Source organism: Pan troglodytes, chromosome 2, assembly GCF_028858775.2.
Source record: "Pan troglodytes isolate AG18354 chromosome 2, NHGRI_mPanTro3-v2.0_pri, whole genome shotgun sequence".
NCBI lineage: Eukaryota > Metazoa > Chordata > Mammalia > Primates > Hominidae > Pan > Pan troglodytes.
In genome coordinates, this window is record NC_086015.1 from 184,075,804 (window position 1) to 184,219,982 (window position 144,179).

Genomic DNA, 144,179 nt, shown 5'->3' on the forward strand with positions numbered 1-144,179 from the left:
CTGCCCACCTTGGCCTCCCAAAGTGCTGGGATTACAGGAGTGAACCACTGCACCCAGCCATTTTGAACTATTTAAGGCCTTTAATAATTGAGTAAAGTATGCTCCTATGAACAAAATTTGGAGTATGTTTGTTTTTCTCTACCTGGTTCCTCTAAAATTTGGAAACTATCTGTGAGCATTCATATGGCAATATAGTGCACTAAGAATCAGTGCACTAAGAATCCATTTTCTTTTGCAAAAGAACCCAATTGGAGAAACTGGTCATTTTACCACTGGAAGGACATGCTTTCCTTTAAGGAGTCAATCTCAACTTGCAGAGCCAATAAAAGCCCAGTGGGGAAACTGGCCTCATACCCTTGCCTACACAGTCCCTGTACAGGATTCCTGACCTGTGGTCAGTAAAGAATGTCACTTTCTAACAGGTCTAGAAGCTCCAAGTTTATCTTGAGACCTTAAGAGGAGAGAATCACCCAACTCACAGGTGTTTGAGGATACAAACCCATGGTTGGGCTCAGCTTTAAAATGTCTTATCTTAGATCCGTTGGGGAACAGAGTTCCATCAAAGCCAATCCAAAAGGCCTATGTAGAAGTAATTATTCTTGCTGCACTTTATGCAAATAATCAGGCCAAGTATAAGATTAAAATATATTGGGCCAGGCACGGTGGCTCACGCCTGTAACCCCAGTGCTTTGGGAGGCTGAGGCAGGCCGATCAGGAGGTCAGGAGTTCGAGACCAGCCTGGCCAGCATGGTGAAACCCCGTCTCTACTAAAAATACAAAAAAAAAAAAAAAAAACTAGTCAGGCATGGTGGCACACACCTGTAGTCCCCGCTACTTGGGAGGCTGAGGCAGGAGAATTGTTTGAACCTGGCAGGCGGAGGTTGCAGTGAGCTGAGATTGCGCCACTGCACTCCAGGCTGGGCGACAGAGCAAGACTCCATCTCAAAAAAAAAAAAAAATTATTAAAATCTATTTTGCAAACCACTCAGTCCTATCGTAATTTTTTTTATTTTTAACAAAAATGAGGACTGGAGAGAGAGAAATTATGTTCCCAAACTTATCATACATTTGTCACTAAATTCTAAACTCACTAGCTGTTTTTAAGTTTTTGCCTACATGTTAGACTAGCCCTGCTTGTTCCTGTGAACCAACCAGCAATCTCTAGCTCTAACTCAGAAAAGACAAGAGGGATGGTAATGTAGAAATCCAGATCAACATTCTGGTTCTGGGCAATTATCCTACAAATCCTGCCAGATTGTGATGGGGATAAACAGGATATCCATCACTTGGAGGTTTCCTTTTTGGGAAAGTAAAACCAAGGGAGCTAACAAAAGCCAGGAACCATGCACCCAAATCCTAAAAAGCATAACTATAGCTACCAGTTATCTGGGTGTGTCACAAGACATCCTTTTCTCTCCCTTGTTGGAGGAGGACTTCAATTCCACAGTTTCACCTTAGCATTCGGCTTATGATAAGGAGTCTATGCACCGCCCCCTCGTGACACATTTTTGTCCCAGACTCAACTTCAAGCTTCAAGTCAAAGCCGTGGGAAAGAAAACTGGATCTAAGGGATCCAGAGGCAGATGACAACGAGGTTAAAAGGCACAGCGCAGGTGAGCGTGGCTGATTCCTGCCGATTAAGCCAAGTCCAAGCTTCCTATTTCATGGATAAAGGCCATGTTAGTATCCATGATGTAAATTAGGTCTAGGCAACTCCAAGGCTACTGACAGCAGGGGAGATAGGGTATATGTGGATAAGAGCAGATGATTCTTGCCCCCTAGATGCCCCCTGCTTCATGGGTGGAAGTCGCTTTGACACCCATGGCGGCACCTGCCAAGGTCGCAGGGACTCGGGGATGCAAGGACGGAAGATGGAAATAAGATGCTCTTCCATCTCTCCCTCACATACCCTGGGTATCTGCTAGGAAGAGAAGGGAACCAGGGAAACCTGCTTCCCTCTCTCTAGATGGGTAGCCATTCATCTTCAGTCTGTACCCCATTCAAATGCATACTGAACCTCTGGGACTCCTTTAAAAATGCCTTCTTTTTCCTTTCTCCTCCTCTGTTCTCTCTTCACTAATAGGTAATTGTGTTTTCGTACTACACTCCCCTGAGATGCATCCTCCAACCTGAAAGAGTTAATTTGCCAAGCTTTAAACTGGTTGTCTTAGGATTGGACTTAGGGGAAGGGAACCCAGAAGCCCAACATGCCAGCAAAAGGGTAAATTTTTTTTTCCAGTTGGGCTTTTGGCCTCCCTCTCCCTGTGCAAACTGGTAAAAGGCCTAAGGATTTTTGAGCTGTCCTTACCCCTACCCTTGTTTCGTTTTGATACATGTTTTCTAATAACCTGGTTTGTCTGTTCTTGCCTTCAGGCCATCAAATTCCAAACAGTCATGCAACTGGAGCTTCTGACAATGGCCTCTTCTGCCAGGAACCCTTAAATAGGCCTCTGAGGGAGCTCTGACTGCTATTTCCCCCAAAACAGCACCCCCTGTCAGCAGGGAGCAGTTAAGATTGGTCTTCGTCCTTATCCTTAATCTAAGAGCAGTTAGATGTACCTTTTTTTTTTTTTTTGAGATGGAGTTTCGCTCTTGTTGCCCAGACTGGAGTGCAATTCATTGCATGATCTTAGCTCACTGCAACCTCCACCTCTCGGGTTCAAGTGATTCTCCTGCCTCAGCCACCTGAGTAGCTGGGATTACAGGCATGTGCCACCATGCCCGGCTAATTTTGTATTTTTAGTAGAGACAGGCTTTCTCCATGTTGGTCAGCCTGGTCTTGAACTCCTGACCTCAGGTGATCTGCCCGCCTCAGCCTCCCAAAGTGCTGGGATTACAGGCGTGAGTCACCGCACTCGGCCAGATGTACTTCTTTAGAGAGGGGAATGAGACAGCCAGGTGGGAGGGGGTCCTCAGAGAAACTCCAGCCAGTCTGCCCACTGACATGGAGACTTGGGAAGTTCACTTTGCAGCAGGGAGGAGACCGGCCCCTCCTCTTCCTGTGTGGAAAGTGGGATTCGAATAGCGTGTGGGAAGTGCTCTGACGGGGACTCTGACCTAGCGAGAGTCCCTGTTTCCCCCTTTTCTTCCTTTTCATCCAATAAAACCCTGCTTTACTCACCCTTCAAACCATCTGTGAGCCTAAATTTTTGCAGCTGTGGGACAGACAAGGACCCCATGTTTAGCTGAACTAAGGAAAAGTCCTACAACACCAGCACTTTGGGAGGCCAAGGCGGGCGGATCACCTGAGCTCAGGAGTTCAAGACTACCCTGGAAAACATGGCAAAACCCTGTCTCCACTAAAAATACAAAAATCAGCCAGGCGTGGTGGCACGGGCTTCTAATCCCGACTCTCAGGAGGCTGAGGCAGGAGAATCACTTGAACTTGGGAGGCGGAGGTTGCAGTGACTGCACTCTAGCCCAGGCAACTTAGCGAGACTCTGTCTCAAAAACAAACAAGAAACCCAGTTTATCAGATTTAGCCAGCGGGAACATCTCCAAACTGGCTGGTGGGTTCTTATAACACGGTCCATCAGTATTTGAGCTATACGTATATTGTGGCACGGCAGCATGTACTAGGTTCATCTCATACTCTCCTTCCCCTGACATGGAATCAGCCATTTCTCCTGGAAGCCCTGGTTCCTATTATTCGGGAACTGCGTTTAAAAACTAAAGTCTGAATGATGGGTATACGTCTGCTTCTTTAAAAATATAAAATGTTTTATCAAAGACATTTTTAATGAACTAAAAAGGTAAGACTTTAGAATTTCTAATGAACTAAAAAGATATGACTTCAGAATTTTATTCGTAGGCGTAAAATATGAGCTAGGATGCCATGGACTTCAAAAAGTACTTTTTTTGATTTTGGTGGTCTTGAAAGCATTGGAAACTAGGAGTTATTTTATTGTAAACATAGACTTGACCTTAGACTTTTATGAATATGATAACTTATTACTGTAGTGAAGACTTTGAAAAACATACACAAGGCCAGGTGCAGTGGCACACACCTGTAATCCCAGCACTTTGGGAGGCCAAGGCAGGCGGATCACGGGGTCAGGAGTTCAAGACCAGCTTAGCCAACATGGTGAAACCCCATCTCTACCAAAAATACAAAAAATTAGCTGGGCATGGTGGCAGGTGCCTATAATTCTAGCTACTTGGGAGACTGAGGCAGGAGAATCGCTTGAACCCGGGAGGTTGCAGTAAGCCAAGACTGCGCCACTGCACTCCAGCCTGGGCAACAGAAAGAGACTCCATCACAAAAAAACAAAAAAACAAAAAAAGAAAAACATACGCAATTAATCATTTTTAATCATCTTTATCCTTCTATAACTGTTCATTTTATTTTCTCTTTCCATAATTGTGCATTTTATTATTTTTAATCTTCCATAACTGTTACCTTAAGTGCATTTATTTATTTTTAAGTTTTTTTTCTTTAAATCAATGTTACTGCGCTCTTATTTAAAAGGAGGGGACCACCATTAGCTTCAAACAGCACTAGGCCAATGTTTCTCAAACATTTAAGTAAGCCTTTATTAGTGGAAAGTTCTCTGGTCTATTCATTAGTATTTTATTTCAACTTTTAAAATGTTGATAATATCCACTGAATTGATTTCATGATCCAATAATGAATCGGGATTAGCCGTCTCTATTAAAAATACAAAAAAATTAGCTGGGCGTGGTGGCATGCGCCTGTAGTCCCAGCTATTCAGGAGGCTGAGGCGGGAGATTGGCATGAGCCCAGGAGGTGGAGCTTGCAGTGAGCCGAGATTGCGCCACTGCACTCCAGCCTGGACGACAGAATGAGACTCGTTTAAAAAACAAACAAACAAACAAACAAAACACTAAGTAAGGCTGTGCGAGGTGGCTCACGCCTGTAATCCCAGCACTTTGGGAGGCCAAGGTGGGCGGATCATCTGAGGTCAGGAGTTCAAGACCAGCCTGGATAACATGGTGAAACCCCATTTCTACTAAAAATACAAAAAATTAGCCAGGCGTGGTGGCACACACCTGTAATCCCAGCTACTCGGGAGGCTGAGGCAGGAGAATCACTTGAACCCGGGAGGCAGAGATTGCAGTGAGCCAAGATCGCGCCATTGCACTCCAGCTTGGGCAACGAGAGTGAAACTCTGTCTCAAAAAAAAAAAAAAAATCACTAAGTATTTATAATGATTTCAGATAAATGAGTCTTGTACTTAAAATACTGAATCTAGCAGTAATAGACTTCTAGAGTTTAATAATAATAATTTAAGTGCTTATTACATGCCAGACACTGTGTAGTCAGCACCTTTACATATATTTCTTCACTTGATCTTATTAGCCCATTGAGGTAAACATTATTCTACATTTTAAAAAGAGAGAAGTAAAGCTCAGAGATGTTAACCAACTCACTAAAGACCATATAGCAAATAAAGGATTCTAATTCTAAAGTTCATGCCCTTAACCGCAACATCACAATATCTCAGCACTATTAGCAATTTAATTAAGGTGGAATGAGCATAAGAGTTACATTGTAAGAGTTGCCTAAAAAGCATAGTAAAGGAAAGCAGCTTAAGAGTTGAAAAATGGCATGATAGCATAGGCCTGAAATATGATCCTAAAGTTAAGAACCATGTCTTGTCTATTGACTTTCAGAACATTCTATTTTTCTCGGTCACTACTGGTGCTACCAGACCTCAGACCCTCAGTTCTGCATTAATGCATCTCAGTCCTGGATTGTCTACAGAGCAGAAAGGATACTCTTTCTTCTGAAGAAAATTGTATTTCTTCTTTTTAGCTTTGATCTTTGTCAAAAATTCTACCTATTTAAAGAATCAGGCTGCTTTGGGCACACTGCCTGTGGGGTAGCCCTGCTCCAAAAGGAGCGGTTAAAAAGAAGGAAAGGGGCCAGGTACATTGGCTCATGCCTGTAATCCCAGCACTTTGGGAGGCCGAGGTGGGTGAATCACCTGAAGTCAGGAGTTCGAGACCAGCCTGACCAATGTGGTGAAACCCCGTCTCTACTAAAAGTACAAAATTAGCTGGGCTTGGTGGTGGGCGCCTGTAATCCCAGGAGGCTGGGGCAGGACAGCCTGTAATCCCAGCTACTCAGGAGGCTGAGGCAGGAGAATCGCTTGAACCTGGGAGGCGGAGGTTACAGTGAGCCGAGATTGCGCCACTATACTCCAGCCTGGGCGACAAGAGCGAGACTCCATCTCAAAAAAAGAAAAAAGGGCCAGGCGCAGTGGCTTAAGCCTATAATCCCAGGACTTTGGGAGGCCAAGGCGGGCAGATCACTTGAGGTCAGGAGTTCAAGACCAGTCTGGCCAACATGGTGAACCCCCATCTCTACTAAAAATACAAAATTTAGCTAGGCATGGTGGCAGGCACATGTAATCCCAGCTACTTGGGAGGCTGAGGCAGGAGAATCACTTGCACCTAAGAGGTGGAGGTTGTAGTGAGCAGTCTGGGTGACAGAGTGAGACTCCGTCAAGAAAGAAAGAAAAAAGAAAGAGAGACAGAGAGAACAGAGAGAGAGAGAGAAAGGAAGGAAGGAAGGAAAGGAGGGAGGGAGGGACGGAGGGAGGGAGAATCAATTAGTTCTCAAAAAATTTTAGAAAAACTTCAATGTCTCACTACTCTCCATAATTATTTTCCTTTTCCCAGACACAACTGCGTTTAACTTTTTAGCTTATTATTTGGTGTCTTCCATATCTCTAAAAAATATGTGGTCATTTATCTATTGCCCATATACTATGGGCATTGTGGAAGATGAGACCTCAGCTCTCTTCCCTTTATTTCCCACATTACACATGCACAAGTACCACTGCTCTTTCTTCAACTTACTCATGTTGGAATTCAGTTGGATCAATTTTATATGTATTTTCATAATATTTATACATTCAGAGCTGAGCCATGAGATAAATGAGGACTACTTTTCTGGAATGACTTTATTTCTTCCTAATGTTGTTAATTATCTTTTTAAAACTTGCTTAATGTTCTAACTACCTATTCATAATTCAGTCCCAACAGTCCATTAACCATCTAAATATCTGCTCAAGAAGTTCATTCACAGGAAGCATTCTATCAGATTAATCCTGAAAAAGTCTCTCTCAAAGATGTTTTTACTTCCTAAAAACTGGGCTGGAGGCTAGGTGCGGTGGTTCATGCCTGTAATCTCAGCACTTTGGAAGGCTGAGGCAGGCAGGCAGATCACCTGAGGTCAGGAGCTGAGGCAGGAGAATCCCTTGAATCAGGAGGCAGAGGTTGAAGTGAGCCAAGATTGCTCCACTGGACTCCAGTCTAGGTTATTTTTAAAACAAAAAACAAAAGAACAACAACAACAACAACAAAAAACTGGGCTGGTTACACTCTTTTGTGTTGATGTTATTACACGCTTTTTAAAAAATATTTTTTTTTAGTTTTTCAGATAGCCATTTCTGGGTGCAAGGGCTGGTTAAACTATTTTTTCTTTCCTTTTTTTTTTTTTTTTTTTTACTGTTGGACACCATTGACTAGACGGTTACGCTCCTAATACAACTGTTATGCTGACATCTTCCTTCACCAACATCTGGGGATTCACTTTTCACCTCTGTGTTAGAATCCTTTTTTGACCACTCAACTTTCTTTTTTTCCTTTGGAATAACCATAATCTGCAGCTGCTTCCTCAGAAAAAAAGTTGAGTAAGTAAATTTTTTACATTTTTTAATGTCTTCTTTTCTTTTTTTTTTTTTTGAGACAAAGTCTTCTGTGTTGATCAGACTGGAGTGCAGTAGTGTGATCTCGGCTCACTGCAACCTCCACCTCCTGGGTTCAAGTGATTCTCGTGCCTCAGCCTCCTGAGTAGCTGGAATTACAGGCATGTGCCACCATGCCCAGCTAATTTTTTTTTCTTTTTTTTTTTTGAGACGGAGTCTCACTCTGACGCCCAGGCTTGAGTGCAGTGGCACAGTCTCGGCTCACTGCACCCTCCATCTCCCAGGTTCAAGCGATTCTCCTGCCTCAGGCTCCCAAGTAGCTGGGATTACAGGCGCATGCCACCGTGTCCGGCTAATTTTTGTATTTTTAGTAGAGACAGGGTTTCACCATGTTGGCCAGGCTGGTCTCAAACTCCTGACCTCGTGATCCACCCGCCTGGGCTTCCCAAAGTGCTGGGATTACAGGAGTGAGCCACCGCACCGGACGTTTTTTTTTTTTTCTGAGACAGAGTCTCGCTCTGTCGCCAGGCTGGAGTGCAGTGGCATGATCTCGGCTCACTGCAACCTCCACCTCCTGGGTTCAAGCGATTCTCCTGCCTCAGACTCCTGAGTAGCGGGGGCTACAGGCACACAACACCACGCCCAGATAATTTTTGTATTTTTACTAAAGATGGGGTTTCACCATGTTGGCCAGGATGGTCTCCATCTCTTGACCTCGTGATCTGCCTGCCTCAGCCTCCAGAAGTGCTGAGATTACAGGCATGAGCTGCCGCGCCCAGCCTTATTTTAATTAGGGAAGGGTTTTTGCCATGTTGGCAAGGCTGGTCTTGAATTCCTGAGCTCTAGTGATCTGTCTGCCTTGGCCTCCCAAAGTGCTGGGATTACAGGTGTGAGCCACGGCACCCAGCCTTAAAGTATTTTCATTTTACTGTTATAGCTGATGATAGTTTGGCTGGCTATAAAATTCTAATTTTAAAATAATATTCCTTCAGAATTTTGGAAGGCATTGCTCAAGTATCTTATTTCCATTGTTGCTATTTAAAAGTCTAAAGTGATTTCAATCCTCCATCTTTTGTATGGGAACATTCTTTTATTTCTAGAAGCTTGTAATATCTTATTTTCTTCTCAGGCATCCTTGAATTTCTTGATGTGCTTTGGTGTGGGTGTGTTTATGTGTGGGGCACTAGATGGGGTCTTTCAATGTGGCACTACATGTCCTTCTTCTCTGGGAAATTTCCTGAATTATTTCATGTACAATTTTTTCTCCTCCTTTTTCTCCATTCTCTCTTTTTAGAATGCTTACTATTTGGAAATTGTATCACTTAGACTGATATTCTTATTTTCTTATATTTTCTAGTGTCCATATGTTAATCTCTTTGCTCTATTTTCTAGAACATTTTCTCAACTTTATCTTTCAACTCCTTTATTGAGTTTTTTGCTTTTGCTGACATACTGTTAATTTCCAGGAGCTCTTTTTAATTTTCTAAAATAAATAAATATATAATGTATGCACAATAGCATATATACGTCATAGATTTTATATATATAAATATATACATATGTATAATTCTACACACACACACACACACACACCCCACCATCACCACCACCACACCTAGCTAATTAAAAATTTTTTTTCTGTAGAGATGAGGGGGGTCTCACTCTGTTGCCCAAGCTGGTCTCAAACTTCTGGCCTCAACTCAAGCGATCCTCCTGAAGAGCTGGGATTACAGGGGTAAGCCACCATGCCAAGCCTGAAATTTTTTTTTCCTTGAGACAGAGTTTTGCTGTCATTGCCCAGGCTGGAGCGTAATGGCGTGATCTCGGCTCACCGCCACCTCTGCTTCATGGGTTCAAGTGATTCTCAAGCCTCAGCCTCTCGAGTAGCTGGGATTACAGGTATGTGCCACCATGCCCAGCTAATTTTTGTATTATTAGCAGAGATGGGGTTTCTCCATGTTGGTCAGGCTGGTCTCGAACTCCTGACCTCAGATGATCCACCTGCCTTGGCCTCCCAAAGTGCTGGGATTACAGGTGTGAGCCACCGGGCCCAGACAATATTTTTAATATTTATAAAATCAGGCACAATTAGTTATAGAAACTGTTGGTTGAGAAATTAAAAGTTATTTTATATTTCCTAATTTTTTGTTTCTTGAGAAAGGATAACTATCGTCTCAATTTAGAAAACTTAAAATTGGCCGGGCACGGTGGCTTACGCCTGTAATCCCAGAACTTTGGGAGGCCGAGGCAGGCAGATCATGAGGTCAGGAGATCGAGACCATCCTGGCCAACATGGTTAAACTTCGTCTCTACTAAAAGTACAAAAATTAGCTGGGTGTGGTGGCTCGCACCTGTAATCCCAGCTACTCAGGAGGCTGAGGCAGGAGAATGGCTTGAACCTGTGAGTCAGAGATTGCAGTGAGCCCAGATTGTGCCACTGCACTCCATCCTGGCAACAGAGAGAGACTCCGTCTCAAAAAAAAAAAATAATAACAATCAAATAAAAGTTAAAATTAATTTCAAGGCTGGGCACAGTGGCTCACGCGTCATCCCAGCACTTTGAGAGGCCGAAGTGGTCGGATCACCTGAGGTCAGGAGTTCGAGACCAGCCTGACCAACATGGACAAATCCTGTTTCTACTAAAAATACGAAATTAGCTGGGCGTGGTGGCGCATGCCTGTAATCCCAGCTACTCGGGAGGCTGAGGCAGGAGAATCGCTTAAACCCGGGAGGCAGAGTTTGCCGTGAGCCAAGATTGTGCCACTGCACTCCAACCTGGGTGACAAGAGCGAAACTCCATCTCAAATTAAAAATAATAATAATAATAATTAATTTCAAGTGAAATACTTTAAGGAGATTTAAAATGATAGCACGTTTCAATATCACATTAAGACAATTCAAGCTAAAAATAGTGCCACAAAATTGATCGAAACCTTAATCTTAATAAGTGTTCCAGTAGCTGTGTATACAAGGTTTCAATCTGCATTTACTTTTATTTTAAAAAAGTATTTTCCTTTTTGGAGTGCAGTGGCACAATCTCGGCTCACTGCAGCCTCCGGCTTCAAGTGATTCTCCTGCCTCAGCCTCCTGAGTAGCTGGGATTACAGGCGCCCACCACCACGTCTGGCTAATTTTTTTGTATTTTTAGTAGAGAAGAGGTTTCACCATGTTGGCCAGGCTGGTCTTGAACTCCTGACCTCAAGTGATCTGCCCACCTAGGCCTCCCAAAGTGCTAGGAATACAGCATGTAACCCAGGAGGCAGAGGCTGCAGTGAGCCAAGATCGGGCCACTGCACTCCAGCCTGAGCAACAAAGTGAGACTCTGTTTCAAAAAAAAAAGAAAGAAAAAAGAAATAGTACTGCTTTTCAATACAGAAAACTTGGAAAATATAGAAACTCACAAAGAAGGCAGGGCATGGTAGCTTATGCCTCTAATCCCAGGACATTAGGAGGCCCAGGCAGGAGGATTGCTTGAGCCCAGGAGTCCAGGGTTGGCCTGGTTAACACAGCGAGACCCCAATCCCTATTTAAACATACATACAAACACACACACACACACACACACACACGCGCACACACACACAGAGAGACAGAGAAATAAACATTCATAATGCCACTACCCTAAGAGAACCATTGTTAGCATTTTGGTAAAGTCTTTGTAATACATTTTCATGCAATATACATATATGTATCCTGTACAAAATTGGTTGCATATATAAGCTGCTTTTTACAGTTATAGACATCTTCTCATATCAGTAGATAGTCTTCTATAATTTCATTGCTAGTGGCTGTAGAAGATTCCATGGTATAGTATTTAAAAATGAAAATATCTTTTTTTTTTGAGACAGTGTATTGCTCTGTTGCCCTGGCTGGAATGCAGTGGTGCAAACACAGCTCACTGCAGCCTCGACCTCCAGGCTCAAGCAATCCTCCTGCCTCAGCCTCCTGAGTAGCCTGGACTACAGGTGCACACCACCACGCCCTGCTAACTTTTGTCGCTTTTGTAGAGACGAGCTCTCATTATGTTGCCCAGCCTGGCTTTAAACTCCTGGCCTCAAGTGATCCCCCTGCCTTGACCTTCCAAAGTGCTGGAATTAAAGGTATGAGCCACTGTGCCCAGCCAAAAAGAACTTTTTTTTTTTTGATCAGGTAACATGCTCATTGTGAAAAATTCAGATGAGGCAAAAAATATAGACATTATATAGTTTATGTAAATCATTAGCCCATCTTCTGGAAATATCCTCTAATAATATATGGAAATATTAACTTTCAGACTTTATATATGTATATACACACTGCATATATATTTTAATATGATTATGTATGGTGTTTTGTGACATTCTTTAAAGTGAACATCTTTTTATGATGATGAAAATAGATCTACATCAAAATTTTAAAGTTTGTGTAATGTCCCATTTTGAATATTATATGGAGGCTGCAAACAGTCATTGATGTGGCACTGGAAATGGAAAGTAAGAGGGCTCAAATCGTAGTTCTGACACTTATAGCTTGTCTGATCTTACATGTGTTACTGGTTGCTATAGGGCTCAGTTGCTTAACTGAAATCATGAAGTCTACCTAGAAGAAGTAGTTAAGTGTTGGCTGGGTTCCAAATTCAAATGTTTTCGCTATGCAAGGCCTGAAGAGGGACAATACTTATTCTTTAGAGTTCAGGCAGTATGAGATGCTTTGGCCTGTGCCCAAGTGGAATTTTCGCATCCATACTCAAAATCACTCACATTGAGAACAAACAAAAAATACACTGAAAGCCAAAACAGAGAGAGAAAGAGGAGAGAAGAGAGAAGAGAAAAGGAGGAGAAGGGAGGGGAGGGGAGGACAGGAAAGGAGAGGGGAACCCATAAAGAAAAGCACACTGGGACCCTCATACACTGTTGGTGGGAATGCAAATAATGCAGCCACTTTGGAAAAGTCTGGCAATTCCTCAAAAGGTTTAAACATGGAGTTATCATGAGTCAGCAATTCCATTTCTAGCTATATACCCAAGAGAAACAAAAACATACATCTGTCTATACCAAAACATATACAGCAATTTTCATAGCAGCATTATTCCTAACAGCCAAAAAGTAGAAACAAAGCAAACATCTATCAATTGATGAATTAATAAATAAAATGATGTGGTATATCCATACAACAGTATATTTGACAAAAAGGAATAAGTAGTAATACATTCTACAACATGGATGAAACTATAAAACATTATACTAAATGAAAGAAACCAATCATAGGCCAGGTGCAGTGGCTTACGTTTGTAATCCTAGCACTCTGGGAGGCTGAGGCGGAGGCAGTGGATAACTTGAGCTTAGGAGTTCGAGACCAGCCTGGGCAACATGGTGAAACCCCATCTCTACAAAAAATACAAAGATTAGGCGGGCGTGGTGGGTGGTGTCTCTACTCCCAGTTACTTGTGGGGCAGGGGGTTGAGGCGGGAGAATCACTTTAGTCCAGGAGGTGGAGGTTGTGGTGAGTGGAGATCAAGCCACTGCACTCCAGCCTGGGCAACAGAGTGCGACTCTGTCTCAAAAAAAAAAAAAAGGAAAAAGAAAAAAGAAAGCCAGTCATAAAACAACACATATTCTGCAATTTCATTTATATTAAATATCTAGACTAGGCCAATCTATATAGGTAGAAAACAGGATAGTGATTTCCTAGGGCCTGGGGAGCTGGGGTTAAATCTAGAGTGAACGCTAACAGGTATGGGGTTATTTTTGCAGTGATGAAAATGTTCTAAAATTGACTGTGGTGATGGTTGCACAAATCTGTGAATATACTAAAAACTACTGAATTGTACATTATAAATGGGAGAATTATATCTGAAGAAAACTTTTTAAGAAAGCAAATAGGACATTATAATTCTGAAGGATCATAATGAGATACAATATAGAGTGTTAGCATAAGGTGCCCTTAATAAATGGTGGCTATTACTCATTGATGGGCATTTAGTTGTTTACATTTTTCTCATGATGATCAACACTTTAAAAAGAACATCTCAGCCCAGTGTGGGATGGCCAAGAGTTCAAGGTTACAGTGAGCTATGATTGTGCCACTGCACTTCAGCCTTGGCGATAGAGATCCTGTCTTAAAAAAAAAAAAAAAAAAAAGGCCGGGAGTGAATAAATAGGCTGGGCACGGTGGCTCATGCCTGTAATCCCGAGGCAGGCAGATCATGAGGTCAGGAGTTCCAGACCAGCCTGGCCAACATGGTGAAACCCCATCTCTACTAAAAACACAAAAAAATTAGCTGGGTGTGGTGGTGCGAGCCTGTAATCCCAACTACTCCGGAGGCTGAGGCAGGAGAATCACTTGAACCAGCAGGCGGAGGTTGCAGTGAGCTGAGATCTCACCACTGCACTCCAGCCTGGGCGATAGAGCGAGACTGTCTAAAAAAATAATAATAAATAAAATAAAATAAAATAAATATTGTAGTCCTAGCTACTCGGGAGGCTGAGGTGGCAGCATCACCTGAGCCTGGGAAGTCCAGGCTGCCACGTAATCACGCCACTGCACTCCATCTTGGGTAACAGAGTGAGACCCTGTCTCTAAATAAATAAATAAATAAATAAATAGAATATCCTGTACATAACAACAGTGAGCACTTTCACAGCCCTCATTTTTTCCCAGAATCTTCAGAGATGCAGACGTGCTCATAAAATGTTGTGTACATTTTATTTTTTTAGAATCTGAAAAACTGGGTCGGTGGGCGTTTCATGGGAAGTATAGAATGTTAGCAAAGTATCCTTTCTTAAGTTTTTCTGCGAAAACGGTAATAATGAAGTATAACAAGGAGCACTTATAGTATTATTTTCCAAAGCCCTTGCTTAGGGAAGGAGCTTCAGTATTAAGTTGTTAAAATCCATACCCAAAGTATTTGTTATGCTTACAAAACTGGAGGTGGTTCTGCTTTGATCCTATTTGCGGAAATTTGCATGCATTTAGCAGAGGAAAACGTGGTCTCCTGCTCTATTAAGTTTGTCTGACTACTTTTAATAAGGCGAATTCACCTAAACTCTGTTCTAGGGTGTGAACACAATTACTTGCCCTGAAAATACTCAGTTTGACTTTTAAAGAGCTAAAGTGGTAACAGGTGGGGAGAGGGCTAGGCCAAATTGTTTGAGGGGGTGTGGAACTGTGGAATTTGAGTCAAGAGAAGGCCCAACTTTTTTTAAAAAAAGAACGGGGCGAAATAACTTGGGGCACAATAGTATGTCTATTTTGTAGGCATCCCTCTTCCCCAGGGCAACTGGAGCCCAAAAAGTGGGTGAGAAAGCCATTCCAGGGCAGCCAGCACTTCCAGAAGTTTAAGGTCAGGATGCCGGAGCTCAGGGGAATGCCGATGCGCCGGGCAGGCTGTGCCTGGGAAGTTCATTCTGTGGCAGCTGGAGGCACTACTCGGCCGCCGCGGTGCGAACTGCGTGCACTGTGGGGCGGGGACCTAGGGGCGGGTCAACAAAGGTCGGGCGATTGTGTCTGGAGGCAAATCCGACGTAGACGGCGGCAGGCGGAGCCCAAAGCCAGTGATGCAGGGTGCGCAGGGATCCCACCTGGAGAGTCGGGGCGGCACGTTGAGACCCCAGGGGTGAAGGGCGGGGGATCCCAATCCCAGCCCTGTTTTCCCCTCCCCTTTCCCCGCCTCCTTCTCGCCCCTCCCCCCTCCTCCCCTCTGGTTGGAAAGTTTCTAGAATCTCTTCCCAGCGGCCTTTGCGGTTCCAACATGGCGGAGCTGACGGTGGAGGTTCGCGGCTCTAACGGGGCTTTCTACAAGGTACTGACCGTTTTGCCACTTTGTCGAGTGTTCTGGGTGCTGGAGCGCGTTTGAGGGAGGGTTGGTGGTCCCAGAGAGTGAGGTTTGGGGTCGGAAAGGCAGCCAGGCCAAAGCTCGAGGCCGCTGGATTCCTTGCTTCTCCCCCCTCCACCCGCGGTTTAACGGTCTCGGGGGCCGGGGCTCCGTTATGTTTTGAAACAACACGTCGGACACCTCTTGCATTTTCCTAGTTATGAACCCTCTTGGTTGCTAGTACGGTTCTTGGCGGGCCGGTGGGAAGCAACTGAGTGGCTGCTGGGCGGCGGGAGCTCCTTCGGAGCAGGCCCGAGCTCTGGGAGGTGGGGGAGTCGTGAAAGGAGGCGGTGGGATTGTGTGGTCTCCCCCGCTCCCCCGCCCCTCGAACTGGGCCAGGCGGGAGCTCCTCAGCCCGCTCCTCCGACCCCTCCCCACCCCTTGGGGCGGGTGTATCGCGGAATCTTTGGAATTCACCCTTGTATTTGAGTTTTGGGCCAACAAATCTTTAGTGTCTGAGGAGAATGGGGGTACCGGATTGAGGGTTAGGATCAAATACAGAAAAGCAGAAAACCTTGAATTGTGGCGGGTTGGAATATTTTTGCGGCCTGGGAAATTGGGCGGCGCCTTAGCCCCTCTATTACGGAAGAAAAGGAGAGTTGTGAGCTTTAAAGTAAGATTTAAAATGCGAAATGGATCAGGGAGATAGGTGGAGAGGTGACTAATTCCTTTATATCACTGCCCCTGTTTTTGGAGGGAGGTTTTGTTTTGTTTTGTTTTTTCTCCCACGAGGTTTTTTGTTTGTTTGCTTGGGAGGAAGGACATCCATTACTATGGAATCGGGGCTGAAAAACGTAAGAGGAATAGAGTAGAGGAATTTGGTGGGGCATTCAGCGTTCACATATCTGAAAATGAAATCCTAATAGTTTATTTTTTGCCACTATAGCGTTCTTTTCTCCTTATTTTCCCGAAATACGCCAGGCTGTTAGAAGATCAATACAGAATCTCCCCAGCTGTTGTCTGTCAGTCAATCTCACTAAGCCAGCATCTCAAATGTTTGAGAGTCTTGGCTATTTTTATGAAGGGCCTTCTTCTAATACATGAGTATTGTGCGTATGCAAAGTGAATTCTCACAGGTTTTCATTTCAGCGTACCTTTTATCCTATGGGTTTTTATTTTATTTGGCCACGATTTTCTATTTTCAGCATTTTGATTTTCTTTTCTTAGTTTACTGATTAGCTCTGTGGATTTGGTTTAACTGTCACGTGGTACTAGCATAATGGGGAATCACAGCGTATAAAGGATCCCCCTAAGCTTTTTGCAAGTTTAAATCTCCTTAGGTGGTAAACTTAAAGTAGGAACAGTGCCTGTTGGAAATGAGACTTTATGTTAATGCGTGAGCAGTTAACATTGACGTTCTCGGTTTAAGACTTGATGTCAGACCAATGACCTAGGTGAAATTTGAGTACATAGTTAATTGACTTTTGTTGTTATTGAAACCTGGTGGTTGCTTTGCCTGGACTACTGCAGATACAGTTCGCTGGGTAAGACGGCGAAAAGAATAGACTTATCTATGTTTTTCCTATCAAGTGTAGATAAGTCGTTTTGCATCACCCCCCACCCCTTTCCCGAAAAGTTTTAAATTCTCACTATTTGGCCCTATAGTTCTTGTATAAGGGAGGTATGCATTTTTTCTTGCATATTGGAAAAAATAAAGTGATTATTTTGCTTTAATTCATGGTTCTGCATCATGCATGTGGTAGACAACTATTTTTAGCAAAGTATATTTGTCAATAGCCTGCTATGCAAGATATTTTTTCCTTTTTTTAATAAGGTGAAGGTAATTTTAGTAAAGATTGTTTGCAGTTTACTTTGGTTTCTCACGGTATTTTTTTTTTCCAGTCAATTCACAATGAATCAAATGTCCCCATTTTGGAACTCTGAAGTATTTATAATTGATCTCTATACATATCTACAATCTACTGCTTGTTTCTACTTAGACTTTGACTCCATTACTCATTTTGCCTCACAAAGTGAGTTGGTACTTTGACAAAGGTTGGAAAGGACACTAGCCACCTGTGTGTGCACTGAAATCATGTACGCTTGAACATTTGGAATTTTATGTCCAGCCATAATCCACTTGCATATGCACTTTGTGGAAACTGTGGTCTTCAGAACTCTGGAAGAATGAGAATGGCGGAGTGGAAAAGAGTCCTGGATTTGAAGTAAACAGATGAGAATTCTAGGTCTGTACTTCACCTTACCATTATCTAACAATGGACCCCTGAACAAATCTCTCTGTCTAACATGAGGGGCTTGAAGTAGTTCTGTGATCCTCAGTATATTTTTATCCTATTAAACTGCTGACTTGAAAACCATTGGCTTATTGCACAGAAATTTATTGCTTTTTATTCATTAGAATGTAAAAGTTAATGTTAATTTACATACAGTAAAATAAGCCTTTTTTGGTGTACGGTTATGAATCTTGATAAATGCTGACAATTATCAAGATTAACTGTCACCTTAACTGTGGTGGTGTCAGCATTTATCAAGATTCATAGCCCCCAAATTTCCGTCATGCCCTTTTCAGTCAACCATTCCTCAACCCCAGCTTCTAGAGTGTTTTCTGTCCCCATAGTTTTTCTTATTCAGAACGTTACGTGTATAGAATCGTACACTATATTGTGTAGTGTTTTGAGTCCGGCTTCCATTTAGCGTAGAAGCAATTTAATTTTAATCAGTTTTTTTCCAATTTAGAAGATAATACATGGTCACTGAGGGAATTTTGGAACTCAGCAAAAACTAGAAGTTGCCTTGAGATGAGAGCTGTTAACATTTTAGTGTATTTCTTTGGTTTTTTGTGGTGATTTTTCAATGTACAGGTGATCTGAATTTCCCTTTTTCCCCCTCCTCTTACCCCGTATAGGCAGAAGACACACATTTGGCCGTAAGTGTGAATTGCCATTGATGAGTTTCAAAGTCAGTTATCATGCCTTGAGGCAGTACTCTGTAGACTTTGATTAAAGTTTTTGTAGTAGAACTGAAACTTCATTTCACAAATTAATTGGAACCAGTGAAACGCTGAAGATCTGAATATTTTACCTAAAATTAGGGTAGCCTTTAAAAAATAGTATGTACACAAATGGTGGCGTGCTAAATACATTGTTCTGCATTTAACAGTGGCTCTATAGTTAGAGATATTAGAAACTTGATTTGTGCATGTTCGTAGCCCTATAAATCTGCGGGGATGAGAGAGAATGGGAAGATGTTAATTAAGCATTTGTTGGTGGGCTATGCTGTTATATAAAATAACATTATAGGCTTTGTACTTTTGTACTTCTCATACCTAAAGTAGCATCTTAGGTTTTATACTACTGGACATTTAAGGTGTCTTGAAAAAGAAAGTTTTAATGAGGTAGAATGTATATTCTATAAAACTAACCTTTTTTAAGTGTACAGTTGAATGACAGTATATTTACAGAGTTGTGTGACCACCGCCACAGTCTTCCTTCGGAACATTCCATTACCCCACAGAAACCTCCGGCTCATTTGCATCATTAAAGTGCTTTTTAACTGATGTATAAATATATATTAGTCTTTGTAATAGCATTGCAATTTGTATGGCCTTGGGCTGAGTATAATTTCATTTTATTTTTATTTTTTGAGACAGAATCTTGCTCTTTTGCCCAGGTGGGAGTGCAGTGGTGCGATCTCGGCTCACTGCAACCTCCACCTCCCAGGTTCAGGTGATTCTCCTGCCTCAGCCTCCCAGGTAGCTGGGACAACAGGCATGTGCTAACATGGCTGGCTAATTTTTGTATTTTTAGTAGAGACGTGGTTTTACTCTGTAGGCCAGGCTGGCCTCGAACTCCTGACGTCAAATGATCGCCCTCCTCGGCCTCCCAAAGTGCTGGGATTACAGGTGTGAGCCACCACGCCCGACCATGAGTATAATTTTAAATAGAAGTTGGAAGTAAGTCACTCAGTTTCTGGCTCATAGGAAAGTTTCCATGATGTTCCAAGGGAACCTGTAAGCTCTGAGATTTCAATCACTTTCTGCAGAAGGTAGAGTTACTTTTTTTTTGTTTTCTTGAGACGGAGTCTTGCTCTGTCACCAGGCTGGAGTGCAGTGGTGCAATCTTGGCTGGCTGCAACCTCTGACTCAGTGGTTCAAGCGATTCTCCTGCCTCAGCCTCCTGAGTAGCTGGTATTTCAGGGACGCACCACCACGCCCAGCTAATTTTTTGTATTTTTAGTAGAGACGGAGTTTCACCATGTTGGCCAGGATGTTCTCGATCTCCAGGATGGTCTCCATCCATCCGCCTCGGTGTCCCAAGGTGCTGGGAATACAGGCGTGAGCCACCGCGCCTGGCCAGAGTTAATTACTTTTAGAGCTGTCTGCTTCAACCGTGTAACTGTCTACAAAACAAATCTCAAAGTACTATATTTCTATAATTCCCTGTTTAGCTTGATTTAATATTAAGTGGAATTTGAGCGTAATCTAAATTATGCAGTAGATATATTAATAATGATGACCAATAGAATTATAGTAAAAAGTTGCGTTCAGAGGGTATGCTGACTTTTCAAGGTTAGTACAGAGTCTTGTTAGTTGGTTTCATTGTGGAGATTTGTAATTGAAAAAACGATAATTGTCTTAATATTAGGCCACCCTGTTAATTTAAAAATACATAGTTCCAGATACTTTAAAATGGTTGTTTTGCATATTTAAAAAGATAATTTTCATTAAAATGCTAAGGAATGAAGATTTAACTGGATGTCAAAATAAATGATCACAACAGCTTTTATTTTCATTCACAGATAGTTGCAAAACGTGGAGGGGAAGGAAGGCTGGGATTTTCTACTCTATCTTGCTGATGGTGATCACAGTTATTAAAAAGTCAACTTAGGCCGGGCACCGTGGCTCACGCCTGTAATCCCAGCACTTTGTGGGGCTGAGGTGGGTGGATCACGAGGTCAGGAGTTCGAGACCAGCCTGGCCAACATAGAGAAACCCCATCTCTACTAAAAATACAAAAATTAGCCAGGTGTGGTGGCACACGCCTGTAGTCCCAGCTACTTGGGAAGCTGAGGTGGGAGAATCGCTTGAACCGGGGAGGCAGAGGTTGCAGTGAGCCGAGATCATGCCATTGCACTCCAGCCTGGGTGACAGAGTGAGACTCTGTCTCAAAAAAAAAAAAAAAAAAAAAGTCAATTTAAATGCATATATTTCTTGTAAAGTTTTGTGTTTTGTATTAGAAGAGCAACACATAATTACGAAAAATATGAAAGCAGAAAAGCACATCTTATCTATCTAGAGAGATACTGTCAAGGCCCTGGCTTTAAATACTTCCAGAAAACATTATTTTTCCGTATTTTTACTTTTATGTACCTGTTATTTTCTATGTCAGATATTTGTGTGCCTTCTGTAAGATAATAGTTTAAGATGAGAGCCTGTTCTTTACTAGATTATGTATTAAGCTTCTATATGTATTTCCTGATTTTCTTTTCCCAAGAACTCTGTGAGGTTGGTTTTATTTTTTTATTTTTTATTTTTTAGTAGAGATGGGGTCTTGCTATTTAGATCAGGCTGGTCTCAAACTCCTGGTCTCAAGCAATACTCCCATCTGGGCCTCCCAGAGTGCTGGGATTACAGGCATGAACCACTGAGTCTGGCCAGCATTAGGGATTTTTCAAAGTAACTTTTAGGATAGTGAGCTTACATTTTCATTAGGAGGAAAAGGGCAGACACTTTGCTGGATTATCACTCTGGGTAAGTTCTCTATCACAGTGTTTAAGGTTGTCAAATTAGCTTTTTTGTAGTGGGAAGAGCAATATGCATTCATTCCATGATTGACCCCTAATTCTTGTAATAGTCTTTAACTGGCAGGATCATCCAGGTAAACACCTTGGTTTTTTCATATGCAGTATGAAGCAGTTGTATTTCCTTTAACCTATTTATAAGTTGTGAAATCTTCGCTAGTTTCTGTTGATGGCAGTCCCATCTACCTCTAGTAACTGTAACTAATTTTCATTGAGTACCCAGACTACTTACCAGACTTTGTAGGTGCCTTACTCGAATTTCCCATTTAATCCTTTCAACCACAGTGAAGTAGATAACTCCACTATTTGAGAATACTGAGGCTAAGTGAATCCAGGTCTGTAAAGTTAGATGCTGATTCAAGATTCAGACTCTGAAGTTTGACGCCACAGAACCAATTTCTTTAACCATTATGGTGCAATATTTTTTGAAGTACAAATGTTTTGCCACATTATTACTAATTTTGAATTGTTACTAATATGAGGAGAATTATGAGGAATAAATTGGGAGATTCCCAGAGAAATGATTTGAGCTATGCCTTTGCTTTAGACAAATCTGCTTTCTAATATAGTAGCCACCAGCCATGGAGCTGAAATGTACTAGTCTGAATTGAGATATGCTTTAAATGTAAAATACAAATTGGGTTTCAAAGCCTTAGAATTAAAAAAAAAAAAGTGAAACACCTCAATTTTTTTTTTTTTTTTTTTGAGCCAGAGTCTTGCTCTGTTGCCCAGGCTGGAGTGCAGTGGCACTATCTCGGGTCATTGCAACTTCCGCCTCCTGGGTTCATGTGATTCTCATGCCTGAGCCACCCGAGTAGCTGGGATTATAGCTGTGTGCCTCCACGCCCAGGCAATTTTTGTATTTTTAGTAGAGACAGGGTTTCACCATGTTGGCCAGGCTGGTTTCGAACTCCTGACCTCAAATGTTCCACCTGGCTCAGCCTCCCAAAGTGCTGGGATTACAGGCGTGAGCCACTGCGCCGGGCCAATAATTTTTTACATTGATTACATGTTGGATAATATTTTAGGTATATTAGGTTAAATAATATTGAAATTAATATTACCTATTTCTTTTCATGCATTTTGTTTTATTTTGAGATGGAGTCTTGCTCTGTTGCCCAGACTGGAGTGCAGTGGCGCAATCTCAGCTCACTGCAACCTCTGCCTCCCGGGTTCAAGCAATTCTCCCGTCTCAGCCTCCTGAATAGCTGGGACTAAAGGTGTCAGCCACCACGCCCGGCTGATTTTTGTATTAGAGATGGGGTTTCACCATATTGGCCAGGCTGGTCCCAAACTGCTGACCTTATGATCTTCCTGCCTCAGCCTCCCAAAGTGCTGGGATTACAGGCATGAGCCACTACCTCCTTCTTTTAATCAAGATAATTTATGCTATCAGTGTATTTAACTTGCCTGCCATTCTCTATCTTCAGCGTTTTTTGCTGTCTATTTTGGGAAGATGAACAGAGGTCTCCATTAGTAAAATAGCTGATGAAGTTTATTATTGTTGGCAAAGGGATGCGCTCCCGTGTTGAGATTTCTTCAGATCAGGAGCCTCAGAGGCTCCTGAATTCCTTTCTTAATCTACATAATTAATCATAGGTAGCTGTTTTTGGTTCCCTTTTCATATAACCTTTTTGTTTTTACAGTTTTTCAGGTTATTTTCAAGTCTTAAATTTTGTTGATATATGTACTTAGTTCATAGTAAGCCCTCAGTGTATATTTGTTGAATGATGTGTAATCTTAGTAACTGCTAACTTCATCATTTCTGATTTTGGTTCAAACTGAATTTAAATGATTTTTTTAAAGAAGTTTTGATCTTGGTCAAGTTCAGATACTGTCACAAAACTTTATGCATGCATAGAGGGAACTGTATAGAACTTAAACTCTGCAACGAGAAAGTCAGAATAGTTTTGTTCTTTTTTTTTTTTTTTTTTTTTTTGAGTCTAGCTCTGTTGCCCAGGTTGGAGTGCAGTGGCGCAATCTTGGCTCACTGCAACCTCTGCCTCTTAGGTTCAAGCGATTGTTGTGCCTCAGTAATTATTGTAGCTGAGATTACAGCCATGCACCACCACGCCCGGCAAATTTTGTATTTTTAGTAGAGATGGCGATTTGCCGTGTTGACTAGGCTGACCTTGAGCTCCTGATCTCAGGTGATCTGCCTGCCTCAGCCTCCCAAAGTGCTAGGATTACAGGTGTGAGCCACCATGCCCGGCCCAGAATAGTTTTGGGTGGCCATTTGGAACTCTTAACTTATTCCATTTCAAAGAGAACTGTTAGATAATACATACAAATGGGTGAACCTAACAAGCCAAGAACATTACTGGTATGTAAACAGTAGTAGTAGACACTTGTGTATTCTTAAAGAAATCTTCACATCCTCATTGTCCTTTTTCTTTTTTCAAACTCAGAACAGTTACATGCTCAATACTAATGAATGCTGAATGCTTGCCTTGAATAATTTTTTTTCTTATTAGAGCTTACTCCATAATTGGCTGGGCGCGCTGGCTCTTGACTGTAATCCCAGCACTTTGGGAGGCTGAGGCGGGTGGATCACTTGAGGGCAGGAGTTCGAGACCAGCCCGGCCAACATGGTGAAACCATCTCCACTAAAAACACAAAAATTAGCAGGGCATGGTGGCTGGTGCCTGTAATCCCAGCTATTCTGGAGGCTGAGGCAGGAGAATCCCTTGAACTCAGGGTGGGGGTGTGTGTGGAGGTTGCAGTGAGCCAAGATCACGCCACTGCACTCCAGCCTGGGCAACAGAAACTCCATCTAAAAAAAAAAAAACAAAAAAAAACTTGTAATAATTATTGTAATGTATAATGTAATTGGTAAATTTGCAGACTTTTTGAATTTGTGGAACAAGTATCTAGTGATTTGGAATAATTTTACTTTGTAGATTTAGTTGCATAGATCTTTTTAAAAAGGATATTGTTTGAAGTTAAGACATTTTTTTGATTGCAGTAGCAGCCTTGACTATTTGGTACTTGTTGGAATCAAATTACAACTTAGATCTTTTAGTTGTTGTAAGCTTCTTATAAGTTTATATCTTATAAATTTGAGATCCCTAGAGATGGAAAAATTAGAAGTGGGGAGTGGTGATGCACATACGTGCTGTATGGAAAACGTGTTGGCTGACAATAAGATATATTCTAATTCTTAAAAGTATACGTTTACATAGACATATGTATACTTTTACACACACGTAAGTATGATATAAAAACTTAGTCTGTTGTATTTTTTTTTCCCCTGGTTGCTCTTCACCACCTGGGTCTCTCACCTCCGCCTCCATATTAGGTAACCTTTGTTTGTAGCACATATACGTGGTTCCATATATTTCACTATGCTCGTAGAATTGTATATAGGTACGCATTCAGTTACAAGTATAGGGTTTTTCAGTATTACTGTATAAAAATAGGATCATCCACATCTTAACTATTTTCATGTGGAGTATGATTTATTTTTTAAGGTTATATAATCATAAGAATGTATTAAATTCAGCCATTCCCCAGTTAATAGACATACACTTTGTTTTCAGTTTTTTGTCGCTCCACATAACTATTTCCATTGGATAGATATCAAAGAATGGGATAGCTTGGTGAAAGGGAACCTTTAAAAAAACAAAAAACTGTAATAAATGTTGAAAGATTGCTTTCCAAAAAGGCTTCTGATGCTTCCTGTGTTCTCCATCAATAATAAATGGCAGCTTTTTCTTTTTATCTGTGCCAGAAATTGGCTTTATGATCTTTAATTTTTGCCAGTCTGTTGGATGTAAAGGGATATCTCATTGGAACTTGATCCCAGTTGTGAATTTTAATGTTTGTTTGCCATTTGAACTTGTTCTTTTAAGACTTACCTTTGTTTGCCATTTGATTTTGTTTTTCTAAGAATTGCCTGTCTTTTGCCCATTTTTTTGTTGGGGTGTCCTTTGTCAGTTTTGAAAATCTTTCTGTATTACGGATAGTAAGCCTCTGACCTGATGTAAGAGTGTCCACTCTCCCACCTATTTATTTAGGTTATTAATTTTGAGATAGGATCTCAAAATAAATAATACTGTGTCACCCAGGTTGCAGTGCAGTGATAGGATCATGGCTCATTGCAGTCTTGACCTTCCAGGTTCAAGCGATCCTCCTGCCTCAGCCTCTGGAGTATCTGAGACTACAGACATGTGCCACCATGCCCAGCTAACTTAAAAAAATTTTCTGTAGAGATGGGTCTTGTTATGTTGCCCAGGCTGGCCTCCAACTCTTGGACTCAAGTGATCTTCCTGCCTCGGCCTCCCAAAGTGCTGGGATTACAGGTGTGAGCCACACTGTGCCCTGCCTCCCCATCCTTTTAACTTCTTTTCTTATATTGCTGGTCATAGTGAGATTTTAGTTTTTAACATAATTTTTTTTTTCCATTAAGGCTTCTGGGTTTCCAGTCCTGGTTAAGACAGTCTGTGCCCAGATTATACATACAATTTCTTAGGTTACTTTGGAGTTTTATTTTTACATTTAAATAGTACGTTAATATTTTTGCATATTTGTATGTATAGGCAGTTATGCTAGTGCCATGTATTAATCATCTCTGTTTGAAAGTTGTTTTTCTTGCATGTGTGTCTCTCCTTAGCTGGATATCCCTCACTTCTAGGATTGGGATGAGAGGTTGATGCTCAGCATCCTGGAGGGCTGGATCCCATTCCAGATTGATAGACCCTCCTGAGAATTACTCCAAAGAGTCTGGGGTGTCCTGGGAATACCATACAGAGATCTCGAGAAGGGAACATTGTGATTTGCTTTTTGGCAAATAAGGCCCGTTAGGGATCTTATTTTCCTTACATTACTGTCTTGGATCCTCTCTTGTTATACACAGTAAGTAGTGGGATCTGAGACCTTACAGTGAAACCACTGTATTGTAGTGCCTTCATTTAGTGAGGCTTTTTTTTTTCCTTGCCCTGATAAGGAGCCCTTTATATAATCTGTTAACTATGTAGACAGTCCAGAAACTTTATTATGAATCTTTTAAATTACTTTACTTATCATAAAAGCTCCAGGAAGATTTACCATGGTAGTTGTGGGGAGGGAGTAGCTTTAAGTACTCCTAGCACATCTTTGAGTGTCAGGGAGTACCCCAGTTTAAGAATCTTCACCTCCTTTATTTTGCAAATAGAGAAATTGTTGTTGTTTTAGGAGACCGGTCTGTTGATCTGTCTCCCTATGTTGCCCAGGCTGGCTGGCCTCGAACTACTAGGCTCAAGTGATCTTCCCCGCTCAGTCTCCTGAGTGGGTTGGGATTACAGACCCTCGGGCATCCTTCTTGAGAACTTTAAAGTTGCCTAGATAACAATGATCACCCAGATCTGGGAGACAAGTCAGACTTTTGCAGCTTGAGTTTCTTTTTTTTTTTTGAGACAGAGTCTTGCTCTGTCGCCCAGGCTGGAGTGCAGTGGTGTGGTCTTGGCCCACTGAAACCTCTGCCTCTCGGGTTCAAGTGATTCTCCTCCCTCAGGCTCCCAGGTAGCTGGGACTTCAGGTGTGTACCACCATGCCCAGCTAATTTTTGCATTTTTAGTAGAGATAGGGTTTCGCCATGTTGGCCTCGAACTCCTGACCTCAGGTGATCTGCCTGCCTCGACCTCCCAAAGTGCTGGGATTACAGGTGTGAGCTGTCGTGCCCAGCCTTCAGCCCGAGTTTCTTATCTTAACTATAAGGCACAGAAACACAGTTTCTCAGTTCTCCTGGTGATGGCACATAGGTCGTAGTACCATTCTAGATATATGTGAGAGAAGTTAATTCATTACACACAGCGGATGCCTTATTGCATCGGGCTGTATTCTCCTAGAATCCTGGTTAAAAAAGATTGTTTGCTGTGTTCAGTTTTCTCTTTCATTTTGAAAATCCTGTTAAATGGATCATGCTGTGTAGGGTGCAGAGCAGGACAACAGATGAGATTCTGACTGTGGACGTGTTGATTTTAGGTGTCAGTAAACTATGGGTGGAGATATCTGAATAGTTGGAAGTTGGGTTTAGAATCAACAGAATAGATTGTTTTTCCATATATAGATTTGGGAAATTAGTGGAAGATCAACCAATTTTTGTATTTTTAGTAGAGACGGGGTTTCACCATGTTGGCCAGGTTGGTCTCAAACTCCTGACCTCAGGTGATCCACCTGCCTCGGCCTCCCAAATTGTTGGGATTACAGGCGTGAGCCACCGTGCCTGGCCTCAATGCAATTTCATTATACTTAAAACAGCATCAGTTGTCAGAGGCACTGTACCATGAAGAAAGAAGAAATGTGCCAATTAATCTGAACAATGGTTGTCTTTATTTTTTAATATTCTTATGTAGTTATTGAAAAATATCCTAACAGTCCCATACATAAAATGGGAAGTTCAAGCAAAAGAAATTCATTAAAACATATTCATATTCAGATACCTGTGTTTCTTCTCAAAATATCTTCCTCAGTGCCATGGAGAGTATTGATGTTGTAAACCTACTTTAAAAGGGCTCTCCTGGCCGGGCGCGGTGGCTCACGCCTGTAATCCCAGCACTTTGGGGGCTGAGGTGGGTGGATCACGAGGTCAGGAGTTCGAGACCAGCCTGGCTAATATGGTGAAACCTTGTCTCTACTAAAAATAAAGAAGTTAGCCGGGCGTGGTGGCACGTGCCTCTAGTCCCAGCTACTCGGGAGGCTAAGGCAGAAGAATTGCTTGAACTGGGAGGTGGAGGTTACAGTGAGCTGAGATCAGGCCATTGCACTCCGGCCTGGGCGACAGAGCGAGACTCCATCTCAAAAAAAAAAAAAGTGCATACCTCTGTTGTCTTCAGGATTTTCTTCCAGTAATTTTTACTCATTTTGTGAGCTTTGATCCTAGTGCTTTCTAGATTTTATCAGAAGGTGTTAACAAACAAACATTCTGATAAGAAACCGCGGTCATTCCTAAAGTGGTTCTTCGTTGGTTTGCTGACTGAAATGCTCAGGGGTTACCATCAGGTGCCACAGAAAATCGCAAGCAAACCAAGTTTGAGTACTAAAGAGTGACATTTATGTCCTGACTGACATGTGGCTGTCAGCTGTTCCAAGATGCCATCCATTGTAAGAAGCATCCTGATATCAGAGATGTTAAATCATTCAAATTGATGGGCTGGAAAGGTAGACTGGGGCCAGAGTATGAATCAATAAATAAACTGATAATTGATCAAGGGATAAAAAGTGATAATAAAATCCATTGTGGCAGTTCTTGGGGAAGAAAAAACCCGAGGTACTGAATTTTGCATGAATGATGTTAGTACCTTTTTCTCATGGGCTATATATTTTGTAATCAGATTTATCCACATCAGTAATATTTAACTGATGTAGTTGGGATAAATGGAGAGTTAACCTAGTCAGAGGAAAGACCCTTCACTATCTAACAGACAGCCCAGTGTCTCTAATAAAGAAGGATTTATTTTAATCAGTTTATCTTTAGAAATACAGTAAGTACTTTACCACAAGTTTGCATCAGGAATTAAGCCATGAACTGCACTTTTTTCTTTTTTTAACACATTTGAGAAGGCATAAAAAAAAGTAAAGTTATTTCTGACTGTTGTGCTAAATCTAGAGAGAAAAATAAAATGTTTAAATTTCATGCCAGCGATTCATGAGAAGAGAATTAAAAAGAAAAACAGTAGTCTTAAAGCTGGAGTGACAAACTATGTAAGAATACTTGATCAGGTTTGAGGGAAGCAGTAATGTGAGTCTGATACTTCCTTTTGCTTCCTTAAGAGAATAAATGTGAACTAGAGGTATGATTCCTGACAGGTCTCCTGCTTTACCATGAAACTTTTAATAGGTTGGAATCTTGAGACTGGAGTCATTAAAAAGTTGGCTAGTTCCTAACCTCTATTTAGGGGGATTGTACTGTGTGTGTGTGTGTGTGTATATATAATATATATATATATATTTTTTTCTGGCCTTTTGTTGGCATTAAAAAAGAAAAAAGGCAGTTTGTTTTGCAATCAGAAAACTCTTCTAAGAAGAATTTTGAAATATGAGAGTTACACTTTTAGGGTGTAAATCTTCGATTTTTTTGGTTCTGGACTTGGTTTTAAAACTTCGGATTCAGGCTGTGCTGTTTCTGATTACATTTGGTAGTCTGCCAAATACTAAGGTTTTAAAGTTTCTGTTTACTCCTTTATAAAGTTTGTTTACTCCTTTATAAGGAATGTAAATTTACTGTTGTAATGAATTGAAATGGTAGGAAGGCATCAGTGGGTCTTAAAAAAAATCTAAAGTAACAGATGAATTAGTAATCATGGTTACTTTCCAGTCAAAGGAATTTTTCTAGACTAGGATGGTATATTCTTAATGGGTTTATTAGGAATGTTCCTGAAGGGACATCTGTACAGATTTCTAAGCCACAACTCAATCAAGATACCTGATCTATTGATCAGTATTTCAAACATTAAAATTTTCTTTCAGCTTGAATCCAGGTTTTGGACAAGATAATTGCCTTACCAGTTGTGAGTTAGTTTTTGATACTTTGGGAACCTTGCCTTAAGTATCTTTTTATGATAGGTGCCTTATTTCCTCTGATTAACATTACTACCAGACTCAATCTTTTAGAGTTTAAAACTATATGAATTGGCAAAAGTATTTCATCATTTGGTTCATAGTGATTTAGTGAAAAGTGCTCAAGACAGATGAGATTTTAAATTTGTACTTTTAACCTAGGGAGTGAAACTTTGGGGCTATATAAGATGTGTATTGTTTCAACTTTCCTTCTTTAAAATGAGTGCTCTTATAAAATGAGTGGTTTATAAATGATATTTTGTCTGCCCTCATACAGTGTCATTAGGTCACTGTTCCACAGCCAGGGTCCATAATACATCTGTTCAGATTTTTTGCTATATTTGTAATATTAATCTTTTAACTCCTGAAATATATTCATACCATGTTTCTTTCTGTTTAGCCTATAGGATTTTTTTTCCACAACGGCTCCTGTCAAGTTGAGAAACTTTTTGTTTTTCAGCTATATTCTGTAATTTCAAAAATATATTCATAAAGTAAGCAGATATCCTGTGTACTTTTTCCCCCCACAGGCCATTTAAGCACCCGTCTAAAAAAAAATGAGTAGATCTTCATAGTAAGGTAGGATCTACAAGACACAAACTGAAGAGAAAAGCAAAGTTCAGAACAAATTGTAGCAAATGTTTAACAATTTAAAGGAGATTTGTATATTATTAAAATTACATTTTTTCCTGTGAATTACTTGTTCACCTAGTTCATATCCATCGATACCTTTTCCATCAGCTTGTTCTTACTCACCTAAGAATATTTGAATTGGGGATTTAACCCTGTTGTATGCTGTTTCACCCTCTGCCCCCTTTTCTCCTTTGTATGTGATGCTTTTATATTTTAGCTTCTGGGTAGTATATACTTTTATCAAACTTTGTGGCTTTTGGGTTTTGCTTTTTTGGTTAGAAAGGCCTTCCTTACTGCAAGTTATAGATAATTGGCTCCTGCTTTCTCCTGGAATTGTTACTGATTTTTTTTTTGAAGTTTGAATGTTTTATCTATTGATTTTTTTTTTTTCTGATGAAGACACCCATTTCTGTTTTCCCCAAGAATTATTTAAATGTTCCAATACCATTTTAAAAAGAGTCCATTCCTTCCCCATTTGTAAATTCCTAAATGACTTTAGGCCTACTTTTGGAATCTGTGTTCTGTTCCTTTAAAATATCTTTTCCATCTTCATTATTGTAGTTTTAAAATAATCTTTAAGGTTTGGTAAGTATGGAGTGTTATTGTTCCCTCCCATCCCAGCCCCCCCCACCCCATTTTAGAAGTTTCCTTTTTGAATGCTTTCTTTTTTAAAATTTTTTGAGATAGGCTTATTTTATTAGGTCCCCCCACCCCAAACACATACACACTGTTAATATTTCAGTGGGATCCCATTGAAATTATAGGTTAATTTTAGGAGCATATTGAAATTTTTATAATATCAAGGTGTCTAAGAACATGATGGTGTTTTACATTTTCCTAAATTTTGTATTTATATTTATTAGAGCTTCAGACATTTTTTGTACATAGCTTTTGTGCATATTTCTGTTGTTGAGGACACTTGTAGGATTTATTTTTTGGTTGTTGCTGTAAGTAGAATTTTTTTGTATAAAATTTTTATTTTACAGCTGCCTGTTGTTTACATGTAGAAGGCTAATGGATTGTTAGTTAACTTGCTGCTTAAGTGGATCTTTGACTAGAACCTTTTTTTAAAAAATTGTTTTATACTAGATTGCTTTTGAAATTAGTTCTTCGGATAGTGCTTTTTCACTGCTCAAGGATTCCTTCTACTCCTTCCATCCCTACTTTCATTTTACACTTAATTTATGGCATTTTTTGTTTGTTTTTTTTTTAGACAGAGTTTCACTGTTGTTGCCTAGGCTGGAGTGCAATGCGCTATCTCGGCTCACTGCAGCCTCCACCTCCTGGGATCAAGTGATTCTCCTGCCTCAGCCTCCCAAGTAGCTGGGATTATAGTCATGCGCCACCACACCCTGCTAATGTTGTATTTTTAGTAGAGACGGGGTTTCTCCATTTTGGTCAGGCTGGTCTTGAACTTTGCCTGCCTTGGCCTCCCAAAGTGCTGGGATTACAGGCGTGAGCCACCGTGCCCGGCCTAATTTATGGCATTTTTAGTTTTTTATTACATGATGCCTGTTTGTTTTGTCAGAGTTATGTGGGCATTTTAAGATTTTTTTTTTTCCGCCTATCCATAGCAAGCTGTGAACATTTTAAGATTTTGAATACACTTCAGATGTGTTATACTGCCTAGTTATTAATGATTATCTTAAATTATAGTTAAGAGTTTCAAATGTAAACATTATTGGACTGTGCGAGTGAACAAGACAAGTGACCATTTAATAAGGATGCCTTGAAATCTTCTGTATCTGCATATGTATGGGAAGAAGAAAAAGACATGTCAAAGGCTTTGTTCTGAGAAATATGGGACCTGAGCCAGGTGGGTGTGAATAGGAAGAGAGACAGTCGAAATCCCCAAAGATTGGATGGAGACTTAAAGGCATAAAGCCCCCTGCCATGTGCAGACAAATGTGGCTGTTGCGGTGTCTCCTGTCGGATTTTGGCAAAGACCCAGCCCTGTCAATTTGGGTCTCTTGAGCAGGTGGGGAGACCTACCATCATTCTGGTGGCTTGGGAATACAAAAATACATTTAAAAGTATTGACTGTGTCCTGTGTCAAGTGGACTAAATTTTAGAGAAATCTGCCCATTAGAAACACCTTTGTCTAGAATTTAGGACTTGGGGATTGGATTTTATGGAGTAGGATGTTAGAAATCGTTCACTACAGTCCAAATAGATTTTAAGGACTTGGTGTCAGGCCTTACTCTAGTAAATCTTATGGCAGAATGATACTAGCAATAAGAGTAGATGCTCAAGGGCCGGGGCGTGGTGGCTCACGCCTGTAATCCCAGCACTTTGGGAAGTCAAGGTGGGCGGATCACGAGGTCGGAGTTCGAGACCAGCCTGGCGGACATGGTGAAACCCAGTCTCTGCTAAATATACAAAAATTAGCTGGGCGTGGTGGCGTGTGCCTGTAATCCCAGCTACTCGGGAGGCTGAGGCAGGAGAAGTGCTTGAACCAGGGAGTTGGAGGTTGCGGCCAGCTGAGATTGCACCACTGCACTCCAGCCTGGCAACAGAGTGAGACTCCATCTCAAAAAAAAAAAAAAAAAAAAGTAGTTGTACAGAGCTGTGTTTTAAAGTTTGTGAAAAATGTGCACTCAAAGTTGATACTGATGTTTATGGTGGAAGCGTTTGTGGGAAAGGTAGAAGTGGTGATTTTTAGATAGAAAAAAGGTTTTATTACAAAGGAGAGTGAGAGATTATTATAAAGGTGAGAAAGGAGTGAAAGTTCCTAGTGATTTAGAGTTCTGATTTGAACTAATCCACTATGAATTATACAGAGACTAGAAAGATTAATTTGTGAGACTTTTCAAACTTTGTGAGAGTTTATTGAAGAACTAGAACACGTTAGTGGAAGTTGAAAATATGGCTGTCTTCTGATGGAAGAGATGCTTTACTAATATTCATAAACATGGAAATTCCCAGTTTCTGAAATTTGTTAAAAAATGGCAAGGGTATAATACAGTTATATTTGCTGGTAACATAACTGAATGTGCTGACCAAAGTGATTTTTGAAAGCGAATGTGGTCCAGGTGTGGTGGCTCATGCCTATAATCTCAGCACTTTGGGAGGCCGAGGCGAGTGGATCAGCTGAGGTCAGGAGTTCGAGACCAGCCTGGCCCACATGGCAAAACTCTGTCTCTACTAAAAATACAAAAAAATTAGCTGGGTGTGGTGGTGTAGTCCCAGCTACTGGGGAGGCTGAGGTAGGAGGATTGCTTGAGCCAGGGAGGTGGAGGTTGCTGTGAGCCCAGATCACACCACTGTACTCCAGCCTGGGCAACAGAGCGAGACTGCCTCAAAAAAAAAAAAAAGACGTGAATGTGCCCTACTAGAAATAGAGAAACTGGCCAGAAAGTCATTATTATAGCATGGTCAGATAATCAGAGCTTGAACTAGAGTGGCAACTTTTAATATTTAAATTTAGGGAGGATTAATTAATAAATATCTCCAGAATTGCAAGGCAGGAGCTACTATAGCAGTCTTTTTTGTTTTTTTCTTTGAGATGGAGTTTTGCTGTTGTCGCCCAGGCTGGAGTGTAGTGGTGTAGCCTCGGCTCACTGCAACCTCTGCCTCCTGGGTTCAAGCGATCCTCCTCCCTCGGCCTCCCGAGTAGCTGGGATTACAGGCAGCTGCTACCACATCTGGCTAATTTTTGCATTTTTAGAAGAGATGGAGTTTCACCATGTTGGCCAGGCTGGTCTCGAACTCCGGACCTCAGGTGATCTGCCTGCTCTGGCCTCCCAAAGTGCTGGCATTTCAGGCGTGAGTCACTGCACCGGGCCTACCATAGCAATCTTCAAGAGAAAGATATCCTGGGTTTTAGGCCTCAGTGAGGATGTTTGCATAGAAATGTCCCGTGGCACACAAATAAATGAGACAACAGGCAGTTGGAGCTGGAGAAGAGAACTGAGCCATTCCCACTGCCAGTTTATATTTTATAGTCTTAATTTGCTTAGAAAAATGTCTAACACAGAGTATGCCCTTAAAAATTAGTTGTTGTGGTTTTTTTTTTTTTTTTTTTTTTTTTTTTGGAGATGGGGCCACTCTGTCACCCAGGCTGGAGTGCAGCAGCATGGTCATGGCGCAGCAGCATGATCATGGCTCACTGCAACCTCTGCCTCCCAGGCTCAAGTGATCCTCCCGCCTCAGCCTTCCAAGTAGCTGGGACCACAGACACGCCATCAGGCCTGGCTAATTTTTTTATATTTTTGGTAGAGATGGGATTCCACTGTCTTGCCTAGGATGGTCTCGAACTCTTGAGCTCAAGGTGTCCGCCTTTCTTGTTCTTCCAAAGTGCTGGGCGCCTGGGCTTGCTTTGTTTTTTATTACTTAAGTTACCCTTCTTCCATTTACTTTGTAAGTTTCAAAAAAACAAACAAACAAACAAACAAACAAACTTTTTTGTTGTTGTAAGTTGCCTTTTCCCTTTATTCTCTTCTTTCTTTTGGGTTTATTCCTTCAAGTCTCTTTACTGTTAGTTAATGGACTTTTGGGAAGGAGTGAGATAAACAGATGTGTTCATTTTTGTCTTACTTTGACCAGGTACTATACATGTGTTTATATAGCTAGTGTGCCTTGGACATTATGGAGTCTAGTGTGATAAAGATGTTTTAGAAAAGTATTTCCTATGTACCCCATGGTTGAAAGTGTGTGTAAGCATTTGACTAACATTCAGTAATTTGCAGTTCTGATTCATAGTAATATAAAGTCATTTAATGTTAATTGTAATTATATAAGTGCCAAGGACTGCTTGCCTATGGTTACATAGTGGTGGAATCAGGATTTCAGCAACAGTAATTCTACACCCAAGTCCTTTGCTCTTTCTTGAGTATGTCAGATCTTATGGTTTCTTTCAGCTGTATTAATCAAAGGAAGATAGAATAAGAAGGCTAATTTTAATAGTAATTTTAAGGCTGAAAAATGACCGCCAGTTGTTATTGAGAATCTGTATTCGTTCCAACATAATCGTGAACAGTGTACTCACTATAGCCCAATTTTCTTTTAAGGGAAGGGAAAGAGAAGTATGTAGGAAAAATAAGATTAAGTTAATGGCAAAGATAGTATTCAAAATGGAGTCATGCATTTTACTGAAGGTGAACTATAATATTGATAACATTTATAACAAAATTGGGTTCTTACTTTGTGCCAGGTACTGTGCTAAACATTACTTCATTTACTTCTGATAAATTTTTCATTAGGTGGATGATACTGTAATTAATTTCATTAGATCAAAACTGTATTCAAGAATATACAAGTGATAGAGCTTGGGTATGAATCCTGGCAGCCAGTACTCCAGAGCTTGAACTCTTTGTCACAGTAGTAAATACTGAACTCTTAGTCACAATACTAAATAACTGCCTTGCTGAACTAATACCTGAGGTGTTCCAGGGATGTACATTTACTTTTGCTAATTCCCAGGTAGATGACACCGGGTGAAAAATGAGGTTCAGAGAGGTTAAGTAACTTAAAAGATCGTATGTCTCATAAATGGAATAGATGGAAATCAAACTCACATCTGCCTAATTCCAAACCTTGTGTTCTTTTAGTACTCCCTATTATCTTTGAACTAATACAACCTTTTAGAGTTACGAAGTGCTTTAATATATATGCTTTTATAATGTTTTTGTGTCTTGCAGGGATTTATCAAAGATGTTCATGAAGACTCCCTTACAGTTGTTTTTGAAAATAAGTAAGTTATTTTTGTTGACAAAGGCCTTAATTTTAGAGATGGCAGTGCCAAACTTTTTGCTTTTGGGTGTTCCTACTGCCAGTGGAAAAATGATTTTGCTTTTGGGGGGTGGGGAGGTTTGGTTGTTTGATCATAAGTCTAGTTTTGATAATTCTTTATCTGTTTTTCTGCCCATAATTGTCACTTTTTTCATAACCCTCTTCGCCAGAACATGTATGGATATGAATCAGTTTTGCAGAAATAGATGGCACAAATTAGATGATAATATGCTTAATATTTAAAAGCCCAGAATTTTCAAATGAGGTTGTAGAAGGTCTTCCAGTTGACTACTGGTCATCAGAATAAGTATTAAGCCATTTTTAATTGCCTGAGGGGTATGCAGTCTAAAAATGGGAAAGACAGCATGCTGGGTTTGGTTAGGAAGGGCTATAAAAGAGCGCTGGGCTGGGTGCGGTGGCTCATGCCTGTAATCCCAGCACTTTGGGAGGCCGAGGCGGACAGATCACTTGAGGTCAGGAGTGTGAGACAGCCTGGCCAACATGGTGAAACCCTGTCTCTACTAAAAAATACAAAAAAATTAGCTAGTCATGGTGGGGGGCGCCTGTAATTCCAGCTACTTAGGAGACTGAGGCAGGAGAATTGTTTGAACCCGGGAGGTGGAGGTTGCAGTGAGCCGAGACGGCGCCGTTGCACTCCAGCCTGGACGACAAGAGCAAAACTCCATCTCCAAGAGCACTTTTTAATTGATGGTCAGAAAAAAACTGTTCAGCTTCCACTTTTAAGCTGTTTCTGGAATTGCCTGAAAAGATCTTTGCCTAACAGCTGCTTCATGTAGAAACAAGTGTTGAGATGACTTCTATCTTTGAGCAGCTGCCATTTGGACAGTAATGGTGAAAAGAAAGCATCCCCAAATCTTTTACTTGTCAGCTGCTACTTTGCCCAGCCTTGGCAGATAGAAACTTGAGGGACATTTTATGTCATAGTATACTTCCCAGACATATAAATGACCTATGAGAAATTAGAGTAGGGAATAATTTTTTACTTTATAATTTCAGCTTTTAAAATACAACATAAAAAATGTCAGTTAACTGCTAAATTGGTTTAATACATTCATATTTGCTACAGAGTTAAAAGTAAGCTTTTTCTAGGTTCTAATTATAATGTATATATCCACTGTAGGAAAGATAAATGGAACGTGAGAAAATGAAATCTTTTGTAATTCAGCTATTCAAAATAATTGCTGATAATTTTCTGTATTTCTGTGAACATGTATACTAAAAAGAATTACACAGTTTATATTGTTTTGTAATATATGAAATTGTGTTTCCTTTATTGATAGGTCATGTAGTTGTGAAACTATTTGAAATAAGTTGATACCACTACTATTTATTGGGCAGCTGTCCGAATCAAAGTTAGTCATCACTGTGAACTTAGCTTATTTCATTTGCAGAATAATGTATGTATTGCTCTTATGATGAGTAATTTGGGAGAATGTGTACTGCTGTTAGGATGAGTAATTTGGGAGGTAATGTACAATTGTTAACAATTATGTTAATTATGAACTTATTAAGAGTCATACAAAATCTGTTCTACTTCAGTAACTAATTACTTGGGAAATTATTAATAGTATGAATGTTGTTTTTTTTCTCTTTAGGGAAAGCTAAATGATAAACTAACTTGAAAAAATATGCAACACCAGGCGTAGACTATATATTTTTAAGTTGTTAATACACCTTTTCTAATCCTTCAGTTGGCAACCAGAACGCCAGGTTCCATTTAATGAAGTTAGATTACCACCACCACCTGATATAAAAAAAGAAATTAGTGAAGGAGATGAAGTAGAGGTATGTATTTTTAAGTTTATTTTCTTGTGTCTATTTTTTTGATTTAAATAAATACTCTTTTAGGAGAATTAGCTTAGTTGATGGAGGATAAATCTAATTCCTTTTCTCTATTCTTTCTATTGGTGGTAATAGCTGTGTAATATAGCAGTGCTTGAGTTTTGGAGTTAGAATCGGTCTCACCTGTCCCATTTTTAGCTTTGTAGACTTTAAATTTATCATTATAATTTGGAAGTCATGGATGATAGTGCATTTGAATTCTTAAAAGAACCTAGCATAGAACGCTATGCACTATGGTGTTACCCTTTTCCTTCTTTTTGCTAATTACTTTAAATAATTTGTCTTAACGATTTGCCTAGGTGTCTTTATGAGGTGTTAATAGTTATTTTACTATAGTGATCATTAACAGAGTTCATATGTAACAACGTGAAATATTGTAACTAGCTTTCTGCCTTCTACAATATTCTAGAAATGTCTGAGGAAAAATTTAAAAGTACAGAAAAGCAAAAAAAATACAGGAGGAGGGAAAGAAAAAATCACAGCTCACAGATGAATAAAACATTGTTCATGTTGTGCATGTTCTTTCAGGCTTGTCTCACCATCCCAAAATGATGGGATTATAGGCGTGAGCCACCGTGCCCGGCCCTACAAACATTTTATTTTATTTTATTTTATTTATTTTTTGAGATGGAGTTTCCCTCTTGTCTTCCAGGTTGCAGTGCAATGGCGCTATCTTGGCTCACTGCAACCTCTGCCTCCCAGGTTCAAGCGATTCACCTGCCTCAGCCTCCTGAATAGCTGGAACTACAGGCGTGTGTCACCACGCCTGGCTAATTTTTGTATTGTTAGTAGAGACGGGCTTTCACAATGTTGGCCAGGCTGTTCTCGAACTCCTGACCTCAGGTGATCTGCCCACTTTGTCCCCCCAAAGTGCTGGGATTACAGGTGTGAGCCACCGTGCCTAGCCATTTACAAACATTTTAAACGTACGTATTCTGTACTAAGCACTTTGCAAATGATTTAGTTATCTGCCAATTTTATTTTACTTTATTTTATTTTTTGAGATGGAGTCTCACTCTGTCGCCTAAGCTGGAGTTCAATGGAGCGATCTCAGCTCACTCCAACCTCCTCTTCCCAGGTTCAAGCGATTCTCCTGCCACAGCCTTCTGAGTATCTGGGATTATAGGTACCCACCATCACGCCCAGCTAATTGTTTTACTTGTAGTAGAGACAGGGTTTCGCCTTGTTGGCCAGGCTGGTCTTGAACTCCTGACCTCAGGTGATCCGCCCACCTTGGCCTCCCAAAGTTCTGGGATTACAGGTGTGAGCCACCATACATGGCCTGATTTTTTAATGACAAATTTTCTTTGAGCTCTCATTAATCTAGATAATATGCTAGGAAGTCAAAAATTGCAGCACTTCAATCCCTGACAACCTTAACTTAGTGTACCCACTTTGGTGGAAGTCAAAGATAAAAGAGTGAGTAGAGTGAATGCTTTACTCATTCATGAGGGACTTGGCTCATGGCACCCTGACATAATTTATACTTTGCTTTAGTAAAAGCAAAATAGTACACAGTGAACTTAGTGCAAATAATTAAAATCCAGGCAGAATTTTTAAATGGCAGTAAGTTAAGAAGTAACTTTTTGTAAGGATACCTGTAACTATCTGTGTGTATTAGAGTTCTTGAGGAAAATGTTACTGGTGGCATCTGGGGGAGACACGAGGAAACAAAGTGGTGAAGTGACTGCTGCAAATCAAGGAGTGCGAAGTGGGGTCCTTGGTGGGTGCTATATATGGCAGTGATGCTGCAGATTACTGTGTTCATTTGGACTTTAGATTTTATTGAAAATGTTTTTCTCAATATTGTATCTCTTTCTAATAGTTTTCTGTGAGAATAAAGGGCTTGATTCATTTTCATTTTTCAAAATTTATTTCTGGTACCGTGTTTTTTGGATTTTGAGTAAGCAAAAGTTAGGTCAAGCAAGGAATGATGTAGGTTTGGACATGTTCTAGAATTAGAAATGTGTGGCACTCAGTTTTGAGAGTAATGCTTCTTACACTTTTTTGTTGTTTAGACACTTAAAATTGGTAGCGTCAAGTCTCAGATTAAAGGGAAAACTACTCTTGGTGGGGTGGTGAGGGTGTTGTTACAGTGTACTTTTTCCATTCCTGTCCAGGAGGGTCCTTCCCTGTTCCTGAACAGTCTGGCTCACCCTTGTGGTCTGCCTCCGCTTTTGTGAAGAAGACATTGGTGTTAGAGATTGAATGATTTAGAAATTGAATCTAGAGTTTTTTTTAAATTTCACATTATGTTTTATGATTCAGCTCTGGTCAAATTTGCTCTCTAGAATTTTGTAAGTCATTATCTGAAATTAAGATGTGATTTTTTTTCACTTTTGAAAAATTTAAAAATTAATATAAGGAAAAAGTTTAAGCATAACCTTGCCACCCATAGGATTTTGTTTTTTTGTCACCGTTTATTAAGGATTTATCCGTATTACGTAGAGTGTTTAGAAATTCGGAGTTAGTGCTTTCCCAGGTAACGTTTCGAAAGCCTCTTCCCCTTCTTTAAATTTAAAGTAATAAAGCTTAATGTAAAAAATGAAATGGTAAAAAATTATATAAAGTACAAAGTAAACCTTCCATCTTAATGTAGGTGTACTTGTCCACCCACCCTATCTTAAATCTCATTTACCAGAGTTGATTCTCTTGTAAGTTTTTTATTTGCATGTATAAAGGACATACTTAAGTTGAAAAAAATTGGGATTAAGTTATATATTTGTGACTTTTGTATTCACTTAATTAGGACAGCAAACATTTTCGTGTCTTCTCATTTAAATTTACCTCATTTTTTGTAACCACCTCAAAATTATTTGGTGTGGATATATCAAATTAAAAGACATTGAAATTACCAGATTTTTTGATGTTAGCAAAAGAAAACAATGCCAGAGTTAAAGTTAATATTCTTATGCAAGTCTGGTAGTATAATTCCTAAGAGGTTAACATTTTTAAAAGTATTAAAATGTACCATTTCATCCTCCAAAAATGTCTTCAGAATTACTTTATACTTTTATTAACACTGGAGGTATCTTTTTCATACATTAAGTGACTGTATTATATTGTTCGTATGTACAGTTTTGTAAACTTGGTGGATGGAAACTGATGTCTCGTGAATTCTCATTTCCTTAATGAATAGTAGTATGGGAACATCACTTAAATTAGTTGGTTGGCTCTTAACCCCTTGTTCTGTGAATTGTCTATTTTTTGTTTGTGCAGTTTTTGGTGTAGGAAGTCCTTGCATTTTATGGTTGAGTTTTATTATTTTTATTTTATTTTATTTTTGAGATGGAGTTTTGCTCTTGTTGCTCAGGCTGGAGTGCAATGGTGCGATCTTGGCTCACCACAACCTCCACCTCCCGGGTTCAAGCGATTCTCCTGCCTCAGCCTCCCTAGTAGCTGGGATTACAGGCATGCGCCATCATCCGGCTGATTTTGTATTTTCAGTAGCGACGGGGTTTCTCCATGTTGGTCAGGCTGGTCTCAAACTCCCGACCTCAGGTGATCAGCCTGCCTTGGCCTCCCAAAGTTCTGGGATTACAGGTGTGAGCCACTGTGCCCGGCCCTGAGTTTTTATCTTTTTTGTGTTTTTTTCTTAGGCAATTTTTTTTATTTTTTATTTTTTGAGATGGAGTCTCACTAAGTTGCCCAGGTTGGAGTACAGTGGCACAATCTCAGTTCACTGCAACCTCCACCTCCCGATTTTAAGTGATTGTCGTGCCTTGGCCTCTGAGTAGCTGGAATTACAGGTGTGAGCCACCATGCCCAGCTAATTTTTTTATTTTTAGTAGAGATGGTGTTTTGTGATGTTGGCCAGGCTGGTCTCGAACTTCTGGCTTCAAGTGAACACCCGCCTCGGCCTCCCAAAGTGCTGAGATTATAGGCGTGAGACACTGCGCAGGCTTACTTTTACATTTTTAAATTATGTTTTTTACATCTGCTTCCCTGCACTATTTTTCCCTTATACCGGTGGGGGGGTGTGGGTGGTAATCCTTTTAGGTTGCTTCATATCTGATCGCCTTAGTTATGAAATGTAATTTTTTGGTCAATAAACACTTTTTCTTAAAATTTTTCTGGGATTGTGCAAAATAGCAGAGGTAAACTGACATTCTTCAATCATACTTAGAGATGGTCAGGCTCGATTGTTTACTGGTTTATTATAAAGGATACAAGTCAGGAACTGCCAAATGAAAGAGATGCATGAGGCAAGGTCGGGGTGAGGGAAGGGGCTTGGAAAGTAGAGCTTCCATGACTTCTTTGAGCATGCCACATTTCCAGCCCATCAATAGATTCACCAGCCCGGGAGCTCTACCATCATACTTTTTAAACAGATTATTTCAGAGTCACAAAACGGTTTGTGTCCTCTTCTTAACTGTGTGAATACTTTATTAGCTTGTCCAAGGTTAGTCTGGAGGTTGGGAAGCTGATAACCAGTTTCATTTTTTGTTTTTCCAAATGTATTCACAGGGTTTGGTCAGTTTTGTGCCAGACTCACAACATTCTTCTGCAGCTCTAGGAATCCTTCTTTGAAGGAAAGAAAAGGTGACTTTGCCCTTAGTAATAAATTTAGAACAAAAATGATCCAAGAGAGAGCTTTATTAAGCTTGTAAGGTGATTTTTAAAGACTTGAGCCATAAGAAATTTCCATTCTTGTAGGTCAGAAATGGTTAAGTATTGACAGTTTCATATGGTTTACACTAACGTTTTGTTACATTAAAAATATATTGGTTGCTTAAATACAGGGTTTGCCTTTCTAGCCCCTTAGGAAATTTACATGAAGTTACAGCACATAAAGTAATGTCATGGCCCAGCAGTGGACCCAAGAAGACATCATATGATTTATAGTAGAAAGTTAATTTTGAAAAGGTCTAAAATGGAAATATTTATTTTTATACCTAATTAGTGGCTTTTTATTTGCCTTTTAAAAAGTGGTGTCATCTCTTTAAAAATCTTCATAACACTTAATAGTAAATATTTCATAAGTATTTGCTTAATGATTGATTTTTGCTGACTAAAGATTGCTAGAAAAATATGCTCCGCCTGTAAAGTTTGAAGGTAATGTGAAAATGAAGAGTTCTTTAGATTTCGTTTACATTGGGTATCTAGTACAGTGTTTTGGGCTCTTGGAAGGGCAGTAGAAATATCCCTCCTCCCTCATTTCACATGTAACATTTTTGCTTTTTATTTTAGATATCTGCCTTGCTCAGCAAGTAATATATAAGCAACACACATAGACATGTTACATAGTAAGCCTGACATCTAAGTTGATAACGTGTTTTGTTTTTGTTTTTTTCTGTTTTCTTTTCTTTTTTTTTTTTGGAGATGGAGTTTCGGTCTTGTCCAGGCTCTAGTGCAATGGCGCCATCTCGGCTCAGCGCAACCTCCGCCTCCTGGGTTCAAGTGATTCTCCTGCCTCAGCCTCCCAAATAGCAGAGATTACAGGCATGTGCCACCACACCCAGCTAATTTTGTATTTTTAGTAGAGACGGGTTTTCTCCATGTTGGTCAGGCTGGTCTCGAACTCCTGACCTCAGGTGATCCACCCGCCTCGGCCTCCCAAAGTGCCAGGATTACAGGCTTGAGCCACCACGCGCAGCCCTGATCATGTTTTTTGTAAGGTTTCTTCCTTGCATTTAGCATATTTGAAATTTTAAAAACCTGTTTTTGAACTGTGAGGTTTTCTGGTTTAGTATTCATAGTTAAAATAGGAATTGGCAAGTTTTTGTTCTTGTGGCATATGCCTTTCCTTTTCTAGTCATATGGCGGATTGTCAGGCATTATGGTTATATATCTATATATTATATTAAAATGTTGGGATAGGCGCCTTGAGAGAAATTGGATTAAAAAAGAGAGTAAAAATTATCTGAGGTAAGACACTCCTTTCTTTTACAACTTTTTAGATTTTTTTTTTTTCCAAATTTTATTTTTTTGAGACAGGGTCTTACTCTGTCACCCAGGCTGGAGTACAATGGTGCCATCATGGCTCACTTACAGCCTTGACCTCCCGGGCTCAAGGGATCTTCCCTGTCTCAGCTTCTTGAGTAGCTGGGATCATAGGCGTGTGCTACCATGCTGGGCTAATTTTTGTATTTTTTGTAGAGATGAGGTTTTGCCATGGTGCCCAAGCGAGTCTTGAACTCCTGGGCTCAAGCAGTCACCCACCTCAGCCTCCCAAAGTGGTGTGTGCTACCATGCCTAGTCTAATTCAGTATTTTATTTATATAAAAGATATACATGGATTATTTACTCTACTTTTTAAAAAGTTTTAAGTTTGATTCTTTTGGCCAGTCTGAAGTTTTTAGCTGTCTGTATTTAGATGTAGTTTTTCTCATCATACCAGACCATTGTTAGTCTTACTGCTTGGGAAACGCTCGCACATAAAGGAGAGACGAACATATTCTTTGTTACTTGTTTTTGTCTTGCAGAGTGGCCAGTTTCTAGGACTTGATATAGTAAAGAAAGCTGGTAGGAAACTGATTTGTTAAAGTGTCAGCCTTAAAGGTGAATGAGATAATACTGTTATTTAGGTAGAGAAATCATACATGTTCATTCCAGATGTTAAACTTTTCTAATGCGCATTTTCTTCTTAAAATGTCATAATACAAAATGGCAGATACATAATAGCAGTACTCAATAAATGTATTTCACATGTTGAAAATGGGTCCTTGTGATTATTTAGTTTAATAGTAAATAATAGGAAAATTTCTTTGGAAAAATGGAAATATAGTTAATTTACTGAAGACTGGTAAAAATTCTCTGTCTTTGATACTTCTTCTTAATTTGGCTACTTGAAAGGCATAGGTTGGGCCAGGTGCAGTGGCTCACGCCTGTAATCCCAGCACTTTGGGAGGCCGAGGCGGGCAGATCATGAGGTCAGGAGATTGAGACCATCCCGGTTAACATGGTGAAACCCCATCTCTACTAAAAATACAAAAAATTAGCCAGGTGTGGTAGCGGGTGCCTGTAGTCCCAGCTACTCGGGAGGCTGAGGCAGGAGAATGGCGTGAACCCGGGAGGTGGAGCTCGCAGTGAGCTGAGATCGCGCCACTGCACTCCAGCCTGGGCGACAGAGTGAGACTCCGTCTCAAAAAAAAAAAAAAAAAAAAAAAAGGCATAGGTTGAACATTATGAACTTGAATGAAAAATTGATGACTTTAGGATCCAGATTGGAATTACATTTAAATCACTCACATTTGTTTGCTTGAGTTTAGAGATTTTTTTTGAAACAGAATTTGACTTGGGATCATTTGGTGGAAAGAATCCTGAAATAGGCTTTTGGAATTTGATTCTTCCTATTTATTTCATCCTGTACTCCATAAAACGATAGTGATTAAAATGAGTGCTATTGTGTTTTTAGGCTTCTCATCATGGTCACTGCACAGTCTCCTGGATTTTAGTATGTTAGAGCAGTGTGTGGGCCATTTGAGAGTGTGAATTGTTCCTGCGAAATAGTTTGCAGAGTTAAGTAAAATCTGAGGAAAAGGAATTTCTGTGGGGCGCTGTTATTCAATGACATATTCGTAAATCAATTCAGTAATTAACATTTAGGATATAGTACACTAGAGCACAGTTTTAATGCTGGCTTATTGAAGTGATATTTTATTGTGTGAGATATACTCTTCATTTTGTATAGGATATGATTTGATCCATAGCACTGTAAGTGGGGGTGTTTTTTTTTTTCCTTCTTCCTGAGACGGAGTCTTGCTTGTCGACCAGGCTGGAGTGCAGTGGCGTGATCTCGGCTCACTGCAACCTCTGCCTCCTAGGTTAAAGTGACTCTCCTGCCTCAGCCTCCTGAGTAGCTGGGATTACAGGCACTCGCCACCATGCCCGGCTAATTTTCGTATTTTTAGTAGAGACGGGGTTTCACCATACTGGTCAGGCTGGTCTCAAACTCCTGACCTCAGGTGATCCACCCGCCTTGGCATCCCGAAATGCTGAGATTACAGGTGTGAGCCACTGTGCCCGGCTTTTTTTTTTTTTTTTTTTTAAGAAGGAGTCTTGCTCTGTCATCCAGGCTGGAGGGCAGTGGTGCGATCTTGGCTCACCTCCCAGGTTCAGGCGATTCTCCTGCCTCAACCTCCCAAGTAGCTGGGATTACGGGCGCCCGTCCACCACCATGCCCAGCTAATTTTTGTACTTTTAGTAGAGATGGGGTTTTGCCATGTTGGCCAGGTTGGTCTCAAACTCCTGACCTCAGGTGATCCACCCGCCTCAGCCTCCCAGAGTGCTGGGATTACAGGTGTGGGCTGTGCAGCCAAATTTGTAGTGTTTTTGATTCAGGCTTAGGAATTTAGGTTTAGTCACTTTATGAGAGTAACTTGGTCTTTCAGGGGTGAAGTTATGAAGCTTACAGAAGTGGATATTAAGTTTAAAATTGAGTTCAGCATTTCATCGTTCAGTGAGAAAAGCCTCCAGGCAGTTGAGATGGTTTATTTAGAAAGCCAGATTCATGAATGATTACGCTTTGGTGAAAATAGAATAAGGGGGTTAGGTAGTTTTAAGACATAACATTTTCAGCAAATGAGGCTTGATTTACCCACATTAACAAGAGATATTCGAACTGCCTCTCTGAGATAGTTACTCGAATGGGCACCTTCTTTTGGTTGTTAGGATATTCTTTTTTTTTTTTTTGAGACGCAGTTTCGCTCTTGTTGCCTAGGCTGGAGGGCAATGGCGCGATCTCAGCTCACCGCAGCCTCCGCCTCCCAGGTTCAAGCAATTCTACCTCAGCCTCCCGAGTAGCTGGGATTACAGGCATGCACCACCACGCCTGGCTAATTTTGTATTTTTAGTAGAGACAGGGTTTCTCCATGTTGAGGCTGGTCTCGAACTCCTGACCTCAGGTGATCCACCCACCTCGGCCTCCCAAAGTACTGGGATTACAGGCGTGAGCCACCGCGCCCGGCCTAGAATATTCTTTTTGTAACCCTCAGTATACTTGGGAAAACAGTCATCACTGATCATTTACCAAATAATTTTGTAGCAGAAAGATTGAAAGGGTAGTAAGGTTGTTATTGGACCTTTTTTTTTTTTTTTTTGAGACAGGGTCTCGCTCTGTCACCCAGTTTAGAGTATAGTGGCATGATCATGGCTCACTGCAGCCTTGACCTCCCAGTCTCAAGTGATCCTCCTTCCTCAGCCTCCCAAGTAGCTGGGACTAGAGGCATGCACCAACCACACCTGGCTAATTAAAAATTTTTTTTATAGAGACGGAATCTTCCTGTGTTGTCCAGGTTGGTCTCAAACTCCTGGGCTCAAGCAGTCCTCCTGCCTCAGCCTCCAAAAGTGCTGGGATTACAGGCATGAGCCACTGTGCCCCCCATTATTAGACTTTTTTAAAGGCCATTATTGACTCCATGCTGGAGTATAGTGAAGCAAACACAACTCACTGCAGCCTTGACTTCCTGGGCTCAAGAGATCCTTCCACCCTACCCCAGGCCCCCAAGTAGCTGAGATTACAGGCACATGCCACCATGCCTGGCTAACTTTTGTATTTTGCATAGTGATGGTGTTTCACCATGTTGTCCAGGCTGGTCTCGAACTCTGGAGCCAAAGTGATCTGCCCACCTCAGCCTCCCAGAGTACTCGGATTATGGGCGTGAGCCCCACCACGCATGGCCTTATTAGACATTTTAGTGAGGGTTTAAACATAGCAAATCTAACTTTTTCATATTTTCCAGGTTTTGATGATATATGTATCTACAATGAATGCAGTTCTCTAAATGTAACTAACTGCTCACTGTTATACATGAACCTAGAACATACCAATCTTATAAATATTGATAGCAGATTTAAAATATATCTCTAATAAATTCTAGCTTATTCTGGTTATTCTTACAGTTGGATCATCAGAATGCAGTCCTTGAATACTTTGGAACTTTTAATGACATCTCATTCTATTGAAGAAGGGATAGCCATCTCTGTGCTGTAATTTTAGCACATTTAGTCAATTGGATTGACTAATCTATTGAATATTTTTGCATTTCATTATCTTTCTTTTTCTAGTTACCTTTGTATACACATCTGCTTTTGACATTTCCACTTACGAAGTACATTTTGGCACACAAACATTTCTTAAAATTTTATCTTCAATTTTTATTTTACCTTTTTTTCCCCCCCGGACAGGGTCTCGTTCTGTCACCCAGGCTTGAGTGTAGTGGTACAATCTTGGCTCACTGCAGTCTCAACTTCCCAGGCTCCAGCAATCCTCCCACCCTAGCCTTCCATGTAGGTGGGACCACAGGTGCGCGCTACGACACCTGGCTAATTTCTTTTGTATTTTTGATAGAGATGGGGTTTCATCATGTTGTCCAGGGTGGTCTTGAACTCCTGAGCTCTCAAGCAGTCGACCTGCTTTGGCTCCCCAAAGTTTTGGGATTATAGGTGTAAGCCACCGTGCCTGACCACAAACATCTTAAAAGATGGAAGAATACTGTCATATACCCTTTTAGCAAACCAGGATGATCTGGGTTCTTGTTGGAGGATTTTGCATGATGGAGTCTCAGTTGAGTCATTAACTGGATGAGAATACACATCATCTTTCCCTCTTCTCCTTAGAAATACATTGTTTGAGAACAATGAGAAATACATCGTTTGAGAAATACATTGAGAACATTCATCTAAGATGTCACCATCTCAGACTTCATAGTCTGAGGTTTTGCTTTGTAAGATAATTTCACATTTATCAGTAGAATCTAGTGTGCTGCTATCTCTTTGCATCTGTTGTCTGATATCTCTAATAATTAGAAAGGCCTTCCTCTGTAAATTTTTCTTCTCCGCAATTATGAGTGAAAAAAATTCATAATTATCAACTGGTCAATGGTAGCTAAAAGCAGACTACAAGGATGGTGTCTTTGGTCTTTTTGAACTGTTTTGAAAGAGATGTGATACCTCAGGCTATGCAGTAAGGAAACTCTATGAACATTAACAGTTTATTTCACTGTTGTATCCTCTAGGTGATGCCATCATTCCTCTGTTCCATTTTAGTCTTTATTTAAAGCATAGCTGAGAATAACTGATGAATGTTGATGAAATTGTAAAGTGTTTCAAGATATAGGAAAAATAAGATCACTAGATTCTACCTTACATTTATAAAAGGGCCCAGTGGATACATATAATAATTACAGAATAAGGGTGAGTTCTGTTCTAGTCTTAGAAAAGTAAACTTTCTTGTTTTTTGGAATATGTCGTAAGGAAGAATATAAGTCATGAGATATTGATCCCTTTGAATAGTTAGATCTGTTTATAAAAGAAATGGAAAAGCTAAAATTGAGTTTAACGGACCCTGATTGGTATATTGGACTTCCTGCTTTTTCTCATAGCTTTTTTCTAATCATGGTATACGATAAAGTTCATTAGTAGGTTTTGGTTTATTCATTTCCAGTTCCAGTATTCCTACCACTTCCAAGATTACTCTCAAATCATCCTGATAGAAGCTTCAGGCTTTCTAAAAGTCTTTGTTTTTAGTTGTTTGTGTTTATCTCCCAGATGGCTGTTAACAGCCACTGATAGGTTTCCCTGATGATCTCTGCAAGGACAGTCAATCTTGGTTTTTATTGGTTTTTAGTTTCTTCTCAGCCCCCCTTTGCTACCTTTCTCTATATTGAAAATATAATATGTTAAAGAAGCTCTGCTGTGTCATAAGAAATAACTCTAATCCCAAGTGAAAGCTTCTGTGACCTATTATGTTAATAAAACTGATATTTATAGATATAAAGAATATGACTTGTTTTTTTGTGGATAGTTTTTATTTTGTTTTTTTTGAGATGGAGTTTTGCTCTAGGTGCCTAGGCTGGAGTGCAATGGTGTGATCTCTGCTCACTGCATCCTCCACCCTCTGGACATGATTCTCCTGCCTCAGCCCTCCGAGTAGATGAGATTACAGGCACCTGCCACCATGCCCGGCTAATTTTTATGTTTTAGTAGAGACAGGGTTTACCGTGTTGGTCAGCCTTGTCTCGAACTCCTGACCTCAGGTTATCCACCCACCTTGGCCTCCCAAAGTGCTGGGATTACAGGTGTGAGCCACTGCGTCCGGCCTGGATAGGAATTTTGTAAGATACTAGCTAGATGTATTCTGCTAGATGGACTGAATGTGTGTAATTTTTTTATTCAGTTAAACAATTTTAGTACATTTGATTTAGGTTCTTTAGCACGGGATCTAAATGTCATATCCTCGATGGAATTTAAAAATTACGTTAAATCACTTTCTGAGAACAATTTTTAATATTAACAATGTTGACAAACAGGAAGACCTGTGTTTTACATTATTTAAAACTCCTTTGTAAGAGCATTTCTTTAAAATAATACTTATGTTTAGTAAACCTCATGAATATGGAATTAATTTCTAAGAAGCTAAATTGCCCAAAAAAGTAGTTTTATTTTTAAGTAGTAAATTTAAGTTACATATCACTTTCTTTAAATTGCATTTAATATGCCAATTTAAATAAAATAGCATTTTTCATTCTTAAGTTTAATGGGATTGGGTATTAATAAAAAGTCATTTACAGCATTGAAATCTTTTGGGATGAATGGATATAGGCATTTTTTTTTCTTCTCAGGTATATTCAAGAGCAAATGACCAAGAGCCATGTGGGTGGTGGTTGGCTAAAGTTCGGATGATGAAAGGAGAAGTAAGTACTCTTCACACTTGCTTTGTGACTAGTTTCTAAGGAAGTACCTCAGTGCTTGGTTTTTGTAAATCTTATTTCAACTGTTAGTTTTATTTCTAAAAGCCTACCTGAGAAATAGTTGATCAGACATTTCCATTAGCATTAATTTCTGTTTGTGTTCTGTATTGGCAAACACCAAAGCTGCTCTGCAGAGGTACACCTCAAGCATGTAAGGACCACCAAGGTTCATGCTTGTAAGAACCTATAATCTAGTTTAGGCAAATCAGATTGATGTAGCTAAGCTGTGCTTAGTATTTTATGCCACATGGGGGAGGGTCCGTTGGTTAAGCTGAGCAAGGTAATTAGAACTTCATTTAAACTTCATTATTTTTGTTCAGATGGGATTTTTAAAGTATTTTGATGTCTTTTAGTTTTATGTCATTGAATATGCTGCTTGTGACGCTACTTACAATGAAATAGTCACATTTGAACGACTTCGGCCTGTCAATCAAAATAAAACTGTCAAAAAAAATACCTTCTTTAAATGCACAGTGGATGTTCCTGAGGATTTGAGAGAGGCGTGAGTAATTTTATATACTATTGAATTGTTCTGTGAATTAAGAAGATTTTTCAGTCCTACAAAACATTTTCCCTAATGCCCAATCAAACCTTCTGATGGAAAATCATCTTAATGAACAAAGGTTTTAGTGGGGGATGTCAAAATGAAACACTGACTTTGTATTGTGACTCTCCTCTGACTTTAATCTGTTATTGAGTTCTTACACATAAATTGATTTCTCTCTAGGTGTGCTAATGAAAATGCACATAAAGATTTTAAGAAAGCAGTAGGAGCATGCAGAATTTTTTACCATCCGGAAACAACACAGCTAATGATACTGGTAAGTTAGTACCATATTATAAGGTAGCTTATTAATGGGTATTGCACAGATTTTATAATTACATATTTCAGAAGAGAAAAGCTAAGATCAACTTAGTGTATAGTGAATTTATTAATATAGTGTGGGAGAAAAATTTGTTTGCAGCTATAAAATGTTAATTACTTTACATTCTTAACATCATAAAATTCTTAATGTGTGAGATTCCGGATTTTTCCCCAATCAAACATATTCTGAATAGCAGATCTAAATAATACAGGAATTCAGAAAGGAAAGTGTGATTACTCAGAGTAGTGAGTGTTAGGTGAAAGAAGTGTAGTAGATGAGAAGCAAGGAAGGCTTTGCATAGAAGATGGGATGGTGTTTGTGCTATTTGGAAGAATGATTAAAGTTTTGAGTAATTAGCTTGTTTGTTTATAGTCTGCCAGTGAAGCAACTGTGAAGAGAGTAAACATCTTAAGTGACATGCATTTGCGAAGTATTCGTACGAAGTTGATGCTTATGTCCAGAAATGAAGAGGCCACTAAGCATTTAGAAGTAAGTGGGTTTACTTACAAGAGTTTTCTGTGTCCCATTTAGTTTTTGTTTGTTTTTTGGAGACAGATTCTGGCTCTGTTGCCCAGGCTAGAGTGCAGTGGCACAATCTTGGCTTACTGCAACCTCCGCCTCCCGGATTCAAGCGGTTCTCCTGCCTCAGCCTCCGTGTAGCTGGGATTGCAGGTGTGCCCCACCAAGCCCAGCTAATTTTTGTATTTTAGTAGAGGTGGGGTTTTGCCATGTTGGCCAGGCTGGTCTCGAGCTCCTGGGCTCAAGTGATTGCCCGCCTCAGCCTCTCAAAGTGCTGGGATTACAGGCATGAGCCACCGAACCTGGCCCCCATTTAGTTTTATATTTTTCAAGTTCCTTGCTTCAGACGAAGGCAGCCCAGGACCTCTGTTTCGTGACTGTTTGGAGTTGTGTCTGTAGAAGAATTGCTTTTGCATTTTACCTTTTATCAAACATAGCCTTTCCTTTGCGAAATGCCTGTTGACTTGTTGGTAGGACTTAGATGACAGGTGCCAAAGAGCTAAGAAACTAGGGATACTCAGTAGACTGTATTGCTAGTTTTTTACTTTGTATTTAACCTTTTTATTTTTTTAACTGCCTTGTCGTCTGTCAGTCATGATATCTTTCATCAGTAACTAGTTCACTGTAACAACTCTTGTGTGAGAGGAGAGGAGGACTAGGAGTGAGGCATCATGTGGCATGTAGTATTAAAATATTAAGCTTATCATTATATCTCTGTCTTATCCTGAGGTACTCTGTTTTGTCCTGTTCTTCCCTGCTACACTAGTAGGATACTTGTTCTTCCCACTCACTCACACTTTCTAGATCTAGATGAACACATGTGCATGCACACACTGTGATGTCTCAGAGAAATTAAGATATGTTTATTATCCTTAGGACAAATTTGGAAATGTTCTCATTAATTTAAAAATTCTGAACAAGGGATATGTGAACAAATCTGCCTGTATCTGGAAAAGTGTTTTAGACTAATAAAATAGATGAATAAAACAGTTTCTTTTCCCCATTCATTTTATGACATTAGATGAGTTTCCTTTGTTTCTTAAGAAACTTGAGTTTTGGCCTTTTTAAAAAAATTTATGTGGGTTTTTGGTGGTTTTTTCTTCTTGGGTTTTTCTTTATACTGTGGTAAAGTACATATGAAACTTAGCATCTTAACCATTTTTAAGTGTACACTTAGTATTAAACATGTTTACATTATTGATCAATCTTCAGTACATCTCATCTTGTAAAACTGCAAATCTATACCCTTTAGACAGCTGCTCATTTTCCCCTTTCCGCAGCCCCTGACAACCATCATTCTATTTTCTGTTGCTATAAATTTGACTATTTTAGATACCTCATGTAAGTAAAATCATTTTAGTCTTTTTTGTGACTGGCATATTTTACTTAGCATCAAGGTTCATCTATGTAGCATGTGTCAGAATTTCCTTTTTAAGACAGAATGTATATACCACATTATGTTCATTCATTAATTGGTCTGTGGATTTGGGTTGCTTTCACCTCTTTACTATCGTAAATAATGCTATGAACATGGATGTGCAATAAAACATTTTGTGGCCGCGTGTGGTAGCTCATGCCTATAATCCCAGCACTTTGGGAGGCTGAAGTGGGAGGATTGCTTTAGCCCAAGAGTTCGAGACCAGCCTGGGTAATATAGTGAGAGCTCGTCTCTACAAAAAATAAATTAAAAAAAAAAATTAGCTGGGCTCAGTGGTGCGTGCCTGTATTTCCAACTATTCAGGAGGCTGAAGTGGGACGATTGCTTGAGCCCAGGAGATTGAGTTGGCAGTGAGCCATGATCACGCCACTGCACCCTAGCCTTGGTGACAGAGTGAGACCCTGTCTGGAAAAAAACCAAACCATACAAAAAAGCCATTTTGTATTTTGATCTTTTATAATACTAATTTTCCTTTTTTATTAGTGCACAAAACAACTTGCAGCAGCTTTTCATGAGGAATTTGTTGTGAGAGAAGATTTAATGGGCCTGGCAATAGGAACACATGGTAGTAACATCCAGCAAGCTAGGAAGGTTCCTGGAGTTACTGCCATTGAGCTAGATGAAGATACTGGAACATTCAGAATCTACGGAGAGGTAAGTTCTCTTTCTCCTGCCTTGGCCTTTAGTTTATTAACCATCTATTGTTTGATTATATTTTTATCTGAAATTCCAGTTTCCCGTGAAACATTTTTGAGGTAGCATGTATTCAATTAGCATCAGTCAGCCTAGTAGTCATTACTTATGAAGCTGAATTGAAGTTAACTTTGTATTGAGGGGAGTGAAAGATTTACTAAGTAATTAAATATGTAGTTTTTTTATTGAGGTTTCTTAACCGCTTCTGAGTTTACTTCAGTTTTATACCCGTTAACAAATAATCTATCGAAGTATTTTTTTGAATGTTTACTGTGTGCCAGGCACTGGCAGGAGTAAATGGTATATATTAGAATAGCTTTTCTAGAACTTGAGTTTGTATAATACTTCGTCACTGGTTAATCATGACGTTTGCAGGGGTAGAAAATTAGTAAGTTATTTTTAAAATGTTACTCAGCCAGGTGCAGTGGCACACACCTGCAGTCCCAGCTACTTGGGAATCTGAGGCAGGAGGATTGCTTGAGCCTATGAGTTTGAATCTAGCCAGGGCAACATAGAGTTTAGAAAAGTATATATAAATTTATATAAATACATACACACGCATCTTATCTATATTTTTATATATGTAAATTGAGACCATCCTTCAAATTAGAGTAACTGGATTTTTATTTTTTAAAGAGACAAGGTTTTGCCATGTTGCACAGGCTTGTCTCGAACTCCTGAGCTCAAGCAATCCACCTGCCTCAGCCTTCCAAAGTGCCGGGACTATAGGCGTGAGCCACCGTGCCTGGCCTGGAGTTTTTTTTGAATGACAATTTTGTGTCTTGACTTTTCATACATAGCTCTTATGAACAGCTGCTTTCACATAGTAAAGCTGACTAGAAGCTTCACTTTTAATTTCAAAACCTTTAAAAGTAGACAGTATAACATAGTAATTAAGAAGACAGCCAGACACGGTGGCTCACGTCTGTAACCCCAGCAATTTTGGATGCTGAAGCAGGAAGATCACTTGAGTCCAGGAATGAGAGGCTGCAGTGAGCTATGATCATGCCATTGTCCTCTAGCCTGAGCAACAGAGCAAGGTCCTGTCTTGTTGAGAAGGAGGAGGGAAAAAAAAAAAGACGAGCTTTGGAGCTATACTGCCTGGATTGGAATTCACTTTAAGTAGGCTGCTTTGAGTAGGCTTGGAGTTTGTTACTTCCTTGTATAAGTGTTCTCATTATAAAATAATAATAGTGCTTACCTTAATACAGTTCTTAAGGATTGGATGCATTGTAAAAAATGTTGATTGCATATGGTATATCATGTAGTGTGCACACAATAATTTGAGCTATGGTTTTAAAATTAAAAAAAATGTTTATTTGCTTTTTTTTTTTTTTTCAAAGAGACAGGGTCTACTCTGTTGCTCAGGCTGGAGTGCAGTGGCGTGATCATAACTCACTGCAGCCTCCAACCCCTGGGCTCAAGCCATCCTCTGGCCTCAGCCTCTTGAATAGCTAGGACTACAGGCATGTGCTGCCATGCTGGGCTAATTTAAATATATATCTATATATTTTGTAGAGATGGAGGTTTCCTATGTTGCCCAGGCTGGTCTCAAACTCTTGGCCTTAAACGATCCTCCTATATTGGCCTCCCAAAGTGCAGGGACTACAGGCGTGAGCCCACTGCATCCGGCCTTATCTGTGGTTATTAAAGAACGCACGTTAAAAGTGAAAGTGACTTTATTGAGAAGTAGAAAGTCCGTGTAGAGACTCGCTCCCAACCCTCTAGTTGTTTAAAATTGTACTCATTAGAAATTATGAATTTTGATAATCTTACCAGTAGGTACTTTTAAAAAATGCATCTCTGCAAAAATAGCTTTTTAAGTCATATACCTGATTTTGAGAATAAATAAATCAGACAATTTTAACAATTTGTATTGTTAACATTTAACATGAGAATTTCAAGCAGGAGGTATAGACTAGTATATTTAGGATTGGGTTAAAGTTTTGGCTGTTCAGCAGCTGTGTAATTTAAACTCTGACACTAAATTTCTCAGCAGCTTAAAGATTTTAGAGATGTTATTTTATTTTTGGTTTTAATAGTACTGACTGATTTGGGGTTTTTAAAAATGATTTTTTTTAAGTACTTTGTGAATCACTTCACCTGAAATCTCTCCCCAGTGGAATGAGCATAATCTTTTAGTAGAACATAATCATTCAGAATTTTCTCTTTTCTCATCTTCTTGTTTTGGATTATGGGTTGCTCCGAGATTGAAACAGGATTTCATTTTTACTTTTCCCCTCATCTACAGAGTGCTGATGCTGTAAAAAAGGCTAGAGGTTTCTTGGAATTTGTGGAGGATTTTATTCAGGTTCCTAGGAATCTCGTTGGTAGGTACTTTTACTAAATGTTAAATAAGTTAATAAACATTATTTAGTTACATATAGCGACTTAATTGAAAACTAGTCTTGTAGTCTGATAACCTTATTCCAGTTATGTGTAGATTTATTTAGATAGCAATACTTCTTTTCTTTTTTTGGTGATAACATTTTGTGTAACTTGTTATTGTCATATGTTAAAAAGTAAAGATGTTTCTTCTGTACAGGATGACCCACTAATAAGGCCCAGGGTTTTTATAAGTTTGTCATTACAGTTTTTCATCAGTCTTTTCATCCCTTGGGATCTTCCCTATTATTCTCACTCCTTTACTCTCTTTTTATGACTGATATATATTCATCAAAATTATGATAGTACTTTTTGAGAAGGTATTGGTGATATTTGTTTTGTTTAGTGCAGAAGAAAAATAACAGTGAACTAACAATAGGGTAATAAACCTCTACACAGTAGGTCCTGAATAGTAGGTTGTTGCAAGGCATAGAATAATAAGGTAAGAAGTTGTGGGCAGGAGAGAAGGATGATAATATGAGGGGAGGTTTCACTGTTTATTATTTGACACCATTATTGAAACTGTTGTACCCATGGATTATAGTTAAGTGACAAGAATTTGCATTTGAAGCTATGGTTAAATGAGCATTATAGCTTGGAATGAGTTAATTTATAGCTCTGTTATTAATATGCCCTACATCTGTGCTGTCTTTTTGCTATTTGAGGCAATTGGGAAGGCTTTGGTTATGTGTTAAGTATGCAGTGACTATACTAAAAATTGACTTACCTAAACATTTAATATAAAAAGAAGCATCAAGATAATGTAGTGTAGTTTTACTAGGAGGGGGACGAGTTTTTGTTCCCTGTTATCTCTCATTTTTTTTTGACGCTAAGGAAATACTTTCAGCTTCTTGGGTTCCATTTATATAATGCGGCCTATTCTGCCTTTAGGAAATGATGTTTAGCTACGGACATTCTATTTGTTAAATTGTATAAAACAAACGTTAATAGAAAAATAAACACTTCCATTCTAAAAAGATTTTTTTTTTTTGGTCATTAGTAAGTAGTATATTCAGGAAAAGTAGTTTAAAACACAGGAATTTGTTTCTCGGAATTTAACTGTTAGTATTTATGTAAAAATAAATTTTTTTTTTTTTTTTGGAGATGGAGTCTTGCTTTGTCACTCAGGCTGGAGTGCAGTTGCAGCGATGCAATCTCGGCTCACTGCAACCTCTGCCTCCTGGGTTCAAGTGATTCTACTGCCTCAGCCTCCCAAGTAGCTGGGACTACAGGCGCCTGCCACCACGCCTGGCTAATTTTTGTATTTTTAGTAGAGATGTGGTTTCACCATATTGGCCAGGCTGGTCTTGAACTCCTGCTCCTGATCTTGTGATCCGCCCACCTCGGCCTCCCAAAGTGCTGGGATTACAGGCGTGATTCACCGCGCCCGGGTGTAAAAAGCCTTTCAATTCTGCTCAAACATTTGGATAGGTATGACATTACTGCCAATTGTGTAAGCTCTACTTTATTAGTTCTTGGTATACAATTTTTCACTGTAGACTGAACTGCTAGAAAGATGAGATGTTAAAATTCAATATAAACTTGAAGAATTTTGTATAATTATAATTATACAAAATATAGGTAGGGTGCACAATGTTATCAAATGTTTATCAGTATCAAATGAAATCACCTTTGATAAGCTGCTTTTGAAAATGCTGCCCTTTTAAAGAAATCGTTAATTATTGACATCTGTCAGTACTAACATTGTGGTAGCTGCTCTACAGATGTAATTTTGACTTAACTAAGGTTTCCTCACTTGTAAAAATGATTTGGCAGTGGGTTTGTGAAAGGGAACCAGGTTTCTTTTCAATCCAAGTCTGTCAATTATAAAAGATAGCCTTGGTCTTAGAGAGTTGTGGTAGGTGTTGTGAGTAAAAGTTTCTGATATTTCAAAAATAAGAAAATTGGGTATATTTATAGTTCTTTGTTCTCTTTATTCACTGAAGTGAGTACCTGTTGTCTCTTTTCCTGTATCCTGTCTACGTTGGCTTTGGTGATGTGGGTTGTGTGCTCTTTAGGAAATACACATTAGCAGTGACTATTACACACTGGTGAAATACTCAGGAGTAGTACAAGAATTTCTATTGGTTGTCATGTGTAAAAATACAGTGTTTCCCTCCATAATGTTTTATGGATGAAGCAGGCTTTTGAATAATAGTACATTCTTAGTCCAAATGAAAGAAAAAGAGAACTGAGGATTAAAAGGGAATGAGAACACTTGGGTAAGTTCCAGAGAGGATTTCCTTACACATTCGGGTTCTGAGAGTTCTAAGATGACCATTCCCACCCCTCCCAAATCAAAGGGAAAAATATCTGAACGTTGATTTGAAAATGGTTCAAAACCTTTCACCTCCAGAAGCCTTCCTTAATCACTTCTCTCTGTCCCTTCAGCATTTATATTCAGTGCTCAATTTATACTACAGGTCTACTTCAGTTTGTCAATATGGTCTGGAATTTAAACTATGGAAATGATCATTTAAAATATTGACGGTCTGTGGTGGGACTAAATAAAACTTGCAGGTAGGTTCCTGCCAAGGACCCCAGAAGGGTGATGGATGATCACTCAAAACTGGTATAGTTCACAAGAAGGAAGTGGCAAAGGTTCTGGGGGAGGAATATGGTATGTCAACCTAATCTTTGTTTTTCGAAAGACATTTGCTTACTTTTAGCAGGGTCAAGGATGGAGTTGCTGCTTGAGCTTCACTGTGATAACAATGAAGGTTGCTTTTATGTGCTGCTGCTAGGGCTGCTCAGAGAAGATACACGTCATGTGAATTCCCTGCCCTACTTTTTTTTTTTTAACATGTTCAATTGCTGCTGCTTTTAAATTTAGGCTTATTAATGGGGAAGGAGGCTTGAGAGTAGGAATACAAGAGAGAAAAACCCATTATAGTCCTTTTATTGTATTGACCAGTCTACTGTTGTCGTTCTTATTCATTCTTTAATAGAAACTGTTCAGGCATGCAACAGGAAAATCTTCCATTTTAACTCTTTCAACCAAGGTTTAAGTTTTTGTGAAAAGTGATATACTTAAATTAACTGAGGATGTGGACTTGATAACAAATACGCTGTCGCTGTTCACTAAGGGATACATCGGTTCCATATGGTGAAGGTTACTTAATAGTACTTGTTAATAGGTACACAACTCAGTGTTGCTTTGTTATTTATGTGAGTATGTGCTAATCTTTAGATAGTCCTTTAGGGAAAGAGAGCCTTTTGACCCCTTTATTTATTAATATACTCAATAACTGCTGTTTGACAGACTTACGAGTTAAGTGTAGAAAAGTTAAATACTTGAATTTTATGTAATTTTACAATATTTTATACCTAGCAAGACAGCGTATCATGTACATGCTTTATGTCATTTTTTATATAGCTGTGGAGTACTTGAAAAACTTCTTGATGTAAAATATAATACATGTAAATATTCATTCTAAAGTTATCTTCAAGTCATAGAAATCTCTTGGACCCATAGAAACTTGAAAATAAAAGCAAGATTGATGAATTTGTTACTTATGTGAATTAATAAAGTGCTAATGATTAATGTCAAAATAGTTTTTCTCTTTGCCTTTATGTATACATCCAAGGTTTTGAAATGGGTTGGATATTTTAAAAATATGAAAATGATATAAGCATATTTTAAAAGTCTAGATTTTGAGAATTCCTTACATGTGAGCACTGTTGTCAGTCCCAGTTAGTAACCTTAGGTGTGCTGAAAGAGAAGTAAGTTTCAGACCAAGGGTGAAATTTCTTGGTAGTCTGTAGGGCGAGTTAATTGAAAGTAAAAAGATGGGAGCTTCACTTGATGGTTATAATTTAGTAGCAAGTTACAAATAATTGGGGCTGACACTGAAAGAATAGCAGAATTGAGTTTTAGCTTACCATTATATTTGTTTTCTCTTACTAAAGGAAAAGTAATTGGAAAAAATGGCAAAGTTATTCAAGAAATAGTGGACAAATCTGGTGTGGTTCGAGTGAGAATTGAAGGGGACAATGAAAATAAATTACCCAGAGAAGACGTAAGTATTTAAAATGTAATCTCCCTCTTTAAAATGTCCTTTTTTTGGCCAACTTAATAGTTGTAAACATTTTGTCTGTTTTATCTGATACAGAGGGTTTTTCTGTCTTCTTTTTAAAATTATGTTTTTATAATATTATTTCATACACTTAGAAAACAAGTCATTTTCTACTATGTGGGCCTTGTTCTTAGTTGTTTTGATAGTACTTCAGTAAAAAAAGCCAGTTCTTGACATAAAGGTTTCTATTTGATAATCTTAACAGTTATTTTTCATACGTAGAGTGTAAAGCTGTAGAACTTGATACTCCCAAAGGAATTTTTTTTTCAATAGTTTTTGGGGTATAGGTGGTTTTTGGTTACATGGTTAAGCTGCTTCAGTGGTGATTTCTGAGATTTTAGTGCACCTGTCACCTGAGCACTGTACACTGTATCCAATATGTAGTCTTTTATCTCTCACCCCCCTCCCAACCTTCCTCCCCACTGAGTCCCCAAAGTCCATTATAGCATTCTTTTGCCTTTGCGTCTTCATAGCTAAGCTCCCACTTACAAGTGAGAACATATGATATTTGGTTTTCCATTCCTGAATTACTTCATTTAGAATAATGGCCTCCATCCAAGTTGCTGCAAAAGACATTATTTTGTTCCTTTTTATGGCTGAGTAATATTCCATGGTATATATATACCACATTTTTTTTTGTATCCACCATTGGTTGATGGGCACTGAGGTTGGTTCCATATCTTTGCCATTGTGAACTGTGCTGACAAAGGAATTCTTGATTGTACTCTCCTTAACTATTTTATAGAATCTGAAAGTGTTGACCATTTCTTAATTGAAATCCCCTTACACTTTTACATTGCTATAGAATCTGAAAGTATTGACTTTTTTTTTTTTTTTTTTTTCCCCTGGAGACAGAGTCTTACTCTGTCACCAGGGTGGAGTGCAGTGGCACGATCTCGGCTCACTGCAACCTCTGCCTCCCTCATTCAAGCGAGTCTCCTGCCTCAGCTTCCTGAGTAGCTGGGACTACAGGTGTGCGCCATCACACCCAGCTAATTTTTGCATTTTTAGTAGAGATGGGGTTTCACCATGTTGGCCAGGATGGTCTCGATCTCTTGACCTTGTGATCCACCTGCCTCCACCTCCCAAAGTGCTGGGATTACGGGCGTGAGCCACCGTGCCCGGCCTTGACCATTTCTTAATTGAAATCCCCTTACGCTTTTACGTTGCTATAGAATCTGAAAGTATTGACCATTTCTTAATTGAAATCCCATTGCGTTGCTGTTAATTCGTTAATTCTGATCCTAGCTTTCTAAAATTTTTTGTCGTGTTTCTTCCCACATGTTGATGATGTTTTGTCTCCTTAAAATTCCTGTTTTTTGGTCATATCATTAATGCTGTACAATGAGTTTTTTATGAGAATGTTTAGTGTTTTTTTTTTCCTGAGATTTTGATTATCCTTAGAACAGAAACTATTCTTATACATTAGCAGAAGATTCTGGCAGTTAACAAATAGATGTTATTTGGAATTAGGTAACTAGATGAAATTGGCTGGCTCGGTTGCTAATTTTATGACTTCAGCAAGTTACTTTGTTAACTGTAAAACTGGTAATACTATTTCTTAGTCAATTTTTAAATGAGTATTAAATCAAATACATGAAATGCATAATACAGACCTGAAAACAGGCTATGTGCTTAAGATTTTTTTAGGTCCTTGCCCTCCCACCCCCCTTTTTATTCACTTTGAATGCCCTTTTATCTGCTTGTGAACTCCTGAGGACAGTGTTAAGACTTCCTCACTCCCTAATCTTAAATAAGGAGTTTCCCTTGTTTCATGCTTTCATAGTTGAAATGACTTCTTCAAAGCCACTGTGAACCTCTGTAATAGCTGTGCTATATCCCTAGCACTTGCCCTGTTGCCTAAGTTTTAAATGAACCATATCTAAAAATCATTACTCTTAAAAATTACTTTGAAAATAATTGAGTCATATATAGAACTAAAATGTCTTAAACCACGCTTAGTTTCATATTTAGAACAAAAAATCCCTAAACCATTCTGTTTAACTGTTAGAAACCATTCTGTAAAATGAAGAAAATGGGAGACATGGAAACTGATTGGGGGAGTTAAGCTTTACTCTCATTTTTCTCAGCCATTAAGAAGCTGGAAGTATGTTTCTTTAAAGAAGAAAAATTCACAGTGTGCCATCTTATTTCTCTTTTCTGCCACTTTTAAAAAATCTTATTCAGAAGTTCAGCAAAGTAAACCAAGTCTGGCCTAATACTTTGATTTACTTGAATACCTCTACGTATCTTAATAATTCCTTTAATTTTACATTGTGTAAATATTTATGCTCTGGAGGTGATATTTCTTTTAGTGGTCAGGAAGTACCTCTTGTAGTACACAGACACTCAAGATTTTGTTACCTGAGCACATACTGTAGGGATAACTGGGCTAATGTGCTTTATTATGCTTTAAAGCTATACCTACTACGGTGATGTATCTATCTAGTCTGTAAGTTTATAGACAGTTTGAAGGAAAATTGTTTATTTTTGTTTTTGGAGACAGATTCTTGCTCTCTTGTCCAGGCTGGAGGGCAGTGGCACAGTCTTGGCTCACTGCAATCTCTGCCTCCCAGGCTCAAGCTATCTTCCTACCTCAGCCTCCCAAGTAGCTGGGACTACAGGCATGTGCTACCCTGCCAGCTAATTTTTGTATATTTTGTAGAGATGGGCTTTCTCCATGCTGCCCAGGCTGGTCTCGAACTCATGAACTCAAGTGATCCACCTGCCTCAGCCTCCCAAAGTGCTAGGATTACAGGTGTGAGTCACCATGACCTGCCAGAAAATCATTTTAACTTTAAAAGTTGATTTATATACTTGGAAAATTAAATTAATTATAAATCAGAAAACTTGATATAAACTGATTTTTAAAAATTATTTTTAAAGTGTTTAGCACACAGAAGACAATTTACAACAGTGAATTGGGGTGCAAATATGACAAGTTATTGAAAATCTGAGTATTTCAACTTACATGGATTTTAGCATTTTTTTCCTCCTTAAATCTTGAAGTTTAGTACATGTAAATTGCTGCGTGTTTCAGAAGAGTTTTCCTAATTATATATTGGTGCTGGGTACGGTGGCTCACGCCTGTAACCTCTTTACGAAGTCAATAATCCCAGCGCTTTGGGAAGCCAAGGCAGGAGGATTGCTTGAGGCAAGGAGTTGGGCAACAGAGCAAGACCCTGTCTCTACAAAAAATAAAAAGTAATAGCTGGTTGTGGTGACACGCATCTATAGTCCCAGCTACTCTGGAGGCTGAGACAGGAGAATCACTTGAGCCCAGGAGTTTGATGCTGCAGTGAGCTGTGATTGTAACACTGCACTGTAGCCTGGGCAACAGAGCAAGACGTCATCTCAAAAAAAAAAAAAAAAAAAAAAAAAAAGTGTGTGTGTGTGTGCCTGCCTGTCAGTTTCATGTCACTTTTAGGCTAGAACTTTGTTAAAATATTAAACACTGAATACTTTTTTTTTTTTTTTTAAACAGGGTATGGTTCCATTTGTATTTGTTGGCACTAAAGAAAGCATTGGAAATGTGCAGGTTCTTCTAGAGTATCATATTGCCTATCTAAAGGTTTGTATACGGTTCATACTATATTCTGATATTGTTGCTGCATTTACTACATAAATGTTGTACATTTGCTACAAATTTAAAATGTCCTCACATTAAACATTTTATATTTGAAGTAAACTTCAAATCTTTAAATACTTTTTGTTAATTCAGCTTCAGATTTGCCATTGTTCTACATGAGAATTTAAAAAGTCCTTTGTCATCATAAAATGATTGGCCTTGTGTGCATAATTTCTCTTCTTTCTGAGCTTTTATATTTCTTTCTTTCTTAAGAAATGATTCCTTTGTCTTCATGCAATTTGACTCTCAGATCACTTATGTATCTGCATGTTCATACTGGAGCCATTTTGTTTTTACTTTTGTACTTTACATACAAATAGGGTACAGAACCAGGAGTGACATTGGGCTTCCTTGGTAACTTTGGCATTATGCAAATCATCTGCATCATCTCCACTGACATTACTCGATAATTTGTAACCATTGTTAACAAAATAGTCTATTTGAGTTGATACATAAAGAGCAAGGGTTTTTAGAAAAATATGACCCATAAATTATTAAACATTTTAATTTTATTTTCTACTCTTTCCCTTTTATTCCTGCTGTGTTTCTTTTTAAAGTATAATAATATCCTCACCTGTTCTCTGCCTCTAGTATGTTTTCCTCCCAGTCTGTCGTATCATTGTTGCTGTTACTATTTTGAGATCACTCCGATAATGTCATTTCTTTTCTTTTGAAATTCATCTTTATATGAAAAGTTGCAATTAAAGCTGGCATTTTGAAGCCAGTGCTTTATCTTTCAGTACTCATCTTTTAACCAAGAGCTTTCTCTAGACATCTAACCTTTGCATCCTGTAATGACCTCAATTTCTGAATGACGAAGTCTAGCACTCCTTCTAGGTCACAACTCGTGTCACTGCTTTGATAGGAAAGTAGCTTGTTAATAGTACCTTTCATAGATGCTACCTGTATCTCATTCAGCAATTCTAACTCCTTGAGGGCAAAATCTGGTAATATTGTATAATTGTTAGCTATTTAATAAATAACTTATTTTAAAGCTGTCTGTTAAACATCCCCTTGATTGGGGAGAGTCCATGTCTTCTTTTATATTGTATGCCTATAGCAGCATGTTTGGCACACTCTAGACCATTCAGTAAATGTTGAACAGAAACAGCAAATGACCTCATCAGTTCTGTTGACTAGGAACACAATGCTCTTTACCATCTAATTGCCTAAGGTCACAGCTTTGATAGGGAGTACAGCTTTAGCTTTAGGCTTTAGGAAAACAAAAAGTTATATATAAGAAGACTTACTCTTTTTTGTTTTGATTGTAGGAAGTAGAACAGCTAAGAATGGAACGCCTACAGATTGATGAACAGCTGCGACAGATTGGTATGGGTTTCAGACCTTCTTCCACCAGAGGGCCTGAAAAAGAGAAAGGATATGCCACTGATGAAAGTACCGTCTCTTCTGTACAAGGTTCTAGGTCTTATAGCGGAAGAGGCAGAGGTCGTCGGGGACCTAATTACACCTCCGGTTATGGTAAAAAAAAAATTTTTTTTTTTTTTTTTTGGTAATAGTAATAATAGTAGTTATAGTTTAGGTGCTCTGACACATTTTCTTATAATTAGTTCATTACTCTGTCTTGGCTTTGAGGGTAGAAGGTAGTTCTGAAGGTTTAGTACACGTCTTAATAGTAGTGATAGTATACATTAAAATGACAGTAAAATATATAAAATTTCCAAGCAGTTATGTAATGAAGCAAAGCATGTTTTTAAGTTGGTAGTTCATTGTCATGTTTATTATATTTACAAAGAATACATATGTAACTTGTTTTTCAAATACTTCGCTAGTACAGTTTTATACATTTCCCAGTAAATACCTAGTAATGGTGGTGGTGATACTTCTAGGAATCATCTTTTGTCTACCCTCTTTAAGTAAAAAATGAAAAGTGTGCGAATCACTCCAAGATTGCATATAGCAAGTCTTTTTACTAGCTTTTAAAAAATATTTTATTTACTCATTTGGCGTATTTGAATATATTAACATCTCACATCTGGAATTATTTTATTTAACAACATTTCACTAAAATGAAGGCTCTGAAAGCCAGAATCTAATTTAACACTTTATAAATGAACATTTTCTAAAATGTATTTCACTGTGAGGATTGGGTCTAACCCAGATAGGAAGGGGGACAGTGGAGTGGTGATAGTCAACAATTCTCTAATCCTAAATTCTCCCTTATTCTTCTTCAGCTTCGGAGTTGTTCCATTTTTCTACATTTGGACTTGGATCTTAGCAGTGACCTGATTTGTTTTTTTCCTTCACCCCTTTTCTTTATTTTCTCTTTTCCTTTTCTTTTCTTCACTCCTATACTTACTCCCTTTTGAGGAAATATAAAACCTTTTCCAAAATGTAAGGCATTTAAGGAAAATAGAAATAAATGCAAATTTCATGCTTTAATTGGAGGATCATCTAATGCTGACAAAGTTATATTAAACCTGAACTATCTTCAATTTGTTGTAGAGTTGTAAGTTTGTGTCCCTGCCCTTTAATATCATATCTTTATGTTCTCATTTTCTTATATATATGTTATTTAATGCAGTATTGAAACCTAAACAGCAAAATTCTAATAAAGAAGTGTTCAGCATATAAAGGGATGAAAATTGCAGACTATTATTATATTTCTGAAAATGTTTAATGCAAAAGACAGTTAACCAGTAATCACATAGAAATTAAATATATTCTCATTGATTTTTTGAACCATACATTATTAGCATAGATAATCAGACTTGGCTTATTGGATGATGCATATGATGAATTCATTGAATAATTTTATTAGCTTTTGTGGGAAGTCGGCTTATTGATGAGAGCTTACTCTGGCAAAATGCTTTTGTTGAGAGTAGATAATTATGTGAGAGGTAGAGAAACATCTGGATTCAAGAAAGCTGTGCAAATTGTTCAGTAGATGGCACTCTTAGCTCTGAATCTTAGTGGAATTGATAACATTTTATTTCTTGAAATAGTTACCGAACCTGAGTGGGCTTGGAAAAGCAAGAAAAACCATTTGAATTTGGTTGTAGACATTCATGTATACATTATATCAGAGGGACTTGTAGTTGATTTTTTATATATATATATATATATATAAAATGAGTACTGTAGTTTTATCAGTTTAACAGGAACTGTAAGAAACATTTCCCAGTATAACATCTCTGAAGTTGGTATGTGTGTTAAATTGGACATCTTACAACTTTAGCAGCATTTTCTTTTTTAATGGCACATAAAATAATGTCTTAAAATTGATGGCCTCTTGGAGTCGATAAAACGTGATTATTTTTAGCTGTTAAGCTTAGCACAACCAACCATTGAAAAATGATATAAACCATCTTCATAAGGTGATTTTAGAAGTTTGAGGGGAAAATATGATTTTAAAATTGGTTAAAAACACAATGTCATTATGTTTTGTTACTTTTTTTTTTTTTTTTTTTTTTTTGAGATGGAGTTTCGCTCTTGTTGCCCAGGCTGGAGTGCAGTGGCACAATCTCGGCTCACCGCAACCTCTCCCTCCTGGGTTCAAGTGATTCTCCTGCCTCAGCCTCCTGAGTAGCTGGGATTACAGGCATGCACCACCATGCCTGACTAATTTTGTATTTTTAGTAGAGACAGGGTTTCTCCATGTTGGTCAGGCTGGTCTCAAACTCCAGACCTCAGGTGATCTGTCCACCTCGCCTCCCAAAGTGCTGGGATTATAGGCGTGAGCCACCAGCCTGGCCTAGTGTCATTACTTTTAAAGCTTGTTTAAAAAAACGACTTTGAATCACCAACCTGTGTTTTACAAAATTGAGAGGTTGGAATAAATGGTTTCCCTGATTTTATTAGAGTATTTGTTTTCTATTGCAGTAATAAATTATCACAAACTTAGAGGCTTGACCACAGAAATTTATTATCTTATAGTTCTGTTGGTCAGAAGGCTGAAATGGGTCTCACTAGGCTAAAATCTTGTCAGCTGGGCTACGTTTCTTTCTGGAAAGTCTAGCGGGGATTCCCCTTTCAGTAGTTTAGAAAATTTCTCTACTTTTAAAGACCCAGTGAGATTAGTTTGGATCCACCTGGATAATCCAGGATAATCTCTCTATCTCAAGGTCCTTAACCTTAGTCACATTTGCAGAGTCCTTTTTGCTATCACAGAAACATTTAATATGTGTTATTAACAGTTATTTAATATGAGTAATGTTGAGCACTAGCCAATACATTAAAATTTTGGGGGGTACGGCCTCAATATCTGTTTTACCTGCTGAAATCTATGATTTAGACATTCCCTCTAAGTCTCTTGAATACTATATGTAGGTTAAATTTAAGGAAGACTTTACTTGCTGTGACACGGGGTTAGATAAATACTACACTGGATTTCTAAGGATACTTCAATATGAACTTTTGAGAGAGTCTTCAGAATGAAGTATTCTTCATTTGCCCTGAATTTTGGTAATGTTTTCAGGTAGGGTATAGGTTTGTAAATAAATTCAGAAGTTCTTAAACATTCTGAAAGGTTTTTTTTTTTTTCACTATTCAAGGAAAGATAAATTGCCTTCATTACAACTTTTATGACATCCTGTTAATAAAGTACTTTTTGTCATTTGGTGAAATAAATGTTAGGGGAAATTAATTCCCTTCCCTGAGATTCTAATCCCAACAAAGAATTGAAAGTAATAGAAATTTGATGTATTCTTTGAAAAATACACATCCAACTAATTACCTAATTGTTTTTATAATTGACTAGTTACATCTGTTAACACCATGTAGAGAAAAGGTAGGCATCCTAGAGTTATCGTTAAAGGAGAAAGGAAGTGAGGCACCTTCATGTATAAAACTTTACATTTTATTCCCTGCACCTTAATACTTAAAACTTCTTCTGTCTGAAGAGCTCTTGTTTGCATTTTTCCTCAAATGATTGCAGAGTTTAAATATAGGGAACTTCAAGGTATTTCATGAAATCACTCTTATCTGAGAGTTTAGCAAATGAACTTCAAAATAATGCAGCAAATTATTTGGTTGAGAAAATTGTTATACACTCTGCCAGGCATTTGAGGACATATAAGATGGAGTTCCACCCTTTATCATAGACCAATTTTGAAGTAATTCCACAGGGGGAAAAAATAACAACACGGCACAGTCTGTGATAGATGTGGGGCGATTTTAGGATAACAAAAAATGGGGAGAGATCTGTCTTAGTTGCAGTGGTCTGAAGTTAGAATTTGAACTAGGCCCTGAAGGAGATATATTTGGTCATATAAGAGGGAAAGAAGAAGTGGCATCCCAGAACTAACAAGTGGAAATGAATATGATAGTGATTGAGTCATATGTATCTGACATTTTAGTTACAGTAATTATTAAATAATGATAATGTAGGCTTCTGATTATATCTTTGTGGTGTTTAAATAAATTTTTGAAAGGTCACCATTACAATAGTTGCAGTGTTAGAAATGGTCTGTAAACTTTTAAAGGCAATGCTGAATATTTGTCTCACTGGTCATGGCTTCAGTTCTGTTGTCAGGTGAGAGACCTTCTGTTTCAGAGAAACCTTAAATTCTGTTTAGTAATTGCAAATATTAGGTTGGTGCAAAAGTAATTGCAGTTTTTGCCATTAAAAGTAAGAAAAGCAAAAAGTAAAAGTAGTTACTTTTAATGGCAAAAACCGCAATTTAAGATGCTAGTAAAACATGCCATCATTTTATATACAACCTACTGGAAAAATTACTTCTAGCTTATAATAAAGATGCCATCAATTATAAGAAATATCTTGATTTCAGAGATGTTAACATGTGAAAAGTATACCCTAGAATCAATGAAATTATGGTGAAATACACTATACAGTTAAACTATTCAGTTTTCTAAATATGATTAATTTACTCAAATATTGAAGTTATTTTTATTGTACTAATAATTTAGGTTACTAAAACCCAAATGAGCAGAAACATTTGACTATCCATACTAAGTACATTCTAATATTGATAAATGATGTTCTGTATGGTTTTTTTTTTTTTTTTTGGTGCCAAAACCTAGGAATTAATGTTCTGTATATTTTCTGTAATTTTTCTGTTGACTGCATTTCTGCACATCAGTTTTTTTTTAACTTCCATGACTTTGTATTTCCTGGATATTATCCCCTTTTGCTGATGAGATGGTCACACCTTTGACTATATTACATGACATAGCACATCTTAGCAGACTGCAGTGAGGGATTCTTCTGCTGGTTTTGAAGAAGTGAGCGGCCTTCTGCACATCAGTTTATTTTTTAATCCGTATTAACTAGTAGATACTATACTAGTATATTAATAGTATAATAATTGATTATTCCTTAGTACGTTTCAGATTGATTTTAACTTTCATGGATCTTTCTTTGAAGCAGCCAAACAGTATTGCTTATTTAAACAATAATTGGTAGGACATAATTTTGAACATTTTAAAAGCCTCTTTTTATAGAAATCTAAGTGGTTTATGTTCTTTTCTTTTCCAAGGTACAAATTCTGAGCTGTCTAACCCCTCTGAAACGGAATCTGAGCGTAAAGACGAGCTGAGTGATTGGTCATTGGCAGGAGAAGATGATCGAGACAGCCGACATCAGCGTGACAGCAGGAGACGCCCAGGAGGAAGAGGCAGAAGTGTTTCAGGGGGTCGAGGTCGTGGTGGACCACGTGGTGGCAAATCCTCCATCAGTTCTGGTAGTCTTTTCTATACTCTGTCAGCATCCATTATTTGTAAACAGTTTAATTTTACAAAAGTTAATTCATCTCCCAGGGCCACCCATTTTTGGAAGTTTCTCTTGCTACTCATTGTCTTAGAGAAAGTAGTGGACCATATAGCAGTATCAGGAAAAGCCCTCGTAGAGTGTTTCTCAGTGAAGGTTTACTTAGAATATACTGGTCAGAACTTTAGTTGGCAGCTTTTCTTGATATGATGAGGGTCAGATGTTTCTCTCTTCAGGTTTTGGAGGCTTATTTAATTAGAATTTTTTTGTTTTCCCTAGAATTTTGGGGTTATGTATTTTTGTTTGCCAGACAGACCCAGGATTTCTAATGCACAGAGAGATGTCAGTACTTTTCTATACTTAATATTGAAAACGAAGTGAAGAGCATTCTTAGCTACACTATGTAGTACTTTGGGAACAGGGAAAAATTGTGGAATTAACTAAGTTTTTTAATTGTTGGAGGAACTGTGCTGTAAAGAGGAGTGTTTGGATGACTAAAGATTTGAGGGTGTAGGAAACGTTTTACTTGATTACTTCTGTCTTCTAAGATTTTTTTATGCTTTACATTAAGTTGTAGGAGTTTCCAGAATATCCTTGGTTACCATAACGGGCTAGGGAATTAATTGCCAGGGATACATAGACTATATTAAGGATATAACTTTAAAATATCATTATGGTATACCACGTTAAGAAACCCGCACCTTCCTTAATGTTATACCCATGAAAACTTATGTAGTATTTTAATATTATAGAAAGTGTGTGTAGATACATTAAATATAGATGCCAACTGTGCTTACAAATTACAAAAACTGGAACAAATCAGGGCAAAAATTAGGAACTTGTTCTTTGTTTGTTTAGATTTTCTCCCTTTCCACAGTAATACTCTTTGAGACTTAAGTTTAGTTTACAGGCTTTCAGGGTAATAGTTTTTATATTTTAGTACACTTTGTACAGTTACCAAGGTGTTTAAAATTACAGTATACTGAATTGCAAAATAAATGTACTTGACCTAGTGTTTTATGATTAATGGATACGCTTAGTGTCTTTTGCAAAGATGCTTAGCTTGCTAGCTGTTACCAAAGGAATCTTAGGAAAAATCGGAATTAGGTGAATTTCTTCTATAAATTTGATTGTTGGAGGTAATAAATGCACATAGGTAAGATGGGTATTTTTCTTATGAATTGTACCTTACAGTTTTTCCTTTTCCACCTTCACATCACCTTCCATATTGTTTCTAAAGATGGAGTACTAGTCAGCATTCATTTCAACATTTTCCTTTCATAACCAGTTAGAAGTTCAACCTTATTTAATTGGCTGCTTTGTTTCAACTTGTCTTGATTGCTTCAGTTCAGTTACGGATTTCTGTTATGTCATGGAATGCAGGTATTGAATATTATTTGGGAAATAGTCCATCAACATCAACACAACAAAGCTGCAGTCATTTTGAACTCAGTTAAGGGGATGAAAGCTCGCTCTTATAATTATTTCTTAACAGCTGAATATTTGTTTCTTTTCATTTTTGTTTTTCTAGTCTCTGGGCAGGATTACCTTGAAATGTGAATGCCAGAATTAGCATTTAATACACTATTTTCTAATGTATATTTTAAAAACAAGGCAAAGGAAATGTTAGGAAGCCAAGATGTCTGCTTACTTTCTGCTTTAATTTTTCATCACCACTTAAAGTTTTATCATATTTAATTATCTTTGTTATTTTCCAGGTAAATAATATTGAAAACATTTTATTTGAAGACAGTGCATTTTTATTGGGGGAGATTGAAGTTTATTTATCATTGATATAGTTCAATATAGATCAAACATTCATAATTGCAGTCCTCTTAAACGAATATTTCTTGCCTCTGACATGAATATAGTGCTCAAAGATCCAGACAGCAATCCATACAGCTTACTTGATAATACAGAATCAGATCAGACTGCAGACACTGATGCCAGCGAATCTCATCACAGTACTAACCGTCGTAGGCGGTCTCGTAGACGAAGGACTGATGAAGATGCTGTTCTGATGGATGGAATGACTGAATCTGATACAGCTTCAGTTAATGAAAATGGGCTAGGTATGTAAGCACTTAGGGAAGAGAAATATATATATATATATAATTGTAAACTATTGTTAGTATATGAAGCTTTTTTCAAAGAAATATGCAATTCACAAATTGACTTTTTCTTAGTGTTTACTTTGAACAAGGTAGATAGCTTTTTGTCTGTCTTAAATGTTTAGTTCTCAGATTTGTTATAGCCAAATTATTTGAAACTTGGAGGGTTAAAGTGCCCTTCGATGCCATTAAATCAGTACAAATATTCAGCTGGCAAGGTACTTAGTGCTTTTATTGTCCCCAAGCTAAAATCAGGCTTTCATCTTGCCTCTTTTAAAATAATTATAAATGACACTGGTAAAGGTACATATATCAAGAGTAGGCATTAATTTTCAAGGGCTAAAATGTCATTAACTTCGGTATAAACCAAACTGTACTAGAGAGGAAGACTGTGTCCCTGAATGATGGCAGTTTAAGTCTGAGTTTTACTGTGAGTTAAAACCCTCTGAATTTCCAGATGATAATTCCATTTTTAATCCATTTGGAATGCTGAAAGCTACAAAAATGTATTTCCTGTCAGTAAACATTTGTTGTTTTATTTTTGTGTTTAATTAAAAGTTTATTTTTCCCCTTTAAATCTTTGAAGGAAAGAAGGTTTTTTTGTTTTTTTGTTTGTTTTTGTCAGAATAGTTCATGGTAAACTTTGCAATTACAGATGATAGCGAAAAAAAACCCCAGCGACGCAATCGTAGCCGCAGGCGTCGCTTCAGGGGTCAGGCAGAAGATAGACAGCCAGGTAACTGAGTGGACCTGTGGATACCATCAGGTCACAAGCATGAAAAAATGTCATATGTCTGCTTTCTAAATATATTATACTTACATGTACACATGTGTGCATATACATTCAAAATTTGCATTGCATAAATTGTTTATTCAACTAATAAGACTACTACTATTAAGAAAATGCATTCTTCCTTCACAGTGTGTTAGTAACTTGTCTAATTGAACTAATGTTGTGTCCTAATTGTTTACATGGAAATACTGTTGAGAAGACCATTTTGTTCACTTGGCAGTTTCTTCACACTTGAGATGGGGCCTGCCATCCGAGGGACTGTGTTGTAGATTGTGATCAAGGTTGATTGGCAAAACTGGGCAGCTTTTGCATGGTGCCTGCTTACTATATCTGAATTCAGCACCTCATTTTTGTGGGAGTTGTAATACCCACAATTAAAAAAAAAGTATAAAAGAGAAAAATATTTGAAGGTGTCTTTAACCTAATGCGAGGAATGCATGTTGTTTTTGTTTGTTTATTGTAGTGTGATGCCTTTTCCCTTACACCTACTAACTATTCAAATTAATAATACTTACTTAGTTTTAGAATGTTTATTTTATGTAGTCATTAATTTTTAGTAACTTCAAAGAAACTTGTTTGCTGTGTCTATTATTTTGAACATAATTCCATTTCCTGTGTACAGAGAATCACATGTATATTCACAATGAAGCAATTGTGTGCACCAGAAATAAACCCCTTTCAAACTAATCAATTTTTGCATTCTTTCCAAAACCAGTTCTTTCATGTGTTTTCCCCAAATAAAGAATGTAAATTCTGGCATCTTTACTATTTTAAATTTAGTGGTTGTAGAGACATTTGGGAAAACTGGTTAAGAGAATTAGTTCCCATCCCTAAAAGTTCATGTTTTAAAGATAGTTGGAAATTTTTAGAGCAATTAAATATTGTCAAAAAATAGAAAGTGTCCAGAAAATATTTGTTTTCCTTCCCCTTCTTTCCTCCCCTCCTTTAATGTTGGAAATATATTTTAGAGCTGGGTGCAGTGGCTCATACCTGTAATCCCAGCACTTTGGGAGGCCAGGTAGCAGGATTGCTTGAGCCCAGGAGTTTGAGACCAGCTTGGGCACTGGGATCCTGTCTAGAGAAAATACAGAAATTAGCTGGGTGTGGTAGTGCGCACCTGTAGTCCCAGCTACTCTTGAGACTGAGGCAGGAGAATCACTTTAGCCTGGGAGGTCGAGGCCGCAGTGAAGGGTGATCGTGCCACTGCACTCTAGCCTGGGTGACAGTGAGACCCTGTCTCAAAAAAAAATGTTTTAGATGAAGAGATTATTTCATTTTTTGAAGGTGGTACAGCAGTGAATACATTTCTGGCCCTACTGTAAACAAGAAAATTCAGGCTATCGGTATGAACTTAACAGAATATATTACAACATTTATTAACTAGATGTATGGTGGTTTATTACCAAGTCAACAGGTATAAAAGGAGTAACAGTGGGGTTTGTTGGAGAAGAGGCAAAAATTTCTGCATGGTATTAATTGCAACTTGAGTAGTTTGGAGGCTTCAACAGTTTGACAATGATTTCTGTTCCATACTACATCTATTCCTGTTTTACTTCTTTGGGATTACTACTTCCCTCTTTTAAAACTCCTCACATTCCCTAGCTTGCCCCTTCTCCCAAAAGATAGGGTGGGTAAAACAAGCACAAAACTGTTAACCCTTGATCCTAGTAGCAGTTCTAGGAGGCAGCCTCCCTCTAAAGCTAATATCAATATTCTGTTTAAAACACTCATTTAATTTGATCTCATCTGCTCAAAATTTCTTGTTGCTCTTAGTGTAAATTAAGCAGTGAATATTGTTTACCACACTTAGAATGTGACAATACACACTGGTGTCCAGTTGATTAACTTGGATCCATTCGAGGAAATTCTAGAGTCCATGTCATTACAGAAATTGCCTGTATTTTTTTCTAGATATTGTTAATTATTAATCTGTATTGGACTTTTAAGGGGCTTGTATTATAAGGACTGGCTATAAACAGGTTTTTATTTGAATTAACAGAGGTTTCTTTTGGCTTCCTTTTATTTAGGTAGCGGATACCCCAGCTAAGTGCTTGTTAATTTAGTTGATAACTATATCAAAATATTATTCTATCTCTGTACACAGTGGATGAAAGGTTCTAGGAATTGTTTCAACAATGTGTTAGGTTGGTGCAGTTTTTGCACCCACCTCAAAATGGCAAAAACCACAATTACTTTTGCACCAACTTAATTTAGCAGCAGGCTTTCCAATTAGATGTTTTCCTAGGTGTCACTGAGGGCCGAACTTGGAAACAGTGCATTCACTATGCTGTTCCCCACACTGGCTAGAATTGTTCTTGTAATAGGTTTGCTACCATGTATGTAGACATAATAAAGTGGATTATGACAATAGCCCTTTTTCCAATATTGTAAACTCTTTTTAATGTAGTTATAAATATATTAGCAATGAATTTAAATAATTTAAAAAGCTTCAAGATGAGCGTACTGTTTCTTACAGTTTGGAAGGAAGGAGGCAGTTTCAGATTTGAAACATCTTTAGTGGTTTTCTAGTAAATGATGTATGTAAGTTCTGAAATAGGTTGTTCCTTTGTGGTTTTAAAAGATTTACATAATAGTTCTAGAAAGTTCTTGGATCTTATGAAAGTGTTAGCATGTTAATTCATAATTAAGAAACGTGAATTGTAAATACCATCCAGCTTTTTATTATACCAGAATGATTTAGTTGTTTTCATAGAATTTATACTTTATGGACCAATTCTCCCCATACCTAGAGACTTTAAATAAATAATTTAAAATTTACTGGAGATTTCATTCTTTACATAATTAACTTGCTCCCATAATTTAAAGTATATATTGTACTTTTACATATCAGGGATTTTCTGAAACAGTTTGCAATAGAAAATACTTGAAAGAAAAAAGGGTGGTTCTTTTGGTATTTCTTAAAATCAGTGAATTCTAAGTTTCAATTCTTTTTTTTTTTTTTGAAACAGAGTTTCACTATTATTGCCCAGGCTGGAGTGCAGTGGCACAATCTTGGCTCATTGCACCCTCCACCTCCCGGGTTCAAGCAATGCTCTTGCCTCAGCCTCCCAGGTAGCTGGAATTACAGGCTGTGTCACCACGCCTGGCTAATTCTGACGGGGTTTCACCATGTTGGTCAGGCTGGTCTCGAACTCCTGACCTCAGGTGATCTGCCCACCTTGGCCTCCCAAAGTGCTGGGTTTACAGGTGTGAGCCACCATGCCCGGCCCTAAGTTTCAGTTCTTGAAGAGAGAGTGTTGATGTATAAAGTGAGTCAGTCCACATACTGTAGAACATAGGTCATTTGTTGAAGTTGGGTTGACGTGACAGTAGGGTGTTAGGTTGGGTTTAGTCTTTTTCCTAATCCACTACTGCCACTTCTTTGCAAATACACATTTCAGATCGTCCCTACCAAGATTGGCAAAGGGGGTGTGGGAGGGGTGTCATTGAATACACTCTGGACCTTTTCCCACTCTGATCAATGTCCACATTTTTAGGGTGGTGGTCTGTCATCTTTAGTTTGCTTGTAGTTTCTTATTTTAATCACTCAGAATCGTTTCTAGTGTGAAACGTTAAAACAAAACCATAGAATAAACCACACTTGGATATCTTAATTGTGCTTTAAAAAACACACACACACACATTTGAGTAAATATTTTTGTATCTGAAATTTTCAAATTTAAGTAGATCATACTACGATTTGGACCAAATTTGCCCCATTCCCCCCTCCCCCCCACTCCCCGATAATTGCAAACACTGGGCTTAGAACACTGCGTTTGTATTTCCTTTTACTGGTTGTGGGTTTCTCTAACAACTTTGTTCCACAACATTAGGGTCAACCAGAAGCAAATAGCTGGATTCTTGGGAAAGAGGAATTTAATCTATATTTCCTCAATCTCAAGCTTGAAATTTTCTTCAGCACCAAAAGCCCAGGTAGATTTTTAAAGCTTTGTTTTTGGTTGGAGGTGATACCCAGCTTAAGAAAATTTTGACACTGGGTGACCCACCACTAGTTTAATAGTGAAATTACCCTTTATCCATAAATAAACTTTAGAAATATTTTTTCAACACCTGTAATTTTTTTCTCATCTTTAACAGTCACAGTTGCAGATTATATTTCTAGAGCTGAGTCTCAGAGCAGACAAAGAAACCTCCCAAGGGAAACTTTGGCTAAAAACAAGAAAGAAATGGTAAGGAGAATTTAACCTGTAGGTTTTTTTTTTTTTTTTTTTTTTAATTTTTGGTATGGTTTAGCTTTATTTTTTACTACTTTTACTGTGTGATCACTTGTTTCCACAAATAGACAATACTATTTTAGTTAAAGACTCTTGAATATGTTCTTGGCCCCAGGTAACTAAAGATATGCATGCTTGAGCCTGAAATACTTTTTAGTTAGAGCTTCAAATAGCATTTATAAAATTCATTCTGCCCAAAGATACTGGGCATAGAGACTATTGCCTAATTCAGGAGCAATAGGCTATATACCTCTTCTCATTGATGGATATAGACCTTTTAAATTTTAGTTCTTTTAAATGCTTTACAGTATTTGATATGTAAATGTGATTTCTCAAAATAAGGTGAGTAAAGTAGGTGATTATTTGTTTAATATTAACTGTTTATGTCATTTTCATGGTGAGCTTTCCAGTGTTTTAAAATTAGGTACAGTTTTCATTAGTTTAGATGTTTTGTGTGGTTTGGGCACTGCTAGGTGCTAGAGATACAAAGTTGAAAGACCCATAGAGTGGAATACTTTGGTATTTGTTTTGAATTTTAAAGATGTTTTAATACTTTGATCCATTGTGGTATATAAAACTGAAAATTTTAATTAGCTAATTAGTGTTTATGTAGCTATTTTCCTCCTCAGCTATAGATTTCATTTATAAAGAAGTTGAAAAAGTTGTCTCCCTTTGGCAGGCAAAAGATGTGATTGAAGAGCATGGTCCTTCAGAAAAGGCAATAAACGGCCCAACTAGTGCTTCTGGCGATGACATTTCTAAGCTACAGCGTACTCCAGGAGAAGAAAAGATTAATACCTTAAAAGAAGAAAACACTCAAGAAGCAGCAGTCCTGAATGGTGTTTCATAAACTGAAGAAGTTCCTAGTTTACAGTTCTTTTACATTACATTTACAATAGTGCTTGTACAAGCTTGCCAAAGATAGAATATGGATCGCCAGTCTTTACATCGCACTTTCAGTTCCTCCATTTGGAATTCAAAAAGGGGAGGGATCCTGAAGAAATCATATGTTAAACATACTTTGACACCTACTGTGTTATAAAATATATCATCAGATGTGCCTTGAGAATAGTATATGTAACATTAAAAAAAAGTTGCTGGCTATAGGAAATGTTATTTTGTTTTCAAAATATGGCAGAGATGGGGGGTGGTGGGTGGGGTGGGATCCCTAACGTAATATTCTTTATGAAAGCATTAGCTGCTTTTGTTACATTTTTAATATGCAACCACTTCTTCACCTGAGGAAAACTAGAATGAAATGCAGTCTAAAATATTTTGCACTGAACTGTAATTTCTTCATTAGTTTAGTCTGGAAACTGGTCTGTTTTAATGTGTTTTTTAAATGCTGTATGTAGAGGAAAATCTGCAGACCACTGGAATACATTTGTTAAACTCTCATCTGCAGGGACACTGGGCGATACTTGGCAGTGACTGTTCTACCTTGAGGCTTTGTTTGGTTTATTTATTAAAGTGTACAGTATTTAAAAATCAAACATAGCTTTAGTTAAAACACTAAGCTGAATTAGTCATGTCCATTCAGACATAACCTGAACTACTGAAAAGATCAATTTCCAGAAGGTTTATTCTGTATAAACTACATGTTAGTCTTCAGTAGAGTATCTTTTTTTTCCTTTTTTTTTTTTTTATTTCGGTTGTTTGATGTGCAATATGTTTTTGTATGCAGGTAGTAAATAAACTTTGATCTTCCATTTGCTGAATTTTTTTAACTTTCTACTTTTTACACCAATTGTTGCAAAATAGTTGGAGCTATTAATAGGCTTAGGATAGTATACTTTGCTTTTTAAAAAGCATTTATACTTGCTCATAAATAGCATTAAAATGTCAGTTGGCCATTTAATCATTTTGTAATGAATCCTCTGAAATCTTTACACAAGTTTAGGCTGTTAGATGCATAGGTAATTCATAATACATGTGATAATTAGCAAAAAAACCTAACAAAATTCTAATCAAAGGCAACTTTGGAAGACAATGGGGGATAGAAGGGATGACAAGCAATTTTTAAATAATAGGCCAATGATTTGCTTCTTTATTCTCAACTTATTTTGAAGGCTCTCATATCAGTGACCAAAAATCAGTTATTAAACTTTATGTATATATTTTAGCAAGAGCTTAATTTTTATGAAGATAAAGACATGAAGTTTAACAATGGTACAACAGTTAGTACAGCTAATTGTGAGGTCAAGTAATTGTTAGACATAGGGGAAGGCTTTGTTCCACAATATTATATGGACCACTGAAGAAGAATGACAGCCCTTTGTTATCACTTGGCATATGAAAAGTGTTGTGTGCATAGTTTGTGTTAATTTTTTATGTGCATAAAAATGTGATTTTAATTTATATGCTCTGAAGGATAATTCAGGGTATAGTTAAAAATGTAAAATGTGCCAGTTCAGTATATATAACCCTAGCCCTCAAATTATTCTGATTAAGGTTAAAATGTGCTGGTATTAAGTGCTTTTTCCTGAGGCCTTCTGATTGGTTCTTGGTAACAGAATTTTAAAGTAAGGTGTGAGTAGTGCAACTCCTGTCCCTTTATATATAAAGGTATCAAGTAATTTCATGTCCTGATATTTAAAAAAATTACCCACAAATGTGTTTTTTTAAATCGATCAAAGCTAGAAACAGGTTAAGTTGTCTCAGTTCTCTTACATAATTGGGTTAAAAATTATAAGGTATTAGAAGAATTTTAATTAATGCCAAATTGGTAAATGTAAAAAAAAAAAAAGACTTTTCATTTTCTCCCACATAGAATAGTCAGATATATTAAACATCCCTTTTCCATAAAGATGGTTTCAATGGGAATGGAAGAAACAAAATCTTAAAAGAGTGAGTATAGCTGAACCAATTCTTCATTCTAGCAATAACCACACTAAGTTCATTACTTTACAAATGACTAAACCCAATGTCTTGTCCTTTAAAAAATATAGGTAGTGCAGAATTGTGATAAATACGCATTTGTTTTTTTAGAGAGCCCCACTCCCCAAAGGGTAGCCATTAATTCAGGTAGCCTTTTAAATGTATTTGAGAGGGGTCCGTCTTTTTGGCTGCTATCCTAGTTAGGTGAGATGTTGCTATGGGAAGAACTTGCCACTATACGCTAAACACACTTAAGCAAAAGATGTATTCTGGAGCCTGGCACAGTAGCTTATGTCTTTGGTTCTAGCTACTCAGGAGCCTGAGGTGGGAGCATCATTTGAACTCAGTTCTGGGCCACTGAGACCCTCTTTAAAGAGAAGGAAAAAAAGGTATTCTGGAAGATCTTGTGCAGTTCCAACAATGTTTCAGCATATATATGTGAATTCATATATGACACCTGAACGGAATCATGAAGTAACAGCTGAGATTATACGGTGGCAAAAATGATCTGCTTTTCCTGAAGCTTTGGGAGGCCTAGGATTCTTGCTTTAGGCATCACCTTTGTTAAGCCTTAAAGGGGGCTACAACTTGTGCAAAATGGTGTCTCTGGTAACACTTCAGAAATAATTGGCAAAAGTGTAATAGGAATACACAAATCTTTATTTTGAAATAATCTTGTATTTTAATGTGGAATTAGAAGCAGCACATCAAACTGGTGAGTTCACAGAAACTTACCTGAGATGATGCTGGGTTCCATTGCCGTTGTGCTAAGTCACGTATTTTTGTAGCTGCTGTTAGCTGTGTCTAGCGTTTTGTAACCTAAGGAGGGTCTTATAGAAGTTGGTATGTTAACTAAATCTTGGATTGGGAAACAGCACTATTTGTATCCTCTGCAAACAGATTTACGCTTTTGAGGCTGAAACCAACTAGTGTTCTCATGGGCTGTTGCCTAAGGACAGATAAACATGGAAAACAGGCTATGTCCAGGGACAGATGATTGGTGGTTAAGAATTACAGTAAAGGAAAATTACACCTGGATTTTCTTCTGTAAAGTTTCAAGGAACTTGGATTTGAACTGTGAATCTACTGTTTTGGCAAAAAATCTCAAAGAAAAGGATGTTTTTACTGTCTCAGTCTTCCTGTCTTTGCTACACGATTTGGATCCCTTATGCTTTTTCGTTAAGAATGTCTGTCTGCTATAGTGAATTTGCTAGCCCCTTATTTTTTTTTTTAATTTTAGTTCTTTATTAGAACGTGTACTTGAATGGACTGTAGTTGCTCATAACCCATGTTAATCTCTGATAGTATTTGGGTTTTATTTCAGGAGCTTTTGCAATAAAGCAGTAACTGCAATCTGCTAAAGTCAGACTTAGCAAGTGGTGTTAAAACTGATTTAAGTCCATTACATTGAACAGTAGGAAATTACCACTTTTGTAAGGCTCAAAAATGATCAACTATTAACAGTTTCTTATGGTTCAGTCTAATTACAAATTTTTAAAAAGTTTATCAGTATATCATTTCAGATTCATCCGTATCTTCTGTAATATTATTTCCAGTACTGAGGTAAGGTACACAAAAATTCCCCTGGAAAAACTATATTCTAGTTTTGTAAGATGATTTCCCACAGTCCATTTGCTTATTTCTTCCTTTGATAATTCAAAAAGATGCTTTAGGTAATGGTACAGAATTAGAAGCTGCTATTTTAGCTCTATTAACTTTTTCTCTATGGTTTCAATTTTATCCAACCAGAGAGGGCTGGCCTAGTTGGTATCTTTAAGGCCCTTCCAGTAGTAATTTGAGTCTAGTCACATGTCAGACCCTGAGCAACACCTAACCAAATGCCCAAGTATTCTCATAAGGAGTATGCTGAATTTAAGTGGTGTTTGTTTTACATATGTATCCATCCCAGACATTTTCAACTATGCTGAATGCAATCTATAAGATATTCCAAACAAGGACAAAGTAATTTTTCACAAGTCTTACAGCCCCACTATTAAGTATGCTACTTATTAGCTTCTTGAATTTCTTTGTATTTCAGTGATTGGGATGTTCTTTTTTTTTGGGAAAGTTTTTTTTACCCCTTTGTACCCTCTTAATTGGATTAACTGTAAAATGTACATATTAATTTTCTAGTTTTAGAGACCATTTTCATTAAAAATATTTTCCAATAGTTTTTCTAGATAAACAATTTATACTTAATTGTTGCTTGGTTGCTTACATTTCAACCTCTAGGCTTCCTTTTTCAGCTAACTTGGCTGTCTTCAGATTGTAAAGAAAAATGTAAACATATATTTGAAATTTCATTAACTGAAACTGCTGTAAGGTGTTAGCAAATGTTAACCATAACAGATTATCCCATATCATTGGACTGTTCTATTATTGGGTCAGGAATAATAGGTGACACAGGATAGAAGCTCTTCCTATATATATCTTGTTGCTAAGGCAGTAGTTGGCTCTAAGCTGATAAACAGCACGCTGTACAGCAGTCCAAAAACTAAAACCAGAGCTTAGGTCATTCAAGTTAACTGGTACTCAAGGTTACTCATTCCAGGATACTTTACATAACCAAAAACCTAGGAGAGCATTCTACATTGTAATTTTTTTTTTACTTTGTTTACATAAAATTTACAGGGTTTTGTTTTTTTAAGCCTAGTCTGTTCTTTGACATTGTTGATTCATGTTCTAAATTTTCATCAGATTTAACATGTTTGGAGGCTCTTGTGCACTCAATGTGAACCTACTACAAGCTTCTGAACTGCAAAACCTTTTTTTTAGGTCACTGTCAACAGAAAGATGCCTTATGGAATTTCTCATGATTGAAACAGAACTCTGCATTCTAACCTAAAACCCCTCTAACCCTTTAAATGAAGCATTATGCCTGCGTGAAATTTTATTTTTAGACATTTCTGATACTAGGTTTTCTTTACGGGAGGGCATACATATTCAATATACTGAATTTATACAGCTTTCAGTGTGGCAATATATTAAGAAGCTAGTTCCCTAATTTTTCTCAGTTCTCATTGGTTTTCCATTTAAATGTTTCCATAAGTACTCTCATCATTTGGAAAATACTTGATGGCAGGAGAACTTGCTTAAAACTAAAGGTGGAGAAAGAGTTAACTTCCAGGACAACCCATTATAGCTCACTTCTTACAACAAAGCAGTTTTTATACAGCACCTTAGGACTCATTTCTAATGTCAACCCAGATGGCCAGTAAAGGCAAGGGAAGAGGCTAAGTAGACTCACAAAAATCTCTGATATTGAGGTCTAATATGAAGGCTATAGATAGGAATTCCCCACAAACTTCTAATGAGGACTAATATGAACAGCAAATTGGAGAAGACACCAAGGACCTAATTTTAGTTTCACTAGCCGTGGGACCTTAGAAAAAAGACCATTTGCTCTGGACTTTTGTTTCCCAAGCCATAAAATGTGGAAGAATCCTCACAATTTCAAGTTGGTCGTGTATATTTCCCTTTTACAGAGAAAGCTGAAGCCTCAAGGCTCAGATTTACCTGGCTTCTGCAGAAGTTTAACTTGTAACCTACCTCTCATTCCCAAAGTGTGTTTAATCATGCCGCCTTCTTTAAAATATATCTGGAAGCACCAATGAGTAAAGACAAAGGCCCCAAGCTAGATCTGTAGAGATAAGTACTAGACTCACATCTCACTACTATCAAGGAAAACATGCTTAGGTTATCAGAATTGTGAAGGCCATAGTACAAAAAGTTAAGAGAATGGAACTCAGGATCTGAGAAAGATCAGCCATTCTCAGCATGTTGCCTTGGCTGCTTAACCTTACTAAACTTCCATTTCCTCACATGTAAAATGTACATCATAATAACTAGTCTACTGAGATAAGGGAAGAATACTTAGCACAGTGCTAGTACACTGTAAGTACTCAAATGTTACAGATCCAAGTATTTTGTAAGAAAATACCAGCAAAAGATAAAAGTTTTTTTATGGATCGTATTTGTATCAATCACCTACCATGATCTAGAGCCCTCACATGGATGACATTTAAATGTTCAGTTTGCCTAATAGCCTTCAATGAAACACGGATTCTTCTACTTAAAAAAGGTAAGCCTGGAGAAAATAAAACTGATTACTCTGCAAGAAAAAAATGTGCTCTGCTGTGCTCCTTGGTATTTTTAAGTGGTTTCCATGGTCTTAACACCTGTCTTAAAACGGGTATGTTGTTTGCACTGAACCCTCAAAAGTATTTATACCTATTAAGTTAAATTTCCCTTTTTAGAGTTAATGCTTCATTGCCTGTCGGCATATTATCACTATCTGTCTTTGAAAAATTTTCTTTTAAGTCTCAACTATTTCTTCATAAAGCTCTTGTTCAGAGAAACATTTTTTGATTTGTCCAATGGACTGAAATAAAAGGTTAGTAAACCAAAATACAGTTGATCCTCATTATTAGTAGAATTCCTTATCTGTGAATTTGCCTACTCACTAAAATTTATTTGTAACTCCAAAATCAACATCCTTTTCTGGTCATTTGTGAGTATTTGCAGAGTGACAAAAAATGTAAACCACTTTATGTGCACAAGGCAATGCTCTACCTTGTTTAAGCTCTCACACCATAAACAGATATCCTTTTTGTGGTCTATTTAGTGCCAAGTTTCATGTTTGTGCTTTTTGTTGGTGATTTTGCTGTTTTGATGGTTCCTAAGAGTAGTAGTGAAGCGTGCTACCTAGTGTTCCCAAATGCAAAGAAGGCCGTGATGTGCCAAGCATGAGTTAGTTTAGTGCTGTTGGCTGTTAATTCAAAGTTAATGAAATACTAAAGAATGTTTTCAAGCAGAAACAGGTCGATCAAGGTTATATACTGACTGGCAGACAATATTGTGACCAAAGGGTCACAGAATCTGTATTTCTCTTAGGAACTTGTTCCTTATTTGCTAATTCAGTGTTCATAGCCACCTTAAAGAACAGAATTACCACAAACAAGAACCAGCTGTACTTTCATGTCTCCTTGTCCCTGGAAATAATTTATCCTGCATAAAAGCCTTAGAAGCTAGTGTTTCATCATACACTAAATCATAACAGACTCCATCAGATTTTAAACAAGGGTATAGGATAGAAAACACAAAGAGCAGATATACCTTTACTTTATAAGGCAGATAAATATTACCTCCACTCTTTTTTTAACCTCAAAAGTCCTTGTATCCTCCAATAATTAAGAACCTTATGATGATTTAAGGAAGTTTAGATGGTAGGTAGTATAATTTATCATCTTAGAGCTACACATAAGAAATACTCCTGTTGAGAAATACATACTAGTTTATACCAGATGTTTTATACAGGTCCTCTTGTTAAGATCCTTATATATTTTATGTTAGACGAACAGTAAGTAATTTGCCTTTAAACATCATTTAAATTTATTAGTGTATAAATTCTAAAGAGTCCAAATTAAATATGTTGATATTGAGAACATTTCAGTTTTGCTAACAGGGTTTAAGCTTAATCATAACAATTGCAGAAGTTTGATTATGTCAAGAAATAGCCAACTGAAGGAATAATTTATAAATGGTCAGTACCTTTAAGGGGCTAGCTGAATACAATGTAAATACTCATGCCTGTAATCCCAGTACTTTGGGAGGCTGAGGCGGGAGGACTGCTTAAACCCAGGAGGTTGAGGCTGCAATGAACTGTGATTGTACCAGACCTGTACTCTGAAATCTTTATCATACTATTTTTAATGCATGAAATAAAAATGGTTTATATGTACATAGAATACACACACACACACACACACACACCCCTAGGTCAATTTCTTAGGTCTCAGTTGTGGTTAAATTCACTTTTAAATACAAGTTGCCAGGCCAGTTGCCTGTACCTGGAACAGCCTTTCCACCGAATAAGAAGAGTCCCTACTCAAACAGCTTAAGCTAATTTCCATCATACTATTTATCACATAGTCTAATTACCAGTTTATCAGTCTCCCATTAAAGTGGGGGCTGCCTGAGAGCAAGGACTCTCATCTTCACTTTGCCTTGAAAAGTAGACATAGGTCCCAAATTATCTGCTAAATGAGTAATGAACAATATTTCTATTCAGAAGGTGTGTGCTTGCCCATAATTAATATGCAAATATTCTAAACTATAATCTGATTTAAAATCCCCAAATTTAAACAAGAAAATTATACCAAGGCTTTGAGATTTAGCTTGTGCTAAATCATTTTTAAAAATTGTAGCTCTGAGGCATTTTATTATAAAAACTTAGTACTCATATACATAAACTAATATGAACTTAAAATTCATCATACATTTACTTCATTTTTTAGCTTGACCTTCTAGTAAATCTTTAGCTTCATTGATTTTGGCTGCTATATAAGGAGATCCTCCTATAGGAAGAAAGAAAAAAGAACAGTTACAATATGGATTCTCAATTTCTGCTTGGTAAAAAGCTACTCTTGTTTCAAGGACTCCAATGCTTATCTGAGGGAGATTTAGCAGAAACAGTGTTTTAATTTTTAAAAAATAACCCTGACACTGCAACTGGATGACCAAATATATGGTAATATATGTGACCAATGAGAAATGAAGTAATTTACGTGGGAGATATTTCTACAAAAATAACACCTTTTTAGAAAGCTTAAACTGATAGAAATAGGATTTCTATCATAGATATATATGTATATGCCTTTGAACTGGTGTTAGCCTATTCATGATTACAGGTCATAAATGAACATCAATTATACCATGTTATTTTAATACCATGATATTCTCAGAGGCTTCTGAGCTGTTTACTGGAAAGATCCCAGTTTGCTTTACATCCTTTTTCTGTCCAGTTTTTCTTTTCCTATTACCTACTGTCCCTTCACAATGTCATCTACAGCTGCTTTCCTAAGAATCTGCTGGAGGAGTGATTCTCAAAGTATGGTCCTAAGACCAGCAAGAAATAACAGGAAATTTAGTATAAATGCATATTTATGGGGCTCCACTGCCGACCTACTGAATCAGAAGCCCTCCATATAAAACAAGCTAAATTTCATAAAAGATACTGTGAAGTAGATATCAATTATAACCCTGTTTAAAATGTCAAAACCCTTTTTATTAATGAAAGCCCTCTCCTGTATAAGTAAAAGGATACAAACACTAGAACATGAATTCTGTGGTCTATTTTTTGGTATTCAAAGAAATTCTTGCTTTCCTTCAACACAGCCAAGGCTGCATAGAAGTCTATCAGAAACGAATAAATAAATCCCATAAGTTTCTATCTAGGTAATCTCCGTTTCAAGGTATCTAAAATGGATAAGGAAAAATTACATTTTAGTTTTACGAAATTTAACGTTTTAATTATAATAAATGTAGGCCAGAAAAACCCACAAAACATAGTAATAGTAGCACTTACATCTGCTCATTCTGTAAGTAAAGTTTTCACTTAATTTCTTTTAAGACACCAAAAATATATGGCTCCAGCCTAGGAGACAGGACTTACAGATTTAAGTGTTTTCTAATAGCCAGGAATTTGAGATAAAATTATCCCATTAATAACTATTGGTCACACCAACAACATCAACGAGAATTTAATGACTACTTACCTTTGTCAGGATGATTTAAAAGCATAATTCGTCGATGAGCATCTCTTATTTTCCCTTTATTGGCAGTAGGGCTAATTAAAAAAAGAAATGGTATTTACTTCATCCTACTTCTGCATCACATAAAAAAACTGTACATAAAGGCCAATTAAAGACACTGTGAAACTGTAGTAAATTAACACAACAGTATGAAAAGCTGTTTAGAAACCTCAACACACCCAATGCGTATCCTAAATTGGGAAACTAAACTCCTTAGAAAAGTAAGGCACTCTCAAAAATGTGTTGAACTTGCAGTACCCATTACAACAGTCCTTTTATTGATAAGCATGTTTAAGGATTTGAAAATGAAGAAGGCAGAGTTTTTTTTTTTTTTTTTTTTTTTTTGAGACAGTCTCACTCTGTCCCCTAGGCTGGAGTGCAGTGGCTTGATCTTGGTTCACTGCAACCTCGGCCTCCTGGGTTCAAGCGATTCTCCTGCCTCAGCCTTCCGAGTAGCTGGGATTACAGGTGTGTGCCATTATGCCTGGCTAATTTTTGTATTTGTAGTAGAGATGGGGTTTCACCATGTTTGCCAGGCTGGTCTTGAACTCCTGACCTCAAGTAATCCACTGGCCTTGGCCTCCCAAAGTGCTGGGATTACAGACGTGAGTCACCGCGCCCGGTTGAAGGCAGAATTTCACCACAAAAAAAATGTCAGTTACAGAGAACAACACTGAACACTGTGATAATCTGCTGAGGAGTCTATCTTTAAATAAATGAAAAAGTGCCTGTGTTTTAGTAAACACTCTAGGAAAAAAGAAAAAGTGCTTAAGTGCTAGTGTGCCTTCTCATTTGAAGGATTGTTTACATCTTAAAAATAACATGAAGGAACAGTACAGTTTCATTGATTAGAATTGGTAATATCAATCTTCCTAGGACAAAATCCCCCATGACCCTCTCCTATTAAAGGAGAGAAGGTCTTTCTTATATTTCCTCATGGCTCTACAGTGGTAGAAAAATGCTAAAAATATTAGAGATTATTTTACCTTACACCTAGTATTAATGCTGCTTCCCGTTTTGTCATTTTGGGTTCAAACCCACCTCTATAATAGCCACCACTGAAGGCCTGAAAGAAGAAATGCATTTGTAAAGAAAGGTTAATAAAGTTGCTTTAAAAAAGAAGTCTGGAAATATTCACAGAACTAAGAAAAACTAAGACATTTCAGAGGACTTTAAGTGCAATTCCCGAGGTATTTTAGCTAAAGCTGAATAAAGTTTATAAATAAGTAGCAACAAGTAGTATTTTAATGATCATTAAACAGATTCATTTTTTTCCAGTCAATATGAACTATCTTAGAAATATAAGACAAAATAACAGTGTCTGAAAGCCAGGTCTTCCGGGAAAGATCATTCCAAATTAGCCATATTCTAGATAAAAATCTGCAAGAAGTGGCTCAAGAACAGAAGTCTTTTGAGACAAGAGGTTCAAGTGTATTTGAAACAAGACTTTAAGATATATATACAGAAAATACCACTATTAGGTCCTCTGACCTTGCCATGTCAGAAATCATATTGGTAAAGCCTACAATCACTCTATTCTGTTACCCTTAATCACAACATATTCAACAGGTGATCACAGCCAAATCTATTCTTAACTGTGACCACAGAGAGTATGACCATAACATCAAGCCAAACCCTATAGCCTAATTAACTAGAGTGCTACCTATGTATGATGTTTGGGAGTGCCAGGGCCACATGGTAAGATCGGATCACTTTAGAATCATATACCTCTGCGTGTGCGATGCAGAGCAGATGAAGGAAAACAAGAATATGTACAGATGATGCTGAAGGTGATGGTATGTGAAAAAGTGAAACTTGGGTCTAGTGGGGTACTAGAATTGTCAAAACCCTATCCAACTCTGTCACATATAACATCTGATGTTTCAGGGTAGCACCATCACAAAGTTCAGAACTTCTATACTCTCCTTGCAGGAAGCAGGAGAATGGGTCCAAAGCAATCACTTAGAACTTCATGGATATTTGGAAATTTACCCTTCCCTAAGTGTGGCTCTAGGTTTCAAATAGAAGCAGCAAAGAATTAACAAAGTCTTACAGATTTTGGTAGGCTTTGAAAAACTTGTTTTACTTGAGGCTCCATATGCTTCATGGCTTGCAAAACGTAACGGCCTAAAACCAAAAGCAACAGAATAAGTAAACTAAATCTCCAATCTCCCCGACTTCACTTCCACCCCCAAACCATAAACAAACCTGCAAATCCTGCAGCAGCAATGGTCAGTCCAACTGCTACCACTGTACTGGCCTGGTAAGGGGGAGAAGAGTAAATATTTACTTCTCTAATTCCCACCCTTTCTCATTTTGCCCATTCTTCCATCCCCAACTCATTACAAACTGCATTTTAATAGGAGAAACAACTTTTTTCTTTTCTTTCTTTCTTTTTTTTTTTTTTTTAAGAGACGGAGTCTTGCTATGTTGCTTAGGCTGGTCTTGAACTGCTGGCCTCAAGCAATCCTCCCACCTTGGCCTCCCAAAGTGCTAAGATTATAGGCATAAGCCACCATGCCTGGCAGAGAAACAACTTTTAAGGCGGAAATATTCTGTCCAGTAATCTTTAAAACTACTGCATCTGTTATACTGAATGCATTAAAGTTACAGGATTCATCATATGGGAAAGTGGGCAAGTTCGACTTGCTTATTTATCTTTACAATAGTGAAAAAGATGATTCCCTCCCTTTGAAAACTTCTTTCATCACCAGACAAATTAAGTCACATAAAGTTCAATCAAAAGTAGTGGAAATAGGCCAGGCGCGGTGGCTCACGCCTGTAATTCCAGCATTTTGGGAGGCGAGGCGGGCGTATCACTAGGTCGGGAGATCGAGACCATCCTTGCTACCATGGTGAAACCCCGTCTCTACTAAAAATACAAAAAAAAAAAAAAAAAAAAATTAGCTGGGCGTGGTGGTGGGCGCCTGTAATCTCAGCTACTTGAGAGGCTGAGGCAGGAGAATGGCGAACCCGGGAGGCGGAGCTTGTAGTGAGCCAAGATTGTGCCACTGCACTCCAGCCTAGGCGACGGAGCAAGACTCCGTCTCAAAAAAAAAAAAATGTGGAAATAAGGTTTCTGCTACAGAAGGAAAAACTGTTTACAGACGGCTCCTGTAAAATTCTAACAACGCATTTTCGAGGCTAAACGTGGGCTAAACTAGGAGACTAATACTTTTGGCACTGCCCTGTTGTTTCCTAACAAGACAGGCCCAAATATGTTCAGGAAGCATGGAGAAGACATCTGTCAGCAAAAGCCAAAGAGAAGGACATAGCAAAGTGGAGCTAGTGCTGTGAAGATGTGTTAGGGCAAGGGCACTTATAATCAAATACGTTTCCACTAATCTCCGAGTCCATGACAGCCTCTGACCTTACAGGAGTTCCAGGCAAGCAACACCTGCAGAGCCCGTGCGGACAAGAAGCTGGAGAACCGTGCAGAAAGACGATGTAAAAACACAAACCCCCAAGAGAGCGAGCCAACAGGGTTGTGTCCTGGTGAGTGTGACTCCCCAGTAACCGAAACCTCCCGCCCGGAGTCGCACTAAGGAGCACAACTTCAACTCCACACCTCCGAGGCCGGGAGCTGAGGTTGAGGCCTGGGCCGGAGGTCGCCAAGAAGACCGGAAGGCCGCACTCACCATGGCTCCGGCTGGGCTCCCTTGCTTCCACCGGGAGCACGGCTCATCCCAGCTCAGAGGCCGCGGCCAACACCTGCACGCCTTTACCAGAGAGCGACGCAACCCCCAACCTCAAGCACAGGCGCCCTACGCAACACGGCAGGAGCAGCCGCAAACTAGGCCGGAAAACTGTCGTAAAAGGGGACGCGGAGGAGAAGGAAAGTCGCTCAAGCAGTGGACAGAGCGGAGAAAGCGACTTCGGGTTGGTTGAAGGGTGGGCGGATCTCTTTATTTCTGGGTGTAGGGGTGGGGCTTCTCTGTGTTTTCTGTCCTTTGCTCCTGGGCGGTGGGTATTTGGAAATTCTTGCAGGGAAGGGCATGGGCAGCCTTACTCAGACCGATTTTTTCCCCCTACATCTTAGCACCTCGTTTTGCCTTTATTTTATGTTAATAATTGTCAAGGGTAATGAATGTAGTTAAACGTGCTGTGACATTTCCACCACGAACCCAAACAAATACGTTGTAACCCAGTGTAGGAAACGAGATGCCCAGAAAAACAAATGAAACCAACCACACTGTGTTTCAGGGATTGCTCGGTAGCATTTTTTAATGTAAAAGAACTTCATTTAAGGATGTGACTTGACAAGACTTTGTGAATATTTGGGTTTTCGTTTTGTAGAATGGGATTAAAGACAGTTCATATTCTGAACATGGAATGTCAAGATCCTACAACTGAAAAGGGCTATTTAAAAGTTTTCCTCCTCACCCAAAATAAAAAGTAGGGCTGGATTTTGCCCTTACGTGGACATCAGTTTCATACATCCCTACATAAATGCTTGAGAAGAAGAAAATAATGGAGACAATAATGGAATTTTACAATGCAATGTTTGCATGATCAAAATAAGTTTGGAGTTACTTCCCAGTCAGAATTTACAGAGTGTTAAATATCCGTTTACATTGTAATGCAATTCTGCTTTGATGAGTTGGTTAGTTATTAAACAAATATGCAAAATTTTTGGGTTTGTTTTCCTCATCTGTAAAAGCAGTTTGCATTTGATAATCCAAGAGCTCTTCTAGCTCGAAGGTTTTTGTGATGTAATTTATTGTCAACACATGATTTAAGGTGACATCCAGCACTAAGACACTAGCATTAAGTTTATAACTTCCTCTTTTGCCTCTCTTTTATCTGGTTTTTACCCAACAATTACAAAATAAATAATCAAGTGAGGCATAAGACCTTGGGACCAAATTGGCATCAACAAGCTAGAATGCTATCTGGAAAAATTTATTATGCATATTTTTGGTATGTACAAACTGTGTAATGCAGTTTCTGGAGGAATAGATTTACAGTAGACTCTAATTAGCTTTGAGACTTTACAAAACCCAGACTCAGGAAATTGAGAGTAGCAACACAGCAAGACATTTTGTTGAGCTGGAGATAGCTCTGTTTTTGGTGGCAGATCAAACTGGAGGTAACCTGGCTCTGTCACTTACTAATACTGTGACTTGGAAAAGTTATTTCTGATTGAGTTTCTTCCTCATTTGTAAAATGAAGGTAATGATAACTCCCTTGCCAAGTTTTTGTGAACGTAGAGATTATGCACATATTGTGTTCTGCTTATGGTCATCACTCAGTGTGGGGCTATTATTATGAGGGAAGCCAGAGTGCAAATTGGAGTGTAGAAGCCTTCCTCATTCTCATGATACCTCACTCATGAATCTTAAGTCTGGTTGCCTCTTACCTACCTGCCAAGATCCTAGAAACAGCCTTGAAAAGTAATCTTTTTAAATGTCCATTGACTGATGAATGGATAATCATTCCTCATTTCTTCTAGCTTCTGGTGACTGCCAGCATTCCTTGACTTGTGATTGAATCACTGCAGTCTTGTAAGCCAGCATCTTGAAATCTCACTCTGCTCCAACTTTTCCATCTTCACATTGTCCTTCTCTTCTGTTTGTAAAATCTCCTTCTGGTTTCCTCTTAAAGGATATATGTAATTGCATTTACCAGCTACCCAGATAATCCAGGATAATCTCCCCTTCTTAAGATCCTTAACTTAATCATAGTTTCCAACACTTTGCCATATAAGGTAACATTCACAGGTTCCAAGTATTAGGACCTGAAATCTTTGGAACACATTATTTAGTTTACTATAGAAAGTAATAAAAGACAAAAGAGGGGGTAGGGACAAAAGAATGAGAAAGGACTCAAGCACATCTTCTTAGTTTCTCATCCCAAATTTGTAAATCAGGTAAGTCACTTCTCCTTGGGAAGAATTAAGTGAGAGTTGAGAGCGGTAGCTAAGAGTGTTCTTGCACTGTGGCTTTCAAACATTTTTTGACTGTCATCCTTAGTAAGAAATATATTTTACACTGTGACCCAAGGAGCAAATACATACTTGCACGCACAGATATACATAGTAGATTTATTTATGAGATAATACTTATCCTTACTTCATGAAATGCATGCTGGTCTTTTCTGTTTCTTAAAAAAATAAGTGCTAGAAAACCTACTAAACTCACAGCCCACTAATTGATCATCACCTAAAGTTTGGAAATTATCACTGCAAAAATCCACACTTGGAACTATAATGCCAGGCAAATAAGGGGTTCCCCCACCAACTAAAAGCCATACGCCAGACATTGTACTAAATGCTTTATATAGATTGTTTCATTTCACCCTGTGAAAGTAACATTTACTTCACTATATTGCTATATTGCTTTGCTATATTGCTGGATGTATTTTGCTTTTCCCCAGATCCTCTCTCTACCTTTTTTGCCTGCTCTGTGCTCCAGAGGAGCAGAAAGGTTAGGAGGGTGACCTTAATGAACTGTATCCATGAGCAGCTCTCTCGTTTTCTGGCTTAGGGTTCATTTAGGTCTGTGATCAGGAGATCAGAAGGCAGGAGGAAAGTGAATTCATGGTTTTTATTTCTACCTCTCACTTTCTGGTGATTGTTGTAAGCTGACTGAATTGGTCTGCTGAAGAATACAGCTCCTGTTGTGTGCAAGTGTTCTGGTCATTACTCCTTCCTGTTGCTCCTTCACATTTAAGGATAGTCATGCCTTTGCTACTGGCCCCTGCTTGCTAGGCACAGGGCACTGGAACATTTTGTGCCAGTTTCCCTTAATCCTGTCCACATCTTTGTAAACAGTCCTCTTATTAAACTCTCCATTTGGCCGTGGTGTGAATGTTTGTCTTCCCCCAAATTAATATGTTCAAAGCTAATAACCAATGCGATGGTATAAGGAGATGGGGCCTTTGGGAAGTGATTAGATCATAATGGTAGAGCCCTTGTGAATCAGATTAGCGCCTTCATAAAGAGGCACGAGAGAGACCCTCACCCCTTCCACCCTGTGAGAACACAGTGAGAAGGAACTGTCTGTGAAACAGAAAGGGCCCTTACCAGACACACATTCTGCCTTTGTCTTGGACTTAAGGGTGAAAAGATGGCTGTCTATGAAGAAATGGGCCCTCATCAGACACCAAATCAGTCAGGACCTCACTCAAACTTCCCAGCTTTCCAGAACGCTGAGAAACAAATTTCTGTTTTTATAAGCTGCCAGTTTATGGTATTTTGTTATAGCGGCCCAGACTAAGGCAGTGTACCATCTGTTTCCAACATGAATAGTGACTATTATTTTTATGCTATTTTTTTTTTGAGTCAAAAGTCTTGCTCTGTTCCCCAGGCTGAAGTGCAGTGGCATGATCATGGCTCACTGCAGCCTCTAACTCCTGGCATCAAGTGATCCTCCCTTCTTAGCTTCCCAAGTTACTGGGACTACAGGCATGAGCCACTGAGCCCAGTTTGACGATGACTTTAATAAGAGGCCGTTGCAATAATTCAAATGAAAAATGATAGTAGCAGTGGTGGTAGAGTGAAGTGGCTGGACTCCTGCTTATATATTTAAGGTATAGCTGAAAAAATTTGCTGATGGATGAGGTATAGTGTGTGAGAGAAAGAAAAGTCAAGAGTGACTCCAAAGCTTGAGGCTTTAGCAGCTGGAAGGATGGATTTGCCACTGAATGGAACTAGAAAAACTTCAGGAAGAGCAAGCAGGAAGTGGAAGGCTTTTGCCATGTTAAGTTTGAAATGCCAATAAGATATCCAAGTAGTGCTGTCCAATAGGCAGTTGGACATACAACTCTGGTGTCAAAAGAGAGGTTTGGGAGTCATCAGCCCATGGAACAGGTAAAGTCATCTTTGCATGAGTGGAGACAGAAAGAAGAGGAATAAGAACTGTGTTTTGGGATACACCTGTGTTTGGAATCTGGGGACATGAGGAAAAAAAGAGAAAATTATTTAATAGACTGAAAAAGGGTAGGCATAAACCAGGTAAGTGTGGTGTCTTGGTACCCAAGTGAAGAAAGTGTTCAATGGAGGAAGGAGTGATTAACTGTGTCAAATGCTGCTAATATTCTTCTGAGGGAGAGCCTTTGGAAACCAAAAAGCAAAACAAGCAAACAAACAAATGTTGCTAGTAGTCAAATAATAAAGAATTGAGAATTGACTATCGGAGATCATATTCATGAGAATTTCTATGGTGTGATGGGAATGAAAGTCTGATTGGAGTGAGTTCAAAAGAGGATGGGAGGATAGAGAGTGGAGATATGGATTATAAGAAATCTCTTTTGGCCGGGCACAGTGGCTCACACCTGTAATCCCAGCACTTTGGGAGGCCGAGGCGAGCGGATCACGAGGTCAGGAGATTGAGACCGTCCTGGCTAACACGGTGAAACCCCAACCCTACTAAAAATACAAAAATTATCTGGGCGTGGTGGCATGTGCCTGTAGTCCCAGCTACTCAGGAGGCTGAGGCAGGAGAATCGCTTGAACCAGGGAGGCGGAGGTTGCAGTGAGCCGAGATTGTACCACTGCACTCCAGCCTTGCGACAGAGGGAGACTCTGTCTCAAAAAAAAAAAAAAAAAAAAAGAGAAAGAAAAGCATTTTTAGCTACTATAGGAATAGGAATGATCTTATAGAGGAGAAAATTTGGAAAAATTCATTGAATTATGTAATTTAAGAATGAGAAGAAAATGTAGAGACCATATTTCCCCCAGAAGCTTTATTTTATAAATGAGGAAACTAGGCCTCAGATTGGTTGACAGACTTTTCCAAAGCCCTGACAGAGTCCAGTAATTGTTTGCCTTTCTGTTCACTTTCTAGATATGTATAATGTTAGGGTCATAAAATGAGTTGGTCCTAGAATTGTCTTTGCCTATGTTTTCTTACCACTCTTTCTAGGGATTATTCGAGATCTGGATTAGTGACATCTGAATTCCTCATTAGTAGCTATTTAAACCCAGGGGATCTATCTTGTGTAGGCAGCTGTTCACATAATGCTGTATGGAAAAGCCCTTTGCCTAAAATTCAGTGGCGCTTGGTAGATACTCGCTTCCTTTCCCTTCTTCTTTGTTCCACCCATTTTTGTCTCTTCTTCTCTCCTTTCTTTCAATGATCTTGCCATCTCCTGACAATCTACTGTGAAAAGAAAATAAAAATATGGGACCCCAATTCACTACTCCAAAAGAAAAAAAAATGAAGCTGAAAGCTGACTAATGCAAAAAGCTGACTTTCCTTTTGTTCCTAAGCAGATAGCTACAGATACAAGGTTAAATATCTCCATAGGTAGCTCCTCTATGTTCACCTTATCTTCTGCAAAGTGTTGGTTAACTGAGCATGAGACAAATGCATCATTGACTATTCTCTTGCCTGCCCTTTTTCTCTTGCAACATGTGGATTACCATACTTTCCCTCTTTCCCCTCCAGCCCATGTTTCTCCTTTAAATATTGAAGCCCTCAAAATTATCTTTGAAGGACAGCGTAGACCACAGACTGTTTCTGTGATTCTGTGTTTATTTCTTCCAGGCATGTCCTTAACCTTAGCAAAATAACTTCTAAATTGATTGAGACGTGTCTCAGATACCTTTTGGTTTACACTACCATTAGGAATTCATCTTATGTCTCCTGTCTGAATGTGAAATTCTTGGTGAATGATCAGACTGAGATATGATCAACAGACTCCTCTATGAAGTGTTTTAAGAGATCATTTTGGTATTAATAACTAGTCAAAGGAAGATTTTAATTGGAGTGCAAAAAAAGAAAGGAAGGAAGGAGAAGATATTTAGAGCAAGAGAGGTTGAGGACAGGCCCAAGTAGGAATGATGTGAGGACCCAAGACACTGGGAAAGAAGAGGGGATGCTGGGAAGCCAGAAGGGAATACCCATGGTCCAATCACTTTTTCTTCCAGCTGGCCTCATCTGCATCCAAGTCAGGTGACCTTGCTCTGCCCTGTGGATATTATAAAATAATTTATAACTGTTTCTCCTGTGATTTTCTCACCCCTTTTCTCAATTTGCTTCATTTTTCTCTCACTGCATCTGTTTTATTTTATTGTATTATTTTTTGAGACTTAGCCTTGTATCACCCAGGCTGGAATGCAGTGGTACAATCATAGCTTACTGCAGCCTCGAACTCCTGGGCTCAAGGAATCCTCCTGCCTTAACCTGCTGAGTAGCAGGGACTATAGGTGTGTGCCCCCACACACAGCTAATTAAAAAATTTTTTTTTGTAATGATGGTGTCTTACTATGTTGTTCAGGTTGGTCTGGAACTCTTAGCCTCAAGTGATCCTTGGACCTTGGCCTCCCGAAGTGTTGGTATTACAGGCATGAGCCACCATGCCCAGCCTGCATCTGTTTTAGACTGGGTTCCTACTTTCCTTTCTAATTACAAAGACGTGTGTGTGTGTGTGTGTGTGTGTGTGTGTGTGTGTGTGTGTAAGTCTAGAGCATGTGGGTGGTGGACCAGTGAGAGAACTGCAATGTGTTTGATCAGAATGACAGCATCCAGGAAACATATATTTCAGGATAAAGGCTTTGCTCTTTTCTCAAGCAGTGAGGAAAGAAAATTGAGACACTGTGGATTTCAGAGAAAACTTGAAAATTGGGGTAGCTTAAGTGCCTTTCCAAAATGGAGATTCCTCAACTGACCCTCCATTTCATTCCATCTTAGCATGCCTTTGCCCATTGCCTTCCTCAGTCTTTTTTTCTCCTTCCTTAGCCTGGGTTCCAATTATATGCAGCAGCTTTATGTGTTAAATAAATTGAGCTCTCCCTGCTGAGCTGTCAGCGAATGGAACTGACCAACAGAACAAGTGCATGTTGTGCATGTAAGTGCATCTTGTAAGTGCATCTTGTGCCTGGGCCAGAGAGACAAGCACAATTATTTGATTGCTGGAGATTGCTACTAAATGAGGATGAAATAGCTGGTCTGAGACTTGTTGGTGGATATTATTAATAATATAGTGTCATGCATTAATAACATAGTGTCATGGGAAACAAAGCTACACTGGAGGGTCTGTCTGAAATCCCATTTGAAATCACATTTTCAGGGGGCTAGATGGTTGAGGAGATGAGCAATAATAAAGCAACTTTAAGCACAAATTTAGGAGTTTCACTTTGACTTAGGCTGAAGTTAAGAGAATATACATCACCGTTATACGTTATTTGGTGGCCAGAATAAAGCATGGGATACATCCCTGTCTAATTGTCATAAAAATTGTGCTTCTATAATATTCTACTGTGAAAAATCATCTTCACTGTCATCATTAGAGGGCTTTGCAAAAACTCCATAAAATTCTTTCTGGCACCTATTATGCCCTCAGTTACTACATGCATAGCAAACTTCTTTAGCCCGGCACCACAGACAGTCTTTCCAGACTTCTCTTCCACTTCTCCCCTTCATAAACCTCATAGCCTTGTCAAATGGGATTTGTCACCACTATTCTTCAAATGTGCTCTGAAGTCCACTGCCCCCTGGGCTTTTAGCCAAGTCACTCCTGCTTTTCCAAGTGCCCTTCCCAAATCCCATCTCTGTCCCTCAATTAAATGTCCAGATCAAATGTGCCTTCTGCAAAGCTTTCTTTGTTCACTCAAGTCTGGAACAGGTGTCTACAAACTTTATGTAAAGGAACATATAGTAAATATGTTAGGCTGTGCAGGCTGCATATAATCTCTGTATTCTTTCTTCTTTTTAGATGAAAATATTAAAATGATCCTTAGCTTGTAGATCATTCAAAAACAGACCACAGGATGAATTTGGCTTATGGAGCATAGCTTGCCAAACCGTGGTCTAGAGTGATCTCTCCTTTCTCCAAACTCCTGTACAATTTTGTTTGTGTCATACTGCCAGTTTCTATATAATGTATAGAAATTATTGGTATAGAAGTGTTTTCTCTATTAGACTGAAGATCCTTGAAAGAAAGCATGTCACATATACTTCTTCTTTTTTTTAGTTTTTTTTTTTTTTTTTTTTTTTTTTTTTTTATGAGATGGAGTCTCGCTCTGTTGCCCAGACCTGAGTGCAGTGGTGCAATCTCGGCTCACTGCAAGCTCTGCCTCCCGGGTTCATGCCATTCTCGCACCTCAGCCTCCTGAGTAGCTGGGACTACAGGCGCCCGCCACCATGCCCAGATAATTTTGTTTTTGTATTTTTAGTAGAGACGGGATTTCACCGTGTTAGCCAGGATGGTCTTAATCTCCTGACCTCATGATCCACCTGCCTTGGCCTCCCGAAGTGCTGGGATTACAGCCATGAGCCACCGTGCCTGGCCTTTAGTTCTTTAAAAAAAAAATTTTTTTTTTATACTTTAAGTTCTGGGAAACATGTGCAGAATGTGCAGGTTTGTTACATAAGTATACACATGCCATGGTGGTTTGCTGCACCCGTCAACCCATCATCTACATTAGGTATTTCTCCTAATGCTATCCCTCCTCTAGCCCTCCACCCCCCCCGACAGGCCCTGGTGTATGATGTTCCCCTCCTTGTGTTCATGTGTTCTCATTGTTCAACTCCCACTTATGAGTGACAATATGCGGTGTTTGGTTTTCTGTTCCCGTGTTAGTTTGCAGAGAATTATGGTTTCTAGTTTCATCCATGTCCCCGCAAAGGACATGAACTCATCCTTTTTTATGGCTGTATAGCATTCCATGGTATATATGTGCCACATTTTCTTTATCCAGTCTATCATTGATGGGCATTTGGTTTGGTTCCAAGTCTTTGCTATTGTGAACAGTGCTGCAATAAACATACGTGTGCATGTGTCTTTATAGTAGAATGATTTATAATCCTTTGGGTATATACCCAGTAATGGGATTGCTGGGTCAAATGGTATTTCTGGTTCTAGATCCTTGAGGAAACACCACACCGTCTTCCACAATGGTTGAACTAATTTACACTCCCACCAACGGTATAAAAGCATTCCTATTTCTACACATCCTCTCCAGCATTTGTTGTTTCCTTACTTTTTAATGATCGCCATTCTAACTGGCATGAGATGGTATCTTGTTGTGGTTTTGGTTTGCATTTCTCTAATGACCAGTGATGAAGAGCTTTTTTTCATGTTTGTTGGCTGCATAAATGTCTTCTTTTGAGAAATGGCTGTTTATATCCTTTGCCAACTTTTTGATGGGGTTGTTGGTTTTTTCTTGTAAATTTGCTTAAGATCTTTGTAGATTCTGGATATTAGCCCTTTGTCAGATGAATAGATTGCAAAAGTTTTCTCCCATGCTGTAGGTTGCCTGTTCACTCTGATGATAGTTTCTTTTGCTGTGCAGAAGCTCTTTAGTTTAATTACATCCCATTTGTCAATTTTGGCTTTTGTTACCATTGCTTTTGGTGTTTTAGTCATGAAGTCTTTGCCCATGCCTGTGTCCTGAATGGTATTGCCTAGGTTTTCTTCTAGGGTTTTTATGGTTTTAGGTTGTACATTTAAGTCTTTAATTCATCATATGTTAATTTTTGTATAAGGTGTAAAGAAGGGGTCCAGTTTCAGCTTTCTACATATGGCTAGCCAGTTTTCCCAACACCATTTATTAAATAGGGAATCCTTTCCCCATTGCTTGTTTTTGTCAGGTTTGTCAAAGATTAGATGGTTGTAGATGTGTGGTGTTATTTCCGAGGCCTCTGTTCTGTTCCATTGGTCTTTATATCTGTTTTGGTACCAGTACCATGCTGTTTTTGTTACTGTAGCCTTGTAGTATAGTTTGAAATCAGATAGTGTGATACCTCCAGCTTTGTTCTTTTTGCTTAGGATTGTCATGGCTATACAGGCTCTTTTTTGGTTCAATATGAAATTTAAAGTAGTTTTTTTCTAATTCTATGAAGAAAGTCAATGGTAGCTTGATGGGCATGGCATTGAATCTATAAATTACTTTGGGCAGTATGGCCATTTTCAAGATATTGATTGTTCCAATCCATGAGCATGGAATGTTTTTCCATTTGTTTATGTCCTCTCTTATTTCCTTGAGCAGTGGTTTGTAGTTCTCCTTGAAGAGGTCCTTCACATCCCTTGCAAGTTGTATTTCTAGGTATTTTATTCTCTTTGTAGCTATTGTGAATGGGAGTTCACTCATGATTTGGCTCTCTGTTTGTCTATTATGGGTGTGTAGGAATGCTTGTGATTTTTGCACATTGATTTTGTATCCTGAGACTTTGCTGAAGTTGCTTATCAGCTTAAGGAGATTTTGGGCTGAGATGATGGGGTTTTCTTTTCTTTTTCTTTTTTTTTCTTTTTGAGACAGAGTCTCTCTCTGTCACCCAGGCTGGAGTTCAGTGGCTCAGTCTCGGCTCACTGCAAGCTCCGCCTCCTGGGTTCACACCATTCTCCTGCCTCAGCCTCCTGAGTAGCTGGGACTACGGGCGCCCCCCACCTCGCCTGGCTAATTTTTTGTATTTTTAGTAGAGTTGGGGTTTCACCGTGTTAACCAGGATGGTCTCGATCTCCTGACCTCATGATCCGCCTGCCTTGGCCTCCCAAAGTGCTGGGATTACAGGCGTAAGCCACCATGCCTGGCAGATGATGAGGTTTTCTAAATATACAATCATGTCATCTGCAAACAGAGACAATGTGACTTCCTGTCTTCCTATTTGAATACCCTTTATTTATTTCTCTTTCCTGATTGCCCTGGGCAGAACTTCCAATACTATGTTGAATAGGAGGGGTGAGAGAGGGCATCCTTGCCTTGTGCTTGTTTTCAAAGGGAATGCTTCCAGCTTTTGCCCATTTAGTATGATATTGGCTGTGGGTCTGTCATAAATAGTGCTTATTATTTTGAGACAAATTCCATCAATACCTAGTTTATTGAGAGTTTTTAGCATGAAGTGGTGTTGGATTTTATCAAAGGCCTTTTCTGCATCTATTGACATAATCATGTGTTTTTTGTCATTGGTTCTGTTTATTTGATGGATTATGTTTATTGATTTGCATATGTTGAACTAGCCTTGCATTCCAGGGATGAAGCTGACTTGATCATGGTGGATAAGCTTTTTGATGTGCTGCTGGATTTGGTTTGCCAGTATTTTATTGAGGATTTTTGTATCAATGTTCATCAGGGATATTGGCCTGAAATTTTTTTTGTCTTGCCTTTGCCAGGTTTTGGTTTCAGGATGATGCTGGCCTCATAACATGAGTTAGAGAGGAGTCCCTCTTTTTCTGTTGTTTGGCATAGTTTCAGAAGAAATGGTACCAGCTCCTCTTTGTACCTGTGGTAGAATTTGGCTGGGAATCCATCTGGTCCTGGGCTTTTTTGGTTGGTAGGCTATTAATTACTGCTTAAATTTCAGAACTTGTTATTGGTCTATTCAGGGATTCAACTTCTTCCTGGTTTAGTCTTGGGAAGGTGTATGTGTCCATGAATTAATCAATTTCTTCTAGATTTTCTAGTTTATTTGTACAGAGGTGTTTATAGTATTCTCTGATGGTAGCTTGTATTTCTGTGGAATCAGTGGTAATATCCCCTTTATCATTTTTTATTGTGTCTATTTGATTCTTCTCTCTTTTCTTCTTTGTTAGTCTGGCCAACAGTCTATTTATTATTTTGATCCTTTCAAAAAACCAGCTCCTGGATTCATTGATTTTTGGAAGGGTTTTTCATGTCTCTATCTCCTTCAGTTCTGCTCTGATCTTAGTTATTTCTTGTCTTCTGCGAGCTTTTGAATTTGTTTGCTTTTGCTTCTGTAATTCTTTTAATTGAGATGTTAGGGTGTAGATTTAAATCTTTGCTGCTTTCTCCTGTAAGCATTTAGTGCTATAAATTTCCCTCTAAACACGGCTTTAGCTGTGTCCCAGAGATTCTGGTACGTTGTGTCTTTGTTCTCATTGGTTTCAAAGAACTTTATTTCTGCCTTCATTTCGTTATTTACCCAGTTGTCATTCAGGAGCAGGCTGTTCAGTTTCCACGTAGTTGTGTGGTTTTGAGTGAGTTTCTTAATCCTGAGTTCTAATTTGATTGCACTGTGGTCTGAAAGACTGTTTTGATTTCAGTCCCTTTGCATTTACTGAGGAGTGTTTTACTTCCAATTATGTGGTCAATTTTAGAATAAATGTGATGTGGTGCTGAGAAGAATTTTTGGGGTGGAGAGTTCTGTAGATATCTATTAGGTCTGCTTGGTCCAGAGCTGAGTTCAAGTCCTGAATATCCTTGTTAATTTTCTGTCTCTTTGATCTGTCTGATATTGACAGTGGTGTGTTAAAGTTTCCCACTATTATTGTGTGGGAGTCTAAGTCACTTTGTAGGTCTCTAAGAACTTGCTTTTTGAATCTGAGTGCTCCTGTATTGGGTGCATGTATATTTAGGAGAGTTAGCTCTTCTTGTTGCATTGATCCCTTTACCATTATGTAATGCCCTTCTTTGTCTTTTTTGATCTTTGTTTGTTTAAAGTATGTTTTATCAGAGACCAGGATTGTAACCCCTGCCTTTCTTTTTTTTTTTTTTTTTTTTTTTTTGCTTTCCATTTGCTTGGTAAATATTCCTCCATCCCTTTATTTTGAGCCTATATGTGTCTTTGCACGTGAGATGGGTCTTCTGAATACAGCACACCGATGGGTCTTGACTCTTTATCCAATTTGCCAGTCTGTGTCTTTTAATTGGGAAATTTAGCCCATTTACATTTAAGGTTAATATTGTTATGTGTGAGTTTGATCCTGTCATTATGATGCTAGCTGGTTATGCTGGCCATTAGTTGGTTAGTTTCTTCATAATGTCGATGGTCTTTTCAATTTGGCATGTTTTTGCAGTGGCTGGTACTGATTTTTCCATTCCATGTTTAGTGCTTCCTTCAGGAGCTCTTGTAAGGCAGGCCTGGTGGTAACAAAATCTCTCAGCATTTGCTCCTCTGTAAAGGATTTTATTTCTCCTTTGCATATGAAGCTTAGTTTGGCTGGATATGAAATTATGGGTTGAAAATTATTTTCTTTAAGAAAGTTGAATATCAGCCCCCACTGTCTTCTGGCTTGTAAGGTTTCTGCAGAGAGATCCGCTGTTAATCTGATGGGCTTCCCTTTGTGGGTAACCTGACCTTTCTATCTGGCTGCCCTTAACATTTTTTCCTTCATTTCAACCTTGGTGAATCTGACAATTATGTGTCTTGGGGTTGCCCTTCTTGAGGAGTATCTTTGTGGTGTGCTCTGTATTTCCTGAATTTGAATGTTGGCTTGTCTTGCTAGTTTGGGGAAGTTCTCCTGGATAATATCCTGAAGAGTGTTTTCCAACTTGGCTCCATTCTCCCCATCACGTTCAAGTACACCAATCAAACATAGGTTTGGTCTTTTCACATAGTGCCATATTTCTTGGAGGCTTTGTTCATTCTTATTCATTCTTTTTTATCTAATCTTGTCTTCACGCTTTATTTCATTGAGTTGATCTTCAATCTCTGATACCCTTTCTTCCGCTTGATTGATTCAGTTATTGATACTTGTGTATGCTTCATGAAGTTCTCATGCTGTGTTTATCAGCTCCATCAGGTCATTTATCTTCTTCTCTAAACTGGTTATTCCAGTTAGCGATTCCTCTAACCTTTTTTCAAGGTTCTTAGCTTGCTTGCATTGGGTTAGAACATGCTCCTTTAGCTTGAAGGGGTTTGTTATTACCCACCTTCTGAAGCCTACTTCTGTCAATTCATCAAACTCATTCTCTCTCCAGTTTTGCTCCCTTGCTGGCAAGGAGTTGTGATCCTTTGGAGGAGAAGAGAAGTTCTGGTTTTTGCAATTTGCAGCCTTTTTGCACTGGTTTTTCCTCATCTTTGTGGATTTATCTACCTTTGGTCTTTGTTGTTGGTGACCTTGGGATGGGGTGTCTGTGTGAATGTCCTTTTTGTTAATGTTGATGCTTTCTCTTTCTGTTTGTTAGTTTTCCTTCTAACGGTCAGGCCCCTCTTCTGCAGGTCTGCTGGAGTTTGCTGGAGGTGCACTCCAGACTCTGTTTGCCTGCCTATCACCAACAGAGGCTGCAGAACAGCAAAGATTGCTGTCTGTAACTTCCTCTGGAAGCTTCATCCCAGAGGGGCACCTGCCAGATGCCAGCCGGAGCTCTCCTCTATGAGGTATCTGTCGACTCCTGCTGGGAGGTATCTCCAGTCAGGAGGCACGGGGGTGAGGGACCCACTTGAGGAGGCAGTCTGTCCGTTAGCAGAGCTTGATCGCTGTGCTGGGAGATCCATTGCTCTCTTCAGAGCTGCCAGGCAGGAATGTTTAAGTCTGCTGAAGCTGCACCCACAGCTGCCCCTTCCCCTGATGCTCTGTCCCAGGGAGATGGGAGTTTTATCTATAAGCCCCTGAATGGGGCTGCTGCCTTTCTTTCAGCGATGTCCTGCCCAGAGAGGAGGAATCTAGAGAGGCAGTCTGGCTACAGGGGCTTTGCAGAGCTATGGTGGGCTCTGCCCAGTTCAAACTTCTGGGCAGCTTTGTTTATACTTTGTGAGGGGAAAACTGCCTACTCAAACCTCAGTAATGACAGATGCCCCTCCCCCCACCAAGCTTGAGTGTCCCAGTTTGACTTTAGACTGCTATGCTGGCAGTGAGAATTTTAAGCAAGTGGATCTTAGCTTGCTGGGCTCCACGGGGGGGTGGGACCCAGTGAGCTAGACCACTTGGCTCCCTGGCTTCAGCCCCCTTTCCAGGGGAGTGAACGGTTCTGTCTTGCTGGCATTTTGGATGCCACTGGGGTATGAAAAAAACTCCTGCAGCTAGATCGGTGACTGCCCGAATAGCTGCTCAGTTTTGTGCTTGAAATGCAGGGCCCTGGTGGCATAGTCACCTGAAGGAATCTCCTGGTCTGTGGGTTGTGAAGACCATGGGAAAAGCATAGTATCTGGGCCAGAGTAAACCATTCCTCATGGCCCAGTCCTTCATGGTTTCCCTTGGCTAGGGGAGGGAGTTTCGCCACCCCTTGCACTTCCCGGGTGAGGCGATGCCCCACCTTGCTTCGGCTTGCCATCCGTGAGCTGTACCCACTGTCTAACCAGTCCCAATGAGATGAGTTGGGTACCTCAGTTGGAAATGCAGAAATCACCCTTATTTTACTTAACGATGGCCCGAAACTGCAGGAGTAGTTATGCTGGTATATTGTTATACATGTTCTATTATTATTGTTGTTCATCTCTTACTGTGCCTAAATTTATAAATTAAACTATATCCATAGGTATGCATGTGTAGAAAAAATAGGCTGAGCATGGTGGCTCACGCCTGTAATCCCAGCACTTTGGGAGGCCAAGGTGGGTGGAGCACTTGAGGTCAGGAATTCGAGACCAGCCTGGCCAACATGGTGAAACCCCATCTCTACTAAAAATACAAAAATTACCCAGGCATGGTGGTGGGTGTCTATAATCTCAGCTACTTGGGAGGCTGAGGCAGGAGAATTGTTTGAACCTGGAAGGCAGAGGTTGCAGTGAGCTAAGATCACAACACTGCACTCCAGCCTGGGCGACAGAGCAAGACTGTGTCTCAAAAAAAAGAAGAAGAAGAAGAAGAAAAAATAGTATAGTCATGTGTCATTTAATGACAGGTATACATTCTGAGAAGTGTGTCCTTAGGCAATTTTGTTATTGCGTGAACATCATAGAGTGTACTTAGACAAACCTAGATGGTAGAGCCTACTACACACCTAGGATATGTGGTGTGGACTACTGCTCTTATGCTACAAACCTGTATGTATAGCGTGTCACTGCACTGAATACTGTGGGCAATTGTAACACAGTGGTAAGAATTTGTGTATCTAAACATAGAAAAATTACAGTACAAATATGGTATAAAAGATTTAAAAATGGTACACCTGTATAGAGCACTTAGCATGAATGGACCTTGCAGGATTAGAATTTGCTCTGGGTGAGCCAATGAGTGAGTGGTGAGTGAATGTGAAGGTCTAGGACATCATTGTATTTTCCTTTCTCCAATAATAAATTAACCTTAGCTTACTGCAACCTTTTTACTTTACACACTTGAAAAATTTTTTAATTTTTGACTCTCCTGTAGTAACACTTAGCTTCAAACACAAACACATTGTATACCTCTACAAAAATTTTCTACAAATACAAAAATTTCTACAAATATTTTCTTTCTTCATCTCTTTATTCTATAAGATTTTTTCCATTTTTAATTTTTTTGGTTTTTGTTTTTTTACTTTTTAAACTTTTTTGTTTAAACACACACATTAGCCTAGGCCTACACAGGGTCAGGATCATTATTATCATTTTCCGTCTCTATATTTTGTCTCATGGAAAGATCTTCAGTGGCAATGAACCCATGGAACTGTTGTCTCCTATGGTAATAATGTCTTCTTCTGGAATACCTCCTGAAAGACATGCCTGAGACTGTTTTACAGTTAACTTCTTTTTAAAGGTAGAAGGAGTGCACTCTATAACAGTGTTAAAAAAAAAGTACAGCATAGTAAATACATAAACCAGTAATGTAGTCATTTATTATCATTATCAAGTATTATGAACATATATATATTTTTGAGACGGAGTCTTGCCCTGTTGTCTAGGCTGGAGTGCAGTGGCATGATCTCGGCTCACCGCAACCTCTGTCTCCCGGGTTCCAGTGATTCTCATGCCTCAGCCACCTGAGTAGCTGGGATTACAGGTGCGTGCCACCATGCCTGGCTAATTTTTATAATTTTTGTAGAGACGGGGTTTCGCCATGTTGGCCAGGCTGGTCTCGAACTCCTGCCTTCAAGTGATCCACCCACCTTGGCCTCCCCAAGTGTTAGGATTACAGGCGTGAGCCACTGTGCCTGGCCTGTACATAATTTTATATGTTAGACTTTCATATGACTGGCAGTGCAGTAGGTTTGTATACATCAGCATCACCACAAATAGGTGAGTAATGATGTTGCTCTATGGTTGCTATGATGTCACTAGGCAATAGGAATCTTTTAGCCCCATCATCATCTTTTGGGACAACGTTGTATATGTGGTTTGTCACTGACCGAAACATAGTTATGTGGCACATGACTGTATATATAAGGCTTTGTACTATCCATGGTCTCAGTCACGCACTGGGGGTCTTGGAACCTATGCCTTGAGAATTAGGGGGACTACTCTAACTGCATTTAGTAATCTTGTTGTCAGTCAAGATAAATTGATGATCATAATTGTCACTTAGGTACATTACAGATGATAAAAAAAAGTCTACTAGAGGCAATATCTTGATCACAAGCTAAATTAAGCAACATTTAGACTAGGCACATAGAGCTCAATAATTGGTGGTAGTTTATAAAAATAACTTACCTACTAGGTAAAGGAGTAAAGATTTGACTTAAGGTCTATTTGAATTCTAAGCCTATGATCTTTCCCATGTAATCAAAATAATGTTGGGTCATATTGAGTTCTATGCTGAGCACAGATTTGCATTGAAATTAACAACAGTGAACTGAAAAATAAAAATAAGAAATAAAAACAATCTACACATACAATTAGCTGAAACACATCAAGATATTTTATGGCTATGGACCCCAACTCCCAGGTCACAGACTGGGTATCAATCTGTGGTACCGGTTAGGAACCAGGCCACACAATAGGGGTTGAGCAGTGGGGGAACAAAGCTTTATCTGTATTTACAGCCACTCCCCATCATGCGCATTACCACCTGAACTCAGCCTCCTGTCAGATCAGTGGCAGTGGTGGCATTAGATTCTCATAGGAGCATGAACTGTGAATGTGAAATGTGCATGTGAGGGATCTAGGTTACATGCTTCTTATAAGAATCTAATGCCTGATGGTCTGTCACTGTCTCCCATCACCCCCAGATGGGACTGTCTAGTTGAAGGAAAACAAGCTCAGGGCTCCCACTGATTCCATATTATGGTGAGTTGTATAATTATTTCATTACATTTTACAATGTAACAATGATAGAAATAAAGTGCACAATAAATATAATGCAGTTGCATCATCCTGAAACCATCCTCCCTCCCTCCGGTCTGTGGAAAAATTGTATTCCACAAAACTGGTCTCTGGTGTTGGTGCCAAAAAGGTTGGGGACCACTGTTTTATGGCAGTCTCTAAAGGAAATATCACGAGGGAATAAGTTCTTAATAGTCAGAATTTCCTTATGTTCATCTTTCTTTACTGCATCTTTCTTTTTTTTTTTTTTTTGAGATGGAGTCTCGCTCTGTTGCCCAGACTGGAGTGCAGTGGTACAATCTCGGCTCACTGCAACATTCACTTCCTGGGTTCAAGTGATTCTCCTGCCTCAGTCTCCCAAATAGCTGGGATTACAGGCACCCGCAACTGAGCCCAGCTAATTTTTGTATTTTTAGTAGAGACAGGGTTTCGCCATGTTGGCCAGGCTAGTCTAGAACTCCTGACCTCAGGTGATCTGCCCACCTTGACCTCCCAAAGTGCTGGGATTACAGGCACCTGGGATTACACCACACTTGGCCCTTACTGGATCTTTCTTAATGTCTGTCTCACACAAAATCCATTGCCAGACAAAATTCAGTCTCCCAATTGTCTCCCAATTCTGTTTACTCAGCTCTTTTTCTTCTTGCCACCACTCTTCAAGCTATGTCATTCCCTTCTTCGGTCACTCTCTGCCCATTCAATGTTTTTCCCATTTCCTTATTTTCCCTCCCTTCCTCATCTACACTATGGTAGGCTGTTCTTTGGTGGGTAACCTATGCAAACCTACTCACAAAGGCCAAGGTAACTGAGAGGCTGAAGAAATAGGCTGACAAATCCATTTTTTTTCAGAAAGAAACATTAAACAGGGACTTATGGCTGGGAGCGGTGTGACTCACACCTGTAATCTCAGCACTTTGGGAGGCTATGGTTCCATCCCTTTAGGTTCCAACCCCTTAGGAGGCTGAGGTGGGAGTATTGCTTGACCCCAGGAGGCAGAGGTTGCAGTGAGCTAAGATTGCACCACTGCACTCCAGGTGACAGAGTGAGACCCCATCTCAAAAAAAAAAAAAAAAAAAAAAGGAGAATTACAAACAGAAGCCAGAAGCCATGTCTTAGGTGGTTGCAAGACAGTGGATCCTTGGACCGTTATCCTTTAGACACAGGGTGTATATACCATAGGGAAGAGATAAACTTGCTTCAGAAGGAATGTGTGAGACAATTGGAGTTGACACCTCAGAAGAAGGCAAGAATGTTGTGTGTGTCATAGCCTGTAATTTGCTTAAGGGCAGGATTTATGGTAAGTATTTTCTCTTACACATGGAAAAGAAGATAAAATAAAAATCTTAAAGGCATTTCTGGAACCAGGGTTAATCAGAAATTAATATGACAAAATAGCATCCAAGGTGGAGTTGCTTAAGCCTCAACATAGGCCAAATTCTAAGATAGACCCCAAGAATTCCACCTATCCTGGTGTACACCACTTAAATGATTTTCACCCCCTTGGGTGTGGACTGGAACTATGAAGACGGTGAGATAGTCATGTAACTGCCCTCCAGGTTCACCTTTCCTGCTGCCTAGATAGCCGACTTATCTAGACAGGGGAATTACAATACAGAAAGAGTAATGACACAGAGCCAGCTATGTGGGAGACCAGAGTTTCATTATTACTCAAATCAGTCTCCCTGAGCATTCGAGGACCTGAGTTTTTAAGGATAATTTGGTGGGTGGGTAGGGGTGCCAGTGAGTCAGGAGTGCTGACTGGTCAGGTCAGAGATGAAATCATAGGGAGTCAAAGCTGAGCCAGTTCTTGCTTGGGGGCCACAAGATCAGATGAGCCAGTTCATCCATCTGGGTGGTGCCAGCTGATCCATCAAGTACAGGGTCTGCAAAATATCTCAAACTCTGGTCTTAGGTTTTATAATAGTGATGTTATCCCTCAGAGCAATTTGGGGAGAGTCAGAATCTTGTAGCCTGCAGCTGCATGACTCCTAAACAATAATTTCTAATCTTGTGGCTAACTTTTAGTCTTACAAAGGCAGTCTAGTCCCCAGGCAAGAAGGAGGTTTATTTTGGAAAAGAGCTGTTATCATTGTTTTAAACTATAAACTAAGTTCCTCCCAAAGGTAGTTTGGTCTGTGCCCAGAAATGAACAAAGACAGCTTGGAGGTTAGAGGCAAGGTGCAGTTGGTTAGGTCAGATCTCTTTCACTGTCTCAGTTATAATTTTGCAATGGCAATTTCAGTCACTCCCTAGATTAGATGACATAATTTGGTAAAGGTGATGAGACATTCACTCTTGTGGTTACATTACTTTATATAAGACACCATCATAGCAGACTGTAGTGTGATTTTTCTGGCTTGCTTTGAAGAAGGAAGCTGTCATGTTGTGAGAGGGCCATGTGGCTAGGACCTGAGAGTGGCCTCTAGGAGTTGACAGCCAGTAAAAAAAAGGAAACTTCAGCTCTATAACTGCAATGGCTGAATTCCGCCAACAACTTGAATGAACCTAGAAGAGGTCCCAAGCTCCAGATGAGAGCGCAGCCCTGGCTGACATCTTGATTTAAGCCTTGTGAGATCCTGAGCAGAAAATCCAGATACATTGTGCCCAGACTTCTGACCTACATAAACTATGAGATAATAGACGTTGTTGCATGGCAATACATTTATAGTAACTTATTAAACAGCAATAGAAAATTAATGCATGTACATTAACTTAGTTTGTGTGATAAGGTCCAGAAGTATCTGGGAAAAAAGTGGTTCTGATCTTTTATTTCCACTACAATGCACAAATAAGACACCTAAGGATGTGGCATTCTTCTGTGACAATAGTGGCTCCCTATATCTGCGACTCTCAAAGGCAAAGGGAAAGGCTTACGTAGTTTGTCAAAGCCCCCAGGTAGCTGGGATATGCTTTGGGTTGTGAACTACTGCATTATAACATTTCAGGGACTGCTTCAACTGGGTCTGCCTCCCATCTCTGGATTAGGTTATACACTGACTATTTGATTTTAATGAGCTGGAAATTTTAAGTCAACAAAGGTGACTTAAAAGTCATGTTCCCTCTTCCTGATAAAATTCAATGCCAGACAATATCTAGATATGAATTGCTCCTATGGTTTTGTGAAAATAAGTAATTCAAAATCTAAACAGTTGGAACTTTAAAATATTTGAGCCTTAAGGGAATGTAGTTATGGGACCCTGTTCACATGACAGGCAGCAGTAATCTAGGTAGCTGTAACCTTAATTTTCTGATTAGATTAGCCTTCTTCCTCACCCACATTGGTAAAATATTGTAAACGACTGAAGAGCGCCAAGGAAGGCCCCTTTTCTCTTAACCGTTGATCTTTATTATAGATTAACTTCCCTCCTTCCTCTCTCACACAAAGACTGTATGACTATCACATTGTCTAAGATATAATGTTAAGTACATGCTTTTAAATTGGAAAGGAAAAGAAAACAAGTTGTATGAAAAAGACTTCTGAGTTGGTGCTAAAATGAGGCAAGACTTTGGGGCTATGGGGTTGAAATGAATATATTTGTAAGTAAGAAGGACATGAATTTGGGGGGACCAGAGGCAGAATGCTATAGTTTGAATATTTGTCCCCTCCAAAACTCTAGTTGATTTTTAAAAAAAATTTTATTTATTTATTTTTGTTTCAGTAGGTTTTTGGAAAACAGGTGGTGTTTGGTTACATGATAAGTTCTTTCGTGGTGATTTCTGACATTTTGGTGCACCCATCACCCAAGCAGTGTACACTGTACCCAATGTGTAGTCTTTTATCCTTCACCCTGCTCCCACCCTTTTCTCTGAGTTTCCAAAGTCCACTGCATCATTCTTATGTCTTTGTGTCCTCATAGCTTAGCTCCCACTTATGAGTGAGAACATATAATATTTAGTTTTCCATTGCGCGTTACTTCACTTAGAATAATGATGTTAAATTCCATCCAGGTTGCAGCAAATGCCATTATTTCATTCCTTTTTATGGCTGAGTAGTATTCCATGGTATACATATATATACCACATTTTCTTTATCCACTCGTTGATTGATGGGCATTTGGGCTGATTCCATGTTTTTGCTATTGCGAATTGTGCTGCTATAAACATGCATATGCAGATATGTTTTTCGCATAATGACTTCTTTTCCTCTGGGTAGACAGCCAGTAGTGGGATTCCTGGATCAAATGGTAGATCTACTTTTAGTTCTTTAAGGAATCTCCACACTGTTTTCCGTAGTGGTTGTACTAGTTTACATTCTCACCAGCAGTGTAAAAGTGTTCCCTTTTCAAAAGTGTTCCCTTTTCACTGCATCCATGCCAGCTTTTACTATTTTGTGATTTTTTGATCATGGCCATTAGTGCAGGAGTGAGGTGGTATTGCATTGTGGTTTTGATTTGTGTTTCTCTGATAATTAGTGATACTGACCATTTTTTTCATATGTTTTTGTATCTTCTTTTGAGAATTGTCTATTGATGTCCTTAGCCCACTTTTTGATGGGATTGTTTGTTTCTTTTTTCTTACTGATCTGCTTTAGTTCCTTGTAGATTCTGGATATTAGTCCTTTGTCAGATTTATAGATTGCAAAGATTTTTCTTAGAGTGGCAGTATTAAGAGGTGAGACTTTTTTTTTTTTTTTTTGAGACGGAGTCTTGCTCTGTTGCCCAGGCTGGAGTGCAGTGGCGTGATCTCGGCTCACTGCAACCTTTGCCTCCTGGGTTCAAGCGATTCTCCTGCCTCAACCTCCCGAGTAGCTGGGACTACAGGCATGTGCCACTACACCTGGCTAATTTTTGTAATTTTAGTAGAGATGGGGTTTCACCATGTTGGCCAGGCTGGTCTTGAACTTCTGACCTCAGATGATCCACCCACCTCGGCCTCCCAAAGTGCTGAGATTACAGACGTGAGTCACCACACCCAGCCATCTGTTCATATTTTTACCATTTCCTTCCTTTGATTTATTTTGTTTATTTTGCTCTTCATATTCAAACTTCTTGAGATGTTTAACTGGTTAATTTCTAGCCTTTCCTCTTTTCTGATGTATGCAAATGTTATAAATTCTGATGTATGCAAATTCTGTAAACTCCCTCTAAAGATTGCTTTGGTTGTATCTCACAATTTTGGTTTCTTATGTAGTGTTTTCATTATTGTACAATTCCTAATATTTTCAGATTTTTATTGAGATTTATTTTTCTTTGATCCACATTGGTTGTAAAGTACATTTATTCATTATCAAACTTATGGAGATTTTATATTACTTTACTTTTGAATTGACTTCTAGCTTAATTACAATGTGGTTTGAAAACATATTCTATATTATTTCATTTTTTGAAATGTCTTGAGATCTGATTTATGGTTCAGCATATGATCACATTAATAAATATTTTATATGTAATTGAAAAGGATATGTCATCTACCATTGTTTAATATATATCATTAGGCTGTTTACTAATAATGTGATACAAATCTGCTATATATTGCTGATTATCTGTTTGTTGTGTCAGACTATAAGAGAGGTTTGTTAAAATATTTTACTATAATTGTGGATTTTTCTATTTCAGCTTTTGGTTCTTTTGCTTTTTGCTTTTTGTGGTTTGAAGCTATGTTAGCTTACATAGAAATTCAGAATTATTATATATTCCTGGTTGGATTGCTCTTTTATTTTTATGAAATATTTTTTAAAATCTCCGCTAATACTTTTTGCTTAAAGTTTTCTTTCCTGACATTAATATGTCTACAGCAATTTTCTTTTGGTTAGCCTTTGTGTGCTGTGTCTTTTCACGTCATTTCACTTTCTACCCTATTCCTTTATATTTAATTACTTTTATACCTTTGGAGTTAAAAAAATCCAATTTGACAATTTTAGCCTTTTAATTTGACTGTTTAGTTCATTTATATTTGATCTAATTTATGGCATCTTATTTGTTTTCTCTTTAACCTTATTTCATGTTCTCTTTGCCCTTTTTTCTTGCCTTCTTTTGGATGTCAAGCTTTCATTTTTAAAATTCCGTTCCTGCATCTCTATTATTTGTTGTTTATGCATTCTTTGACAGTCTTCTTCTAGTGGTTAACCTTGATAACCAGCATGAATCTTTAACTTATGAAAATGTAATATAAATTAGTACTTTTTCCATCTCCTAAAAGGCTTTTCCCCTTTCTGCCTTTTGTGTTATTGTTGTCATCTATTTTAATTCTACATATATTTTAAATACTAGAAACTTTATTTTTACTTTATATAATAAATATTCATTAAGATTTATCTAGATATTTATCTTTTCTGTTGCTTTTTATTTCTTTTGTTTTATACCTACATTTTCATCTCTTTCATGATTATATTCCTTCCACCTGAAGAAATACTTTTAGTATTTCTTTTAGTCTTCACTAAAAGATCTATTGATCTATTGATCAATCTATTGATTGCCACAGTTTTTATTTGAAAACATATTTGTTTAATTTTACAATTACTGCATATAGTTTCTAGCTCACTGACAAACGTTCAATAAAAAAGTATAGCTGTTTTAAATTTACATCTGATTAATTCAAACTCTGAAACCTTTATGGCTCTGTTTCTCTTGTTTGTTATTTTTACTTATTCTTGTTCATGTTCTCTTGCCTTCCTTTGTATCTGCTTATACTGGATCTTCTGCCGGACATACTTGAAAAATTATTTGTAGAAATTATTTGAGAACTTGTAAGATGTTACCTTCTTCCAAAGAGGATTTTTTTTTCTTTAAGTGTCTACAAACACTAACCTTTGGGTTATCATTAATCTGGCATTTTCTGGACCACTCAGATGACTTAAATCTGGAATTCCGTTCCTGGTTCTCCCAGGTACAGCTCTTTGGGATGCCAATGCAAAAATGGAGGGTTTACTAGAGCCCTCATCATTGGGGGGCCGGGACTCACTCAATTTTGTCACCCTAGCTGCACGAGCCTGTCAAAAATGTATTCTTTAGTGTCTCAGCTACTTTATCCAAAATTGGCAAATGTCATCAGAGTAAAAGGGTCAATATTTGGGTAGCCTCTTTGGATTTCTGACATTGTTGATACCTCAGAAAAGTTATTTTCACAATCTTGTTAGCTCTTTGATCTATCTGTGTCAGTGTTTTAAATATTATTCATTTTTTGGCAGTTTTCCTTTGTTGGTAGGGTAGTGTGAAAAATCATTTAGTCAACCATGAGTAAACTCCAAAATCTTCCTGTTCTTTATAGCGAAATAAAAAATAAGCAAGATCTGACTACATACAATTAAAGACATTCAATAAAGAATGTGTAGAAATTACATGTTGTTTTCCCCTGTTGCAAAAATATCACTCATCTTCTGGGAATGGACATAGGAAACCTTGTATGCCATGCTTAGATATGCAATAGTCATCCAATCTACTTCCAATGAGTAGAAACATTATTTACACAGTAGTTAGAGATCTCTGGCCTCATGAATAGAATTTTCCTTGGGAACTCTTATATTATGTGCTATAAATGGAATGGATATGGCTATGTGTCGTTTTAAATATAGTTAATAATGTTGGAGGAGAGAAAGAGAGAGAGAGAGAAACTGGTTTGCTGATGATATTACTGTAAACCTAATCCGATTTATAAGTAGACCCGTGGGATAAACTGTCATGGGGGTTAATTTCATGATAGTGGTGACTGGATGTGATGGGAGATGGAGAGGAGAGCTTGGTATTTTGGATTTCTGTTTAAGCCCTGTGGAGAGAAGAACTTCAAGCAAAAGCTGAAGGAGTGCTTTAATGATGGGTTTGCTGAAATGAGGGCACCAGCAATGCTGTTATGATTCTCAGTGACAAGTGAGACCCAGAAAGGCCACAAGAGGGTCTGGCACTGAGAACTCTATGGGGATCAAATGTCATTTTCATAACTTGGTATTGTGACAATTAGACATCCAAAGAGAGCTCAACAGGCAACTGGAATTATGGTACAGGGTATGGGCTGGAATTTAGTATGGAAAATACAAATTTGGCAGTCCTCAGCCTAGAGGTAAGAGTGACACCTTCAAAAACAAAGACATTAATTGTTAAAAATAGTGATTCTAGGCTGGGAGCAGTGGCTCACGCCTGTAGTCCCAGCACTTTGGGAAGCCGTGGTGGGTGGATCACTTGAGGCCAGAAGTTCGAGACCAGCTGGGCCAACATGGCAAAACCCTGTCTCTACTAAAAAATACAGAAATTAGCTGGGCATGGTGGTGTGTGCCTGTAGTCCCAGCTACTTGGGAGGCTGAGGCACCAGAATTGCTTGAACCTGGGAGGCGCAGGTTGGAGTGAGCTGAGATCGTGCCACTGCACTTCAGCCTGGGCGATAGAGCAAGACTCTGCCAAAATAATAATAATAATAATAATAATAATTCTATAGAAACTATAAAAATCCGATTGTTTTAAAAACATAGTTCAAGCATTTCTTTATTCTTGGACATATCCCCGAATTGAGATGACCTGGATTATTTAAAAACAAAGGAGTTCTGTACGTGCAAATTAAAGGACAGTGAAACAGTAACCTGAACCCCACTGAAAGAAATCTATCAGGTAGCAGAGTAGTGATGGGCTTATAGGTGGTGGACTTATTGAAGGTGAAGACAATGAAGGCAAACATGGAATAAAGAACTGAATTGGCTGGGCGTGGTGGCTCACGCCTATAATCCCAGCATTTTGGAAGCAGCCTCAGCAGGCGAGCGGGTCACCTGAGGTCTGGGGTTCAAGACCAGCCTGGCCAACATGGTGAAACCTCGTCTCTACTAAAAATACAAAAATTAGCCAGATTGTGATGGCACATGCCTGTAATCCCAGCTACTCGGGAGGCTGAGGCAGGAGAATCACTTGAACCTGGGAGGTGGAGGTTGCAGTGAGCTGAGATCACAGCACTGTACTCCAACCTGGGTGACAGAGCGAGACTCTGTCTCAAAAAAAGAAAGAAAGAAAGAAAAAGAACTCAATCATTTGTTTTCAATAAACTAGAATGTAGTTTATAATAAATTAACCACAATAGCTAGAAAGACATGTTGGGGCCGGGTGTGGTGGCTCACGCCTGTAATCCCAGCACTTTGGGAGGCTGAGGCAGGTGGATCACGAGGTCAGGAGTTCAAGACCAGCCTGGTCAGTATGGTGAAACCCTGTCTCTACTAAAAATACAAAAAAAATTAGCCAGGCATGGTGGCGCACGCCTGTAATACCAGCTACTTGGGAGGCTGAGGCAGGAGAATTGCTTAAACCTGGGAGGCAGAGGTTTCAGTGAGCCGAGATCTTGCCACTGCTCTCCAGGCTGGGTTAAGAACACCTGAGATTTCCTCTCCATTCTCCCACTATGCCCAATCGCCTCAGGTAGGAAAACACTCACTAACCACAGGCCCAGGGAATCCAAATTTTCCCTGGGCCTTGCCCAGTGTTTGGCAAAAACATATTTACTAGGTCCCTGACATCCTGGCTAAGTTCCCTGAAGTTCCAATAGTTAGCACTGCACAATTTCACGTAGCCCTTACTTTGAGTTGGGTTCATTTCCTTGATATATCACTTAGCCACATATCTGTTACTAGAAAACATTCTTCATTAGGAGCTACTTAATTCCACAGTCCACAACTTGGTTTATCTAGGTTAGTTGCCATTTTTTCTTTTTTTCTTTTTTTTTTTTTTTTTGAGACAGAGTCTCACTCTGTTGCCTGGCTGGAGTGCAGTGGCGCGATCTCGGCTCACTGCAATCCCTGCCTCCCACATTCAAGCAATTCTTCTGTCTCATCCTCCCAAGTAGCTGGGACTACAGGCGCATGCCACCACACCCAGCTAATTTTTGTATTTTAGTGGAGATGGGGTTTCACCATGTTGGCCAGGCTGTCTTGAACTCCTGACCTTGTGATCTGCTTGTCTTGGCCTCCCAAAGTGCTGGGATTACAGGTGTGAGCCACCGCGCCTGGCTAGTTGTCATTTTTTCTAAGAGCTCCTACTGTACAGCCCTGCCAGCAGGACACATCTATGAGTGGGTGGTCCCAACTGCCATGGCTTATTTGAACATATGATGCTTTTACTTCATCCCTATTTTGACTTTATGGCCAAAATTTCTTAATACCCAAACTCTCTGGTTGAAACAGACTATATTATTCTTAGCTCCTGGCCTGCTCTATCTTATTATCTTTTATCTCAATCCCCATATCTAACGAGTCACTTCCCTTTGCTAATTGTAGCTTTGAATTATCTTCTCTTTTCGTCATTCTTGCTGCTACTGCCTTAGTTTAGATCCTCATCGTTTCTTGGCTGAATTATTAACTAACAAAGTAAGTGACTGTGAAAATGGTATGGTGGAGTAAGCTGGGTTTTTCTGAAGGAAATATTTACTTACTTGAACTGGAGAAGGGAGAATTTTCTCCTTTAAAAAAAAAAAGTAAAGGGGTATTGGACATAAACTCAGGAACATGGGCTTACATGGAGATTCCACTCGTGTGAGTGGAGAGGCTTTTTCTTCACTGAGCCCTGGTAGGAGGCATGCATGGATTCAAAGTCAGATTTTCCCTTATTATTTCTTTTTTTTTCTAAAAATATTTTAATGAAAAAGTTATCTTTCTGTAAACATTTCATTATACTACAAATGAAACATCTGAATCCATTACAGAACACTTCTGAATTCTTAAAAATCAGAAACCATATTGAAGTTTTAAAGTAATTTTGAATATTTAGATAGGCTAACAGTCCTTACATTACCCTTGCACACTGGCATGCTTATTCACTATTTTGTGACATCAATTATTGGAACTCCAAGAGATACTGTCATTATTTAGGCTTCAAATTGTGACTACTATATACTGGAACTCTTAAAACCAAGCCTATTTCAATTATTTAGTTACTTAACAAATATACTTTATTACCACATATTCTCCTTTAGGACATGAGTATAAATACAGCTTTTTAGAACTGCAATATTGGAAGCAGTAACCTACAAATTGGTTTAAAAAAATCAGTTAAATCTGCCTCAACCAATTATATAACAATTTTTTTTTTTTTACTGCTGCTACAACTTATGAGAATACTGTATTTTTCAGAAACAACAATGGAAAGCAATGTTATTTCATAAAGAAATGAACTAGAAAGAACAATGCTGTTAAAATATAAAAATGTTTCATGGTTTAGGAAATTTGCTTCACTAAAACCATGTTGTGAAAGAAATTCATCAAAGGCTGTTACCTTAGTCAACACATGTATAGAAATTGGGTTCTGATTTAGATACAGAGCCAACCAGTTATTTTCTGAGAACACCGGCAAACTGACTGCTCTTCATGTAGGAAATTGATCATTTAGAAACTAGTTTGCATTTTCCGTATTTGTCTCCAAAGGCTTTTTTTTTTTTTTTTTTTTTTTTTTTTTTTTTTTTTTAGTAAACTAACCACCTGAAGTGTTAAGCCCTTTTGGGGCAGCAAAAACAGCCGTTATTAACCATCAACAACCAGTTTGAACAGATAATTCAGTATTCTTTGGGAAAATGTCTTCTTACAAAGGAGCACTAATTAGGCCCCCAGCTGCTTCTGGTTAACAGATGAACCAAAACAAAAAAGAAACCAAAATGTAACCTATTGGTCCAATGAATTCCCTGAATTTATATGCAAGAGTAACTTATGAGGCCACTTGAAGACCAACTTTTATTCGTGACATCTGGTAACTTTTCTTTTTTGAGATGGGGTCTGTCACCCAGGCTGGAATACAGTGGGGCAGTCAGCTCACTGCAGCCTTGACCTCCTGAGATAAAGGGATCCTCCTACCTCAGCCTCCCAAGTAGCTGGGACTACAGATGTGTGCCACCAAGCCTGGCTAATTTTTATATTTTTTGTAGACAGGGTCTTGCTATGTTGCCCAGACTTGTCTCAAACTCCTGGACTCGGGATCCATCTGCCGTGGCCCCCTAAAGTGCTGGGATTACAGGCGTGAGCCACAGTACCTGGCCCTGATAACTTTTAATGTTCTTTTGAAGATGTTTTTCCTAATATGAGGATTGGCAGTTTACTGTCTGTTGTGTGTCATGCTTATTACAAAAACGGTTTTCACCAAAGCTGAAGCTACTTTCTCTTACCAAAAATTGAGTTTACCCTGAAGACACTAATAATGAATTGTATGCACCGGGGGTCACAACTGACTCAAGAGGAATACTTACGGCTACTGCAGGGGAATTTTTAAAACTAAGGTTTAAAATGTGTTGGACATGGTACCAACGTAGTTTTCAGCTGAAGATTTTTACCAGTGTGCCTACTAGAGAGGGACAAAGTTGTGAAATATGTAATATAGACTTGTAGGGAAACAAATGGTGTCATCGGATTTTACTGTCAACTAGAAACCTTACCCAGCCAGAAATCTTTGTATTTTAGATAGTAGGAAAGATGTTCCTCATTTAGACAAGTAGGGTTCTCATTCAACCTGCAAATCAAAAAGATTACTCTTATCTTGCTTTACAAAAAAGTACTCTTTAATTAGTGAAAAAATTCAAATTCAAGCCTTGCCTAATGCTTATTGCCCTTCCTTGCAGGTCTAAATGCTAGACCTAGTGACTGTGGCAACTATCTCTCACTGATGTTCCAGAAAGAGAAGAACTCCTTCCTGCTAGACTTTCTTCGATATTTCAGTTGTGATAAGCAGATTTAACTAGCGTTTGGAAAGTTGCTCACTATCATCAATGCATGTTATGCCTTCACTTCTCTGGATTTGAAGCTCTTGCTGCTGCCTTGTCATTCTTTATTTATGCTGACTTGTCCATACACAAAAGCCTGCTGAAGTCCTGTCTTAGTGAGTTTCGTTTGATCCACACTGTACTTAAAAAGCACATCTTACATCCTTTAAAGCTGGTTAAATCGCTCTCCTCATGGCTTACTTTTCCACACTGTTCACAAGAGCTAAGCTAATACAACTTATAAACAGGTCACATACACAGATTTCACCTGCTTATATGTTGTAAACATCAACTTACTGTAAATGTTTTCACTATAATGCTAGTTCCAGAACATAAATTTTCTTATTATTTCTAAGAGCAATTCTAGGGAAAGTTACATTCTGTGTTGGAGTTTCTTTTCCTCAAGTCTTCCATAGTCTTTTAAAAGTGTTACTCTACACTGTGGAATTGAGGGAAACTTTATTTCCTCTTTAAGGTTAAAGTGGGGACATCAGCAGACTCTCCAGTGAATTAATCCTCAGCAGAGCGGTGTCTCCAAAGGAGTAATCCAGAAGAGGCAGTACCACAGCGATGAGAGGAGGGGCAGGTAGAACATATGGAGGAAATTATTCCTGATCATGGCTGTGGCAACTCACTAGGAAACTCCCAGAAATTATACTGGGAGTGGCAGAATATACTTTCTGTGAAAGTGAAAGAATATACTTTCAACTTCCAGCTAGTAGGCCAGTGGGGCTCACATCGTAATAACTTGGGTAAGAATAATCTCTGATAGTATGCACAGGCTGGTCAGGCTGGTGACATATGGGTTATATTCAGTATATAATTTTGAATTACTTTGGATAGCTTAAGGATGGCCATGAATTTACTTGGTTTATAATCAGAGAAGTGTTTATTTATAAATAATCTATCTATCACTAACTGATACCTTAGTAAGAAAAAAGTTAACTCAAATCCTCTCCTTCACATTTTAGGGAAATGCAGTAGAATATAAAAATAAATTATAACAAGTTATGGAGGACATCTGTTTAAAAATGGACCACAAGGATATCAGATTTGAATAATTTCTCATTTTCTCTTTGCACAGAATTTTATTGAATCAGCAAGACTATATCCTTTCTAAAAATAAATTCATCAAAAGAGCATCATTTCCTTAAAGTCATTCCTTATGCTATTGTAAATGGCATTTTTAAAACTTAAAATATTGAGATATAATTTATATGCCATAAAATTAGCCATTTAAAAAGGTACACTTCAGTGGTTTTAAATATATTCACAAAGCTGGGCAACCATCTCCACTATCTAATTCCAAGACATATTTGTTATCCCCCAAAGAAACCTCATACCCATTTGCAGTCACTCTCTATTATCCCCTTCCCTGATCCCCTGGTAAGCACTAATCTACTTTCCATCTTTATAGATTTGTCTATTCTGTATTTATATGAATGAAATCATACATATGTGGCCATTAGTGTCAGGCTTCTTTCACTAAGTATAATGTTTTCTGGTATCATTCATGTCATAGTAGTATGTATTAGTTCTTCATTCCTTTTTATGGTTGAATAAAAATTTATTGTATGGCTGCACCACATTTTGGATATCTATTCATCAGCTGCTGGAATTTGAGTTTCTACTTTTTGACTATTATGAAATAACTCTGCTATGAACATATCTGTACAATTTTTGTATAAACATTTTTTCAATTATTTTGGACATACATCTAGGAGAGGAATTCCTGGATCACTTGGTAATTCTATGTTTAATTTTTAAGCAGCTATCAAACTGTTTTCCATGGTGGCTGCACTGTTTTATATTCCTACCAGCTATGTATGGTTCTAATTTCTCTGCATCCTCACCAACACTTGTTATTTTCCAAGTTTTTTTTTCATTATATTCATCCTATGAGGTGCAAAGCGATGTCCTGTTTTGGTTTCTATTCGCATTTTCTTGCTGACTAATAATGTTGAGCATTGTTTTCACCTTTCATTTGTTTATTGACCATTTGTATATCTTCTTTGTAAAACTGTCTGTTTAAATTCCTATTTAAAAATTGGGCCATCATTTTTATTATTGAGTTGTAAGAGTTCTTTACTCTGGATACTAAATCTTTATCAGATACATGATTTGCAAATATTTTCTTCCATTCTATGGGTTACCTTTTTTCCTTTCTTTCTCCTTTCCTTCCCCTTCCCCTTCCCTTCCCTTCATTTTGAGACAGCATCTCCCTCTGTCACTCAGGCTGGAGTGCAGTGGCATGATTATGGATCACTGCAACCTCAACCTTTCAGGCTCAAGTGATCCTACTGCCTTAGCCTCTAGAGTAGCTGGGACCACAGGTGCATGCCACCACACGCAGCTAATTTTTAATTTTTTTTGTAGAGATGGGGTCTCACTATGTTGCCCAGACTGATCTTCAACTCCTGGCTCAAGTGGTCTGCCTGCTTCTGCCTCCCAAAGTGCTGGGATTACAGGCATGAGCCAGCATGCCTAGCCAGATCTTTTAAAATGAAATGTAGGCATTTACAGATACAGGTTTACCTGAGTCCTGTTCCACTGAATTCCACACTTTTGATATATTGTGTTTTTGTCTTCAGTTAAAGAATTTCCCAATTTCCTTTCTGAGATTTCCTTTGACCCATTGATTATTTTGAACTGTGTTTTACACGTGTTCCACATATTTGTGATCCCCAATTTCCTTCTGCTATGAATTTCCAGTTTCATTCCATTGTCATCAGAGAACATACTTAGTATGCTTTTAATCCCTTAAATTAATGAGACTTGTTTTATGGCCTAACCTGACCTTTCCTGGGGAATGTTTCATGTGCACTTGAGAGAATGTATTATATATTTTTCTGTGATTAAGTGAAATGTTCTTTAGATATCTGTTAGGTCTAGTTGGTTTATAGCATTGTTCAAGACTTCTGTTTCCTTACTGATATTCTGTCTAGCTATTTATTATTGAAATAAAATTATTGAAAATATCAGTATTAAAATTTCCAACTATTATTGTTGAATTGCACATTTCTCCTTTCAGTTCTGTTAGTTTTTTTCTTCATGTATTTTGTGGCTTTGTTGTTAGATGCATAGGCATTTATAATTGTTATATCTTTTTGTTGACTGACCTTTTTATCATTATGAAACATTATTCTTCATCTTTGGTAACAATTTTTGTCTTAAATTCTTTTTCATCTGATATTAGGATTGCTGCTCCGGTTCTCTTTTCATTATCATTTGTATGGTATATCTATTTTTATTCCTCTACTTTCAACCTATTTGTGTCTTTGACTCTGAAATGCATCTATTGTATATAGTATATAGTTCAATTATGCTTATTTACCAGTCTCTACCTCTTGATTGAAAACTTTAATCTGTTTACATTTAATGTAATAACTGATAAGATAGGATTCACATCTGCCATCTTGCTATTTGTTTTTTATAGATCATGTCTTTTTTGTTCCTCAATTTCTCCATTATTGCTTCCTTTTGTGTTAAATATATATATTTTTAGTATACCATTTTAATTCTTTAATCATTTCTTTTGCTATATATTTTAAAGTTATTTTCTTGATAGTTGCTCAGGGGATTACCATTAACATCTTAATATATATTAATCTAATTTCATTAATACCAACTTAATTTCAGTAGTATACAAAAGCTTTGCTTCTATATAGGTCTGCTCCTCCCACCCTCTATACTATTTTTGTTGCAAATTACATTTTCATACATTGTATGCCTGCCAGGTTAGATTTATAATTATTGTATTATGCAGTTGTCTTTTAAATTAGATAGAAAAAAAGGCAGTTATAAACAAAAATTACATTTATACTGTCTCATAGTTACCTATGTAGTTACCTTTATTGGTGCTGTTCTTTTCTGAAAAAGTTAAATAAAGTTATTTACCTGTAACTATATAGGTAAATGTAAGATGCAGTATAAATGTATTTTTTGTTTATAACTGCCTTTTTTCTATCTAATTTCAATGTATTTTAGTATCTTTTAAATGTATGTTAGTATCTTTCATAGAGGTAGTCAGAGGATAATGGTCTAAAGTTTTTACTATCTGAGAATGTCCTAATAGCTTAATATCTCCTTAGTCTTTGAAGGGTAGTTTTGCTGAATATAAAATTCTTTTTTTTTTTTTTTTTTTGAGAAAGGGTCTCATTCTGTTGCCCAGGCTGGAATGCAATGGTATGATCATGGCTCACTGCAGCCTCAACCTGCCAGACTCAGGTGATCCTCCCACCCCGGCCTCTTGAATAGCTGGGATTATCATGCCCAGTTAATTTTTTGTATTTTTTTTTTTGTAGAGACAGGGTTTTTCCATGTTGCCCAGGCTGGTGTAGAACTTCTGGACTCAAGTGATTCATCCACCTTGGCATCCCAAAGTGCTAGGATTACAGGCATGAGCCACTTTGCCTGGCCATATATAAAATTATTGCTTTAAAGTTTCTTTCTCATTTTTTTCAGCTTTATTGAGGTGTAATTGACTAATAAAAATTGTATATATTTAAGGTGTACACATGATGTTTGATATATGTATACATTGTGAAATTATTACCACACTCAAGCTAGTTAACATATCCGTTACCTCACATAAGTAATTTTTAAAAATTTCTTCCAGCACATTGGTTTTTTTTTGTTTGTTGGGATTGTTTTTGTTTTTGTTTTTGAGATGGGGTCTCACTCTGTCACCCAGGCTGGAATGCAGTGGTGAGATCATAGCTCAGTGCAGCCTATCTCCCAGGCTCAAGTGATCCCCTTGCCTCAGCTTTCTAAGTAGCTGGGATTACAGGAACACATCACCACCAAAACTGGCTAACTGAAGTTTTTTTTTTTTTTTTTTTTGTAGAGATGAGGTCTCCCTATGTTGCCCAGGCTGGTCTCAAACTCTTGGGCTCAAGTGATCATCCTGCCTTGGCCTGCCAAAGTGCTGGAATTACAGGCATGAGCCACCATGCCTGGTTCTTTCAGTGCTTAGAATATGACATCCCACTCCCTTCTGGCCTCCAAGCTTTTGGATAAGAAATTAAGAGTTAATGCTAGTGAGTAGCCCCTGTATGTGATGAGTCACTTCCCTCTTGCATGTTGATAAAGACAAGCCTTTTGATTTCCTAATTATAAGTTCCTAATAATTTTGAAATCTTATTTAATGTGTAATTTCTTTTTTGACCCATGGGTTATTTAGAAGTGTGTTGCCTGATTTTCCAAATATTTGAGGACTTTCAGATTGCTTTTTGTTACTTATTTCTAATTCAATTTTCTTATACACAGGGAACATGCACTGTATGATGTGAATTCTTTAAATATATTATAACTTATTTTATGTTCCAGAATGTTGTCTATCTTGATGAATGTTTTATGTGTACTTTGCAAAAATGTGAATATCATTGAGCCCAGTGTTCTGTAGGTAAGGTTGGTTGATAGTGTTTTTCAAGTGTTCTATATCCTTAATGATTTTTTTGTCTGCTTTTTCTATCAATCATGAGAGAAGAGTGTTAAATCTACAACTATTATTTTAGATTTTTTTCTATTTCTTTTTTTCAGTGTATCCAGATTTTGCTTCATGTATTTTGAGCTCTGCTACTAAGAATCTACACATTTAAGATCATTATGTTTCATGATAAATTGCTGCACTTAGGAAATGTTTCTATTTCTGATAATATTCATTGTTCTAAAGCCTACTTTGGCATTATTATAGCCATGCCTGCATTCTTACAATTAGTGTTTGTATGAGTTTCAAATTTCTTCAAATGGCTTTTATGCTTGTTTTTTTTATCTCTTCTAATCTGTTCATCTAGAGAATTATAAGAAGAATGTTCCTAATTTTGAACCATCCCTGTGTTCCTGGGTTAATATCTACTTAAATATGACATATTATTCTTTTAATAGACTTGTGAATTCAAATTTGCTCATATATAATTTTAACTTAGTTTTTTTTGTAATTTCATGGATTCTGTGACAATTTAAATAACTTAAGAATTAGTTGTTACTTAAAGATTTTATAGAATTAACAAGAAAAGCTCCCTGGGCCTTTTTCTTTTATTTTTTACTTGGGAAAAACTGGGAATGCAGATCTTTGATCATCACTTTAATTTATTCTATTCAGTTTATTTACTTCTTCTTGAGTCACTTTTGGTAATTTTTCTTATGTAGCAAATTAACTATTTCATCTAGATCATCTAATGCTGAGTTTAGAGTTGAATATAATAGCAGTCTTTAGAATACACATACCCTTGAGGATATATGACAACTTTCCTAAGTGTCTATAGGCCCTAATTGTTATATGAGAATGTAAGAATAGCATAGCTTTTATCTGAATCTTATCGTGGTATATTACTTCAAGGTGTCAAAATCCCAGTGTATCAAACAAAAGAGAAATTTGAAATATTGGGCTTAGCAAATCCTCTTTTAATCAAGACATACCTTTCAAATTGCTTTCTTTGTCTCTTCACGTACTCTCTCTTTCCTCCAGGAAAAATTTGTTTCCGTGCTTCTTGTGATTTTTCTCTTTCATGCAGCAGGTTTTTCTCAAACATCTGGTAATTTTTGCTGCTCATTCATGATTGAAAAGAAAGGAAAATGAAGGCTGACTGGGAACTCTGTGTGAGGGGCCAGCCATTGTGCTAGAGGACCCCAAATGCCAGGATTGAGAAAACATCACTGATATGATTTGGCTTTGTGTCCTCACCCAAATCTCATCTCCAACTGTGCTCCCTACGTGTCAAGGGAGAGAGCTGGTGGGAGGTGACTGGATCATGGGGGCGGTTTCCCCCATGCTGTTCTTGTGATAGCGAGTGAGTTCCATGAGACCTGATGGTTTTATAAGGGGCTCTTCCCCCTTTGCTCTCTCTATCTTTCCTGCTGCCTTGTGAAGAAGGTGGCTGCTTCCCCTTCCGTCATGTTTGTAAGTTTCTGAGGCTTCCTAGCCATGTGGAACTGTGAGTCAAATTAATCTCCTTTGTTTATACTATCACCAGTCTTGGGTGATATTTTTTATAGCAGTATGAAAACGTAATAATACAGTCACCATGGGTTACTGTTATTCACACTAACAGCCTTGACCTTCTCTGATAGGTCGTTCAATTTCTTTAGAATGATTTTGTTGACGAAATGGTGGCAGTGGTGTTGGCATGTAGATCTTTAATCAATTTCGTGAATATCCCTGAGTTTAGTCTTATTCTTATTTCTACCTTCAATCATAGCTGCTGCCTCCAAGTCCTGATCATCTCCAGAATTCTGTTTGTTTTGCAGTAGTTTGTTTTGGTGACTTTGGAGCCAAAGGTGTTCCATTTATTCTTAATTTATACATAATTGCAGTAATTTTATTTATCTTGTAAATTCATAGAATATAAAAGCAACATCTTGGTCAGGTGTGGTGGCTCATGCCTGTAATCCCAGCATATTGGAAGGCCTGAGGCAGGTGGATCACCTGAGGTCAGGAGTTCGAGACCAGCCTGGCAAACATGGCGAAACTCTGTCTCTACTAAAAATAAAAAAATTAGCTGGGTGCAGTGGGTACCTGTAATCTCAGCTACTCGGGAGGCTGGGGCAGGAGAATCACTTGAATTCCGGAGGTGGAGGTTGCAGTGAACCGAGATCGCGCCACTGCATTCCAGCCTGGGTGATGGAGTGAGACTCTGTCTCAAAAAATAAAAATAAATACAAATAAAAGCAATATATTGGAGATAGGTGAGTCATTACTGCAGGCAGACATACTGGGAAGAATGATGACAGGCAACTGGTGAACTGGCAGCAAAGAACTAAAACAAAAGACCCCTTAAATTCAGGCACAAGAACTGAAGCTAACATGCAGAGGAGTTACAGTTCTACATTGCTCAGAAGCCCCTGGGAGTTTCACCATTGCACACCACTGTGTTTCCCCAACAGGCTGATCATCAGCATCACCTGGGGAGATAAACACACATTCCCAAGCCCCACTCCACACTTTCTGCATCAAAAGACTGTTCTAGTGGTGAGGTACAAAAACTTGTGCTTTTAGAAAACACTCTTTAGGAGATTCTGAACATCAGTGAGGTTGGGAACTATCATAATTGATATTAGTAATGAAAAATTTAAGTCATTAAAGAAAAGGTTTAATTATTTTCTGTTTAAGAAGGCAGGTAAACAAAGAATACATCATGTTAAGGTTTCCACCTAAAATAGTTAATATTAATAATTAAAAATTTTGTTGCTTAGGGGAGATAAACTTAGCTGTCTGGAAAACATACTGAATTTGATTAACTGATTGCTTAAGGTTTCAGAAAACTGAGATTTTACCACTGTCGTCTAGGCCTGCAACCTTAGAAGATGGCAGGCAGATAAGCTTCTTTGATCATGCACAGTCCTTACTTTTGTGGTCTTTTTTCCACTATGTTCAAGTCTGAGCTACAATATTGAATAGTCCTGTCAGTTTAGTAAAAATCATTGCTGAAAATCAAATGACTGTATGTCTGAAAGTATATCTTTGTGCTCTATTCTGTTCCATTGATGAATTTATAAATCCTTATACAAACACAATATGTCTTGATTACTATAGCTTTATAATAAGTCTTCAAGTCAGGTAGTGTGAGTCCTCCAGTTTTGTTTTATTTATTTGTTTTTGAAATTACTTTGGTTATTCCAGGTCCTTTGCATTTTTATACTCTGTACCCATTAAACAGTACCTCCCCATTCTTGCCTTCTGCTAGCTCTCGTGGTAACTACTATTCTACTTTCTGCTCTATAAATTTGATTATCTTAGTTACCTCATATAAGCTCTCTAATCTGTTCCATTGCTCTATTCTTTCACCAATACCATTTCCATATGAACTTTAGAATCAGTTTGTCAATAGCCACAAAATAACTTGCTGGTAAACAGGGTGCTGTGGCTCATTCCTATAATCCCAACAATTCGGGAGGCTGAGATGGGAGGGTCACTTGTGGCCACAAGTTTGAGACCAGCCCAGACAACATAGTGAGACTCCATTTCTACAGAACATAAAAAAAAATTGCTTGGCATGGTGGCATGTGCCTATAGTCCCAACAACCTGGTAGGCTGAGGTAAGAGGATTGCTTGAGGCCAGGGGTTCGAGGCTGCAGTGAGTCATGGTCATACCACTGCACTCCATTCCAAGTGTCAGAGCGAGACCCTGACTCCAAACAAACAAACAAAATCTTGCTGGTATTTTTATTGAGATTGCATTGGATTTATACATCAAATTTGGAAGAATTTACAGCTTAGCAATATTGAGTCTTTGTATTTATGAACGTAAGATATCTCTTCGGATATTGTACTTTTACCTAAATAGTTCTATGCTTTTTGGTGTGACTTTTATTTTTTTAACTGAGATTTTTCATATTTTTATTAATTGTAAACATATTTCCTTTACGTCCTTGAGCATAATTTTATAATTACTTTAAAACCATGGTCTGCTATATCTAACACCTGGGTCATCCTGAGGTCACACTTATTTACTGTTTCTTAAGTTGTGTTTTTTCTGTTTCTTCATATGTTAAGTAATTTTGGATTGTGTCCTGGACGTTGTGAAAAATACATTGTTGATACTCTGGATTTTGTTATTTTAAAAATTGTGGTAAAATTTGCAAAACATAGAATTCACCATTTTAACTGTTTTAAGGTACAATTCATTGGTGTTTAGTACATTTGCAACATTGTTTAACTATATCACTATCTAAATCTAGAACATTTTCATTACCTTAAAAGGAAACCTGTACCAGTTCACCACTCTCTCCCCATTCTTTCTCTATCCCCATCCCCTGGCAGCCACTAATCTTCATTCCTTCTTCATAGACTTGCCCACTCTGGATATTTCATATAAATATAATAATGCAATATGTGGCTTTTTGTGTCTGCCTTCTTTCATTTAGCTTGTTGTTTTCAAGGTTCATGCATGTTGCAACACATATGAGTACCTTATTCCTTTTTTATGGCTGAATAATATTCCACGACATGGAAATACCATGTTTTGTTTATCCATTCATCAGTTGATGGACATTTGATTTGTTTCTACCCTTTGGCTACTGTAAATAGTGCTGCTAGAAACATTCATGTAGAAGTTTTTGTTTGAATGTCTATTTTTAATTTTTTTAATACATACTTAGGGGTGCACATGGTAAATTTATGTTTTACTTTCTGAGCAGCTGCAAAACAATTTTTCTAAGCAACTGCACAATTTTATTTCCCACCAAAGTTCAGCCTGAGAAAACTCCTGAGCATGTGCGAAAAAGAAAAGAAGAAAAGAAAAGTAAAGAAAAGAAAAAAGGAAAAAGGGCAAGCTCCTGAGTGGATCTCTCAGGGAGCCACCAGACAGGTAAAAACATACAACCAAAGTTTTTGAGAACAAGGTCCATATTGATCTCTCTGGCCCTTGCAAGCTGCACCAGGAATGTGGGCCGCCATTTTCATGTCCACTGCCTGACTGGGGAAGTGGGAGATGGTAGATGGGTTAAAATGCTACGACACTCTTTTATCAAAGTTTAGCAACTTCTTTCCGTTTAAGTTTTCCTATCATTGTTGTAAGTTTTTTATTAGATTCCAGAGTTCTGAAAAAGTTGATTCTAACATTTTTTTGGCTTAATTGTTACTTTAATGGAAGGACTGAGTTTTAGAGATCCCTACTCTGCCATTTTTTTGTAATATCAGTCCTGTTATTTATTTGGAAGATATTGATTTCTTTTGTTTTATCAAGTGGTTATTTTGACTCAGCTCAAACTAAAAAGTTGGCCTTCCTGTGGAGAATGATAGCTTTAATTTCAGTTTGTTATTTTATCTTATCTGGTCTGGCTGACATTTGTCCTGTAGAAACATGGTATAAAAGTCAGCCAGAGATTTGGGCAGAGTTTATACACAAAATTTGGGACCCTTTTTTATGGCTGTTTCTTTCTGGGATGTCTTTTACTCTGCAAATCTTGTGGTTACCTTGATGCCCAGAGTGGGAAAGTCCATGGAGAAAGTAGCTGGTTTCAGTTTTTAGTTATCCAAATGTCATGAACTTGGGCCTCGGTTTTTTGCCTTTTAAGAAAAACTTATTATTGGTTTATTGTGGTAAAATACATATAAAAGTTACCATCTTAACTATTTTGAGTGTTCGTTGGTATTAAATACATTCATAATGTTGTGCAACCATCACCATCTTCCATCTCCAGAACTCTTTTCATCTTAACAAACTGAAACTCTCTATCCATTAGATAATAACTCCCTTCCCTCCAGCCCCTTGCAAGCACCATTCTACTACTAATGCTGCTATGAACATGGGTATACAAATATCTATTTGAGAACCTGCTTTCAATATTTTGAACATATACCCAGAACTGAAATTGCTGCATCATATGGTAATTCTATTTTTAATTATTTTAAGGAATCACCATACTATTTCCCACAGCTGCAATACCATTTTTGGTTTTTAACAACATTGCATAAGGGTTCCAGTTTTTCTACATCCTTGCCAACACCTATTATTTTCTTTTTTTTTTTTTGATAATAGCCATCTTAATGAGTATGAGGTGATATCTCATTGTAGCTTTTATTTGCATTTCTCTAATCATTAATGAGGTTGAATCTTCTTATGTGCTTATTGCCTCTTTGTATATCTCTGTAGAAAAATGTCTGTCAAATCGTTTGCCCATTTTTGAGTTGGGTTGTTTGTTTGTTTTTGTTAAGTTTTAGTTTTCTATATATTCTGGATATCAACCTCTTATCAGACATATCATTTGCAAATATTTTCTGTCATTCTCTAGGATGCCTTTTTACTCTGTTCATAGTGCCTTTTCATACACAAAATTTAAAAATTTTTCATGAATCTACTTTAGTTTTTTGTTTGCCTGAGCCTTTGCTTTCATATTCAAAAAATCACTGCCGAATCCAGTGTCATGAAGGTTTTGACCTATGTTTTCTTCCAAGAGTTTTATAGTTTGAAGTCTTTAATCCAATTTGAGTTAACTTTTGTATATGATGTTAGGTAAGGGTTCAACTTTATTGCATGTGGACCTAACAGTTTTTCAAGCACCATTTGTTGAAGCAGTTTTTTGTCTTTTTTTGGGGAGTGGGGTACGGAGTCTCACTCTGTGGCCCTGGCTGGAGGGCAGTGGTATGACCTCAGCTCACTGCAACCTCTGCCTCTCGGGTTCAATCAATTCTCCTGCCTTGGCCTCCCAAGTAGCTGGGATTGCAGGCGTGGGCCACCATGCTTGGCTAATTTTTTGTGTTTTTAGTAGAGATGGGGTTTCACCATGTTGGCCAGGCTGGTCTCAAACTCTTGACCTCAAATTATCTGCCTTGGCCTTCCAAAGTGCCGGGATTACAGGCTTGAGCCACAGCAACCAGCCATTGTCTTTAATGAAAAGAGGAGTTAGTAAGGTGAGGTTTCAGGCATCATCTTGTAGGGAAAGTTGTATTGAGTATTTGGCATCCGTGTTTGTCTACTAGTGGTACCATAACAAAATACTTAAGCCTGGGTGGCTTAAGCAACATAAATTTATTTCTCACAGCTCTGGAGGCTGGAAGTAGCAGATCAAGGTGCTAGCAGGGTTGGTTTCTCCTGAGACCTCTCTCCTTGGGATGCAGATTGCTATCTTCTTGCTATGTCCTCACTTGGCCTTTCCTCTATGCTTGTACTCCCCTGTAGTCTCTTCTTATAAGGACACCCATCCAATTAGATTAGGGCCACACCCTTATAATCTCATTTAACATTCATTACCTTTTTAAAAAGGTCCTGTCTCCAAATACAGTCATATTGGGGATTAGGGCTTCAACATATGAATTTTGAGGTGACACAGTTCAATCCATAAGAACATCTTCTTGGTCTCCTGAGAGAATTGAAATCAAAGAAAGCTGTGCTTGTTCTTACTAGGCAGGTATGCAAATTTTTTAAAATAAAGGAGAAAGGAAAACTCAAAATCAGCTTCTCAAAGAAAATACCTGTATTGTGTCACTAGCCACTCCTACCTGGTTGAGTGACAATTGGATACAAGAACTTTCTTTGGATTTGCTTTCCTGTTAGTGAAAACAAGAACTTGTTATATAGAAGCAGTCAACTGAATATTTTCAACTGATTACTAGTATTTAAAAGCAAAGAAGTTATAATAGGAGTTAAAGTTTATGAATGCTTTTTTTCCTCTCGAAGTAGAACAAATGTAGATGCTGCTAGCAATGAAGAATCCAGAATTCTTAGAATTTATTTTACAGAGGGAAATTGAACTACTCAATAAATATCATATTTTCCTCTTAGATGGTGTTTCTGTATGCATATACTGCCTCAACTGGAGAATGTTCTTTGAACACAAATATTTCAGACTGGTGTCAGAAGTGTCAGGCTGTAGCAGATGTACTTAGTTAGGGTAAAGCTAGTTAAGTTCAATGTTTTCAGAATGGGAGGGTGCTCTTGACTTACCAGTCCATGTCACTAGATTCCTAGCAACATGCTGCCTCATTGTCCATTTACCCTCATCCTCTTGAACAAGAAACTGGCTTCCACATGTTGCTAATCAAGAACTCATCTGTTGTGCCAAATTCTAGGCCTGCTTTAACGATTTGTGAGCCTCCTAAGGTGGTTTTATTGGTTCACTTTGTGCCAAGTCAAGGGGATTGTATTTCCCTTGCCAAAATATTGGGACTCACGGTCCTGATAATGGGATAGAAAAATCAAAATTGGCCAGGCATGATGGCTTATGCCTGTAATCCCAGCACTTTGGGAGACTGAGGCAGGCAGATCACTTGAGCCCAGGAGTTTGAGACCAGCCTGGGCAACATGGCAAAATCCTAAAATAAAATTTGTATTTTTGTACTAAAAATACAAAAATTAGCTGAGCATGGTGGTGCACATCTGTGGTTCCAGCTACTTGGGAGGCTGGGGTGGGAGGATCGCTTGAGCCCAGGAAGTTGAGGCTGCAGTGAGCTGTGATCATGCCACTATACTTCAGCCTGGATGACAGAGTGAGATTCTGTCTCACCAAAATTATAAATAAAAAAGAACATTCCAGCAAATCGAGGGTATATGACATGGTATGTGGTAGCTAAAAGGACAGACCTAAAATGCCCAGCAGAGAAAGTAAGAGTATAATGTATTGTCTTTTGGTCTGAACATTTTATGGGGAGCAAGCCCTCTTGAAATGGATTGATTCTGAATATTCTGTACATCTTTGGAACAACTTTAGAAATAAAACAGAAGGTTCCGGTTCAATTAAGACCCTGATAAATTAATTAGAACACCCATGAGAAGTCCACAGCTTCAAGTGCGCTTTTTAAAACTCATAGCCAATATGAATGTTTTTCACCCTGCTTTCTAAAATCCTTTAAAGCAAACTATAGGAAACTTTCATTTGGTTGTGTTTCTGACTGAATTACTGTCTGCTATTTGAAAATCATAATTAGTTTTGAAATTTACATTTAACTATAAATTTTGCACTACTACACTGATTGGTCTGAATCTAGAATAAGAGGAGAATTATTCTTATAGTTTGGTCTTATTATTAACTCCAATGCTTCGTCTATTACATGAATACCAAATGTATCTTTAAAACCCTGATTGGTGTACAGAGGATTCAACTACTTGTTATTCTTTCCTCAGCTCTTCTTATCTACAGCACCTCTCATTTGTTAGGACACAGTTTTAATTTCCGTAGCCACTGTGGTTTTTCTGTGCTTTCTTAAAGGAAAACCGCTAAGGTTGATAGGTTCAGATTAGACTTTTCTTCCTAAGTGCATCTATGCTTGCCAACATCTTCCTGCTTCCTTACATGCTTTTGATTTTCATGCTTGATGCACTGCCAGTTGACTTAAGGACCAAGCAATTACAATAATATCAGTCCTTAGATCTGATTGTATAAATCCAGAACAGTATGCTACTTTTCTTTGTACTTAAAGAGTATAACAAGAAGAGTGCCCAAGAATCAATTTAAGGACAATAAATTGTTGAGTTAAAGCATCACTATCATTAAGAGGTATTTTCAAAATGCTTGGTATTTTTCAGTGGATGCAATAATTAGATCTAGGTTCTCAGCTCACTCCTTCCATGACTTATTGGGCAACTTTAGGTAAGTCACCCTAATGCCCCTGAGCTTCCTCATTTGTAAAATGAGAGGTTGAACTGGATGTTTCTTCAGGTTCTTTTAGATTCCTAAATTTTCTGATTAATAAAATTATTCTGCAGAGTAGTTTTTCAAGTTAAATCCACTTCGATGAATGAAAATGGAAACACAGTGGTATTAAAACTAACTTAGGAGCGATGTCAGCAAGATGGCAGAATAGGAGTTTTTCAGCCCCTTGTCCCTTCACGGAAACACCAATTCTGACAAGCATCATAGATGAGAGTACCTTTGTGAGAGCCCAGATTTCTAGCAGAGAGTTCTTAGCACCCCATTGGAGGTGAAAAAAAAGAAAAACTTCAGCTGAATTAAATTTAAAGGAGTTTAATTGAACAATGAGCAATACGTGAATTGGGCAGCCCCCAGAATCACAGCAGATTCACAGAGAATCCAGTGCAGCCACATGGTAGAAGTCGATTTCTAGACAAACAAAGGGAAATGACATACAGAAATTGGATGTAAGGTACAGAATGGCTGCATTGGTTGTAGCTCGGCATTTGCCTTATTTGAACATTGTTTAAACACTCAGCAGTGTATGCATGGTTGAAGTATGACTGCTAGGGTTGGCCAAGACTTAGCTGTTATTACAGATGTATCCTCCTAAGTTAGGTTTTCAGTCCTAGGTTGCTGTTAATCTGCAAGGACTCAGATATAGAAGTATGGAGTACTTCTCAGGCCATAATTAGTTTGCTTTAACAATTCCCCACTTTTGGTCATTTACTCAATTTTGAGAGATTGACCAAAACTTTAGTTATGGATGTCACTATCACCATTGTCAATGTACTTATTTGGTCTTGAAACCCAGTGGAAAGCAGTAGACCAGTGAGTTTTGGAAAGGTAGGAACAAGGACTGAGTAGAGGGACCTCCTTATGCTGGAAAGTCCTGTTTACTGGAGAAAAACAAAACCTGATCTGTTCTAGGATCTATGTGTTTTCTTAAAGTCTTAGTTTGATTATGTCACTTTTAGCAAGAGTGACTCCATTTTAGTTTAGCTTGGCCGATTGGGGCCTAGTATGTGAGGTTAATCCAAAACGATGGCCTCCCATAATTTTGTTTAAAAAATTTCCCTCTTTTGGTCAGGTTCTTGCTTAGGTGAGAGTGTGACCAAAACTTAGGGCCTTAGCGCCACTCTTTGTTACCATCATTTTGGGTTTCCCATCTCAGCATATCATTCATAGGTTATGGTATCCTTATGGTCACATATTTCTTTCAGCTTTTGTCATTCCAGTTGAAGAGAGACCATTTGATGTTCTAGAGATGGCTGCATACAAACATTTAAAACCTTTGAGAGAATACAGCGCACTATTATTATGACTATCAGGAGGATAATGCCAAGAGTTTAGAGTAAGCTCCTTACTCAGGGTCGACATAAACCAAATCACCAAAAATCAAATAGAAAAAAGAATGAGCTAGATAAAGCGACTACTCACTTAACTAACCAATCTCTTCATTAATCCCCTACAAATGAATCTCTATAATCTTCATTTGATATATTTCTTCATAGGCCACAAGTGTCAGCAGTGGCACAGATAGTTTTCTGTTTCGCCAATTCTATTATTTAGCATAACCTTTATAAGAGAATTTAAAGTCTGTTGTGTAACCACAGCCTTTACAGTAAAATCTGCTATAGAGCCTATCATGAGGGATACATTTCTAATTATTGCCTCTTTTATTCTGAACCATGAAAAAAGGACCTAAAAAATGATGTCCTTCTAGAAGAGTGAAGGCCTCCTGGCAATGTTCTCTTTTACCCATGATGTGGGTTAAGAGGAGTTTTGACTGATTGTGAGGCAATGTATGGGCCGTTAAAGTTTCTCACCTACATTGGGTCTTCATCTTTTATCTATCAAAGTATAAAGTTATTCATGTATAAGGCTGGCTGCAAAATCCTTCACAAATCAAAGTATACCCTATAAGTGCACATAGTAGACCCCCTTTTCATTTCTGTTGTTCATAGAGACATAAATAAGGAAAAAATATTCAAAGACAAGAGTCTCATGCTAGTAGAAGTCTTGATCCATGATCTTGGGAAAAGCTGTTAACATCAAGGATACCAGTTTTACCTTAAGGGTTCCAATGGGTGTACAGTTCCAAGAGTGTGGAGGGACCCTTTTCAGTTGTGAGACTATGAACCCAAGATTCAAGGTTCCAAAGTTTTGTTGCAGGGTGGATGGCAAGGACAGTCTTTCTCTGATATTCTCAGAAGATCCAGTCTTCAGGGTCTAGATTGTGAAGGGCTTGGTTGTTCTTAATGAACCGTAAAAGCTTTCTTTACCTGGTGAAAATATACTGTGGCATAATAATTAACTGTTATAACATAAAACATGCATTGAAAATGACAATTGAATGAAATCTCTTTATAAATGTAAACAGCCCATCAGATAGCCAAATGTACTTGAAGGTTTGATTGTCATCCTAGGAATATGGAACCAAATATTGGTTTTAAACTATTTTCACAATTTATAAGTCACTACGTCAATATATTTAATTTAGATCATTTTATCTTTTCCATGATGAGTCATGGAATGCAGAACCTTTAATAACAAAAGCTTTAAGGATTCAGGAAGGACATGGTGGATGCCCTGGTTCTCCATGAGTCCATCCTTAACATTGGACTTATGTCCTCTTGAATACCAGTTGTTTCCCCAGTTTAGGTGCATAGCACTGATAGCTAATGGGTTATCATAGGTAATTTGACTTAGACCATGGAGTTCAAATTGTATATCTAAACAATTTCAGTATCAGCTGGTTTAACATGAAAATCTGGCAAAGTATTTTCCTGGTATTTAATTAATTTTTTGTTCTACTTGGATTAGCAGTTTTATACAAGGAAATCTGGTAATTTCTGTGGTGTAGAATAACTTCACATAATAACCATAATTATGATTGATAGCATATACTCAGACATGTTAGAATTTTAGAAATCCCATCCAAGTTTGGAACATATATTAATATCATTCACTAAAATATAACCTGAAAATTAAACATTATTTTTATTTTGACAATGCTTCCCATGTAACTTAACATGTTAAATAATTCTGTTTATGTCTCTTTTGGATGTTTCAAGGGCCCTCTGTAGCACTTCAAAGTTAGAGGTCAGAAAAGACTGTTTTGAAGCTGAAATTTGATTTTGGGAAGCCTATTAAATATGTTAAAGGTTTAAAACACTTGATATTATGAACTAGAATCCCAGGCTACCATAAGTCATTCAATTAGCAAAAATGATGACTCAAAAATTTTTAAAAAGGCAAAAACCTTTACTCATTGATAGAGGGAAGACTTAGCTTTCCAAGCAATCTATGTTTTGTCTTTCCCTTCCTTTTTTTTGGTAGTGTATTTAAAAGTCAAACAAAAAATATTTATTATCTTTTAATATTCCATGAAAATCTTGTTCAAGAGAGAAGCCAAATTTCACCTTTGCATTAGTGGACTATTAATGTCAACCCCAATTTTTAATAAAAACCTCATAGACAAATCTATCCAACCTTAATCAGTTTGACCATAAGATGAGGGTTTTATAAACCTTTTATAACCCCTTACAAATTTTTGTTATTAAAAAGCAGATTAGTGCTTTAAGAAAACCCTGTTCTGCTTTTATTTCTATGTTTAATTTATGGAAAAACTGGATAATACCCCTTTAAATTTAGTCAATATTTTCATACATAGAAATTATTTTACAAGATTAATTTTTACAAACCTTCCACAACTTGTTCAAACCTTTAGATTTTTCCTATCTCACTTAAAGCAATCCTTTAACCCATTAAACTTAAGCAAAAGAATTTCACATTCCCATGACTTTTAATAATCTTTTACCAAAAACACATGTCACTCTCTTTACATGCCTTGCATGTAAAACTGTTTTTTCAGTAGTTTCAAATACATGTTACACTGTTAACCCTTAGTGACTTTTACTTTTGGTGGAAAACTCTGGTTAGTTTAGGATTTTAATTATGTACTAGGTGTTGAGCCTAGGACCTAGACAGAAATACAGATAAGATCTGACTCTTTCCAGCATCTTGCTCCACATATCCCAGGCCTTAACTAAGTGCAAAGCAGTCAAGTTGTACAGTTAATAATCATAGTGGCATTTTATAAAGCATTTAGGAGGCCTAATCACCTTTAAATTGCACAACATTTCTTGCATAAATTCCCTTTCACAAATTATTTCACGACTTACATAGACCATCTTATGACATGCTTAGACTTTTTGAATTGTCCTAAACATTCCTCTTTTTAAACAACCAGTCATTTTTACTTTAGTTTTAGGACAAGAATTTACCATAAAAGATCCTTTCTTATATAAAATCTCTTTTCTTTAGTACCTTCTTTGCATAGCTAGGGGGCATGGCTAATTTCACATGTTCCCAGGCCTAGGATCTAATGCTTCAAAATAAATTGAACAATATTTTAAAAGCCAAAGAAGCAGTTTATGACTTTAAAGCATTTAGCAAACCTAATATCTGACCTGCATAATTTATACCAAATGTTTACATTTTGAAGACATTTTTATTATATCAATAATTTTTAAAACTGTCTTTATTTCCCAAAGATTACTTAAGTCATATGAGGTAAAAGGCATTAAACTTTTTACTTTTCTGACAAAATATTTGATTTAAGCTTGTATTATTTTTAAACCAATTAGTTAAAGCTCTTTCATATGTAAACATCATGCACATAATACATATAAATACATAGACAAACAGAAGATAAAGGACTCATTTTCCAAGCCAGGAATTGGACCTTAAACCCAGGTCACCATTGTGAAAAGAGAAAGCACAGCCACATGGTTACAAGGTCAAGCTCCCAAGGACATGACTGACCAGTTTGCTGAGCCATCTTGCAAAGCAGGCTTACAGGTGTCCTAAGCCCATGTTCTGTCCTAAGGTACCCCTCTTTATGCTAAAACAATACAGAAAGACATACAAAACACACCATATTGGTTACAACTTAAGATGAGCCTCACAAGCCCTTTTTCCCATTTATCAAAACTTTACAGGAGATAAACAGTGATTTTTATCATTTATTCAACCAGTTTCCCCTAATGTGAACATCTTACATGAATATGATATATTTGTCAAAACTAAGACATGAACTCTGGACAGGTAACTATTAACTAAATTAGAGACCCTATTTGCCTTTCACCAGTTTTCTCACTAATATCCTTTTTCTGTTACTTGTTTTCATGACTTTGATAGCTTTGAAGATTACTGCTCAGGTAATCAAAGTCAGGTAGTTAAAGTCCTTCACTTTGGGTTTGTCCAATATTTTTTAATTATTAGACCGGAGTTATGGGTTTTGTGAAACAATACCACAAAGGTAAGGTGTTCTCTCATTGCATTATATTAGATGGTACATTATATTAACATGACTTACCACTGATGATATTAACTTCAATTTCTTGGCCAAGGTAATGTCTGCTAGGTTTCTCTACAGAAAATTACTATCTTCCTCTTTTTTTTTTTTTTTATTATACTTGAAGTTCTAGGGTACATGTACACAATGTGCAGGTTTGTTACATATGAATACATGTGCCATGTTGGTGTGCTGCACCCATTAACTCGTCATTTACATTAGGTATTCCTCCTAATGCTATCTGTCCCCCCTCCGCCCACCCCATGACAGGCCCCAGTGTGTGATGTTCCCCACCCTGTGTTCAAGTGTTCTTATTGTTCAATTCTCATCTATGAGTGAGAACATGCGATGTTTGGTTTTCTGTCCTTGCGATAGTATGCTCAGAATGATGGTTTCCAGCAGCATCCACATCCCTACAAAGGACATGAACTCATCCTTTTTTATGGCTGCATAGTATTCCATGGTGTATATGTGCCACATTTTCTTAATCCAGCCTATCATTGATGGACGTTTGGGTTGGTTCCAAGTCTTTGCTATTGTGAATAGTGCCATAATAAACATACATGTGCATGTGTCTTTATAGTAGTATGATTTATAATCCTTTGGGTATATACCCAGTTGTTTCCTGACTTTTTAATGATTGCCATTCTAACTGGTGTGAGATGGT

The 144,179-nt window shown here is 38.3% G+C and overlaps 2 protein-coding genes across 15 annotated transcripts; one reads left to right on the forward strand and one right to left on the reverse strand.

Moving 5' to 3' along the window:
• The first annotated feature begins 14,955 nt into the window (after positions 1-14,955).
• Positions 14,956-79,274, forward strand: FXR1 (FMR1 autosomal homolog 1). Of its 14 annotated transcripts, XM_063806415.1 has the most exons (19): positions 15,433-15,456; positions 17,469-17,714; positions 36,096-36,148; positions 37,899-37,992; positions 50,613-50,684; positions 51,095-51,243; positions 51,469-51,562; positions 51,980-52,096; positions 54,048-54,218; positions 56,509-56,587; positions 60,552-60,661; positions 64,203-64,289; positions 65,618-65,675; positions 65,763-65,825; positions 70,802-71,005; positions 72,903-73,103; positions 73,798-73,878; positions 78,034-78,125; positions 78,850-79,274. In XM_063806415.1, the coding sequence occupies exons 5-19, from the start codon at positions 50,670-50,672 to the stop codon at positions 79,018-79,020; spliced, it is 1,692 nt and encodes a 563-aa protein (XP_063662485.1). In that variant the 5' UTR covers positions 15,433-15,456; positions 17,469-17,714; positions 36,096-36,148; positions 37,899-37,992; positions 50,613-50,669; the 3' UTR covers positions 79,021-79,274. The 14 variants fall into 14 exon arrangements, with proteins under 14 accessions (XP_001169058.3, XP_001169084.3, XP_009445180.2 ...); XM_009446905.4 differs by lacking the exon at positions 17,469-17,714 and having other exon boundaries at positions 15,079-15,456; XM_063806416.1 differs by lacking the exon at positions 17,469-17,714 and having other exon boundaries at positions 15,185-15,456; positions 37,803-37,992.
• Positions 79,275-87,234: 7,960 nt separating this feature from the next.
• Positions 87,235-92,413, reverse strand: DNAJC19 (DnaJ heat shock protein family (Hsp40) member C19). Its single transcript, XM_516894.8, has 6 exons — positions 92,278-92,413; positions 90,848-90,899; positions 90,693-90,766; positions 89,626-89,705; positions 88,604-88,674; positions 87,235-87,403 (listed from the first exon to the last, which is right to left on the reverse strand). Exons 1-6 carry the CDS (start codon positions 92,278-92,280, stop codon positions 87,333-87,335), a joined length of 351 nt encoding a protein of 116 aa, XP_516894.1. The 5' UTR covers positions 92,281-92,413; the 3' UTR covers positions 87,235-87,332.
• Between the last annotated feature and the right edge of the window lie 51,766 nt (positions 92,414-144,179).

Excerpts from the sequence above, each read along its gene's own strand:
- FXR1 (XM_001169084.6), top strand. The coding sequence starts at position 15,004 with ATGCCGGAGCTCAGGGGAATGCCGATGCGCCGGGCAGGCTGTGCCTGG. Across the intron at positions 51,244-51,468 it reads CCTGAGGATTTGAGAGAGGC|GTGTGCTAATGAAAATGCAC; the intron begins GTGAGTAATTTT and ends ATTTCTCTCTAG. Across the intron at positions 54,219-56,508 it reads CATTCAGAATCTACGGAGAG|AGTGCTGATGCTGTAAAAAA; the intron begins GTAAGTTCTCTT and ends CCTCATCTACAG.
- DNAJC19 (XM_516894.8), bottom strand. Across the intron at positions 88,675-89,625 it reads GCATTAATACTAGGTGTAAG|CCCTACTGCCAATAAAGGGA; the intron begins GTAAAATAATCT and ends TTTTTTAATTAG. Across the intron at positions 87,404-88,603 it reads TTTAAATCATCCTGACAAAG|GAGGATCTCCTTATATAGCA; the intron begins GTAAGTAGTCAT and ends TTCTTCCTATAG.